The 144,179-nt window shown below is 38.0% G+C and overlaps 3 protein-coding genes and 1 non-coding gene across 5 annotated transcripts in view; 3 read left to right on the top strand and 1 right to left on the bottom strand.

Annotated features, from left to right (window-relative positions):
* MPP4 (MAGUK p55 scaffold protein 4) overlaps positions 1-31,376 on the top strand; it is a 37,844-nt gene extending 6,468 nt beyond the window's left edge. The window contains exons 5-21 of the mRNA XM_065880599.1: positions 1,721-1,852; positions 2,510-2,591; positions 3,763-3,848; positions 5,452-5,523; positions 5,968-6,164; positions 8,927-8,991; positions 11,580-11,597; positions 14,564-14,602; positions 16,898-16,918; positions 19,923-19,937; positions 21,071-21,112; positions 22,526-22,696; positions 24,501-24,581; positions 27,632-27,725; positions 28,118-28,226; positions 29,234-29,368; positions 31,185-31,376. Coding sequence (XP_065736671.1) covers positions 1,721-1,852; positions 2,510-2,591; positions 3,763-3,848; positions 5,452-5,523; positions 5,968-6,164; positions 8,927-8,991; positions 11,580-11,597; positions 14,564-14,602; positions 16,898-16,918; positions 19,923-19,937; positions 21,071-21,112; positions 22,526-22,696; positions 24,501-24,581; positions 27,632-27,725; positions 28,118-28,226; positions 29,234-29,368; positions 31,185-31,376 — 1,551 coding nt within the window. The remainder of the gene's footprint in view (positions 1-1,720; positions 1,853-2,509; positions 2,592-3,762; positions 3,849-5,451; positions 5,524-5,967; positions 6,165-8,926; positions 8,992-11,579; positions 11,598-14,563; positions 14,603-16,897; positions 16,919-19,922; positions 19,938-21,070; positions 21,113-22,525; positions 22,697-24,500; positions 24,582-27,631; positions 27,726-28,117; positions 28,227-29,233; positions 29,369-31,184) is intronic.
* On the bottom strand, positions 30,171-30,274 carry LOC136126147 (U6 spliceosomal RNA). The gene has a single exon (XR_010656046.1). It is a non-coding gene; the product is annotated as a U6 spliceosomal RNA (small nuclear RNA).
* A 1,335-nt stretch (positions 31,377-32,711) lies between the features above and the next one.
* Positions 32,712-57,132, top strand: TMEM237 (transmembrane protein 237). Of its 2 annotated transcripts, none has more exons than XM_065880617.1 (13): positions 32,712-32,851; positions 35,559-35,590; positions 36,193-36,203; positions 37,119-37,175; positions 39,610-39,747; positions 48,025-48,145; positions 48,926-49,083; positions 51,381-51,504; positions 51,778-51,969; positions 53,066-53,139; positions 53,817-53,910; positions 54,734-54,855; positions 56,612-57,132. In XM_065880617.1, the coding sequence occupies exons 1-13, from the start codon at positions 32,810-32,812 to the stop codon at positions 56,677-56,679; spliced, it is 1,233 nt and encodes a 410-aa protein (XP_065736689.1). In that variant the 5' UTR covers positions 32,712-32,809; the 3' UTR covers positions 56,680-57,132. The 2 variants fall into 2 exon arrangements, with proteins under 2 accessions (XP_065736689.1, XP_065736690.1); XM_065880618.1 differs by lacking the exon at positions 32,712-32,851 and adding an exon at positions 33,585-33,602.
* Positions 57,133-61,780: 4,648 nt separating this feature from the next.
* Positions 61,781-136,920, top strand: LOC136125752 (cation channel sperm-associated targeting subunit tau-like). Its single transcript, XM_065880730.1, has 13 exons — positions 61,781-62,017; positions 81,336-81,422; positions 84,721-84,772; positions 86,142-86,287; positions 107,731-107,850; positions 113,427-113,471; positions 114,416-114,484; positions 116,169-116,248; positions 122,612-122,758; positions 131,501-131,606; positions 133,436-133,502; positions 135,309-135,352; positions 136,519-136,920. Exons 1-13 carry the CDS (start codon positions 61,781-61,783, stop codon positions 136,918-136,920), a joined length of 1,602 nt encoding a protein of 533 aa, XP_065736802.1.
* The last annotated feature ends 7,259 nt before the right edge of the window (positions 136,921-144,179 follow it).

Raw genomic sequence — 144,179 nt, 5'->3', positions numbered from 1 at the left:
GAAAAACAAATACCATATGCTAACACATATATATGGAATCTAAAAAAAAAAAAAAAAAAGGTTCTGAAGAACCTAGGGGCAGGACAGGAATAAAGACGCAGACATAGAGAATGGACTTGAGGACACGGGGAGGGGGGGAAGGGTAAGCTGTGACAAAGTGAGAGAATGGCATGGACATATATACACTACCAAATGTAAAATAGCTAGATAGTGGGAAGCAGCCACATAGCACAGGGAGATCAGCTCAGTGCTTTGTGACCACATAGAGGGGTGGGATAAGGAGGGTGGGAGGGAGGGAGACGCAAGAGGAAAGAGATATGAGGACATATGTATATGTATAACTGATTCACTTTGTTATAAAGCAGAAACTAACACACCATTGTAAAGCAATTATACTCCAATAAAGACGTTTTTAAAAAGTTTCATTTCACAAGATAAACCTAGAGAATTTTCTCTGAGTTCCTACAAAGTTCTGTCCACCAGTCTCTGGCAGGGCTATAGAATGACTACTTCCCCATCTTGTGAAATGAAAATTGAACATACTGGGCCATGAGAAGGAACTCTTTGATCATACCCTAAAAGTAGAGGACTACTTTTTCTCATTCTGTTTTGCATGGGCCCTTAAGTGTCACTGATAATTAAACCAGCAAGATGTTTTGATTACTGCTCCTCATTCTACCTTAATTGGGGAAACTATTACAATAGTTGTTTTGTAGTTCAAGTTTATAGGAGCACCATGGATTACATGGGTTTCCAGGAAATGAGAATGTGACAGAATACATTTTATCAGAAATGAAAGAATATATTATGTGTTGCTTACCCTCTCTCTGCCTTGTTTCCTTATCTGTAAAATGGGGGAAATAAATATACTTGCCTCACAAGGATGTGGAGAAAAGGGAACATTTGTATCAATAAGCTGATGCAGCCACTGTGGAAAACAGTGTGGAGTTTTCTCAAAAAACTAAAAATAGAACTACCATATGACTCAGTAATTCCATTCCTGGGTATATGTCAAAAAACACCAAAAACACGAATCTGAAAAGATACATGCACCCCAATGTTCATAGCAGCATTATTTACAATTGCCAAGGTATGAAAGCGACCTAAGTGTCCATGGACAGATAAATGGACAAAGAAGATGTGGTATTTATTTACAATGGAATACTACTTAGCCATAAAAAAGAATGAAATTTTGCCATTTACAGCCACATGGATGGATTTGGAGGGCATTATGCTTAGTGAAATAAGTCAAACAGAGGAAGACAAATACTGTATGATGTCACATGTGGAATCTAAAAAATACAACAATCTAGTGAATATAACAAAAAAGGAGCAAACTCACAGATATAGAGAACAAATTAGTAGTTACCAGTGGAGTGGGGCAGGCAATATGGGAGTGGAGGAGTGGTAGGTATAAACAATTGAGTGAAAGATAGGCTACAAGGGTGTATTGTACAACATGGGGAATAGCCACTATTTTGTAATAACAGTAAATGGAAAGTAACCTTTACAAATTGTATAAATTTAAAAAATTAAAAAATATATATGCCTGCCTCAGGGTTATTGTGAAGATTGAGTTAATCCACATAAAACACTTAGAACTATGCCTGGCACGTACGTGTTGGTTGTTGTTGTATCTCACATAGTATTGAGTCAGCATCTTCTAGGTGGGTGTGTCCTATGTGTGACGTTTGTTCCCCTTTTCCTTCTCTGTTCCCAGGCCTTGCTCAGCGCCCATGACACCGTGGCTCAGAAAGACTTTGAACCTCTTCTCCCTCCACTGCCAGACAACATCCCTGAGAGCGAGGAAGCAATGAGGATTGTTTGCATGGTGAAAAACCAGCAGCCCCTGGTAAGGAAATCATTTTACCTTTTCATTTAGGATTACACGAGGGTTAATTATGAGCTAAGTTATGTCTAGTAATTACTTGGGCAATATTCTTGTCTGTAGTCACAGATGTAGTGTGAGGCAATCAGACAATGTGAGGGAATCCATGATAATAATGGCGAAACTGTATCTTAGTGAATTTTGCCTGTGATTTCAAACACATTACAGGTTGTAATGTTTTCAGGGAAGGTTTCTGCTTAGTGTTTTTGTTTTCTAAGAGCTGTGAGACATAAGAAATTCTTTTATTTTATTATTTGGCTCTGTGACATGTACATATATTTTACTCTGTTCTAATGTATTTGCCTACGTTTTTTTCCTCTATAAAGGGGAAGCTAAGTAAGGCATTAATTTGATTTTCTAAGCATAATCCCTTTGATTAGGTTGTAATTGTGAGAGTTTTCTTTACCTTTGGAAGGATCTCAATATTCTTTGATGTCTATGTGGTAGGATGTAGACTTTGCTAGAGCAAGGTTGAATGGCCTTTCCTTTTTCATGGCACAGTACGTATGGCCCTGGTTGGTATGAATACCCTTGTCCGAAAGACCAGAGCGACACTGAGGGAAGCCCCCAGGACAGCGGTCATGTTAGGTAAAAAGGGGTTCTACTGTACTCTCTCCCCAGGGAGCTACCATCAAGCGCCATGAGATGACAGGGGACATCCTGGTGGCCAGAGTCATCCATGGTGGGCTGGCAGAGAGGAGTGGTAAGCTGGAGCAGCAGGGTGCAAGCGTGACCAGGAAAACAGGGAATGATTGTTTAACCTTCCCAGGGAAGCCCCTCTTTCCTAACTGAGGTTGAGCTTTAATAAGTTCTATTGCTTGGTTACTAAGAAGGAAGAAAGGAATATTCCAGAGAAGTCCCATTGCCCTTCCTCACTGAGTCCCTCCATTCTAGGCACTAAATTAATGTTCCCTTACTTTACATTCCCATGTAAACCTAACAAGGTAAGTATTATCAGGCTATCATATAGATGAGGAAACTGAGGCTCAAAGAGATTAACCACCTAACTTGCTCAGGGTTTCACAGGGTGAGTCAGGATTCAAGTCCAGGTCTGCCCCACTCTATATTCCCAACTTTCACGCTTCACTTGGTCCTTCTGTGTTCAAAAAGGCATCTCTCTTCCCCGTCTTCAAACACCTGTTGCTTGCCTTTTCTACCAGAGAACCAAATTTCCTTCTTTTCATTACTGTGCTTCTGAAACGAGCTGTTCTGTACTGCTATGTGTGTCGTCACTGTATATGACCCTGGAAACCTGGTGCGGGGTTCATACCCCAGTGTTCTTAGAGAAATTACCCAGGGACATCCTAGTTGCTAAGTCCACTGGCACTTCTGTCAGCCTCAGTTTTATTTTTACTTCTCCAATACATTTGATGTTGTTGACAATACCTTGCTTAAAATTTTCGTCATCCTTGGTTTCTGTTCTGTGATGTCATCCTGCTTCTTATCTGCACTGTCTTACCTCGTATTTCTCAAGCCTCAATCTTAACCCTCAAGTTTCTCCACATTTTCTCTTTTGAAGAATACCCCCCATTTCCTTTTCATCTGACATTTTCTCATGACCCCAACAGCTTTATTTTTCGTGTTATCTTCTTACCAGAGTTCCAGTTCCATTTTACAACATCAGATTAGTAAAAATATCACCACCAGTTAATACCCAGTGTTGGTGGAAAGGTAGAAAAATGCAATTCTCATGCACTTTGGCAGTGGTGTAAATTGGAATAGCCAGTTTGCTTTATTATTATTATTTCACCCTGAAATTTAAGATGTCAGAGCCTGCTTGGGTTAGCGAGTTTGTTAAGGAGCTTTGGGATGGCTACCGCCATTTGTGAGAGGTTTTTTGTACCCCTCTTTGTTTTGTGTTCCTGTTTGCCTAGGGCTGTTATATGCTGGAGACAAACTGGTGGAAGTGAATGGAGTTTCAGTTGAAGGACTGGACCCTGAGCAAGTGATCCATATTCTGGTAACAGTCTCCTCCTTGCCTTCTCCATGGCTCAGTGCCACGTTACGTCCAGCCCATGGCGTGTGCGCTGTAATTGGAGGGGGATTCGGGCCCCGCTAGGCAGCTTCCTCTCTCTAGGCCCCAGAACTTGTCTGTTTCTATGCAGCTCATCCGCCTTCCCCCATCCGCCTCCTCAGGGGATCTGGCCCCTTCTGGATACCTCCCTTCACAAGCTGCTCTTTCAGCCTCAGGAAGACTGCCAGACCGCCCAGCCCAGGTCCCTCGTCACCTGGGTTGCTCCATTGGAAACTGAGCCCGGGGTGGGCAGAGTGAGACTGTGGAGGAGTGTCTGAACCTGAGCAAACCACCCCTTGGTCCCCTTACATGTTTATGCAGTTTCCTTGAGGCAGCTTTGGGGTAGAAAAGAAGTTGCCAGAGGGCAGCATATGGGGAGGGGGACATCCTTGCTGGCCCTGCCACTGTCCTTGTGGTTGAAATGGTGGTGTGACCTGATTATATGAGCTTTTGGTAACTCTTTTCAGTTCCCATTCCCAACCTTCAAACCATTGCCCGATTCACTGTCTAGCTGTCAGTAGCCATAGAAGCTTTCCCCGCACACCTCCCCCCATGTACACCCCCAGGGTGGGGCCTGAGGTCAATTATTATATATTACATAGACTAGTGGTTCTCAAACTGAGTTCTTGGGGGAACTCTAGATTTTCATAGGTGTGCCTTAGGGACTGAGAGGAGGAGTATTATAAGGAGTATTATATAAGGAGTATTATATAAGGAGTATTATATAAGGAGTATTATGAGGAGTATTATAAGGAGCATTATATAAGGAGTATTATAAGGAGTATATACCAAGCACCAAAATATTTTGCAAACCACTAGGCAAGATTCTGTGTGGTATAAAAGATACTGCACCGGGAGCTTAAAGGACTGTCAGTCACAGACACACATGCCTCCACCTCAGCCCTTTAGGCTCCAGCTGTGGAGTTGCCAGGACAGTGGGGTTGTGAAATTCCCAAGTGAGACCGATATCTTTCTTGCTAATCTCTAGGATCTCCAATGCCCATCACGGTGTGTGTGACAGGGGGGTTCTTACCTCTCCCATCAAAGTAAGAGGCTCTCTGTTTCCTCCACCATTAGTTTGGAGACGTCAGTTCCCCCCAGAAGACTTGGGGGCCCTTTATCTTCTTCCTCATAAGACTAGGCTGCCTGATGCAGAAATCAGTATTCAGGAAATAATTACTGACTGAGATATGAGGAGGGAAAGTCAGACCAAGAGCTCCTCTCCTTCCTTAGTGCCTGTGGGAAGGCCTTGCTGAGTGTTGTGTCCCGGCAGCAGCGAGATGGAGGGTCCCTGTGAGAAGCCAGGCCTCAGTGTGGGTGTTAACAGACCAGTGATCCTGGAAGTCCCACAGCAGGACAGAAGTGAAGCTAAATTTCTTCTTAATGTCCATTTCTGGGTGGTGATATTTAGCTGTTGAGCCCTTGTAAAAGCCCCTGTGGGAGATGTCACCATTTGACCTGCACACATTGAATTGTAACTTCTGTCTGACAAACCCCAGTAACCCAGTGAACTCTGCGATTTGTCATTCTTTCCTCTGACATTTTCTAGGCCATGTCTCGTGGCACAATCATATTCAAGGTGGTTCCAGTTTCTGACCCTCCTGTTAATAGCCAAAAGATGGTAAGAATTTACTGAGCCTTCATACCCACACACAGGAAATCCTCCAATAACAATAACAGCCGTGATGTACTTTGTATCTTATTACTATCCTCTATAATGTATTGAAGATTTGTTCAATACTGTATTGCATATTTTTCGATGCTGATGACATGAGAGGCAAATCAGTAAGTGAATACAATAACAGGAGATGGGGTACCAAGAAGTTAAGAAGTAACATCAAGAATGGTGAGCATTTGAGCAAAAACTTCTCAGAGCTGAAAGATTCTATTCCCAAACTCACTTTTTTTTTTTTTCATGGCTCTTAGACTCAGTTCAAGAAGGAAGTTCTTTTTGGTGAGGTTGGAGAGGAAAGATAGCACCAGTAGGTGGAAGAGTGGGAGAGATGGTTTTAAGTCTTAACAACCCGGGGGTAAGGATTCTTCTGAGGTGTGCACCTACTGTCAGGTATATGTTCGTGCCATGACTGAGTACTGGCCCCAGGAGGACCCTGCCATACCCTGCATGGATGCCGGCTTGCCTTTCCAGAAGGGGGACATCCTCCAGATTGTGGACCAGAATGATGCCCTCTGGTGGCAAGCCCGGAAAATCTCAGACCTTGGTACCTGTGCTGGCCTAATCCCTTCCACGCACCTTCTGAAGAGGTAAGAAAAGTCATCACTCCTGGACTCAAGACCGAGCCATCAGGAAACAAAACGTTTTCTCAGGCTTCTGTTATTGCAGTTAAGATGAGAGAAAGAGAGACAAGCAGAAAGATGAACACACACTGGTCTATAAATCCAAATGTCAACTTGTCAATATGCTCTAAACATCTTAAACACCAAAGGGACCAGAATAATCGTATCAATTAGAAAAGAGAGAAGAGTATTTGGGAAGCTAAATTAAACTTTTAAAGGTAGTTCTGACTCCCTCTATAATCTTTCAAGGCTGAGTTGAAAGCTCAGTTACTGAATCTCAACTTTCCACCATCATCTTAGTGCTATTGAGGTCCAAGGAAGGGATTAAGGATAGAAAGAAAATAGAATGAGAGGTCCAAGACTCAGCCAATGTTAAGAGATCATGAAGAAGAAAAGGAACTAGCAAAGGAGACTGAGAAGGAATGGCCGGTGAGGCAGACCAAAATCAAGATGGTAGAGTGTCCTGATCAACTATGTCAACCACTGCCTAGGGGACTGAGAATTGACCACTGGATTTAGCAACAGAAGTCATTTGTGATCTTGATAAAAGCAATTTCAGTGGATGAGGTGGGACCAAAATCTTAGTAAAAGGGGATTTGAAGACATTGACAACAATGAGCATGGAAAATTCTTTGAGACATTTTGTATAAAGCAGAGCAGAACAATGGACAAATAGCTAGAGGAGAAAGTGGAGTGGTATGAGAGAACTTTTTTAGATAGGGTAAATGGTAATGGGAAAAATCCAATGAGAGGGAAAATTTTATGATACAGGAGAAAGAAGGGAACGTTGCTGCTCTTGTTGTCCTTGGGGAAGCAGGAGGAGATGTGATGGAGCCTACAAATAGAGGGGTTGGCCTTATACAGGATCATGAACAGTTCACCCACAGTAATAGTAGCAGTAGGGAATCCAGAGTGTGTGGGCACAGCTGAGGGTGAGGGATATGGTGGGAGTTAGTGGAAGGTCTCTTCCATCTGCTCTTATTTTCTCAGTGGAATAAGCAATGTCATAAGCTGAGAGTAAGGGTGGGTAGGAGATATTGGGAAGGAAAGAGGAGAAAGCTTGAAAAGTTTCTATGAGAACTGGAGAGCAAATTGGTTAGATAAATACAGTAGCATCAGCATTAAGGGCCCACTTAAGGTTAAAGGTCATAAATTTATAGTGATTCTGGTCAGCTTCCTGGCAGGCAGGGCCAGATTAGACAGGGAGTCAGATTTAACAGTAAATCAAGAGAGGGACAAGGGAGTGATTTTAATGAAAGACCATGACATTTAAGCTTGTTAAGGAGGGAGGTGACATGGTAGGGTCAGTGGAAAGGAAGTCAGATCAATGGATTATAGATCCCTATGGGGTTGATAGATTATTGGGGTTGGGAAGATAGGAGGTGCTGGTAGAAGAAAGGGATGCTGTATATAGAAATTATATAGAGATTGTAGTTTTGGGTACTGAAAGGCCTAGGGTATGACAGTGGGATGCAGTGGCTGAGGTCGTTGGAAGAGAGGAGATCAAGGAACCAAGAGGCCAGGGTGTTGGAAGGGACATCTTTGTGCCTAATAAAATCGTCATGCATTATGATAGAGCAGTGTTAAAAGCATGGGAGTTAGCAGGAATAATCTGAGAATGGCTTCCAGAAGAGTCGGGGAAATGGCTTTCAAAGCGAGGGCATCTAGGGAAGAGGGATATAGTCTGGAGATGGCCAGGAGAAGCAGAACACAGACCCCACCTCCAGGCCCCATGGAGTGAGGGCCTCATGCAGTGGTGTGCTGGAGCCAGCTCACAGAGCCTGTGTGCACCCTTCTCACACCCACGGTCGGTGACGTCAGGGTGGCAGCTTGAAACCAGCCCCAGTGGGAATATTGACACTAGAAAAACCTGCAAAGCTGCACATGAGGACTCATCTCCTCGGGCTGGTTTACCCACACACCACTGGGAGTGGGAGAGGAAGGAGCCACCTCTCAAAAGGGGCAGGGGAGCAATGAGCTCAGGGGGACCTGGGTTTAGTTAGAACAAGAAGGTGAAGGGCTCACTCAAAGTGCAGGGGGAGGTTTTAGAGATTTCGTTGGAGATTTACTGCCAGTTCCAGAGGGTGTGTGAAAGGGCTTCAGGGAGTGGCAGGTGGTGGATGGAGCCTTACAGGGATTAAAGTGCAGAGGATAAGGGATGACCTGAGGACACACACAGGGATAAAGCCCTAATGAGATTAGTCCTCATGGTCTCAGAGCAGAGAGTGGCAAGGAGATTCCAGTGGGGCTCTTGCAAGGAGCACACAGAAATGGCAGGTTTACTAGGTTAGCGCACAAATAAAGGACAACGGAAGGAACTGAAGTTCATATGGCTCTAAAGGGACTGTAGAGAGCTTCACAGCCTGGGAGGGAAACCAGAACATGCGGTGAAAATTCTGAGACCAGCTGGAGCGGGCTAACATGCCAGAGAGGCAGGTGCCATGCCTCATGCAGTGAAGCTCTGTGGCATGTGCACCAGTGATCTCAGGCCAGATTTTCACCCTAAGTCAGTGTGACTCTGAAAAGATGCTGTGAGGCAGGAAAGAATGGTAAGAAAGGCCATGCATTTGGAGAATGTATTTGACAGTGTGTTTGGAGGTGAAATCTCCTTGTTCACTTGGTTGGAAGCAACAGAATTCTAGGAAACGTTCTATCCTGGATCTATTTCACCTGGGTTAACCTGGATTAATTTCTTTTTTCCTTCTCACAGTGTATTTCTTTTTGCATAGGAAGCAACGGGAGTTCTGGTGGTCTCAGCCATATCAGCCTCACAACAACCTCAGATCCACCATATGTGAGTGTGCTGACACCTCAAACCCAGCCTGTGCATCACGAGAAAGACAGCTCCCTCTCCCCCAGGGCTGGCTTCCCGCCCAACAGAGGATCTTTAAATGTCCCCATACCCCAGATAGCCTCCTGGCAGCCATCTGAAATCCTACCATAGACATTCATTCCTTTGGATTTAGAAGAGTTTTCAGTTTGTGAAAATGCAAATGTTCTTGTGATCGCTCCCTGGCTTGAAGTCCCCTGAGGTGCCTACAGCTAGTCCATACATTATACACCTACTGGCAAGCAAGGCTGCAGAACGGCACAGTTTGTGTGCCTTTGATGAGTAAACATGGGACTGAATTATTATTTAATGAGTGTAGTTTGTTCACTTCACAGTGTTTTAGATGGCGGTGGAGGAATGGTCAGCAAAGGGATTCATGGTGGCGAATGCTTGTGAACGACTTACTCCCTTAATGAAGGGTGTCAGTAGCTCATAGAGCCCAGCTAGAACCTGCTGATCAAGAACCGTCTGAAATGCTCTCTGGCAGGAGTTACAGAAGGGGAAGAGGTGCCCGGAGGAGGGAGAGGGAGAGGGGCACGGACAGGAGGCTGGGAGGGCACTAAAGTAAATATAGATTTGCCCATGGAGAGTCATCATCCACTTTACTTCTCAATTCTCTAAGCCAAATATTATTTTTTTTCCCTTGAAAAGATATGATGACAGCTATAGAGACATTTTTGAAAGAAAACACTTAAAATTCCTTTACACTGACCATATTTTCATACTGTCTTCCAGTTATAGAACCATATTTTACATGGTTACAGTAACAGTTGCAATATTACTTTTTAAAAGTTAATTAATTAATTAATTTTTGGCTGTGTTAGGTCTTCGTTTCTGTGCGAGGGCTTTCTCTAGTATGGCATGTGGGGGCCACTCTTCATCGCAGTGCGCAGGCCTCTCACTATCGCGGCCTCTCTTGTTGCAGAGCACAGGCTCCAGACGCACAGGCTCAGTAGTTGTGGCTCACGGGCCTAGTTGCTCCGTGGCATGTGGGATCCTCCCAGACCAGGGCTCGAACCCGTGTCCCCTGCATTGGCAGGCAGATTCTCAACCACTGCGCCACCAGGGAAGCCCTGCAATACTACTTTTTTCTTTAACTTGACATTTTATCAGAAACATTTGTCATGATATAATCTTCATAGTAATATTTTAGTTATTTCCCCTGTGCTTTGAAAAGTTTGTTTACCAAACCAGATTGAAGTACTTCTTTAACCCATTTTCCTATTCCATGTATCAAAGGCATGTGAAACTGCTAACTAAGCTTCTAACCAATATCTGATAACTAGTAGGGCCACGGGTTGACATCTAACTTGCTTGCATAGCCTATGTGCCATTTCTATTAGAATTTTGCAAAGTCCATCCTGAAAAGAGTTTGCAGCCACATATTATTATCCTTACAAATCTCTGGAACCCCAAGTATCCAGGAACCCCAAGTATGGAGCCACTGAGTTAAAGGGTCACCTCTCACAGGGATGTTTCTTTCTTTTTTTGTTTTTAAATTTATTTATTTTATTTATTTATTTTTGGTTGCATTGGGTCTTTGTTGCTGTATGCAGACTTTCTCTAGTTGTGACGAGCGGGGGCTACTCTTCGTTGCAGTGCGGGGGCTTCTCATTGCGGTGGCTTCTCTTGTTGTGGAGCACAGGTTCTAGGGCTCACAAGCTTCAGTAGTCGTGCCACACGGGCTCAGTAGTTGTGGCTCACGGGCTCTAGAGCTCAGGCTCAGTAGTTGTGGTGCACGGGCTTAGTTGCTCCGCGGCATGTGGGATCTTCCTGAACCAGGGCTCGAACCCATGTTCCCTGCATTGGCAGGCGGATTCTTAACCACTGTGCCACCAGGGAAGCCCCAGGGATGTTTCTGATGGAGCATATCATTTTCTAAACTATCAGGTCATCTCTTTTTAACTGTTGTAGATGATATTGCAAATAAATATTATTTTGTATCTTTCTGTTCTGCCTGAATGTTACCATGGGAAAAAAAATCTCAGGAAAGGGTTACTACTCAGGATGCATAGGCAACTTTATTACTCAAGAGTTATTGAAAAATTCCAGGCGTATGTTAGTTTACAGATGTTATTAAAAAGTTATTTGCTGAATATGCACTTGTAATTGTCATCCCTCTTTCTTTCCCTCCCCCCTCTCTCTCTCTCCTTCCTCTCTCTCCTCCTTCCTTCTTTTCTTCCTCCCTTTCTCTCTCTCTTTCTTTCCTTCTTTCCATTCCAGACTTGAGTTCCTAAAATATAATGAATAAATAATAAGCGCATCAATTCAGAAATGAATAGAATGCAACTCTTACAGAGCTTATCGGGATAGAAGGGAATAGGATTTGCCAGAAGCAAACAGATCCCATTTCCAACAAGGCTCATAAATTTATTGGTTTCTATAGGATATTCACTTATCATTTTGTTACTAAATCTCCATTGAATTTTTAGAGAATAATTTTGGCACATTGCTTTTCTTACTGTAGGTAAATTAATCTGATATTCTATAGCATAAACTATTGTGCCCGCTCTCTCTTTTTTCCCCTGCTTCAATCATTTTTCTGTACCCAGCGATTTCTATGGAAGAAGGTAAGAAATAGTATTTGTGAGGAAAAAAAACTCATCTCCAAAGCCTCCTAGAAATTTCCTATCGTTTTCTTAATTCACTTCAATTTCAATTCACTATTTATTAAGCTCTTCCTGTGTACCTCATAGTGTGCTAATCACTAATACCCTAATTTATAAAAAGATGTCAGTCAAAAGAACACACACTGTGTAATTGTTCTTAACACTGAGAGGAATACAAGAAAAGAGAACCAACATTTACAGGCAGCCCCAGAATCTAACACAGCACATGGTAAGAATTCAATGAAAGTTGTGAAACTGATCCTCTGTTTTGTTTCAACTGCTTTGTACACAATGTCTAAAAATAACCCTGTAATGAAATTGTTATTGTTCCCATTGTATGGATGAAAAGATTGATAAGGTAAGAACATTGTCAGAAGTTGCAAACAGCATGGTCTGGATTAAAGTTGCTCTCTGTCTGAAGGGCACTACATCAGGGGCAAATGGGGCCTCCAGTTATTACCTCTCCCTTCTCCATGCTCAGACACCAAGATGACTCATTATGATGCCAAACACACACACACAAGCAAGAAAGCAAGACGCTGTCTACTTGTGGAGAGGGGAAAAGAAGAGAGAAGAGCAGTCCCCTTTGCCACCATCCACATTTCATCCCTGAAATTGGAAAGGGGAGGGGGAGGAACATGGACAGGCCCTTGGGTCCCTGTGGTCTTGCTGGGTGACAAGCCCACTGTCTGTCAGCTCAGGCTGCCATAGCAAGATCACACAGACTGGGTGACTTTAACCACAGACATTTATTTCTCACAGTTCTGGGGGCTCTAAGTCCAAGATCAATGTTCTGACAGGGTTGGTTTCTGAGGAGACTTTTCTTCCTGGCTCGCAGATGGCTGCCTTCTCTCTGTGTGCTCACATGGCCTTTCCTCCGTGAATGTGGAGTGGGAGAAGTATGTGGGGAGAAAGGGAGAAGAGAGAGAAAGAGAGAGAGATAGAGATTAGTGTGGTTTCTTTTCCTCTTCTTATAAGGCCACCAGTCCTTTTGGATTAGGGCCCCAACTTTATGACCTCATTTAATCTTAATTATCTCCTTAGAGACCCCATCTCCAAATACAGTCATCTGGGGGCTAGGATTTCAACATATGTATGCATTTGTGGAGGGTACAAATCAGTCCATAACACTCACCCTAGCCCATAGTGTGGAATTGTTCATTTTTTATAAAAGATTTATTTATTTATTTTAGGCTGCGTTGGGTCTTAGTTGTGGCGTGTGGGATCTTTGTTGAAGCATGCAGGATCTTTCGCTGCAGCGCGCGGAATTCTCTCTAGCTATGGCGCGCGGGCTCCAGAGCACGTGGGTTCTGTAGTTTGCGACACATGGGTTCTCTAGTTGAGTTGCCCAAACTCAGTAGATGTGGCATGCAGGCTTTGTTGCCCTGCAGCATGTGGGATCTTAGGTCCCCCACCAAGGATTGAACCCGCATCCCCTGCATTGTAAGGCAGATTCTTTACCACTGGACCACCAGGGAAGTCCCTGGAATTGTTAATTTTGAGAGCGCAAAATCCGTGGCTCTTTTAGACCCCAGAGTTACATATTAGAAAAACCGTGACTACTTGTGCTGTTATTAGAGAGTCTCTCCTGGCCTCTGTAAAACAGGAATGCCAATTTTAGTTTTTGTTTGCCTTTAAATTAAAACCCTCTAGTTATGTGCTAGGAACTAATGAATTCACTGTTATAAATTACTGATCTGGAAAATAATCTCTAAATGAATATAAGGAATTGAACGACAGTGTTAAAAATCTCAGCTATGTTCCTTGTTCATCTGTGCTCCTATCTCTATAAAACAGTATTATTTCATAAAATTGTTCATATTGCATATTTTACTTAAAAACAATCAATGATATGATCTTTAAGGAAGTGATGATAAATTTATTATATTACTTTATAATATTATAGCTTATTATACAAACTATAATTTGCACTTTTACAACATATAAGACATTTATTAAAATAGTATTTATTGATCACCTGGGAATTGTGGGTATTGTGCTAGGCTCAAGATATACAGTGCCGAAAGAAAAAAAATTTTTTTAACAACGTATGTTCAAATCAACTATTCTGATATTAAAAGGGAAATTCAGTTTAATAGATAATTAGTCATGTGCCTACTCTGTGGAAGACACTAAGCTCTATAAAATACATAAAAATTAGTTAAGATGATTTCCACTTTTCAAGGAGGTGTCTAGGAGGGCTAATAAGGCAAACACCCAAATGATTATATTATGAGGCAGAGTAGATGTGCAACAGCAGAGAATTCAAGGTAGTAGGAAGAAAATGCTGTGCAGTTCATGGCAAGGATATTCATTTTGATCAGTGTTGAGATGGACCTTGAAGTATTACAGGCTAAGGGAACAGCCTAAGCAAAGGCACAGAGGAAGAATCAATGGAGTCTGCTCTAACAGGAGTGTAAGATACAAGAAAGAGACAGCAGTTTTCAAAGCTGGGTTTGGGTCACACTGTAAAGAGCTTTGAGTATTAGGATGAACAGTTTTAAAAGTTATATTCTTTTATTCTCATACATACATCCCAGCTAAAGGTAAAAATAATTAACATTATTGAGCACTTACCATGTGCCTGAGCTTTTCCTGCATATCTCAATCCTATCCTATGTGGTAGGTATTATTACTACCCCCATTTATAGACAGAAGATGAGGCTTAGAGGTAAACTAATTTGTCCAGTATTCAAAAGCCTGTGCTTTTAGAATTTTAACCATTCGATGTCCTGTGGCCTCCCATAGCCTACATTTTCATTTAGTACAGTAGAGCCCTTTTTATCTCTCCGAGTGAGAGATAGCTGTAAGAATAACACGATTACAGGGTGGTCTGAGTTTCATTGCCATAAGCCTATACATAGGGAATTTCATTTGTGATACTAACATTTTAACTTCAAGTTTTCCCTTTCTATGCTCTTTTATAGAAGATGACATGAAGATTGACGAGAAATGTGTGGAAGCAGGTAGCATTTCCTCTTGATACATTTACCACCAGCAGAAATATGAAGCAGCTCAGCTATAGATTTCCTGAAGCAGTCAGTCAAAGGGGCCACAGGCCTATTTTCTGGAAGAAATGTGTAAAATAAATCCCCCACCGCAGCCTTTTTCTGTGGTTCTGACACATGGAAGGGAAGCACAGCTGCAGGAATGTCTCCATGCTTCAGACCAACCTTTTAGAAAGTGTTCTAGAAAGCAGTATTCTGGAAATGATCACAGGAACACACAGTAACACTCAGGTGTTACATTGTGAAATACTATAAAATATTGAGATATCAGATTTTTATTTTTAAATTTTTATTTATTTATTTTATTATTATTATTATTATTTTGCGGTACGCGGGCCTCTCACTGCTGTGGCCTCTCCCGTTGCGGAGCACAGGCTCCGGACGCGCAGGCTCCGGACGCGCAGGCTCAGCGGCCATGGCTCACGGGCTCAGCCGCTCCGTGTCATGTGGGATCCTCCCGGACCGGGGCACGAACCCGTGTCTCCTGCATTGGCAGGCGGACTCTCAACCACTGCACCACCAGGGAAGCCCCTATTTATTTATTTTTAAAACATCTTTATTGGAGTATAATTGCTTTACAATGATGTGCTAGTTTCTGCTGTATAACAAAGTGAATCGTCTATACGTACACATACATCCCCATATCTCCTCCCTCTTGCGTCTCCCTCCCACCCTCCCTATGAGATATCAGATTTTAAAAAAGCAAAATATCTATTTTGTTATTGTTTGATACCATTTTCTGGTAGATTCTAGTATAGATCAATAGTCATGTGTTCCAAATTTCTGAGAAATACTTCACATTTCTGTTTTTAGATTTTGTTTTGGAAATTGGGAGAAGATTTTTCAAATTTAGTGGCAGAACTAAGATTGGTTCAAGAATCACTAGGATTTTGTTGGAAGACTAGTTGAAGAGTCTTTAGTCTGACAGGTGACTTTGTCTTGGCTTTATGGGTTAATCTAGTTTTTAGACATTAAATAATGATATGAAATGTTTAAATACTGGGTATTTCAAAGATTTACATGTATTTCCCAGAACAACTACAGAATAACGCTGACATTATATTTATTTTACCAAGTACACATCCTGGGTTTTTTGTTTTTAACTTGCAGTACTATTCATTTCCCTTCTGTAATTTTAATTAAAATTTTTTATTAGGTAACACATTCACATATTTAAAATTCAAAAACTACAAAAGTATATTCAGTAAAATTCCCTCTCTCTTCCTGTTCCCCTACTCCGTTTTCTTTCTTGAGGCAGTAAATGCTCTCAGTTTCTTGGGCATCCCTCCAGACATATTCTGTGCAACGATGTATATTTTTTTCTCCTCTCCCACACCCTCATTCTCATTTCTTTTTAAAACACAAGTGCATGTACTCTTTGATGGTATGCTATATACACTGTTCCATTCCTGGCTTTTTTACTTAATAATACATATCCTGCAGATGATTCCATCATAGTACATAAAGAGCCTCCTCATATATTTTAAACGGTTTATTGGTTAAATAAGTTATTGTGCATTTATATAATCACTTATTGGTAGACATTTGAATTATGTCCAATCTTTTCTATTATAAACAATGCTAAATATATTGTTTCACAAATGTGTGTATACCTTAGATGCAGCGTTGCCTGATGTAAGGATGTGTGTGTTGGTAACATTGCTATATATTTCTAATTGCTCTCCATATAAATTCTAGTTTTTTTATGCTTAATGTCTCTCTAAAACACTAACGAGAATCGTTTTAACCGATGAGGGACTTGGTTTATCTCAGGTATTTCTCAGTCACCTGAACAACCCTAACCCAACCAGGCCATTCATATGCTCCCTCTTCTAGCCACACTCCCCTTGCTTATGGACCCCCCCAAAGCTTCAAGCAAACCTCTAGCAGCAAAGCTGTATAGAATCCAACCATCTATTGGTGTTTGCCATGACATTCCACCTTTTCCTTCCCTCTGAGCTTCTTTTTAATTTAATTTTATTTATTCTTTTCTATTTTATGATTTTATTTATTCATTTTAAGCTCCTGCTGTACCCCTTCTTGTCATCACAGCCCCACTGCTTATATATACTCATTTAAGGCTTTATATGCCACAGACACACCACTGAGTTGGCCTTGATTTAGGAAAAACATTTTAAAAGTGGTGTGTGTGCAGAATCGTAGGGTCAGGGAATTAGACTGTTGAACTATAGACTCAGTATGGATAGTAATGTAACTATACTTTTGGTTTTTTGCCTCCGTGGAAAACCACAGATGAAGAAACATTTGAATCTGGTAAATAAAACGTGAATATTTTATACTGATTTTAAATGTATATTCCAAATGTTGGTATAACTTTAAAAACACTTTTAATGATACAATAATTGCTTAAAGACATCAACAGTATAGCCATGAGATATTGTAAACTTCACCATACTCAGTGCTTCTCATTAGGGACATTTTGGAAGCCTATGGGGGCATTTTTGGGTTGTCACATTGATTGGGGACACTACTGGCCTTTAGCTGGTGGGAGTCAGGGATGCTAGATGACCTGCTGTGTGTGAGACCATCCTGCATGATCTCCTGAATGTCCTGCTGGACAAAACTCATTAGGAATCTGAGTAAGTAGTTCTTTAGTACACAACAGTGATGTAAGTTTTCACAAGATGTAACATGAAAAGCTCATTGGTTTAGAAGACAGTCATTATGGAGAGAGACATTTAAACAGAATAAACACATTGCCTTGAAATTACTGAATAATTTATTCCACACATTCTAATCCATACTGATATTAAATCAACTGGAAAGTGAGGTATCTATACCAAACCAATTATTTTCTTTAATATGTTATTGCCATTATTGATGACACATGGTATCATCAAGTGTCTGTTCCTCAACGTAATGTTGACGTTATTAGTAACAAAGTAAGCCCCATGGAGTATTTTGAAAAACTGGCAACCTTTTGGAGCATGTTAACATTACTAACTTGCTTCCAAGTGTATGATGTTTCCTCATTTTCTCCATTTCATCAGTGCTTTGGCATATTACACCTACCTCAGTTAAGGCAATTTCCCTCTTTCCCATATATACCCATAAATCTGGTCTGTTATCAGAACACTCTTTGTTCTAGTCTCCACTTGTTACTTTGCTCTTCTATTTTTCTATACTTCATATAAGGACTATTTTCTGATCTCACTTCCTTTAAATCCATGCTTCTTCAGTATAAGTAGGTATAAGCATCTAATAGTTTATGTCTTCTAGAGAAGCCATGCCCGAAGATTTATATTTTGAAATATATACTTTTTGAAACACGTACTTTTAAAACACAAATTACTTCCTTTTAATTTTCCTTTACATTACAGTTAGAGCATTACGTTGCTGTTTTAAAATGATGTGTTAGAATGTATCTATGAATTTCATTTTTTAAGCTTAGAGAGATTGTTATAAATATTAGTTATAATGGAAGATAGCATTGGGACATCCCTGGCAGTCCAGTGGTTAAGACTTCGCCTTCCAGTGCAGGGGGTGTGGGTTCAATTCCTGGTCAGGGAGCTAAGATCCCACATGCCTCACGGCCAAAAAATCAAAAACATGAAACAGAAGCAATATTGTAACAAATTCAATAAAGAGTTTAAAAATGTTCCACATAAAAAAAAATCATTAAAAAATGTATTGAGACACATGGAGTTGGGAACTACTCACCTAAATTATTTATGTACCATTTATGTTGCCTCTAAATTTCCTATTTTCAATTAGATAGTTGGCTTGTTAGGGGTAAGCTTTTTTTTTTTCCCCCCCACACTGCTGCCCAGGTTGTGGGATCTAAGTTTCTTAGTTCCCAGACCAGGGACTGAACCCGAGCCACGGCAGTGAAAGCGTCAAGTCCTAACCACTGGACTGCCAGGGAATTTCCTGTTAGGGGTAATTTAATGATCTACACTTGGTTCAATGTTTGGGATTGGTTTAATTTTTAATTCCTCTGGATTATAGTCATCCTTCTTTGCTCTGTTCAACGCATCATTTTGTTGGGAGACACTCTACATGCCAAAGTTGTGGTTGAGGCTTAGAGGTATTGTGATGTCTGTGAAAGGAGAGGCAATGTTGCAGTGGTCAATGCCATGGACTGGAGCTGGATTCTCCAAGCATGAATCCTGGTCCAACTAGACAGGGGTCATCTGTCACGTAACCTCTCTGCCCTTCAGGTGCCCATGTCTAAAGTGGGAAAAATAATTTATATAAGTAAAGTGCTTAGAATGTAAGTGCATGAGTGTTAGCCAGCATTTTAATGAAGAAGTAATAGGGGCAATCAGCAGCTAGTTCTCTAATAACAGCACTGCAGAGGAAAGTGTGCAGCTGCCCTTAGTTACTGCAAAGCACTCCTTCTGGACTTCTCTTTGTCGAAAGAGCGAGAACTCTCAAGTACATTATTCTGAATCCAGCTCACTTGGGAGCTCAGTTAAGGAACAATTGGCACCCAGCTGGCATGTTTTCTAAATAAGTAATGACAGTCATTCATGATGCTTAATTCTGTTACTTAGAGCATTTAATGGGCAGTTAAGTTTCTTCAGTTTTGGTCCCAAGTCTTCTCTGAATGAAGTATCATGTGACCTCTTTGGATCTTTCTGGATGGTATAGTCTAATTAGGAATGCCATTTTAAAAAACACATAAAAACATACACCCCCCAACAAAAACCAAACAAACAAAAACAGGGGTGATGGATGTTTCGAGATGTCTAGAAAACAAAGAAAACAGTACACTCTGTGTTCAGTTGCACCTGTCTTCAAGGGACCAGTTGGAGATGGAAATGTGTGACTGGACCCGGACAGGTAAGGAATGAGGACACTCGGGCCAGAGGCTGTTGCAGAGCTTCCCCAGTGGCCCTTCCACCACTTCCTCGCCTTCACAGGGCTGCAGCTAGATGGCCTCTGGGAGAGAAGGGAAGAGGCTCAAATCGGTTGCCTTGAAAATTTCTCTTTCAAGCCCCATTCTTTGCCAACCAAGTAGAGAGGAGTCTGCATGGATAGAAAGCCTTCAAGGAGAGTCTAGATAAGCAACTTGCAGGAAAAGTTACTGTCTGCTGGGCAGCAGAGGCAGGTCCAACGAGTTTCTGAGTTTCCAGTTGTGTGTCGTTCATTTGCCTTGGCAGGTCTTGACCAGGTTACAACTTTCTCTAAGGGTGACATGAATGCCTCACTTGTGTCATTTGTCTTTATTGTTATTTGTCTTTATTTTGCCAACTTGATCTTCTCAAAGGCTTAACTTTTTCATGTTTGTTTCTTCACTTATCCAAATCTCCAGAGGAACTTTCAGAAGGTGACTACTCATTTTTATGTCCTTGATAAGCCAAATAGAGCTATGTTTGAGATCTTTCAGTGCCTCAACATGAATACTTGACTGGATATATTTTAAGATAAGATATGATATTTTAAGGGTGAAATCAGTGATGAGATATACAATGTCATAGAAAATATTTTTAAATGAACAATGAAAGTAATTAAACTTTATCACTGTATCCCTAAGTAAACATTTCCTTTTAAACTCATTTCCAATTTTCAGTTAGAAAAATATGCTTACTTACCAGAAGATGGAATTGATATTGGTGTGTTTTCTTTATATTTTAAAATGGGTGTTTAAACACAAAGGTTAAGAAAGAAAGGTATATGTCCGTTCATTCTATAAACAAATGCTCTTTCTATATTATTTCGATGATCAGAACAGAGTTGTATACGTGAAAAAGAATACATGTTAGTAAAAAGTAACTTGAAAATGATATATTTATAATATTTTTTCTCAGAGTTTTGGACAATTTTTCTGAGACCCCAGTGGAAGCAGAGACAGAAGCTTAAATAAGCTCTAGATGTTACTGCTGGGCACAGTTTTCCTAACTTTTGTCTCTCAGAGTCCTGGACAGTCAGAAACAATTTGCAGCCATAAAACAAATACTAATTTCATACAGAATGAACCACTTCATAAGGGAAAAGAATAAAAACCCATTTCTAACAAAGAGTTTAATTATAGGACCTACAGAACACCATATCTATGAGTTAAAGCCAAGACCAGTTTATATGTTTCCTTTTTTGAAAATCTGTTTTCTTTGGGTACATTTAAAAATGCATACCCAAATTTATGTTTTTACTATGACTCAATATCGTTCTTATAACTTTAAAGAAGACTATGATAGTTTTTTGTTCCAACCATACTAGACAGAATACGTTCAGTGTATTGCTAAATTTCTGGATAGTGTCTCTATATAGTTCGGTGCATGTGATAGGATGGAAAGTGCTTAGGACATTTTTTAATAAGGCACTCAAGGATAAAGTCAGCTGTGCTGCCATCTACTGAAATAGTGTCTCTTGAAGATTTGAAGATAATTTCATGCATCCATTCTAAGTAAAGTTCTCATTCTCCTCTGCCATATTCTGTTCCTGCCATTTGCTGTGTTACAGACAAGGAGGAATTCGTTGGCTATGGCCAGAAGTTCTATATTGGTAGGTAATGATTAATAAAAGGTGGGTCTTTGTCACTTGCTAAGTTATATTCATATGAATATAACTTATTATATGAATTATGAATGAGCCTGACTCTTCTGAAAGCTTCTTTTGCTGAGGGATGTTCCCAAACTTGTTCCTTGTTCTGGTTTCTATCCTTTTTTAAAAAAATAATCAGTATTCTGATGTGTTGATCATTTATTGTAATTCATCTGGTTTATATTGGATATCTCCTAATTATTCATCAAACACAAGTCTTTTGTTTTCTTCCAGTCTGTTCCATAATGTATTCACCTTACTATGCGTCCCCCATCCTGCCCAGGTGCTGTTAATTGATACAATAAGTAAATGTATTGAGGCGAATAAGAGCTAGATTTCCCACTCTTAAAGAAAGGAGTTACCCATATGGAATGGAGGAAGGCTAGAATGAAAACTGTAGTGTCGAATTGGCATTGTAGGCATTGGTGTGAACTCATGGTGTTCAACACATATAGATACAAGCAATGTAAATGTGTGCGTATTTATATATTCACATATAGTCCCTAGCTCCATCTTCTGACAGGACCTGGGAATGGCTCTGAAAATACCAGAAAGGCCTGTGATTCAGTAGGCAGATTATGTGGGATTCTAGGAGTTTGGAAATCACCACTAAAATGTCCAACTCTGCCACTGAGCATACAGTGGTGGGCAACCACCTAACCTGCCTGTGTCATAAGTCAAATCATGTCACACCCAACCCTCCACTGTCCAGCGACTTCCCATCCCACTTTGACCCCAATCCAACACTTGACCAAGTCTCTGTGTGGCCTCCTGGCTTCCTTTCCAACGCCATTTCCTACCACTCTCCCTACTGCTCACTGCCCCTCAGTACACAGGCCTCCTTATCTTCCTCAAGCACTCCAAGCAAGATCCTTTCTCTGCACCTTTGCAATGCTGTTCCCTCAGCCTGGACTGCTCTTCCCCACAGACGCCTCCTCACCTGGCTCCGCTACATCATTCAGAGCCCTGCTCAATGTCGACTTTTCAGAGACGCTTAAATGAACCTCCAACCTGAAAAAGCATCCCGGTCACTATCCACTTACCCTTCTTCTAAGCACTTACTTTTGTTGCAGTTTATTTTTCTCTCTCCTCCTGCATAAAATGTAAATTCCATGAGGAAATGGGCTTGGTTTAGTTGACCACTGTATCCCCAGCACCAATGCCCGGCACATAGCAGGCGCTGGACGCAACTTAGAGGTCACGTGGGGGCATTTTGCTGTTTTCCTTTGTATTGCTTCCTATCTTCTACCTTCAGACAGATATGTGTTAATTAACTCTTCTGGATCACAGTCACCGCACGCTTCTTCCGGTGTGAGACAGGAAGCGACCTCTCCTGCCCTGGGTCTCACGTCCTGTACGTTTCTTCCCTCGCAGCCGGTTTCCGTCGAAGCATGCGCCTCTGCCGCCGCTGGTCCCACCTCAGACAGCTGCAAGCCAAGGTGTGCGGCGCCAGCACCTGCTCCGGCGCAGCGGGCGCCCCGTACGAGGAGGTGGTGCGGTACCAGCGACGCCCTGCAGACAAGCATCGCCTCATCGTGCTTGTGGGTATGTCCCCGAAGGCAGTGTCTCCTCATCCATGGCGAGGCTCTCCTGGATTCAGTAGTCTTGCATTGGGAGTAGTGGTAAAAGTAAGAGTCTTTATGGACCTGCATATAAACACCTTAAAAAAAATAAAGCCTGGGCTTCCCTGGTGGCGCAGTGGTTGAGAGTCCTCCTGCCGATGCAGGGGACGCGGATTCATGCCCCGGTCCGGGAGGATCCCACATGCCGCGGAGCGGCTGAGCCCGTGAGCCATGGCCGCTGAGCCTGCGCGTCCGGAGCCTGTGCTCCGCAACGGGAGAGGCCACAACAGTGAGAGACCCGCGTACTGCAAGAAAATTAAATAAATAAATAAAGCTTGTTTTTTATGTGTGTTTATAAATAAAACGTTATGGATCATGCTTTAATTGTCTACAATTGAATGCAGTATGCCATGGTGTATATGAACCTGTGTAATAACAAGGTGTAGTATGATTAGGTTATAAGCGAGATTTTTTTAGTATCTGGTTTAGAATTTGTTCTATAATTATAGATGAATGTTTCCCCCCAGACTGGATCATTAGTCTGTATTAGAAATAAAAATGCTTAAGATTCATTTCCTTAAGAAATTTGTAACCGTCTCCTTTAGAAGTGCCTATAAGTCTTCAGGACTGTATCTTTGGTGCTGAAGAACAGGGCAAATATAGTGCTGGGATGATCTACTTTTTCAAAAAATTTACTTTATGTATTTTTGGCTGTGTTGGGTCTTCGCTGCTGCACTCTGTCTTTCTCTAGTTGCAGCGAGCTGGAGCTACTCTTCCCTACGGTGCATGGGCTTCTCATTGCAGTGGCTTCTCTTGTTGCGGAGCATGGGCTCTAGGTGCGTGGGCTTCAGTAGCTGTGGCACGTGGGCTCAGTAGTTGTGGCTTCTGGGCTCTAGAGCGCAGGCTCAGTAGCTGTGACGCACGGGCTTAGTTGCTCTACAGCATGTGGGAGCTCCCTGGACCAAGGCTTGAACCTGTGTCCCCTGCATTGGCAGGCGGATTCTTAACCACTGCGCCACCAGGGAAGCCCTGAGATGATCTACGTTGTGACCAAGATCTCTGCAAAGCTGGTTACTGCAGCAGTAGGAACTTACCTCTTAATGCCACCTTCTCTGTGTATTCCAGCTGTGATCAAGGCAGGCCCCTTCGGAGCAGAACAACATACCTTACAGCCAGGACCAGCTACAGAATTTTTAGGATGCTGGGCAAAATAAAAATGCAAAAGCCCGTTATTCAAAAATGATTCAGAATTTCAATGTGGGAGCAGAAGAGCATTAAGCCAAGCGCAGTAGCCTAAGCATGGGCTTGTGGACCACACAGTTCTCTGCTCATGAAGCCAGCCCTATCTCCAGTTGCACATGGGGGTGCTGACTCCACCATCTGTCAGGAGATGTGTCCCTGAATTCTGTAATTGTGGAAGCTGGTTGTGATGTGATAGGAACTTCATGGGAAGAGAAAAGGCAGCTTGTCTCAAATGATCTGACTCGAGGCCAGAGAATTCTGAATATCCAACATTAGACAAAGTTTGCTGGGGTGACAGGTTCCTGCAATTCCCTACCTCATTTCTGAATGTTGGAGAAGTGTGGGTTACTCCATGGGTCACCAAGAAAATTCCCAAGGGTTTCCTGGGAAGAGTTTATTTCAATTCATGAGAATGGAAACTATGTTATTTCCCCAATACCATGTGCTCTCAAGTGTCTTCAACAGGAAGACTGAAGTGATGATTTCATCTCGTAACTCTACTTATCCACCTCTAATAATTTCCATATGTGGTGTTTTGTGTTTAGGACCTTCTGGTGTTGGAGTAAATGAACTGAGGAGACAACTCATTGAACTTGATCCGAACCGTTTTCAAAGTGCTGTGCCACGTACGTTTACTTTTTCTTTCATAGGGGTTCATGTTTTGGTAGAACTTTCTTTGCCTCTGCAGATGTACTCATCTCACTTAACTATGTTATACCATCTTTGTTGTAAGAATATAAGACACAAGAGATAGTCCTCAATATTTCTAACTATATTTATTTTAATAGAGGAAATTGATTTACTAGCGTGTAGCCTAGCTAGGCTTTTAAAAGGTGACTCTTCATTTTTTAGCAATCATATAGATAACCTTTCAGGAAAACTAAATATTTAGCAATAATGGCTAACATTCATTCAGTAATTACTATCTTCCTGGCGGTGTGCTTGCCTCTTTAAATGCTTTATCATATTTTAAATTTTAATATATGCACATATAATTTTATATAAACTATAAGTATTATACCATCTAAGCTGGAGGAGCATGTGGGTGTGGGTGCTTCCCCTTCACCTCAAGGCAAGAGAGAAGAAGTTACGAAAACCACTTAAAGAACTTAATATGTGTTCCCTGCTGTTTGGGAGACACAGAAGACTGGTGTCAGAATTATATCTGAAAAATCTAAAGGATGAGAGCTTAGAGGAAGTGGCCAAAGGCTGTATTTTGGGAGGTAGCTGCCCTTTTAGAGTCTGTCACAGCAAAAGAATTGTGATTTTTCCTAAGGACCAGATCTGGGTGGATGACGTGGAAGAAAGTCAGCCTGGGGTTGTCTTGGTTCTTGTCCAAGAGGAAGCCTCTGTAAAAGGAGGCCAAAATTGAACCCCCAGATACCCGAGGGTGTGGAAGAAATCACAGATGGCTAGGTGGAATAGAGATGGATTGGGGATATGCAGCAGCGCTGGTGGTGGTGGTAGCCTCTGCAAAATAAGCCACTACATCCTCTAGGAGATAAAGAGCCAGATTTAAACATCTGCCAGGTCTAAAAGGAGCCAAGAGCAACCAGCATCAGCATCAATTAAAGTAAGAATTTTCCTGTGCTGCTCGCCTCGCCTCTCTCTCTCTGCACTCTAGCCTTGCAGAGCTATAAAATTGGGGGAGGAGAAGTAGAAATGCAATGAAAGGGAAGAGGAGAACTGAATCAAACTCACTTTCCTGACTTCTGACTTCTGTGATGGCAGGCTTCCCTGGGTGAGGCCAGTCTGAGCCCGTTGTGGGGAGAAGAAGCCTAAAATATAAATGAAGTTCATAATTTCGATTATTACATGGGAACGGAATTTTAATTATTAAATTGAGGCTGAGTTTTTGGCATGAATGGTAATGAACTTTTTTTTAAAACCTAAGAGCCATCAGGAGAGTCACGGGAATTTCATCCAGGGCCAGGGAAAACAAAGTTGTTTTATGATCACATTCCATTGGTTGTGCCTTCCAAGTGCAGTTTACATATGTAAGAATGGACACTAACCTCAAAAACAAAAACTAATAAAGAAATCACCATTTTCAATAATCTGGATAAAAATAAAATGCCCACAGAACACAGAAGAATTGTAAGTTGTCTGGATAACCATCATTCAAAGTGGGAATATGTCGTCCATATTTTGCTTTTTAAATTTAGTGAACAGTTTTAAGCTTAAAATGAATGCCTTAAAATGAATTATGCACCAATTCACAGACTTTAACCTACCATATAAAATACAGTCCAACAGAAGCCAAGGAGAAAGGGTCATCTTAGGCTTATATTAACATAATTTACTATCACCTGAGAACTAGAATTTTTTTCAGTACAAAGCTTTAGAAGAGGGACTTCCCTGGCAGTCCAGTGGTTAAGACTCCATGCTTCCACTTCAGGGGGCGCAGGTCCGATCCCTCGTTGGGGCACAAAGATGCCACATGCTGTGCAGCATGGCCAAAAGACAAAAACAAAAATGCTATAGGAGAAGTGGCATAACTGTAGGAACTATAAGGATATAAAGAGAGGCTTGAATAAAGAAAAAACAAAAATGATCCCCAGATGACCTTTGCTTTCTGAGCTTCTTGAAATGTCTGGAACTCCTTTTATCATTTAGGGCCTATTTCAAATTCCTACTTGGTTGTTTCCACGTGTTGATATCATCAGATGTTGATCTGTTTCATCCTTAAACTTTATCAAATACAAATACACATTGTTTTATGAATAAGGAGAATTTTTTAAATACAGGTTAAGGGACTAGCAACTTCGCAGTAGATACAGGTCACAGAGTTGGAACCGTGTCTTATTCATCTTTGTGTTCTGAGAACCTAACATGATAGCGGGAACATAGGCACTCAGTATATGTTAGTTGAATAAATGGATGAGCAGACAATGAATCACTTTTAGGTACTAAGTGAACTCCTATGTTCTACACCAGGTACTATTTAGGCTGAAGAATCTATAATCAAAGTGGTGATATCAAAGAATCAGACTGAATCCAGACTCCACCAAACTTTCCTTTCTGGAGATCACTAAAACTAATCACCATCTCACTTGGATATTAATGTATCTGGGCAAAACTGCAGACTGTCATGAGCTTTCTCCATTAAAATCTGCGACAATCTGGCATAATAGGAGACATTAGTCTGGGAGGACTCAGGACACCTAGGTGCTTGTTTTCAACTTTGTTTTTCATTTGTTTTATTCATGTGAGCAAGTTAGTTACTCTCTAAAATCTTCAGTTACTTACCAGTAAACTACGGAAAGATGAAATGAGATCTTGGGAAATGCATTATCTAAACATAAGATATTGCTGGTTTTGCTACCCGGGGGCCTTAGCCACCTTAGGGCTCACATATACTTCACTACTTCCTGTTCTGAAGTAACAGCAAGAGTTCCCTTAGGGCCTTCTTATCTTGGCTTAATCCATAATACACTCTGGTCTAGTTTATACCACGAACACTTAACAAAGGCTTATGATTAGCTGATTTTGATATGAGAACTTCTACTTTCTTATCACCAGTCTGGCTCCCTTTTTTGGTTCTAGCATTAAATTTATCTATCCGTTTATGTATTAATTAATTTATTTTGATCAGACATCTTTATCCAAATGCATATGGGTAGTAAAACATTTTGAAGATTCTAAAATCTTTTTTAAAATTCCCTTTTTTTGTCAGATACTACTCGTTCCAAAAAGAGTTATGAAATGGATGGCCGTGAGTATCACTATGTGTCAAAGGAAACATTTGAAAGCCTCATGTATAGTCACAGGTAAGCTAGACGTCCAGAATCTGATTCTCCCCTCTGGTTGTTTAACATTCAAAATAGAACCCCTATTTTTATGCATTGTCCAAAACTCCTAGGGTAATTTTTTTTTGCTTCTGGAAAATTAAGTAAGGAAATGTATATTGATTTACTAGTACACCAAATCATTGAGTTTGGAGAGGGAGCAGAACTGAGCTGTAGATTTTAGAGAATTTGAAGAAGTAGTTAAGTCCTAGATCTCCTAACATATCTGTTTTCTCCTGTCAAATATCCACTAATTCATTTTGTGCCATCAAGGTCCACATATTTTATTCTATTCTGTTGGAGTTTATCTTTATGTTATTACTAATAATATTTTACCTGTAGAAACAGTTCTTTTCTTTATCCCACCCTTGCAGGATGCTCGAGTATGGTGAGTACAAAGGCCACCTGTATGGCACTAGTGTGGATGCTGTTCAAGCAGTCCTTGATGAAGGAAAGATTTGTGTCATGGACTTAGAGCCTCAGGTGGGTCTGTGGTGGTGTATTTCCCATCTCCCCAAAGTAATGAATGCATGTCATCCATTTTATGCACATGCTTTAGGTTGTAGTTGAGACACTTTATTCTGTTAGGATAAGGCCACTTCCCATATCTAAGGACCAGGATCTTACTTGAAGGATCAGTTGCCATTATCTTGTCTTAGCTGAGGAAAAAAATCTAGTTTCTCAGACAAAAAAACAAAACAAAACAGAACTGAGCAGGTAGCCATAAAGAAAACTAAGAATCTTGCTTTGACCTTGATCACGAAGGCATCAAGGTAACTTCTTGTGGAGGGAATAACGTGTTGCTTTACACAAGGAGGTGAGGTTCCTATGTTTTCATACCGATATCTGTCTCCCTGAGACCATATGTGGAATAGAGCAGGAATAAGCAAGTTAAGGTAAGATAAAAAACATACAACATGTAGTCCAAATTTTTATAATCCTGTATTTTCTTTGTATTTTCTGTAGTCATGTAAAAATATATCTTGTGTGCTAAAGAAAATCACGGGACATGAGATTTGTTCTCACTTGGTGGTCAGACTGGTGGTCAGTGTGAAGATGTCAGTTTTATCTGGTTTGAGACAATGGCAAGAAGAAAGGGAAGTGAGGGTGAAACAGAGCTGATTGGCCTTGAGGGTCTATCCTTGTCTTTTCCCCATGAGATCATGTATAGAATCCTATTCTCAGATTTCAATAAGGATGTCATAGCTAGCAAGAGGAAGAACCAGTATTTGATCTTAATTTTGATTCCAGAACTCCATCTCTTAATTATTAAAATGTTTTTTAGAGTTGAGGACTTGGGAGCACATGAGAATATACTCTGGTTAAAAATAACTGCTAATTTCTGTTCTTAGAAATTTTGAGAACATTCATGTTGGTTCTAGGAAATTAGGACTTCTGTTTTTAGATCTTCAATCTCATGCTCTCCCAACTGAGATATTTTGGTTGCTAGGACTTCTGTTTTTAAATGTGCATTTAATTTTTCTGTGTAGGGTATTCAAGTAGCTCGAACCCATGAACTGAAGCCCTATGTCATATTTATAAAGCCATCTAGCATGAGTTGTATGAAGCAATCTCGGAAAAATGCCAAGATCATTACAAACTACTTTGTGGACATGAAGTTCAAGGTAAGATACAGAGGAAATAGATGAGTGTATTGTGGGATTTTTTTCCTAGTCAAAAAATTACTGTATTGTTTCCAGAGCGTCCCTATGTTAAGGAATATAATTTTTGTTTCTAATGAAACAAAAATTTATGATTTTTGTTTCATCTATCCTTTTTACTGGACATCATTTATAGATATTAAAATAAAGCTTAATAATACCATAAGACTGCTCATATTTTTCTCCTCTTTTTGGGTTTAGCTTTTTACAAAAAACCCGTCAAGCCACAATTTGCAGTCCCACAGAAATTGGGTGTGTGTATTTTAAATAGATTACTTATTTTACAAAAGCATTTGAATTTACTTTAAAATGCTCTAGTCAATTATCTCAGCTGTAATATGAGATACCTTTATAAATATATATTAAAACACAAAGGATGTTTATTAATGATTATAGCAATAATAGAGGGGCCAAGCCAGGTGGGATTGATCAGTGATTCTTTTTCCCAGATATACATGTATATTTTTTTCGTTAAATACACTTTAAATATTTTAAATCATAACATACATTCAGCAAGGTGTATACATCTTAAGTGTACAGCTCAATGACTTTTTACATGTGTATGCACCCAGGTAACCATCACCTAGATCAAGATATTACATCCACTTGTTTGTGTGTGCATGTAAGTGTGTATGGTAAAAAACATATAACATGAAACACAAAACTTACCATCTTAACCATTTTAAGTGTACAGTTAAGTAGTGTTAAGTCTATTTATATTGTGAAGCAGATCTCCAGAACTTTTTCATCTTGCAAGGCTCAAATTAAACATATGGACTGCTCCATGAATTTGCATGTCATCCTTGAATAGGGGCCGTGCTGATCTCTACATCATTCCAATTTTAGTATATGTGTTACTGATGGGAGCATGAGGTATCATTATATTATCCTTTATCTCTCTATTTTTATCTTCATTATTTTGTCAATGGCTACCGTAGGAAAGTTTGATTCTCCAGTTTGCATTTCAAACAGTGGAGTCTGTGGATATATTCTCTGAGTCTTATGGGCATTTCAAATTCTGTTCTCATTTTTATGGCAATCTAAAAAATTAACAAAATTGCTTCTGGTCATCTTATAAAGGAATACTGCCACAAGATCTCAGTGCCTGTATTTATGTTTGTGTTTATGATTGCATTAGCAATAAGTTGTACTATTTTAATTATTGTGGACAAATAAGAAAATAGTAGCAATGGATTTAATGCATTAGTGCCAAGTGAAGGCCAAATGACCTTGACTAAACAAACATTTCACAATAGTAGAAATAGACAATATTATAGGTGAATTCAGTCATCATGAAGCAAAGAGTAATAAAGGTATGCCTCATTTCAAAGAACCAGTTCATACCAACCTCATGTGCAAAATGGCCATTTTGTATCTGCAAAATAATGTCATTCTTATCAGATTAATGTGCATTTGAAATTTATGTTTTAAGTTTTATTTATATTTAACTGGTAAAATTTCTTTGGTTTTATGTTGTATATGGTTTGAGAGCTTCAAGTGTTTAGATAATAGAGTAAGATAATTTAAGTCCAAATAGGAAGTTGAGAGGATTGGTCTGTCTACAAACTGTTACTCAATTTTGTGAAAACCTGACCTGGGAGACATTAAGCAAGACTAAAGATAGAAACATAAGTTTTGTGGTTTAGAATGGAGGACATTTATATGACATATGGTGTTTATAAACAGCTACACAACTGAATGTAACAGCAATAATAAACTGCATATTATTTCTATTTGTCTCATTAAGTTTGCTATGCATATTTTTCGATTTCTCCTAAAGGATGAAGATCTACAAGAGATGGAGGATTTAGCCCAAAAAATGGAGACTCAGTTTGGCCAGTTTTTGGATCACGTGATTGTGAATGACAGCTTGCAAGATGCATGTGCCCAGTTGTTGTCTGCAGTTCAGAAGGCTCAGGAGGAGCCTCAGTGGGTACCAGCAACCTGGGTTTCCTCTGATACTGAATCTTAAGGAGGCCTTCTGCTTAATACTGGAGTTGTAACAATGTTCACCTATTACAGAGAGCTGGAAAAACAGCTGCAATCTAAAACAGCACTATTGTATTTGCCCTATTATAATGTGTGCAACTTTAAAAGTACTGCAGTTTGTTAATTAATCTTATTTGAAAAAACAACCTGTATTGTATGGTTATGTAGAGTTATCTATTTGGCTTTCAGGGAAAAATGTGTTCCTTTACCTCATATGCAGCAATTGGTAGGAATATGACAATGTTAAGTCACTGAGTAAGAGAACCTTTCACAGATTTCACATGGCTTTCGTATGATTCAGATAAAAAGAGCTTTCATAAATAAAATACGTCGTATTTAATTTCAGAAACTGTATTTTACCTTATGAAACTTCTGTTGTATAAACATGGATTTGACAAAAAGTACCTAGTTGACTAACTGCAAGAAAGAAGGGTTAATATACACATTTCACATCTAACATCAAAACTTACGGAAACAGCACTGCTCTCATTTTACACATTAGGCTGCAAGGAAAAAGTATTCTTTTGATCAGGGCTGCAACAATCATTAATTTTCCCAAGAGCCAGTATCTACATTTATGCCTAAATTAGGAAAGAGCAATGGATTTTTAGTGCTAGAGACCAACATCTGAGAAAACCACGGGATGAGGATGTTATTCCACGAAGTCTTGTTTTTCTTACTTCCTTAAGTCTGAGACTTCCAGTCGCTCTTCTTGCCCTAGTATCTGTTCATCTTCTGCATCATTCCCTAACTTTTTCCACATCCATGCCATCCCTCTGCTCTTTCTTAACTATAAAACAGAGTGTATGCTTCAAAACATCTGTAGTTTTTAAATTTAAAGTGAATAAGTGTTATTTTTCTAAGAAACCCGACCAAACAAAACGAAGAAAATTAAGTCATTTTTAACACTCATGTGACCCCGGATTTGATTTTATGCCTTGCTTCTTTGGATGGAGGATAATCAACTGGAGAGAATCTGAGCATTGCCTGTATCAACACACACACACACACACACACACACACACACACACACAAGCAACTGGAGAGAATCTGAGAATTACCTGTATCAACACACACACACACACACACACACACAAGCAACTGGAGAGAATCTGAGAATTGCCTGTAACACACACACCCACACGCGCGCGCGCAACTGGAGAGAATCTGAGAACTGCCTGTATCAACACACGCGCGCGCGCGCGCGCCTGGTGGCTAAACGGGTGAGTAACTCCGACGCCTCGGAACGCCGAGCTTGGCAAAGCGGGGGCAGGCGGAAACCCGGCCCGGGGGCGGTGGCTTAGTCAGGCGCCGCGAAGCCCCCGCCTCCCGCAGGTGCCGGAGGCGGCGGAGTAGCGGGGAGCCAGGCTCGGGCCGGCGGCTGTTACGCCGAGAGAGCGCAGCCGGCACAGGGCCATGAGGGCGAACTCGGGGCTCCGGGTGGAGGAGGACCACCCGGTGAGCGGTGAGGTGCGCGTTGGCCGCTGCCGCTACCTCTGGGGCGGAGCGGACACCGACATGCTGGGGACCAGAAGGGGAGAGCCCAGCTCGGGGAGCGCGCGCATCGGCCCATTTGGCGCTCACAGGATAGGGCTGGGGGTGGGGGCTGGAAGTCCTTCCCAAGGCCGGACCCGAACTCCAGGAGCTGGGCGAGGAGCCAGGCTTGAAGTTTCCGGGGGCCTGAGTGCGCATGTTGCCATGACGACGCCTCACATCGCTGCTGCCCCTGCCCCTGCGGGTCCGGATCCTGCCACAGAGGGTCTCTTTATCGACTCCTCCGGAGGGCATTTAACCGCCCGGGAAAGAGATAGCCGTTTGCCAGCGGGGACTTTTAATCCTGGGCTTCTCTCACTTCCCTCGAACAAATCACCGCAACCACTTGGGAAACCATGGGAAAAATCGTGATTGCTACACCGCACCCGCTGGAGTCTCTCCTCCCGGGCATGTCAGCCCTGACAACGACGCCCCCTTTTCCGCAGGAGTAGACTGGAAAAGCCCCACCAGGTCTCCGCGCTCCCCCTCGCTCCCACCCTGATGGAGGAGGCTGCGGGCCAGAGCGGCCTCTGCGGCGCAGTTCGATGACGCATTGCGCCTGTGCGCGGGGCTCGCTGGGCGGGTGTGAACCCGGGCGGGGTGTGAGCGACCCGCGGCTGGGAGTCAGCGGCTGCCAGGCAGCCCAGCTTTAGACGGAATGGGGAAGAAGCAGGTGGTAAGCGAGCCTTAGTTACTTTCAGTTCAGTTGAGCCGTCCTACTTTTGAGGAGTGTCGAGGTTGGGTTTCTGGATTGATGATACGTCATTTTTGCGGGACTTTTGAAATGTGGAGTTATCGTGTGAACTGAGTCTTTGGTGAGAAAGCGGTCCATAGCATCTTTAGAACGATACCGCTTTGTAGATAGATAGAAAGAGCAATAACTATCCTTCTTTGCTGGTTGAATTTTGACAACTGGATAGTGTTAAGGCAGCTGGCCTTGTCCTAATCTTTTAGCATTTGTATTAACACACTTTTTGAATGAATGGATAGGTAAATGGGACAGTTGTGGAACAAACTACGAGTGTTTAAAATTTAACCCTTTTAAATCAATGTCCTTTGCAAGCAGCTTGAGATACTTGGAACATTAAACTGATTTCTAGGCATTTTTGTTAGTATTTTATTTTGAAAGATTCCAGATTGCTACTTAACTGTAATTTCTCTGAACTGCAAACACTTTTCTTATTCATGTAAAATAGCATTTATAAGGTTTTTTTTCTTTCTGCCCTAAATGCGTTTTTCACACTGTATGTTTCAGAGTATGTTTTTAAAAAGTATGTTACTATGTGGCTTAAAACCTCCATTGGCTTCCCATTGAATTAAAACAAAATCTCTAATAATTAGTGATGTTGAGCATGTTTTCATGTGCCTCTTGGCCATCTGTATATCTTCTTTGGAGAAATGTCTATTTAGGTGTTCTGCCCATTTTTTGATTTGTTGTTTGTTTTTTGATACTGAGCTGCATGAGCTGTTTGTATATTTTGGAAATTAATCCCTTCTCAGTTGCTTCATTTTCAAATATTTTCTCTCATTCTGAGGGTTGTCTTTTCATCTTGTTTATGGTTTCCTTTGCTGTGCAAAAGCTTTTACGTATAATTAGGTCCCATTTGTTTTTATTTTCATTACTCTAGGAGGTGGGTCAAGAAAGATCTTGCTGTGATTTATGTCAAAGAGTGTTCTTTCTGTCTTTTCCTCTAAGAGTTTTATAGTGTCCGGTCTTATGTTTAGGTCTTTAATCCATTTTGAATGGTACAGATGAACCTATTCGCAAAGCAGAAATAGAGACACAGACGTAGAGAACAAACGAGTGGACACCAAGGAGGGAAGGGGCGCATGGGATGAATTGGGAGATTGGGATTGACATATATAACAACTATGTATAAAATAGATAACTAATGAGAACCTGCTGTATAGCACAGGGAACTCTACTCAGTGCTCTGTGGTGACCTAAAAGGGAAGGAAATCCAAAAAAGAGAGGATGTATGTATACATATGGCTGATTCACTTTGCTGTACAGCAGAAACTAACACAACATTGTAAAGCAGCTATACCCCAATTAAAAAAATATCTAGGCTCCTTCCCTTTGTCTTCCTAATTAATCTGCCCATGCCTTGATAACTGTGCTTCATCCTTATTGGCCTTCTTTTATCTGGAACTCTCTAAGCCCAATCTCCCATAAAGGACTTTGTATTTGCTCCCCTTTGGCTCCTTTCTTATTCAGGTCTCAGCTCAAATATCTCCTAACTAAGGAGAGACTTTTCCTAACTAAAGTAACACTCCTCATTCTTCTCTTCCATATATATATATATATAATATATATACTTAACGTTATTGTCTAATACTTAACCATTAGAATGTAAGTTCCATAAGAGCAAGGATCCCTCTGTTTTGTTCATTACTATATCCCTGATGCTTAGAACAGAGCCTGGTCTGTAGACATTAAGGAATATAGGAAGGAAGGAACTTTATATGAAATTCAGAAGTGATAAGACAAATTAAAACTGCCCATCTGATTCTCATCAGTACCTCCTGGGTTTTACTTGACGAATAGGATTATCAAAAATTTGAAATACACGAAGTAAAGATGCTCTAAGGTTTTTACTTACAAGAAGTTTTCTTTTTCTTTTCCCCATAGCGTCCTCCACGAGCCCTTCCACCTGTGCCAAGGTAAAAATAATTTACAGTAATTTTATTATTGAGTTTTAAGAATGCAAAGTGAGTAAAGTGAGAAAAATTGACTAGTACTTTTACACAATTATAATAATTCAGAAGAGACTTCCTGAAAGTTTAAAGATGAATAATTCTTGAATCATCAAGATAACAGTTATAATTAAATGCTCTGTTTCAGAGACTAAATGTCCACATGTTAGGATAATGGATCCATTCTTAATGTTTTAATGTCTTGTTTATCAGAATTCTGATCCTCTTTTGTTTGCTAGAATAGTTTCCTCAGAGTTTAAGCTGATTTTAATCAGTGACAAAATAAGAGTTCTTAATCTGTTTAATCCACTTTATTAATAGACAGTAGGGAATATGTATATGTAGGTTCAGAAAATATTGGGGTTACTTTGTTAGTCTTATTAAACAGCTTATTACTGATAATTAATAAGCTAGTTTGTAAACTAGCTGATTTTGTGTGAAAGCTAATTTTATTTTAAGTTTATAATGATTTAAGTCAATTTTCAGTCTAACAATATAATAGATTTCTAATTAACAGAGTTTCTCTTTTTGTCTCTGTCCTGATTAAATTTGGTCGGTGTCATATACAGTGCTGATCAAGGTGAGTTAGTTCACGGTTAATGTAAAACTTTCTAAATACAGTATTTGGTGTTTGAAAGTTAGTTTGATTCCTTCATTTTCTCTTAAACTTGAATCTGAATAGTATAATTTATAATGCTACTATTTTTTATCATAGTAATCTCCTATGACTGCCATTTTTAAAGGATGGTTGATATATAACACTAGTTATGTGGCTGATATTTGACCTTATAAATTAAAAAGCATTCATCCCTAAATGGAGTCACCTAGAACATAACTGTTGGCTAGATTATAGTTCCGTAATAGGGACTACATCTTCCTTTGTCTCATTTCATCAGGATACGCTGGGTTATGTCACACTAACCCCAAATTCTCAGTTACTTAATATTATACGGGGTTTTTCTGGTTAATGCAAAGTCCATTGTAGCAACAATCCAGGACAGTTACCTTTCTCTACCTCTTCACTAATGATGCAATGATCCCGGCTGCTTCCATGCTGTGGTTCTGCCATCTTAACATGAGACCTTCTCAGTTGCCACAGCAAGGGAAGGGGAAGCTGGAGGGTTACTCACTGGCTTTTTCAATGTTTTGGCCCCTAAATGGCACAGATCACTTCATCTTGCAGCCTATTGGCCAAAACCAGTCATAGGCCACACCTAAGTGCAAGGGGGCTGGGAAATGTAGGGGATCAGATGAATATTTGGTGAGCCCACTTTCTGTCACAGTTTATAACATTACTGACCAGCCATGAGCTACCGGTACTGTACTATGGGCTCCCTTTGACTTTGTCAGTCTCTTGCCTTCTTCCCCTAATGTATAGAAATTGGCTGGACGCAGAGGAAAAGAGGGAAAGGTCTCCCCTACTAAAAGTTCCCCTTTGACTTTTCCCTGCATTGAATTTTAGGCAGCCTTTTCTGTTGTTCTTTCTGTTTTATAGATGATATTCCACTGAGTCGTCCTAAGAAAAAGAAGCCCAGAACAAAAACCACGCTAGGTAAGAAGTGTTCTTTGTTGTGTGGGATCACAAGTTTTCCCAGGACCTCAGGCATGCTAAACATCACAGATCAGGGAGAGGCCAGGCCCCAGTCCCAAGTCACTGCTGTGTTAAGGATAGAATCCAGTTCACTTTGAAGCAGTGGGATTCTTTTTTTTTTTTTTTTTTTTTTTTTACGGTACGCGGGCCTCTCACTGTTGTGGCCTCTCCCGTTGCAGAGCACAGGCTCCGGACGCGCACGCTCAGCGGCCATGGCTCACGGGCCCAGCTGCTCTGCAGCATGTGGGATCTTCCCAGACCGGGGCACGAACCCGTGTCCCCTGCATTGGCAGGCGGACTCTCAACCACTGCGCCACCAGGGAAGCCCAAGCAGTGGGATTCTTGGTGGCAGTGAGGGACAAGGTAGTGGGCAGCCTGAAGAATAGAAACATTTGTGTAATAAAGGGTTATGCTGCCCCAGATCTTACTTCCACAACATTCTTGGACTCTTTGAGGCCTTTCATCCCTAGATAATATAAGTTGTCTTGAGCTATGATTGGTTCCAGACCCTTGAACAGGATACTGGATTTAGAGACACAAGGTTCTTGGATCCCTCATTTCAGTCAGAGAGTCTCTGCATTAGAACATGAGTCTGAAGGCAGGGCCGTATCATCCAGGTATTAAAGCTCCAATAATGAGCAAGTTCTGTGACCTTTTTTTGTCCCATTCACTGATAATCCTGGACATTCTGTCAGTAACTCAAACTCAGCACGTCCAGAATTTATCATCACTTTCAACAATAAATCAAGTTTTACTGCTTACTTACAAATTTCTTTTAATGCGCCCCCCACCCCCACTCTCCCAGTGACTGGGGCTGGAAACCTCAGTCGCCTCTCACAGGTCGCTTCACTCTACTTGCTGCCTCTCACAAGCTTGCTTCTTCTGTAGTATCTTTTACGTCTCTTTCCCCTTGTCATTTCCACTGTCACGACCGTAGTTAGCCTAGCTCCTTTCTTCTTCTCACCTGAGCTGTTGGGGTAGCCTCCAACATTGTTCTGTACTTCTAGCTTTCTTCCACCCTAGTCGGTCCTGCCCACCACTGCTGGATGAACTTCCTAAAGCTCGTAGCTGATCATACCTTATACCTGGTTGGAAACTTGTATTAGCTTATCATTGCCTAACAAATGGCGGAATACATGGTGGGTGGAGGAAAAGAGAGAAATGGAAATGGATGCATAGAGAAAGACATACAGATATGCAACAAAAAGAAAAGAGAGGCAGAGAGACTTAGATTCACAAAGATACTGAAATGCTAGGCCCTAAAAATATACTCACAATTAAGTGCAGACATGTACATGTGGATTTAGAAAGGTCACTGGTGAAGGATGCAATAAAGACTGAGTTGGAGTAGCAGAGGTAGGGCTCTATCCCAGCTACCAGCTTTTTTTCTTGTAAAACAGAGAAAAAAAATCAGTGCTCTAGACAAAAAAGGAGGTGTATTGCTAGGCTTTTATTAAAATTGTTTTTCAATTAGGGTACTTCAAATTTTTCACTCCTACAATTTGCAGTTCTTCTACATAAAATAGTAGGTGGTGGGGAAGAGATATTTCTAGAGGATGGATTGCTAGCAGTAAAACTGCTAGACAGAAGGACCTATGCATTATTAATATGATACATTTCTGCTAAATTGCCTTCAAGGGAGTTGTTATTTTCTTGCCACCAACAGAGTTTGAGTGTCACATTTGCTAAATCCTTGAGAACATTGGAAAATATCAATCTTTCAATTCTTTTTGTCAACTTAGTGGGCAAAAAGTAGCTTATTTTAGTTTCCGTTTCTCTGAATACTAATGAGGTTAAGCATCTTTTCATTTGTTTACTCACTCATTTGTATTTCTTCTTTTGTGAAGCAATGTAGTGAATGTAATGAAGTAAAATTCAAATCTGCCAAAATGGGTTGAAATCTGTTCAAAGATTTGATGAGGGGAGAGATTGAAATGATCAGATGAAGAGATTTTTAAGTAATCTGTTAACTCCAGTTATCCGTGATGACTTTATCGTGTGTTAATTTATTAATGAAGGACTAAACTGTATAGAGGCTGATAATTCTCAAGGCATAAGACAAGAGCGTTCCCTATGGTGACAGTTTCCATTACATTTTCACCTTTTTGAAAGTTCAGAATCAGCTTTCCTCCTGCCTTTCTTTTATTCCTCTTTCTAGCCCCCTGGTTTTTTGCTTCCTCATTCTTCCTTGTTCCCTCATTTATTTCTTTTCCCAACTTAAAGCCCAAAGTTACAGGTGAGGAGGGAGGAAATCAAGATTTGGGGCACAATTAGTTCTGTAAGAGAAGAGGTTATTATATAGGAAACATTCCAGTTCCCCATTTCCCTATATTTTTAAGACTTAGTAATCTCTGCTCAAGTTATCCCAATTTTTTCCAACTCCATTTCTCTGTAGCTAGTGCTTCTTTGGAAGGTCTTGTTCAGACTGCTGTTCATAGGCCACCTGAGGGCAGTGAGCCACCAACTAAAGACCCCATAGAACATCAAGAAGCTCCTGTTCAAAGGAGACAGAAGAAGACGAAGCTACCTCTTGGTATGTAAAGAAACTAAGGTTAGGTTGTGACAGCAGTTGTGATTTTGGGGGTATGATTAAAAACCTGTCTGTTCCTATTTTTCCCCACCCATATCCCAGTTTTTTCTTTTTTGCTTAAAATTTTTATCACCAGAGTAATTCCCATGGGTTAAGTCAGGAATATTTTAGAGGATCTCTTTTGAGTGTATCTGTACAGATTATGAGAAGGGGTACAAATTCAGGACCAAAACAGAAAGTTCAGATCTTGGTATGTATATGAATTTGGTATATTATGAATGGACATTGAGATTAGTGGGGAAAGGAAAAATTCTGTATTAACAGCAATATAATGGAGCAAAAGCCAACATTTTTTGAGTCTCACTATGTCTCAGCATTATTCACAAGGTAAACAGAATATTATATCATTATTATGCTACCAAACGGGCAATGCTTTTTAAAGATTATAAAATCCCAAACTGTTGGATATAAAAGTATTGGTGAGAAATTGGTATACTCGTGCACCACTGATAGAAAGTATAAATTGATATAGCCTATCTGAACTTATAGGAATAGAAGTAACTACAATGGCTACAGTAATTAAAGGATGCTAACTGTAACATAAGAGTAGAAACTGGTATTAACCAAATATTTAACAATGTGATACTGCCTAGATAAATCATGTTTTACCCATTTAATAGAAACCAAGTACTCATTAAAAGGATTGTTAAGGTAAAATAGTGACATGGAAAGCCATCAGTAATATATTGTTAAGTCAAAAACAAAGATTATAAAATAGTATGTATCAAAGGGTCCCATTTTTGTAAAATATGTTTTATTAATTTCCTAGGGCTACCAGAACAGATTACCACAAACTGAATGACTTAAAACAACAGAAATCTAGTCTCTGACAGTTCTAGAGGATAGAGGTCCAAAATCAAGGTGTCCACAGGGCCACGCTCCCTCCAAAGTCTCTAGGAAAGAATCCACCCTAGCCTCTTCTAGATTCTGGTGGTTGTTTATAATTCTTGGCATTCTTTGGCTTGTGACAGCATAACTCCATTCTGTGCCTCCATCTTCAGATTTTTCCCTGTGTTTCTGTGTCCAAATTTTGCTCTTCTTATAAGGACAACAATCACTGGATTTAGGGCCCATCCTACTCCAGCATGACCTCATATTAACTTGATTACATCTGCAAAGACCCTAGTTCTAGAATCTCATTCACAGGTATTGGAGTTAGGACTTGCACATATCTGTTCCGGGGGACACAATACAATCCAGACCATATGTATATACATACACATATGTAAAAAGAATGGAAGGCTGTAGCAAAGTGTCAACAGTGGTAGTTTTTTTATAAGGAGGAATTAGGTATGATTTTAAAAAATTTTCTTTCTTCATTTATGTTTTATTAATTTTTATATATTTTATGTATATAACTTTTATAATAATTAGAAAAAAGAAAATAGATTTTGTTAGAGTAAAACAAAGGAAGGAACAAAGATTGGGAGATTAGCTCTCTCCTATTAACATCAGCCCCAAGGAATAGTTTATTACAAAATAGTTTCCCTGACTAATTCCTTGCTGCTTAGAAGATAGTAGATCCTTATTAGATGAAAGAATTGTAGGAGTAGAGGGCAGGAACTAGAAAAGTTAGGAGAATGGAGCACAGTTTTGAGATGCAAGTTGAAATGGGATACCACAGTGCCTGGGGGCACTAAGAGGAGAAGGAGTGGGCAGAAGAGGGCAGAGAAGGAAAGAGAGACAGAAATGACCCTAAGACAGCTTTACCTACTCTACAATTTATTTCATTACTGGTAGTAAATATAGTTGAATTAAAACTACTCTCGTAGACACTTACTCACTCTCCCTGCCTTGTGAGGACACACAAAAAGACATCTGTTTGCAAGAAAGCTCTCACCAGAATACAACCATGCTGGCACCTTGATCTCAGACTTCCAGCCTTCAGAACTATAGCCTTATCCACCAGAGGGCAGACAGCAGAAGCAAGAAGAACTACAATCCTGCAGCCTGTGTAACAAAAACCACATTCACAGAAAGACAGGCAAGAAGAAAAGGCAGAGGGCTATGTACCAGATGAAGGAACAAGATAAAACCCCAGAGAAACAACTAAATGAAGTGGAGATAGACAACCTTCCAGAAAAAGAATTCAGAATAATGATAGTGAAGATGATCCAGGACCTTGGAAAAAGAATGGAGGCAAAGATCGAGAAGATGCAAGAAATGTTTAACAAAGACCTAGAAGAATTAAAGAACAAACAAATAGAGATGAACAATACAATAACTGAAATGAAAACTACACTAGAAGGAATCAATAGCAGAATAACTGAGGCAGAAGAACGGATAAGTGATCTGGAAGACAGAATGGTGGAATTCACTGCTATGAACAGAATAAAGAAAAAGGAATGAAAAGAAATGAAGACAGCCTAAGAGACCTCTGGGACAACATAAAATGCAAAAACATTCGCATTATAGGGGTCCCAGAAGGAGAAGAGAGAGAGAAAGGACCAGAGAAAATATCTGAAGAGATTATAGTCGAAAACTTCCCTAACATGGGAAAGGAAATAGCCACCCAAGTCCAGGAAGCATAGAGAGTCCCATACAGGATAAACCCAAGGAGAAACACGCTGAGACACATAGTAATCAAAATGGCAAAAATTAAAGACAAAGAAAAATTATTGAGAGCAGCAAGGGGAAAATGACAAATAACATAGAAGGGAACTCCCATAAGGTTAACAGCTGATTTCTCAGCAGAAACTCTACAAGCCAGAAGGGAGTGGCATGATATACTAAAAGTGATGAAAGGGAAGAACCTACAACCAAGATTACTATACCCAGCAAGGATCTCATTCAGATTTGATGGAGAAATCAAAAGCTTTACAGACAAGCAAAAGCTAAGAGAATTCAGCACCACCAAACCAGCTCTACAACAAATGCTAAAGGAACTTCTCTAAGTGAGAAACACAAGAGAAGAAAAGGAGCTACAAAACAAACCGAAAATGGTAATAGGAACAAAAATATCGATAATTACCTTAAACGTGAATGGATTAAATGCTCCAACCAAAAGACACAGGCTTGCTGAATGGATACAAAAACAAGACCCATATATATGCTGTCTGGAAGAGACCCACTTCACACCTAGGGACACATTCAGACTGAAAGGGGATGGAAAAAGATATTCCATGCAAATGAAAATCCAAAGAAAGTTGGAGTAGCAATACTCATATCAGATAAAATAGACTTTAAAATAAAGAATGATACAAGAGACAAGGAAGGACACTACATAATGTTCAGGGGATCAATCCAAGAAGAAGATATAACAATTATAAATATAATTGCACCCAACATAGGAGCACCTCAATATATAAGGCAACTGCTAACAGCTATAAAACAGGAAATCGACAGTAACACATAATAGTGGAATACTTTAACACCTCACACCAATGCACAGATCATCCAAAATGAAAATAAATAAGGAAACAGAAGCTTTAAATAAAACAATAAGCCAGATAGATTTAATTGTTATTTATGGAACATTCCATCCAAAAACAGCAGATTACACTTTCTTCTCAAGTGCACACAGAACATTTTCCAGGATAGATCACATCTTAGGTCACAAATCAAGCCTCAGTAAATTTAAGAAAATTGAAATCATATCAAGCATCTTTTCTGACCACAACGCTATGAGACTAGAAATGAATTACAGGCAAAAAAAATGTAAAAAACACAAACACATGGAGGCTGAGCAATACATTACTAAATAACGATGAGATCACTGAAGAAATCAAAGTGGAAATCAAAAAATACCTAGAGACAAATGACAATGAAAACACGACAATCCAAAACCTATGGGATGAAGCAAAAGCAGTTCTAGGAGGGAAGTTTATAGCTATACAAGCCTACCTCAAGAAACGAGAAAAATCTCAAACAATCTAACCTTACACCTGAAGGAACTAGAGAGAGAAGAAAAAACAAGACCCAAAGTTAGCACAAGGAAAGAAATAAATATCAGAGCAGAAATAAATGAAATAGAAACAAAGAAAACAATAGCAAGGATCAATAAAACTAAAAGCTGGTTCTTTGAGAAGGTAAACAAAATTAATAAACCATTAGCTAGACTCATCAAGAAAAAAGGGAGAGGACCCAAGTCAATAAAATGAGAAACGAAAAGGAGAAGTTAAAACAAACACCACAGAAATACAAAGCATCCTAAGAGACTACTACAAGCAACTCTATGCCAATAAAATGGACAAGCTGGAAGAAATGGACAAATTCTTAGAAAGGTATAACCTTCCAAGACTGAACCAGGAAGAAATAGAAAATATGAACAGACCAATCACAAGTAATGAAATTGAAACTGTGATTAAAAATCTTCCAACAAACAAAAAAAGTCCAGGACCAGATGGCTTCACAGGTGAATTCTATCAAACATTTAGAGAAGAGCTAACACCCATCCTTCTCAAACTCTTCCAAAAAATTGCAGAGGAAGGAACACTCCCAATCTCATTCTATGAGGCCACCATCACCCTGATACCAAAACCAGACAAAGATACTACAAAAAAAGAAAATTACAGATCAATATCACTGATGAATATAGATGCAAAAATCCTCAACTAAATTCTAGCAAACAGAATGCAACAACACATTAAAAGGATCATACACCATGATCAAGTGGGATTTCTCCCAGCAATGCAAGGATTCTTCAGTATATGCAAATCAATCAATGTGATACACCATGTTAACAAATTGAAGAATAAAAACCATATGATCATCTCAATAGATGCAGAAAAAGCTTTTGACAAAATGCAACACCCATTTATGATAAAAATTCTCCAGAAAGTGGGCATAGAGGGAACCTACCTCAACATAATAAAGGCCATGTACGACAAACCCACAGCAAACATCATTCTCAATGGTGAAAACCTGAAAGCATTTCCTCTAAGATCAAGAACAAGACAAAGATGTCCACTCTCGCCACTATTATTCAACATAGTTTTGGAAATCCTAGCCACAGCAATCAGAGAAGAAAAAGAAATAAAAGGAATACAAATTGGAAAAGAAGTAAAATTGTCACTGTTTGCAGATGACATGATACTATACATAGAGCATCCTAAAGATGCCACCAGAAAACTACTAGAGCAAATCAATGAATTTGGTAAAGTTGCAGGATAGAAAATTAATGCACAGAAGTCTCTTGCATTCCTTTACACTAATGATGAAAAATCTGAAAGAGAAATTTAGGAAACACTCCCAATTACCATTGCAACAAAAAGAATAAAATACCTAGGAGTAAACCTACCTAGGGAGACAAAAGACCTGTATGCAGAAAACTATATACACTGATAAAAGAAATTAAAGATGATACCAACAGATGGAGAGATATACCATGTTCTTGGATTGGAAGAATGAATATTGTGAAAATGACTATACTACCCAAAGCAATCTACACATTCCATGCAATCCCTATCAAATTACCAGTGGCTTTTTTTATGGAACTAGAACAAAAAAATCTTAAAATTTGTATGGAGACACAAAAGACCCCGAATAGCCAAAGCAGTCTTGAGGGAAAAAAATGGAGCTGGAGGAATCAGACTCCCTGACTTCAGACTATACTATAAAGCTACAGTAATGAAGACAATATGGTACTGGTCTAAAAACAGAAACATAGATCAATGGAACAAGATAGAAAGCCCAGAGATAAACCCACGCACCTATGGTCAAGTAATCTATGACAATCGAGGCAAGGATATACAATGGATAAAAGACAGCCTCTTCAATAAGTGGTGATGGGAAAACTGGACAGCTACATGTAAAAGAATGAAATTAGAACACTCCCTAACACCATACACAAAAATAAATTCAAAATGGATTAGAGACCTAAATGTAAGACCAGACACTATAAAACTCTTAGAGGAAAACATAGGAAGAACACTCTTTGACATAAATGACAGCAAGATCTTTTTTGATCCACCTCCTAGAGTAATGGAAATAAAAACAAACAAATGGAACCTAATGAAACTTAAAAGCTTTTGCACCACAAAGGAAACTATAAACAAGACGAGAAGACAACCCTCAGAGTGGGAGAAAATATTTGCAAATGAATCAATGGAGAAAGAACTAATCCCCAAAATATATAAACAGCTCATGCAGCTTAATATTGAAAAAACAAACAACCCAATCCAAAAATGGGCAGAAGACCTAAATAGACATTTCTCCAAAGAAGACATACAGATGGCCAAGAAGCACATGAAAAGCTTCTCAACATCACTAATTATTAGAGAAATGCAAATCAAAACTACATTGAGGTATCTCCTCACACCAGTTAGAATGGGCATCATCAGAAAATCTACAAACAACAAATGCTTTAGAGGGTCTGGACAAAAGGGAACCCTCTTGCACTGTTGGTGGGAATGTAAATTGATAACAGCCACTGTGGAGAACAGTATGGAGGTTCCTTAAAAATCTAAAAATAGAATTACCATATGATACAGCATTCCCACTACTGGGCATATACCCAGGGAAAACCATAATTCAAAAAGACACATGCACCCCAGTGTTCATCGCAGCACTATTTACAATAGCCAGGTCATGGAAGCAACCTAAATGCCCATTGACAGACTAATGGATAAAGAAGTGGTACATATATACAGTGGAATATTACTCAGCCATAAAAAGGAACGAAATTGGGTCATTTGTTGAGAAGTGGATGGATCTAGAGACTGTAATACAGAGTGAAGTAAGTCAGAAAGAGAAAAACAAATATTGTATATTAACACATATATGTGGAACCTAGAAAAATGGTACAGATGAACTGGTTTGCAGGGCAGGAATTGAGACAGAGATGTAGAGAACAAACCTATGGACACCAAGTGGGGAAAGTGGCGGGATGTTGGTGGTGGTGGTGTGATGAATTGGGTGATTGGGATTGACATGTATACACTGATGTGTATAAAATTGATGGCAAATAAGAACCTGCTGTATAAAAAAAAATAATTTCAAAAATTCAAAAATACATACTACTCTTAGTAATTCAGTTAGGGTAAAATTTGAAAATCAAGATGGATATCAATATACGTATATAGTTTTATAATTCATGAAAATTCATGAAAAATATAATTTTTATAATTCATGAAAAATTATATTTTAATATAATTTTATATAATTATAGTTTTATAATTTATGAAAAAATGTATTAATAGATATGACTGTTTTTAGAAAATTCAGGACCCAACTAAGTTTAGGCCAAAGAGTACTTGTGACTGCCATTCTAGAATGTACGTACCCCTATAGGTCCAGCTTTCTAAATTTCTGGGTTTTAAATTTTGTTCATTTTTGTTTTGTTCAGAACGTCTGTGGTAGGCTCTACTGCCTATATTATATTTCCAGCCCAGGCTGTAAGTGTTTTTTAAAATAGAATTTTCGGGACTTTGAGGGCATTCCATTTCCTGTATTTCGAGATAGGAAGAGTTGCTAGTGGGTTAGAAGCTTCCATTGACTCACTTGAACTTAATACCTTGTGTGCAGAAAAGAGTTAACACAGCAGGCCTGGACAGGCCTACTTTCTAGAGGGCCTATTGACTGGCATCTGGGAACTTGGCTGGTAAACAATTTTTTACATTGATATAAAGCTTTCTCTATCAAGGTGGCTCACTGTGCATTTGTGCACACAATGTGATTTATGCTAAACATCTGCTTTTCTTCTGGTAGTCTAGAATTTTGGTATGTGCTCGACAGAGGGTGCCTATGTGATCACTCCCAATAAAAACCCTGGGTGTTGAGTGTCTGATGAGCTTGCCTGGAAGAGAAAGCGATATATGTGTTGTCACAACTTGTTGCTGGAAGAATAGCATATCCTGTGTGACTTCATTGATAGAGGACTCTTGGAAACTTGTACCTGTTTTCTTTTGGACTTTGCTCCATGAGCTTTTTCCTTTATGCTGATTCTTCTTAATGTCTTTTCCCTGTAATAAAGTGTAACCATGAGTGTAAATGACTTGTGAGTCCTTTGAGTGAATCACAGAACCTGGAAGTAATCTTGGAGATCTCTGACACACCCTGGGTGTTGGATTACTTAATTTTTTTTTCTATATTGTTTGGTATCACAATTTCAAACTTTCTCTTGAGTGTTTAGAGGTGTAAAATTTTAAAAATTTGTAAGATGGTGAAAAAAATTGGGGGCCAATTAAAATTCTTAAAGTTCTTTTGTCTTGCAGAAGTCTTGTACATTACTTTCCTTTTTACATCCTGGTAATTTGAAAACTTAATCTACTTTATTTTCAGAACTGGAGACTGCCTTTACCCAGAAGAAGACTTCTAGTGCATCTTTATTACCAAATGAAAATGGCATCAACGTGGAGCCAGCTGAGGAGCCAGCTATTCAAAAACCTCGAAGGAAGACAAAGTAAGAATTTATTTGTCCTTCTAAATATTTTGCAGAGATACCTTGATGCTTAGTTTCAAGCTCCCAAATGGCAGCTTCTAAGTCTTATTAAATACTTGTAGTTGTATATCTCTAGGATAAGTAATAGTACAAAAATATCAGTTAAACCAATCTAAGGGTAAATTTGAAAAGAGTAAACCCACTGAGAAAAGTAAAATATTGTATTTAAATAAAAAATTTTAGGAGCTGTCTCTGAAGAAGTGGAACACAAATAGAAGATTTTGTATAAGTAATAAAAATATTACATATTAAAGATATTAAAAATTAAAAGTAATATTAATAAAATAGGCTATATTATTTATTTTCTCATGTTAACAGAATTCAAATTACGATTTCTTTAGCAATACATAATGTTTATTTTAACATAGGAAATCAAGTGTCAGGTAAAATATAATGATATTCTTTAAAGAAGTTCACTGGAAGTTATATTACTTGTTTGTACTTGGAAGTGACTCTGCAAATAGCGATCAGTATCTATATAGAATCATGTAATTTTAAATCTGTGAAGAAGCTTAGGAATCTAGTTCAGTCATTTCATTTTCCAGATGTGAAAACTGAGGCCCACAGAAATAAAAGTGACTTGCTGTGCATAAGAGTTAATAACTGATCCATTTGAGTAAAAACCAAATTTTGTGACTCCCAAGTCCAAGGCTCTTTCCATGAGACTCACAGGTACCTCCTCATTTGGGTCTGTAAAAGGTTAATAATCATCCATTTTTCTTACTTTCTCCCTGATTATAGGAAAACCCAGCCAGCAGAATTACATTATGCCAATGAGCTAGGAGTTGAAGATGAAGACATAATTACTGATGAGCAAAGCAGTCCAGAACAACAGTCTGTACTGACTGCACCCACTGGTATTAGCCAGCCTGTAGGGAAAGTGTTTGTGGAAAAAAGCCGTAAGTAGGTCTTTGTTTTGGAATGTGAGCTCTTTAAGAATTATGCAAGGATATCCTTTGACCTGGGAATTATACTTCTGGAAATCTGAATTAAGGAAATAAGCAAAGATATGGATAAAAATTTGTACATAAAGCTAATCATCACATTGTTATTCATGAGAGTGAAAAACTGGAAAAAACCTAAATGTAAAACAGGAGGGGAATGATTTCAGACAGCTATGGCATATCTATACAACGAAATCTTCTGCACCACTAAAAATAATGTTTAGGGAGAATTTTTCACTTCATGGGAAGATTCTAATGAAAAATAAACATAAATACACACATGTAGTTTGATTTCAGCTATAGAAAATTGCATAGGACAAAAAAGACTAGAAGGAAATATGCCAAAATATTAATGCTGGTTGTTTCTGTGTTATGGAATTATGGGTAATTTTTAAAATCTCCCTCTACTCCCACCCATTTCTTTATTCTTTTTTTTTTTGCGGTATGTGGGCCTCTCACTGTTGTGGCCTCTCCCGTTGCGGAGCACAGGCTCCGGATGCGCAGGCTCAGCGGCCACGGCTCACGGGCCCAGCCGCTCCGCGGCATGTGGGATCTGACCAGCCCAGGGCACGAACCGGTGTCCCCTGCATCGTCAGGTGGACTCTCAACCACTGCGCCACCAGGGAAGCCCCATTTCTTTATTCTTTGTTGTACTTTACCAGTTTTCTGCAATTGGTAGTGGTATTGGTGGTGGAGCAGGTAATGAAATGCTACAATTAAAAATAAATAAGAGGGCTTCCTTGGTGGCGCAGTGGTTGAGAGTCCGCCTGCCGATGCAGGGGACACGGGTTCGTGCCCCGGTCTGGGAAGATCCCACATGCCGTGGAGCGGCTGGGCCCTGTGAGCCGTGGCCGCTGAGCCTGTGCGTCCGGAGCCTGTGCTCCGCAACGGGAGAGGCCACAACAGTGAGAGGCCCGCGTACCAACAACAACAAAAAATAAATAAATAAATAAGAGAAAATACATGATGGTATTACCATATTAAATAAGAAATACATTATAGCTACATACTCTTTTGGAAAATAGTTCTGCATTGGTTATAAGACTACATTTGCAGAGTTTAAGAAAAATCTGCTGAAAGCATGACCATGACCGTATGCTTTTCCCATGGATATGCTTTGAATATTCTGCCTAAAGAACTCATCTAGAACATAAAGATTAGTCCTTAAAATTTGCAAATTAGAGTTTACATAAATTGTTTTAGAATTCTGATTCCATAAAAACCCACCTAAGGGATCTTGGCATCGTTGGCCAGTGAGAAACCTGCGATCCAGAGAGGCTGACTTCCCCAGGGGCTCACAGTTGGTTAGTGCACAATTGGGACTCGAACCAAGGTTTCATGACTTCTAGTTAAGGGCTTTTACTAGTTTACCATGTGGCCATAATTTACTTCAGTCTATTTTCAAGCAATATCACTCAATCCTCATTTTTATTCTTGCTTCCCTTAGCACAGAAACTTCCCTAGTAAAGTAACTGACCATAAAAGTTACCACTAGTCTGCTCAGAAGTTGCTTTTTCTTTGGGAAAATTAGGTGTCCGTATTTCTGTCTTTCCTCCTCCAAAGTACTTGACAGCGAGGTTTGGCAAGGATAATGGAACCTTTCCTGTTTCCTGAGGTTCATTTGTGGATCAGCAGATAAAAGCGAGGGAGAAGCCTCCTCATCAGCAGTAAACGCATAAAGCTGTGCTCACAGTGTTGCAGTGCTGACACTTGAACTGGTACCTTCCATGGGCATCTCCTTAAGCCAAGTGTATGAAACAACCAGTTTCTTTGCTGTCATCACAGAATGCCATGCTACACTAACTGTCATCTTTTCCGAAAAAATTTAAGGTGTTTTCAAATATTGACTTTTATAGTGTTGGGATTTAAACTTTAATACTCGTAAAGTCTCTAAATTAGAGGCTTTTAGACTATGTTATGTTAAGGGTTTCCAGACTTTGTTCTGAGTTGCAAGTTCATTATTGTATTTCATTAAATATAATTGATTTCTAATACTGTTACTGTAACATCTATTTTGGGTCGAGAAGAAAGTGCATGGACATTGTTTACTTTCCTTAAAGATAAAAAAAAATATGTTTTATAAACTGAAAGAAAAGAGCCTTCTGAAATAGGGACCAAATCAGGGAGAATTTTTAGATAGGAAAACAGCAGAATTTCAGTCTCAGTGTGAGGGTTCTTAAGTGTAGAATAATAGGAAAGACCACCAGGGTTCCCTCTTGTTAGTTGTTTATAGTTGTGTATTGTGTTCTTAGGGCGATTCCAGGCTGCTGATCGCTCAGAGTTGATAAAGACCACAGAAAAGATAGACGTGTCGATGGACATGAAGCCTTCCTGGACCACCAGAGATGTTGCACTGTCAGTGAACCGGGCTTTCAGGTGGCTGATTTTGTTGGACTTCTCTTAAAACAAATGTTCCATAATTTTTTTTAAAAAGTGTTGATTGTTCAATACTATTAACAAAATTGACAGCTTAAAATGGTGGTGGGTATAGTTTTTAAACATTCAGTTAGAGTTAAATGATCTGCCTATCAGTGTTTTTACTTTTTGTGAAATGTTGAATTTTATTCTTATATGTGAAGAGACTTGAAGAATGTTTTAGCTTTTTACTTTTGTCATTCATGTATAATAATGAAACCCTTTTCCATTCAGGATGATTGGTCTCTTTTCTCATGGCTTCTTGGCTGGCTGTGCTGTGTGGAATATTGTTGTGATATATGTTTTAGCAGGAGATGAGCTTTCTAACCTCTCAAACCTTCTGCAACAATACAAGACGTTAGCATATCCATTCCAGAGTCTTCTCTACTTGCTTTTGGCTCTAAGTACAGTTTCAGCTTTTGACAGGTAAGACTCTTGAGACTGCAGATCCCTCTAACTTTTCTTCAGGAGGAAGTGTTGAGCAAAATGTGTCCCTGACTGACTGTGACATTTTCAAAATAGAATTATAGCATATTAATATTATTTTGACTTTTTAAAAAAGCCATTCTGTTTCTGGTTTTTTTTGGGGGGTGGGAGATGGGACTACTGTGAGCAAAAATATCCCCCAAAGTCTTCACCCATTCCAGCATCAACTCTAAGTCCAAAATTTCATACAAATATAACCAGCTCAGAAAGTCCCAAACATCTTCCAGATGACCTGAATCAGGTATAGACAAAACTCTGGGTATTTTATTAGTTTCCTAGGGCTGCTGTAACAAAGTACTACGAACTGGGTGGCTTGAAACAGGAATTTATTTTCTCACAGTTCTGGAATGCAGAAGTCTAAAATCAAGGTGTGGGCAAGGTTGGTTCCGTTTTGGAGGGCTCCAAGGAGAGTCTGTTCCTCCCTCTTTCCTAGCTTCCAGAGGTTTCTGGCAGTCCTTGGTGTTCCTTGGCTTGTAGATGCATCACTCCAACCTCTCCTTCTGTTGTCACATGACAGTCTAGTCTCTTCTGTGTGTGTCTTCTCTTCTTGTAAGGACACTAGTCATATTGGATTAGGGCCCATTGTAATGGCCTCATCTTAAGTTGATCGCATCTGCAAAGACTCTATTTGCAAATAAGGTCACGTTCACAGGTACCAGGGTTTAGAAGTTCAATATATCTTTTTGGGAACACAATTCAACCCATTAAGAAAAACAACGTATAACCCAATAATATGGGTAATAGAAAGAGATGTAATAGAATCTAATGAAATTTGCCAATCAAGTTTAATTTGTTTCTTTTTAACTCTAAAGGAATGATGACTAAAATAGTCTTCTAGTTAAATGTTTTATGTTGCCTTTGTAAATAAGATACCCTTTCATGTGTGTTAAGTATAAACTGTAGCTACTTAAAGCTTAGTAATAGACAACACATGTGGTAGCATTAAAATAGAGAAAGAAGAAACTATTGTCCAAAGAGTACAGTTTTGTAAGAAGTTTACAGCTGCACTGTGACAAGAGGCTTTTGTATTTTCTAGGATTGACTTTGCTAAAACATCAGTAGCCATCCGAAATTTTCTTGCCCTGGATCCAACAGCTTTAGCATCTTTCTGTGAGTAAATAGTTTAATTTGATAACTCTGTAACTTTGAACCAGAAAGAGTACAATTTTATTTTAAAAAGGACTTTATATTATTGCTACTTATAAACATTACATATAGATATTTATTCAGTGGAATTTGTAATTAAAAAACCATATGGTAGGCATAATTTTGATAGAATTATTTTTTAATAGAGTTTATCTAAATAACTTTTAAAAGTTTGTTATTCTATATTGCTCAATATTTAACTTCTGTGTTTTCTACTTAACATTAAACAGATTGAGCTGATAGGTCATTTTAGTAACAAATACTATTTTATATCTTTTTGATAATTTAGAATAAATTTTGTTCTAATTATGAGAATATTAATAAAACTAATTTTAGGACCTTGAGTAAGTCATTTAATTTCTTAAAAGATCTTCTAGGTTCTTGTCAACCTAATGATGAAATAGTGAGCCTCAAAAGACCCTTCTCTACCTATATTCTTGAAAAATAATGTATGACTATCCAGCCTATTGAAATTGACTAAGTGAAATATTTTTTGTATCATCATTCCCCAAAGTACAGATTATTTTTGACGTTAAAGTAATCTATAAGTTAAAAATAATTAATTTTTAATTAATTTTATTAATTAATTAAAAATAATTGTTAAAAATACATTTTTAGTAATTCATTTGTCTTTTTCTCAGTGTACTTTACTGCTCTTATATTATCTCTGAGTCAACAAATGACAAGTGACAGAATCCACCTTTACACACCTTCTTCTGTTAACGGTAGCCTCTGGTAAGAATTCACAGTAGCATTAGTAATTGTTGATCATAATAACAGCAACGATGGGAGTAATGGTGCTGTTCTTATCCTTTCACTCTTTTACTTGTTTTCATCTATAAATAATATTGAGGGTCCTGTTTTTATTTCCAAAATTATGGCCAAAAAACCCCTATTCCATTGGTTAATGGGTAACTATTGTTGTTTACTCCTGCATTTCTAATGAAATGTTTTATAAAAAATCTGTTTTAAATCTCTGAAGTTATGGTTTTAACATAAATCATTACATGGTGAACTGGGGGAGCCCCACATTCTCACCCCCAATCAGGGAGCCTGATACTGCAGAGTAGTGATGGGAGTGGGTACCTGGGATAGAATCAGGAAACCAAGCAGGCCAGAAAGAGAGTGGACTAGGGACAGTCTGCTTCCGCCAATCAGCAGCCAACCATGAGAGTGACAGGATGTCTGAGATCCCACTTCACAAAACTTAGAGAGGCAGTCTTGTTTGAAGAGAGTGGCTAGGGGCTTGAGGTTAAGAGAGAAAGGAATGATTGAAGAGTAGTACTAACAGTAGTTGGAAGGGAAACTTAGAAAAATTCTTTGGCAACAGTAAATTTCCATTACATCTGTGTACAAAGCAAATCTGTTTAGAATTCAATAACATTTGAACCTTTGTTCTTATGATATATATGGTGTTATTTTATAGGGAAGTTATAGTTTATGCTTGTTATTCCTCTGGGTGAGGACTGCTCATTTTTTTTTAAGTTTATAAAATAGATATATCTGGATATATGGACCAAAATAAAGACATTTCTAATGAGTATTTCTGTACCTTTAGGGCAGAAGGAGTTGAGGAACAGGCTCTCCAGCCATGGATTGTGGTGAATCTGGTGGTGGCCCTTCTGGTTGGATTATCTTGGCTTTTATTGTCTTATAGGCCAGGCATGGATCTTAGTGAAGGTATGTATTAAAGAAAAAATAGTATATCTTAAAATCTTGTATAATGACTTTATAAATCTTCTTTTAATGGATACAGCTTACAACATTTCAATAACAAAGATATATTTAAAGTAAAATAACATAAGAAGAGTAATAATAAAGTGGTGAAACAGAATGCCACGAGAAGCAGGGAGGAGTGTGTAGGAGAACTGTAGTCTTGAAGTATCGAATACTTCATGAGGGGCTTCTGCGGTCCTGTCTCATACTTTGGAGGCATTTCTTCTCTTGGAACGCTTCAGGTATTTTATAGGAAGTTTTTGCTCTTCGTTTCTCTTAGTCTTTTTCTGATCAAAGTATCTCTTAATGTGAAATAAATCATGCTTCATCTATTAGCCTCTGTTAGACACATATTCAAGTGAATTTATTCTTACCTCCTCCTCTACCTGCCACAGAATCTTAACCCCTCATTGTCTAATGAGGTGTTTAGTAATCCTACCTTCAGTGTGCCCAGGGTGAAGTGAGATTTGCTACTCTCTAGTCCTCAGACCCCTCTTGGAACACCAGAAGAAGAGTCACATTAGCAAACTGCTAGTCTTCTCAGCACTGCTTTGGGAACTGCTTAGTATTTGTATTGTAAGTTGTATTTCCTGGCAGATGTTCCACAATTTCACCCTTGAATCTCTTTGATATTTTCTGGACTTTGGTTATTATTTTATTCTTGATTGGTTAAACATCCTGAGCATTTAACTGCAGTTTGACCAACTAAGTATAGCCTATGTCTCAGAAGTCTTGGAACTGAGAATCTTTTCAACATTTCCATTTGTAAAAACCAAGACAAAAAATGTGATCTTCTTGTGTATTTTCATTCATAAATGTACCTTTGCTCATGTTGTTCACTAATTATTCCTTTGGATATATTTAAAGTATTAAAAAAATCTTCTTAGGCTTTAAGTATTTTGCTGTTTTTCTTTCACTCAGTATAGTTTTTAGTCATTCAAAGATTTTTTCATCTAATGCTTACATCAGGCGACTTTATTAATTCCTAAGGTTTTCTTTTTTTGTATTTCCTGATATTTTAATAAATTATGTGTCTATGCTAAGTAATAGTTTAAATGTAGAAATGTCAACTAGTAACATTCTGCACTGTGGTTGGGATTAAAGCTGCATGCAGCTGGCTTGTGTAGTATTCAGTCTAAATCACAGTGTGTGTTACTTATTAAATATTTCCAGAATCCTGCTTTTAGGGTCATGTGAATCAAATAACATTTCCATGTGGATAAAAAAAGGAAATATAAAATGAGGATGATAATACTCGCTTAAAGGGTTGTTATGGTGATTAAATAGGGTAACATATTTAAGATATCCTGGCACACACCTCATCTTAGTTCCAGGTCCTCCACTGCATCTGTATCCTACATTTTAGGTTATCATGATCACTATAGAATTAGACCTCTTAGATGTCTAATGATCCTGGGTTCTCTAAGTGACTTAAATTTCCTGGTAAGAGTTATTATATTGTCCCTATTATATGTTTTATTTTTCAAGGGTTTATAATACATTCAAAACTTGTATATCTCAAAATGCAAAACGTGTACATTTGTCATTAGTTCACCTTTTAAATCAGATTTCACTATCAAGAATTCTTACTTGTACTTGAGGGCTTTCTATTATCATATAACATGTCAATATTTAAAGACTGTTTATAACTAAGCTATAAAACTCTTTTTGAGATACTGGGAAATCATTTTGAGTGTGATTTGTTCATCTTCTCTCCCAGAGTTGATGTTCTCCTCTGATGTGGAAGAATATCCTGATAAAGATAGAGGAATCAAAGCCTCTTCATAGTGCCAACTCACCTTCAGAGTAATTACCTAGTATTTAGAATTTTTCCCATTCTTGTTTTTAAATGTATTTTTATAAGATATTTACAGATGTATTTGGAATTGATTTTTCAATTATATAATACTGAAGAATTTCTCAGGATTATGGAAAATGTTAAAATTGTATCTGTGATTTATACCCAAACATTAATTTCTATAGTATTATTGTCTTTATGACAAAGGAGATGCTGAGGTAGAAACCAGCAGGTGAAAGTGTTTATTTCCTGTTTTCTCAAATTAGTTGCATTTATAATCATTATCTTTAAAAGTACTGTATACAGTGCTTTTAAAAAAGCCATAACTTTAGTGTTACAAAATAGGTTTAAACATAAATTTAGGGAATAGGGAAGAAGGGGGGAAAAAGGACCTTCATTATTTTTCATGTCTCCTTACTGAATAAATTGAAATATGAAATTTGTTGTTTTTGAAACTGGTTCAGTGGTTGTGTATCATGTAATAAGTCTAATGTAATGTAATTTAGCTTGAAAGATGCTTTATTTCATGGCTAATAAAAAGGAAACATAACTTTTATTTGAAAAGTTTTATAATCGTAAAAGTTTATTTTTCTTGAAGACCTGTACCAGTAGTTCCCGTATCTGGTTGCACATCAGAATCATTTAGGGAGCTTTAAAAAAACATATATTGCAGAAGAGAAGCCAAGTAGGCCAAGAGCTCAGGAGGATAAAGGAGAGGCCTGCGAACCTATTAACACTCACTTGACCTCTGCAGACCCCTTCCCCTGCTTCTTTTTTACATGACAAGAAGTATGAGTAGAAATTCACTATACCTAATCTCTAGCTCTTTGTCAGAGAGATCTTTGGCTGTCACGGAAGTCCCACTCTTCAGGTGGGTCCTGCACTCAAAGAGGTCTCTTCAGAGCTGTATCCAGTGATGCCTCAACTGGTATGAGACCTAGAGCTCAAGGCATTAAGGCTCACTGTGGGAAAAGGTGTCTCAGAGGCTCTTGAGCACCTCAGTAAAACTGGGCCTGCCCTGTTAGCAAGCCACTGAATGCTGTGGAGCAGAAGAGGAGTGACAAATTGATGATGGAGTTGGATGGCTCTGAGCACATGTCTAAATGTGGTACGCACACCATACTAGGAATATCTTGCTCTTTGTAAGGCCAGAGCTGCTGAAAAGGGAATTCCCTTTCTGTCACAGAATTGTGAATCCACTGGCAATCCTGAAGTCATCCTGCCTGTTCCAGCTTTCACTGTGATCAGCAATGCTTTTCATGTTGGCATCAAGCTGGCAGTGCAGGAGTTCATGATCCTCCCAGCCAGCAAACTTCAGGGAAGCCACGCTCATTAGAGCTGAAGCTTACCACGCCTGAACAATGTCGTCAAGGAGAAACATGAAAGAACCGATGTGGGGGATTTTGGAGAGCTGAATATTGTCCCCCAAAGATGTCCATGTCCCAGTCCGTGGAATCTGATGGAGCTGTACAAATTTTTCATCAAGGAAAACACAGTGGTATCTATCAAAAAACTTTTGGCCATGATGATTGAGAAACTTGGAGGAAGTTCGTTGCTAATGTATGTCTCCATGATTGGCTCAAAATCATAATTTTTCTCACCTTTCTCCATACATCACATGTTGGGTAGAGTGGTATACTTAGTAGAGTTCCTGAGGTGTCAAAAAGCAAGATCCCCAGTGGGGTTTTTGTCATTGTTTTTTGGGTGCAAAATATTCAGTAATTAATACCTGCCTCTCCCCACTCCCCGCAGGCAGAACAAAATATATATAGGCTTCTATGCTCCATTCCCAGAGATTCAGATTCATTGGGTCTGAGATGGTACCTGGAACACTGTCTTTTAGAAAAAGGTATGCCAAGTGGTTGTGATATAGCCAGTAGACTAGCCAGCATTTGGGATCTCTGGCCTACGTGTACCATTTGTAATTTATTATGAAACGAAGCTTGGATTGCAATAGATGATTTGATCTTGATCAAATTGCTAGGTTTGTGAGAGGACAAAAAAAAGAAAGAAAATGAATAAAACATGGTACCTGTCTTTTAGTGACTCATAATCTAGTCAAAAGACAGAGATAGGCATAGGAGTTGAAGAATCTAGGGAAGTATTTCAGGTAAGGGGTATGTGCAGGTCCTTTATAGGATGGATAGGATTTCTACTGGTGGAAGTGGAGACAAAGAAAAGGCTATACACGTGAGTGAGCTCTGAGGGATTTTTATTTGGAAACTATCAAATGTAAAATTGTTGAAAGACTAATGTAATAGCAACTGTAATCTATATCAACTTAGATTATTGTTAAATTTTTGCCTCATTTGCTTTCTTTCTTTATACATCCTTTCTTCTTGCTAAATCTTTTGAAAGTAAGTTGCTAACATCATGTCACTTCACCCAAATATTTAAGCATACATCCTCCAAAAAGAACATTTTTCTGCATAGCACAATATCATTAAAACAGTTGGAAAAACAATAATTTCAGTCCATTCTCAAATTTCCCCAGTTGTCTCTTAAGATCTAGTCAAGGTTTATGCATTTCAGTTTGTTATCTAAATTTAAAATGGTCTCATCTTTTCTCCCCCATGATATTATTATTATTTTTTTTAGATGTTGGGGGTAGGAGTTTATTAATTTATTTTATTTATTTTTGCTGTGTTGGGTCTTCGTTTCTGTGTGAGGGCTTTCTCTAGTTGTGGCAAGCGGGGGCCACTCTTCATCGTGGTGCGTGGGCCTCTTGCTGTCACGGCCTCTCTTGTTGCGGAGCACAGGCTCAGTACTTGTGGCTCATGGGCCTAGTTGCTCTGCGGCATGTGGGATCCTCCCAGACCAGGGCTCGAACCCGTGTCCCCTGCATTAGCAGGCAGATTCTTAACCACTGCGCCACCAGGGGAAACCCCCCCATGATATATTTTAATTGAAAAATTTACTGAGATAAATGTAGATTCATGCCAACTTAAATAATGCAGAGTAATCCTTTGTATACTTGGCCAGTGCCTCCAAATACCAGTTTACAAAATTCATAGTATAATATCACAACCAGCATATTGACACTGACATGATCTACCAATCTTGTTCAGATATCCCTAGTTTTACATATCCCTAGTTTTACTTGTACACACTTGTGTGTGTCTGTATATATTAAGTTCTATACAATTTTATCAATTGTGTAGGGTTTATCTATATAGCACCACAGCCCAGGTACTGAACAAGTCCAAAAACCATAAGAATCTCTCATGCTGCCCTTTTATAAACACAACCTCCTTCCCACATCCCCTCCCTGCACCCCTAACTCTAAGCCCTGGCAATCACTAATGTCTTCTATTTCTAAAATTTTGTAATTTTAATAATGTTACAAGTTGAATCGTACAGTATGTAATCTTTTGGGATTAGCTTCTTTCTGCTCAGCGCATTCCCTGGAGATTAACCCACGCTGTATGGCCATAGTTCATTCCTTTTTATTGCAAAGCCATGATCCAAGGTATGTATTGAAGTTTAACCACTTACCTGTCAAAGGACATCTGAGCTGATTCCGCTTTTTGACTATTATGAACAAAGCTGCTATGAACATCTGTGTATAGCTTTTTGAGTGAATGTGAGTTTTCATTTCTCTGGGGTAGACACCCTGGAGTGCAATTGCTGGGTTGTATGGTAGTTGCATGCTTAGTTTTTTAAAGAAATTACCAAACTCTTTTCAGAGAGGCCATACCATTCTACATTCCCCCGTGATATTTTGTGTGTGTGTGTGTGTATGAAGAATCCAAACCAGTTTTTAAAAATAGTCCCAGCTACATTTTTATTTGTTTGATTTTTTTTTTAACCTGTAAAAGTATCATTGAGTTTGTTTCTCTACCTCCTTAATTTCCTGTAGACTGGAGGCTAGGGCTAGAGGTTTGATTAGAGTTAAGTTAGATTTTTGTTGTTGCATCACATGAACCCTAAGGAAGTCAGAGTGTGCTGGTGGACAGCAAGTCTCTTTGAACAGTGATTAAACATGACACAGCACAGACTCAGAATGACAGCAAACATGTATCAAGGGCATTGGGGTATTGTGCCATGAACCCTGAAGAGTAAAAGTGCCCCCAAAGAACTCTCTTTTGAAATTAACAACTAATTCTAATAGTGTGAGCCCACTAATATACTAATAGGGATATGCCAAGTAGCAGCTTGGAGACAGCAATTAATTCTGCTTTGGGGGTATGTGTATGGGGCTATAAAACTTAAGGCTGAACTCTGAGGTGGCCTTTGAATAAAAGAAAAATAGATTCCATATAGAATGGCCATAAGTAATGATCCTGAGGTGTAAAGGGCATTTTGGAGTCCCTGCTTTTACATATTACAGAATTAAAATTTTGTGGCCAATAAAGAAACTCTGAAAGTTTGTGATTTTGTATGCTTTAAAAGGTAAGCTGTATTAACACTGGAGCAGTGGAAAGAGTGGATGACAGCAGGCCAGGAGACCCATGAGTAAACCATTCCAGTCATCTGTGTGTGAGATGTCCTAGACGAGGTGCCATAAAGAGAAAGAGTAGGGTTCAAATATTTAGGGTTAGAATTCAAAACTGTGTCTGAAGTTTTAAGCTTTTGTGGATATGACATTGCTACATTAAATACGTTTGGAACATATTAGAGGTCTGAGAGGGAAGATGAATATTAACGTGTTGTGTTATGAGTCTGTGGGACAGTCGAGTAAAGATGTCCATGTAGACTGTTGGAAATATAACATCTGGAGCTCAGGGGATAATGTAAGGAGGTGTAGGGAGAAGAGGGCTTATGATGGGTTAAGGAGCAGGCAAGAAACAACCAAGTTCAATCCCCCGTGCTGAGGAGCCTTGTCCACAAGCTTGCTCTGACTTCCTTCAAAGGGAGACTTAAACGGCCTGGGCAAGGACTTGCCGCTGACCCTGCAGGCTCGCTTAACTAGTACGCCCCCAAAGCCAGCCAGGGGCAGAAGCCTGGCGCGAACGTGTGGGTCACGCGGAGTGCTGGTGGGTTGCTGCGTGCACAGGAAAAGCGTGGGAAAGGCGGGAAGAGGGCTGCGCCTGCGCAGTAGCAGGTCGTCGGTTGGTTAGTGCGCAGACCTGCCCAGCTGCGGATGGAGGGATGGAGCCGCCCCGAAACATGGGCAAGGTTTCCAACACAGCACATAACCGCAACGGGCGGGTCCATTCCCTGTACACAGCCCCGATACTTCAGAGGATTCCCCGTACCAACTTGGAAAACACACATGCTAGAGGGTCGGAGTTCTCTTCTGCAACCCGTAACATCCAGGAGCAGGGCAAGACCTTGAATCGGCCCAAAGACGAGGCCAAGGATGGTCCTGGGCACCGGCTGATGAATGTAAGTGGGAGGCCTGGTGGAGGAGTTTGTTCCCTACCAGACCACCTAGAGGGTTGGGAAGGACCAAGGGGTCAATGCGTGCTGATGGGAGGGAGGGAAACATGCGCTCGTTTTGGAGAGCCGTAACACCTGAGGAAAAGTTTACTTGTGGGACCCTGACAGTTATTTAATTTGTCAGAGCCCCGTTTTATTAATTGTTAAGTGAAGACAGTAATTACTACCTACCTTAGAGGGTTGTCTGAAAAACTAAAGGAGGTAGTGATATGAAGGACTTAATACAGTCCAGAGTAAAGAGTTAATAAATGTTAGCTGCTGTCATCATCATCATTATCATCATTGGGAATTCATTTGTATGGTTAAAGGGCTAAACTCCAGAAACCTTAGTTACCTCTGTTTTCAATTCCTGAGGTTCTTACAGATAAACCTGTAGGAGCAAAACTCTATCATATCTGCAAAGTGAATTATTGGCATCCTGTTCTTAATTAGGTAAATTTGTTTTTGAAGTGTGTGAAACTCTTGAGTTTAATTACCATTTAGTGGTACTGCCAGAGCATAGAGGAAATGGAAAAGAGGAATCAAGTTGAAACTCACTTTTTCAAAGTTCATTAGAGTATTATTAGGAAATTTTACATTCTCTATTGGTCTTAAGTTATTAAAAAATAGTACAGTATTTATCAGGAAACAAATGGTACACAAGAAGGTGATGTACTTTTCTATAAATTTAAGGAGTTGAATTACTTGATGTGTAAAGTACCGTCTTAATTCTAAACACTTAGAATCTTGACTCACTGTTATGATAAATTGAGAGCATATTAAGGTTTAGCTTTAGGATAATACGAGAAAAAATTGCACAGTTTGTGTTAAGAGAAGTATGTTTGGAAATCTAGGCCATAGGAGGTGTTTGTTGTATGTCCTCTTAAGGAATTTGGACTTTTATTCTGTAGAATGGTGGTTTCCAATTTTTTTGAGTATGAGGGTACCTTTTTGTTGTTAAAAAAAAGAAATCTCTCCACAATAAAAGTAGCTGGCTCTTTAGTATCTACCAACTGGGAAAATCTGTAATGATAAAAAAGCTACCATGTGGCAGTGTTGTTAATGGAATTTGCTAATAGATAAAACAGCATCTACATACATTCAAAAAAGAGTAGGGCACATATATGCAAGGTACATTGTTTACCCGAGTTTGGTTTCCCAAATTATTTGACCATAGAATATTTTAACATTTTGGTAGACCAGCCAAAAGAATTTAGGAAATTAAATGTGCACTTGGATTTAGTTATAATGATCTCATAAATGAATTCTTTTCAGATACAGATCCAGAGGAATGAGTTTACGTGACATAGATGTTTATTATACAGTAAACTTAGAGTAATATGATAAATAGATGCTATTTAAATTATTATAACAACTACTATAAGATACATGATGTAGATCGTTGAACATGGAATGGATGACCCTCTTCAATTTAGTAAATGCTGTCTATGCATCAGTACACCACAGATGGAACTTTATATATTTGGCAAAAGGTCGTCTTTTCTATGACTTCTTGGCGCGCGCGCGCGTGTGTGTGTGTGTGTGTGTGTGTGTGTATGGCACATGATTTCTTGAAAGCGGATTATCATAGGGTAATAAGAACAGCTATATAAATGTGTCTGGTATTTTCTGTACAAAATGTTTAGTAATTTCCGTACAAGTTTTTTAAAACTTGGAAACAAATACATCTCTCAGAGATGTCTCACATTTCTCAGTATATTTGGAAAACAGTAATTTGTAGATAGTGCTTAGAACACATTTGATTTCAAGTATATTCAAAGTTGAGAACCACTGCCACAGGTGATAGGAAACGGTTGGTTTTTAAGCAGGGGGATGACATGGATCAGATGTGCTTTGCTGAAAAAATAGTTTTGGCTATCAGGATTTAAGCTGAGATTACAGATGTAGTGGGGAGCGAGGCCAATAAAGTAAGATCTCTGAAGGGATGGAAAAGTATGGGCTCTAGAGTACAGGTGGAGGTGTTCTGCGGGGATAGGAAGAAGGGCATCTCTTCATCCAGAGCGGTGTTTATTTTATCTTTGGATCACCGGTATCCAAACATTCTGGGGGTGCTTGTTATAACCTAGATTCCTGGACCTCCACCTTAGACCTACTGAATCCAGAAGAGTGGGGGCCTGGGAATATGCTCATATTTTAAACTATCCCAAGTGATGCTTAGATTCATGCTTGAGAATTACTGCAGATAGAGGAAAAGGCTAGGCATTGATGTGGGGATTATACACTGAGGATGTAGGCTGCAGAAGGAGGCAAGTGGAGCTAGAAGAGTTTATAAACTGGGTGAAAGAGAAAGGAGGTCTCAATGAGATTTTTAAAAGGTTATCAAATGTAAATTACTGAGAGAACTGGAAGGATTAGCTAGAGATAGTGCTCAGATCAAGGGATATTGTAGTTGATGACTTTAGTGAAAATGTGGATAATTATCCCTCACCTTGACATCAGTTCTTTGAATGGCCTTAATTCCTTTCAGCAGCTTACTGCAATTCTACATCTTGGACCTTGCCTTCACTCTGAGTTTCGCCTCCCAAATCCTGAAATCTGTTATGCTATTTCCCAATCTCTCATTATTTACTTTGAAATATGTATCAAGCTTTGTGCTAGACACTGAGGATACAACGGTGATCAAGACAGGCAAAGCACCTTCCCTTGGAAGCTAACATTTGAATTGGAGAGACAGTTACAGATTAGGCTGTTGTTCTAAGGAAATAAAAGGGCACTATGATAGAGAATCATTGTGGAGGGACAGATAGGACTTTGGATAGGCGATCAGAGAAGGCCTCTGAGGAGGTGGCTTTTAAGTGAAAACCTGAAAATGAGAAGAAGCTAGCCATTTAAAGAGTGGGGAGATGGAGGCAGAGAGCATACGAAGCAATAAACAAGTGTGGGGCTTCCCTGGTGGCGCAATGGTTGAGAGTCTGTCTGCCGATGCAGGGGACACGGGTTCGTGCCCCGGTCCGGGAAGATCCCACATGCCACGGAGCGGCTAGGCCCGTGAGCCATGGCCGCTGAGCCTGCGCGTCCAGAGCCTGTGCTCTGCAACGGGAGAGGCCACAACAGTGAGAGGCCCGCGAACCGCAAAAAAAAAAAAAAAAGTGTGAAGTTTCTATAGCTTGGACTGTTCATGGAGCATAGTGAATGAGAGGGAGAGTAGCATGAAATGAGGCCATAACATATCTTTTTATATGTTTAAAGTCCCTTTTAAAATCTTTTTTTTTTTTTTTTGTGAATTGCCCATTTGAGTCATTTTCCTATCATTTTTCTTTTCCCCCTCAGTTTTTCAAAAGTTCTTTATTGGGGATATTAGATCTGCATCTGTGATATGTGTTACAAATATTTTCTCACAATTCAACAGTTGTCTTTTGACTTTTATGGTACTTTTTGCTATGCAAAAGATTCTTAATTTTATGAGGTCAAGTTTATAATCTTTTATTGCGTCTGAATTTTGTGTCTTAGTTAAAAACTGTTTACATATGCCCAGGTCATGAAGGGATTTACCTATTTTCCCTTCTAGTACTTGCATATCATTTTTACATTTAGATCCCTGATTTATTTGCACTGTGTGGTACGAGGTCTGGATTTAATTTTTTTTCTTTTCCCAAATAGATGTCTCAACACCATTCATTTTTTAAAAAGTCCATCTTTGCCCTAGTGTTTTGAGATGCCACCTGTATACATAAGTTTTATACATAAGCTACCACATGTATTTGGTTTTTTCTGGACTTCCTGTTCTATTCCATTGCTGTTTATCAGTTCATGTACCAAGACCATACTACCTTTTTAAGCAAAGATATTTCCTTTATTGCAAGAATCTTTAACATGCTAAGTGCCCTATGAATATTGAAGAAGGGAATATGGAATACAGCATTTCCTAAAGTCAGTCATTTTTAGTAGGCATTTCAAGTATTTCATGAATACACCTTGGGAAAAGTACTGAAGACCATACTATTTTATTTTAAAGACTTACAGTATGTTTTAATGTCTGGTAAGACTGGTTCCCCACCCCTCCCCCAGCCCTTGTAGTTTTCTTTTCCAATGATTTCCTGACTATTCTCACTTTTTTTTTTTTTCGGTACGCGGGCCTCTCACTGTTGTGGCCCTTCCCGTTGCAGAGCACAGGCTCCGGACGCGCAGGCTTATTGGCCGTGGCTCATGGGCCTAGCCGCTCCGCGGCATGTGGGATTTTCCCGGACCGGGCACGAACCCATGTCCCCTGCATCAGCAGGCAGACTCTCAACCACTGCGCCACCAGGGAAGCCCTATTCTCACTTTTAATAAAAACACTTTATTATTAACTTGTTTATCTCAACAAGGAAGCTTGTTTTATTAAAAATAAAGATTGCATTAAATTGATGTTAGGTAGAACTGACATCTTTATGATGTTGACCTGTCCTATTCAAGAACAAGAGATGTCTTTTCATTATTCAAGTCTACTTTTGTGACTTTCAGAAGTATTTTAAAGTTTTCCTCGTAAGAGTTTTGCACACTTGTTGTTAAGATTGTTCTTAAAGTGGGGCTTTTTCTACTTTGTATCTTCTAATTATTTATGTATATTAAAGCTGTTGATTTCTGTATGTTAAGTTCATGTCCTTCTTTGTTTAATTTTTTTAAACATTTGAGTTAGTATTGTTATTAATTCTCTAGGATTTTAGATATACTATCAGATCATCTTCAAATAGAGATAGTTTTACTTCTTTTTTTCCAATTCTCTTGCCTTTAGTTGATTTCTCCTACCTAACTACTTTGACTCATGCCACCAGTACCATGTTGAATAGTAGTGGAGACAGTAGGCAACCTTGCCTTGTTCCTGATCTTTGTAAATGCCTCCAATGTTTCCCTACCAAATGAAATAGTAGCTTCAAGACTGGCTTAATTCCTATTTTCTTGAGTGTTTTAACAGGAAAGGGTGTTGAATTTTGTCAGAGGCCATTTAAACATGTATGGAGATAATTGCATAATTTTTCTCCTTACATCTGTTGATGCGGTGTTTTATATTAATAAATTTCCTAATATTGAAGCAACTTACATTCCTAGAATTAATCCCACTTGGTTATTGCATATTATTTTCTTTGTGGTGCTGGATATTCTGTTTTTATTATTTTGTTTAGTATCTTTGTATCAATATTTATGTTATATTCATCTATAATTTTCTTTATGGGTTTAGGTATCAGTGCTATGCTTCATAAAAAAATAAAAAAATTTTCTTTATTGGTGCCATGGGATACCTAGTTTTTGAATTTGGTAGAATTCCCTGTGAAACCACCTGGGCCTGGCACTTTTTTGTGGTGATAGCTCATTGCTAGCTTTCTTCTATTTCTTTTATGGAAAGTGGTCTGTTTGAACTGTTTACCGCTAACAGGATCAATTTTGTTAAATTGTATTTCCTTAGGAAATTATACATTTCATTTAGGTTTTAAAATATATTTGCAGGTCTGCAAATAGTCTTTTATGATTTTTCAAAAGTCTTGTCCTTTCCTATTTGCATTTTATCCCCATATACTGATTAAGTTAGCTAGTGGTTTGTATATTTTGTAGGCTCTGTAGATCAGTTTGGGAATTGATTTCTTAACAGTATTGAATCTTTCTAGCCAAGAACATGGAATGTTTTCCATTCATTTAGATCTTTAATTTCACTCAGGAATGTTTTGTAGTTTTCAGTGTACTAGTCACATTTCTTCTTTTAAATTTACTCCTAAGTATTTTATTATTTTGCTGCTATTTCTAATGTAATTGTTTTCTAAATTTCATTTCCAGGTTGTTCATTGCTAATATATGGAAATGTAATTGATTTTTATATTTTGTCCTTGTATCCTGAGACCTTGCTGAACTCATTTATTAGTTCTAGTAGTTTCTTTCTTCTTCTTCTTTTTTTTTAGTGGATTTCTTAGGAATTTCTATATACAGAATTTGTCACCTGCAAATAAAGACAGTTTTACTTCTTTCTTTCAAATCTGGATACTTTTTATTTCTTTTTCTTATCTGACTGCACTGGTTAGAACCTTTAGTATAATGTTGATTAAAAGTAGAGAGAGTGAACACTCTTGCCTTACTGATATTAAGGGGAAAACATTCAGCCTTTCACCATTGAGTATGATGTTGAAGAATTTCCCATCTATTCCTAGTCTGTTCAGAGTTTTTTATTAAAACTACATTTTGGATTTTGTCAAATACATTTTCTGCATCTAGTGAAATGATCATGTGATTTTTGTCCTTTACTGGACACATTTATTAATGTGGCTTATTACATTAATTTTATTACATTGATTTTCAGATGGAAAAATCCCACTTTGTCATAGTATATGGACCTTTTTAATATGTTGTTGGGTTTAGTTTACTAATATTTTGTGGTGGATTTTTACCTCTGTATTCATAAGGGATAATGATTTGTTGTTTTCTCATCTTGTGATGTCTGTCTGGCTTTGGTATTAATGTAATACTGACATCATAGAATAACTTGGGAAGTGTTCTTTCCTCTTCTTTTTATTTTTTTTCTCTGAGTTTGTGAAGGATTGTTATTATTTCTTAAGTATTCTATAGAATTCACCAGTGAAAAAATCTGGGCCTAAGTTTTTTTGTTTTTGTTTTGATTTGCTTGGTAGGAAGAGCTTTAATTACTAACTAAATTTCTTTAGTTGTTATAGGTCTTTCTTCTTGATTCAGTTTTGGTAATATGTGTAAGAATTTTTCCATTTAATCTAAATTGTCTAATTTGTTAGCATAAAACTGTTTATAGCTGTCAGTAGTTATCTTATATGGCAATAAACTTTGCGGATGCAGTGAAATTTAGGATTTTGTGATGGGGAGATTATCTTGGATTATCTGATGGGCCCTACGTGTAATCACAAATGTCCTTATAAGAGAGAAGTAGAGGGAGATTTGGACACACTCAGAAGAGAAGGCAATGTGATCACAAAGGTAGAGATTGGAGTGATGTGACCACAAGCCAAGGAACACTGGCCAGTCACCAAAAGCTGGAAGACGCAAGAATGGATTTTTCCTTAGAGCCTCTAGAGGAATCATTGCCCTGCTGACGTCTGATTTTGGCCCAGGGGGACTGATATTAGACTTCTGGCCCTTAAAACTGTGAAAGAATAAATTTTTGTTGTTTAAGCTACCAAGTTTGTGGTGATTTTTTTTTTTTTTTGCGGAATGCGGGCCTCTCACTGTTGTGGCCTCTCCCGTTGCGGAGCACAGGCTCTGGACGCACAGGTTCAGTGGCCATGGCTCACGGGCCCAGCCGCTCCGTGGCATGTGGGATCTTCCCGGACCGGGGCATGAACCGGTGTCCCCTGCATCGTCAGGCGGACTCTCAACCACTGTGCCACCAGGGAAGCCCCTAGTTTAGTATTAGTTTTTTTTTTTTGAAGTTTTGAATTTTATTTATTTTTTTATACAACAGGTTCTTATTAGTCATCAATTTTATACAAGTCAGTGTATACATGTCAATCCCAATCGCCCAATTCATCACACCACCATGCCCACCCCACCCCCGTGGCTTTCCCCACTTGGTGTCCATATGTTTGTTCTCTACATCTGTGTCTCAACTTCTGCCCTGCAAACTGGTTCATCTGTACCATTTTTCTAGGTTCCACATACATGCATTAATATATGATATTTGTTTTTCTCTTTCTGACTTACTTCACTGTATGACAGTCTCTAGATCCATCCACGTCTCAACAAATGACCCAATTTCGTTCCTTGTTATGGCCGAGTAATATTCCATTGTATATATGTACCACTTCTTCTTTATCCATTGTTCTGTCGATGGGCATTTAGGTTGCTTCCATGACGTGGCTATTGTAAATACTGCTGCAGTGAACATTGGGGTGCATGTGTCTTTTTGAACTATGGTTTTCTCTGGGTATATGCCCAGTAGTGGGATTGCTGGATCATATGGTAATTCTATTTTTAGTTTTGTAAGGAACCTCCATACTGTTCTCCATAGTGGCTGTATCAATTTACATTCCCACCAGCAGTGCAAGAGGGTTCCCTTTTGTCCAGACCCTCTAAAGCATTTGTTGTTTGTAGATTTTCTGATGATGCCCATTCTAACTGGTGTGAGGTGATACCTCATTGTAGTTTTGATTTGCATTTCTCTAATAATTAGTGATGTTGAGCAGCTTTTCATGTGCTTCTTGGCCATCTGTATGTCTTCTTTGGAGACATGTCTATTTAGGTCTTCTGCCCATTTTTGGATTGGGTAGTTTGTTTTTTTAATATTGAGCTACATGAGCTGTGTATATATTTTGGAGATTAATCCTCTGTCGATTCATTTGCAAATATTTTCTCCCATTCTGAGGGTTGTCTTTCCGTCTTCTTTATAGTTTCCTTTGCTGTGCAAAAGCTTTTAAGTTTCATTAGCTCTCATTTGTTTATTTTTGTTTTTATTTCCATGACTCTAGGAGGTGGATCAAAAAAGATCTTGCTGTCATTTATGTCAAAGAGTGTTCTTCCTATGTTTTCCTCTAAGAGTTTTATAGTGTCCGGTCTTACATTTAGGTCTCGAATCCACTTTGAGTTTATTTTTGTGTATGGTGTTAGGAAGAGTTCTAATTTCATTCTTTTACATGTAGCTGTCCAGTTTTCCCATCACCACTTATTGAAGAGGCTGTCTTTTATCCATTGTATATCCTTGCCTCCTTTGTCATAGATTAGTTGACCATAGGTGCGTGGGTTTATCTCTGGGCATTCTATCTTGTTCCATTGATCTATGTTTCTGTTTTTGTGCCAGTACCATATTGTCTTGATGACTGTAGCTTTATAGTATAGTCTGAAGTCAGGAAGTCGGATTCCTCCAGCTCCGTTTTTCTTTCTCAAGAGTGCTTTGGCTATTCGGGGTCTTTTGTGTCTCCATACAAATTTTAAGATCTTTTGTTCTAGTTCCATAAAAATGCCATTGGTAATTTGATAGGGATTGCATTGAATCTGTAGATTGCTTTGTGTAATATAGTCATTTTCACAATATTGATTCTTCCAATCCAAGAACATGGTATATCTCTCCATCTGTTGGTATCATCTTTAATTTCTTTCATCAGTGTCTTATAGTTTGCTGCATACAGGTCTTTTGTCTTCTTAGATTTATTCCTAGGTATTTTATTCTTTTTGTTGCAGTGGTAAATTTGAGTGTTTCCTTAATTTCTCTTTCAGATTTTTCATCATTAGTGTATAGGAATGCAAGAGATTTCTGTGCATTAATTTTGTATCCTGCAACTTTACCAAATTCATTGATTAGCTCTAGTAGTTTTCTGGTGGCATCTTTGGGATTCTCTATGTATACTATCATGTCGTCTGCAAACAATGACAGTTTTACTTCTTCTTTTCCAATTTGTATTCCTTTTATTTCTTTTTCTTCTCTGATTGCCGTGGCTAGGACTTCCAAAACTATGTTGAATAATAGTGGTGAGAGTGGACATCCTTGTCTTGTTCCTGATCTTAGAGGAAATGCTTTCAAGTTTTCACCATTGAGAATGATGTTTGCTGTGGGTTTGTCATATATGGCCTCTATTATGTTGAGGTAGTTTCCCTCTGTGCCCACTTTTTGGAGAGTTTTTATCATAAATGGGTGTTGAATTTTGTCAAAAGCTTTTTCTGCATCTATTGAGATGATAATATGGTTTTTCTTCTTCAATTTGTTAATATGATGTATCACATTGATTGATTTGCGTATATTGAAGAATCCTTGCATCTCTGGGATAAATCCCACTTGATTGTGGTGTGTGATCCTTTTAACGTGTAATTGGATTCTGTTTGCTAGTATTTTGTTGAGGATTTTTGCATCTATATTCATCAGTGATATTGGTCTGTAATTTTCTTTTTTTGTAGTATCTTTGTCTGGTTTTGGTATCAGGGTGATGGTGGCCTCATAGAATGAGATTGGGAGTGTTCCTTCCTCTGCAATATTTTGGAAGAGTTTGAGAAGGATGGGTGTTAGGTCTTCTCTAAATGTTTGATAGAATTCATCTGTGAAGCCATCTGGTCCTGGATTTTTGTTTGTTGGAAGATTTTTAATCACAGTTTCAATTTCATTACTTGTGATTGGTCTGTCCATATTTTCTACTTCTTCCTGGTTCAATCTTGGAAGGTTGTGCATTTCTAAGAATTTGTCCATTTCTTCCAGGTTGTCCATTTTATTGACATGTAGTTGCTTGTAGTAATCTCTCATGGTCCTTTGTATTTCTGCAGTGTGAGTTGTTACCTCTCCTTTTTCATTTCTAATTCTATTGATTTGAATCTTCTCCCTTTTTTTTCTTGATGAGTCTGGTTAATGTTTTATCAATTTTGTTTATCTTCTCAAAGAAGGTATTTGACCTTTGCTTTATTGATCTTTGCTCTCCTTTCCTTCATTTCTTTTTCATTTATTTGTGATCTGATCTTTATGATTTCTTTCCTTTTGCTAACTTTGGGGGTTTTTTTTGTTCTTCTTTCTCTAATTGCTTTAAGTGTAAGGTTAGGTTGTTTATTTGAGATGTTTCCTGTTTCTTAAGGTAGGATTGTATTGCTATAAACTTCCCTCTTAGAACCTGTTTTGCTGCATCCCATAGGTGTGCATCATCGTGTTTTCATTATCATTTGTCTCTAGGTATTTTTTGATTTCCTCATTGATTTCTTCAGTGATTTCTTGGTTATTAAGCAGTGTATTGTTTAGCCTTCATGTGTTTTTATTTTTTACAGATTTTTTCCTGTAATTGGTATCTAGTCTCATAGCATTGTGGTCGAAAAAGATACTTGGTACAATTTCAATTTCCTTAAATTTACCAAGGCTTGATTTGTGACCCAAGATATGATCTATCCTGGAGAATGCTCCATGAGCACTTGAGAAGAAAGTGTATTCTGTTGTTTTTGGATGGAATGTCCTATAAATATCAATTAAGTACATCTTGTTTAATGTATCTTTTAACGTTTGTGTTTCCTTACTTAGTTTCATTTTGGATGGTCTGTCCATTGGTGAAAGTGGGGTGTTAAAGTCCCCTACTATGATTGTGTTACTGTTGATTTCCCCTTTTATGGCTGTTAGTATTTGCCTTATGTATTGAGGTGCTCCTATGTTGGGTGCATAAATATTTACAATTGTTATATCTTTTTCTTGGATTGATCCTATCATCATTATGCAGTGTCCTTCTTTGTCTCTTGTAATAGTCTTTGTTTTAAAGTCTGTTTTGTCTGATATGAGAATTGCTACTCCAGCTTTCTTTTGATTTCCATTTGCATGGAATGTCTTTTTCCATCATCTCACTTTCAGTGTGTATGTGTCCCTAGGTCTGAAGTGGGTAAAAGACACTCTCAGCAGCATATATACGGATCTTGGTTTTGTATCCATTCAGCCAGTGTATATCTTTTGGTTGTAGCATTTAATCCACTTACATTTAAGGTAATTATCGATATGTATGGTCCTATTATCATTTCTTAATTGTTTTGGGTTTGTTATTGTAGGGCTTTTCCTTCTCTTGTGTTTCCTGCCTAGAGAAGTTCCTTTGGCATTTGTTGTAAAGCTGGTTTGGTGGTGCTAAATTCTCTTAGCTTTTGCCTGTCTGTAAAGGTTTTAATTTCTCCATCAAATCTGAATGAGATTCTTGCCGGGTAGAGTAATCTTGGTTGTAGGTTTTTCTCCTTCATCACTTTAAATATGTCCTGCCACTCCCATCTGGCTTACAGAGTTTCTGCTGAAAAATCAGCTGTTAACCTTATGGGGATTCCCTTGTGTGTTATTTGTTGTTTTTCCCTTGCTGCTTCTAATATTTTTTCTTTGTATTTAATTTTTGATAGTTTGACTAATATGTGTCTTGGTGTGTTTCTCCTTGGATTTATCCTGTATGACACTCTCTGTGCTTCCTGGACTTTATTAACTATTTCCTTTCCCATATTAGGGAAGTTTTCAATTATAATCTCTTCAAATATTTTCTCAGTTCCTTTCTTTTTCTCTTCTTCTTCTGGGACCCCTATAATTCGAGTGTTGGTGTGTTTAATGCTGTCCCAGAGGTCTCTGAGACTGTCTTCAATTCTTTTCATTCTTTATTCTGCTCTGCAGTAGTTATTTCCACTTTTTTATCTTCCAGATCACTTATCCGTTCTTCTGCCTCTGTTATTCTGCTGTTGATCTCTTCTAGAGAATTTTTAATTTCATTTATTGTGTTGTTCATCACTGTTCATTTGCTCTTTAATTCTTCTAGGTCCTTGTTAAATGTTTCTTGTATTTTCTCCATTCTGTTTCCAAGATTTTGGATCATCTTTGCTATCATTATTCTGAATTCTTTTTCAGGTAGACTGCCTATTTCCTCCTCATTTGTTTGGTCTGATGGGGTTTTGCCTTGCTCCTTCATCTGCTGTGTGTTTCTCTGTCTTCTGATTTTGCTTAAATTACTGTGTTTGGGGTCTCCTTTTCCCAGGCTGCAGGTTTGTAGTTCCCATTGTTTTTGGTGTCTGTCCCCAGTAGCCAAGGTTGGTTCAGTGGGTTGTGTAGGCTTCCTGATGGAGGGGACTAGTGCCTGTGTTCTGGTGGATGAGGCCGGATCTTGTCTTTCTGGTGGGCAGGTCCACGTCTGGTGGTGTGTTTTGGGGTGTCTGTGGCCTTATTATGATTTTAGGCAGCCTGTCTGCTAATGGGTGGGGTTGTGTTCTTGTCTTGCTAGTTGTTTGGCATAGGGTGTCCAGCACTGTAGCTTTCTGGTCATTGAGTGGAGCTGGGTCCTGGCGTTGAGATGAGATCTCTGTGAGATTTTCGCCATTTGATATTACGTGGAGCTGGGAGGTCTCTTGTGGACCAGTGTCCTGAACTTGCCTCTCCCACCTCAGAGGCCCAGCCCTGTTGCCTGGCTGGAGCACCAAGAGCCTGTCATCCACATGGCTCAGAATAAAAGGGAGAAAAGAAAGAAAGAAAGGAAGAAGAATATAAAATAAAGTTATTAAAGTAAAAAATAAAAAAAATTATTAAGAAAAAATTTTTAAGAAGTAATTAAAAAAAAAAAAGAGACAGAACCCTAGGACAAATGGTAAAAGCAAAACTATATTGACAAAATCACACTCAGAAGCATACACATACACACTCACAAAAAGAGAAAAAGGGAAAAAAATATATATATCGTTGTTCCCAAAGTCTGCCTCCTCAATTTGGGATGATTCGTTGTCTATTCATGTATTCCACAGATGCAGGGTACATCAGGTTGATTGTGGAGATATAATCCGCTGCTCCTGAGGCTTCTGGGAGAGATTTCCCTTTCTCTTCTTTGTTCGCACAGCTCCCAGGGTTCAGCTTTGGATTTGGACCCGCCTCTGCCTGTAGGTCGCCTGAGGGTGTCTGTTCTTCACTCAGACAGGAGCGGGTTAAAGGAGCAGCTGCTTCTGGGGGGCTCTGGCTCACTCATGCCGGGGGGTGGGGGAGGGAGGGGTACGGAATGCGGGGTGACCCTGTGGCAGCAGAGGCCAGTGTGTAGTTGCACCAGCCTGAGGTGCCAAAGGCAAATGACTCTTAATCTAGAATGTAGGTATCTTTTGAGTTCTATCTTAATTGAAGATCTTCTCCCTCTATTTTTAAAACTTTGCCATAAGGAAAAACACTACCCTGAGGGGTAGCTGGTCCTCAGGACCTCAAATTCTTCTTGGACCATAGGCCAACCAGCCCGAGAGGCTTGTCTGCTCACTCGCTGGGGCGGGTGGGGTGCTGGGAGCTGAGCCATTCTATTGTTAATGGTTATTTGGGTTGTTTCTATTTTTTGGCTATGGTGAATAATAGTTTGAAACATTCTTGTACATGTTATACATATGCCTACATTCTGTTGGGAATATATCTAGGAGTGGAATTTCTGGGTCATTAGTATGTATATGTTCAACTTCAGTACAAAATACCAAAAAGTTTTTCAAAGAAAATATAACAACTTATATTTCCACTGGCAGTGTATTAGAGTTCTAGATACTCCAAATCCTTCCACTTGATAGTGTCAGTCTCTTTATGGTTAGCCATCTCAGGGATGTGTTGTGGTATCGCTTTGTGGTATTAGCTTTCATTTCCCTGATGACTAATGAGGGTGTGTTCCCTTCCAAATGATTATTAGTGATCTTATAACTCTTCTGTGAAGTGCCTGTTCAAGTATGTTCCCCATTATTCTGTTGTATTGTCTGCCTTTTTCTTATTAGTTTGTATAAATTTGTGTATACATTCTAGTTATAGGCCCTTTGTCAATTATACTAAACATGTTGCAAAAATCAGTCAGTGGCTTATGTTTTCACTTTCTTAATGGTGTCTTTTTGATAAGTAGAAGTTACTAAATTTAATGTAGCTTAATGTATCAGACTTTCTTTGTGTTTATTGCTCTTTGTGTTCTGTTTTAGAAATCGTCTACCCCAACGTCATGGAAATATTCTCCTATATTATCTTCTAATTGTTTTTCCTTTCACACTGAGATCTACAAATTCACCTGTGACTGATTTTGTGTGTGTGTACTGTGAGGTACAAGTCAGGTCTTTTTTCCTCTTTTTTCCTTTTGATCTTTTCTTTTTTCTTCTCTTCCTCTCTCTCCTCCTCCTTCCCTCCTTTCTTTCTTTCTTTCTTTCTTTCTTTCTTCCTTCCTTCCTTCCTTCCTTCCTTTCTTTCTTTCCTTCCTTCCTTCCTTCCTCCCTCCCTCCCTCCTCCCTCCCTCCCTCCTCCCTCCCTTCCTCCCTCCCTTTCTTCCTTCCTCCCTCCCTCCCTCCCTCCCTTCCTCCCTTCCTTCCTTCCTTCTTTCTTTTGTGTGGAGATTTCTATTTAACCCAGTTGAGAATGTTTTTGACCCACTATTCTGTGGTTCCATCCTTGTCACAAGTGAAATGTCCATAAATGTGTGGGTCTGTTTCCAGACTCTCTAGTCAGTTTCTTTGGTGCATTTGTCTATCCTTGTGCTAATGCCATTAGAGATTAAGAAATAATATCTTTATTTCTTTAATTTTATGTCATCCTGTTTTTCTTCTTTGAGATTGTCTTGGAAAAGCTCATCAGTTTCCATAGGAAGACTTGTTGGGACTTTGATTTTGATTGCATTAAACTATAGCTTAATTTGAGGAAATGAATTATATATATTTATATAGTATACTTATATATAATATAAACTTATATGCTATATAATATTACATAATATAAATATAAAATAATATAATATTTATATGTAAGTATGTATACTTATTTACATATAAGCATGTATACTTAAGTATAATATAATTATGTATAGTATATAAATATGGCATAATATAAACTGTGCCTTACTTCTTTATGCTTTTACACTTATTTATTTTGTCTAGGCTCCTCTCCCCCTAGTTCTTAATTTTTTACTTCTTCAGACCCACTTGAAGTATCATCATCTCCTTCCTTAACACTCTTTCTCCTCACTCCCCTTATTTGCCCTGTGTTTAAGAGATAGTTTGTAGGCATCCTGAATGGGGCTTGGTACTGGAATATTAACCTTTGTTCCTTTTTTGCTCCAGAGTTGTGACCATTAGTATTTTCAGAAAAGTGGGCAGCCAAATAGGGAACTAAGTATATCAGCTTTATCCAAGGCTTTCTGGTGATGAGTCAAAACTGAAAACTATTATGGAATTCTTACCTCCATCTCATATTGAAGGCAGTGGAGCTATCAAATGGAGAAAGTGAGCCTCCTTCATTCTGAGCAGACTGTGCCGAGGTGTGCATACAGGTGGGAACTGGCAGCTTAAAGACTCCAGAAAGATAGATTTAGGAAAGCGAGGCATAGGCATCTAGATGTGACTTTTTTTGTTTTTTGTTTTGTTTTTTTGCGGTGCGCAGGCCTCTCACTGTTGTGGCCTCTCCCGTTGTGGAGCACAGGCTCCAGACGCGCAGGCTCAGTGGCCATGGCTCACGGGCCCAGCCGCTCCACGGCATGTGGGATCTTCCCAGACCGAGGCACGAACCCGTGTCCCCTGCATTGGCAGGCAGACTCTCAACCACTGCGCCACCAGGGAAGCCCTAGATCTGACTTTTTAGCAGTATTCTCCAAATTTCTTTGATTGCACAATCTTATCAATAAAAAACATACGAACATTTATCACCAGTGTTTTATATATTTATTTATATATTACATAAATGTACTGCAATTTACTTAATAAATTCTATAATATACAAAAATTAAAAATGATAAATAAGCAATACTTCTAAAAATGATTTTAATTATATTTTGTTTATTAGTGGTACAAAACTCAATAAGCATCACTGTTTTTGAAAAGCATGATTTTTTAAAATTTTATTTTATTTTATTTAGAAAAGCATGATTTAATACTTTGTGATGTAGTGATTTGAAGGTCTGGTTCTAAGGCAAATTTATTTCAGTATTTGGTTTTTAATGCTGTTATATTTGAGAAAGGTACCTTTAAAGATTTGAAGTTCCAAATGGAAGAGATGCATCTTGGGTGAGCCTAGTAAATCACAGTACTTATTTTTCATTTCTATTATGTTATCCAAAGTTTTTAGCTCACAGTTTTTGAGTAAACTGTTACTTCTCTGATTAATTAGTTCTGGTAAACTCTTTGGAAGGCATTGCATTTTTTTATATTTAAAAGGAAAAATGGTCTGTTAACCTGCTGAAACTCTTCATTTGTGAGATTTTTAAACAAATAAGAAAAGTGTTTCTAAGTTTTTAAAATGTGATACTGTGAGCTTCTAGGATACTCATAACACATTTGCACACATATAAAATTACATTAGAAGGAGATATTTCCAATAGTTTTTAAGATGTTCTTAACTTGAGTTTATTTCAAAAAGATAGTTATTTTCACACTCATTAAAATGTCACCACCTTACTCTGAAAGGACAGAGAAGTATATATTTTAAAATAGTTGCTAGTTTATATACTACTGACAGTCATCACAGGAAAGTTTAGCAAATTGCAACATTTATCTTTTTATAAAACCAAACTGCATGATGCATCTTTATGTTTGCCAACTTTTAAAACTGCTTTGCCATGAAATTTCTTGCGATCAGTTCTCATCTATTTGCAAAGTAGACTAAATACTATTCAAGGTAATGTAATTGGTCAACCCACTTAACTAGCAAACGCAATACCCTGAAAGCATGAGGGCCCTGATATGAACCCCTCTGAGTGTGAAACTCACACTTTTACTCAGAATATTTGTCTACTGCTCATAGTCGTCTCTATGTGCTTACTTTCTTATTTGTTAAAGAAGTTGGAAAATTCTGATATTTTCTCCTGCTACTCTAGAGAATAATCCTTGGTCCCTGCTGTGAGTGGTCTTGTTTCATGGGGTCAGAGAACCACAGAGTGTGAAAAGGAGTCATTGCTCCTTAGCTTGGGCAGGGAAAAAGACAATTTAAAACATCTCTTTTAGACTTAAGAATTCCATGCACCTGTAGCTTGTACAATGAATGGCAGTGTCTGACCAATCGAATAAATCATTCTTTTTCCACGTATAAGATCTGTGCAGAGAATGAGTAAAGATAAAACTCTCTCTTCTCAGCATTTGTTTTTCTTATAGTGAAACTGTCATTGTTTTGTTACGTGTCTTCAACGCCAGCCTGAACTTCTGAAGGGCAGGAACGTCTCAAGCTGGAATCAGCAAAATGCCAGGCATATAGTCCTGCCAGCACATTAGTGCATGTTAATTGATGTAAGGATAGTGAGCTTGCTATTAGTGCTAGGAGTGGGAGCATCCTAGGAAAAGGTAATCATGTAGGCTAGTAGGTTTTCAAAGAAACTGAGGAATGGGGGAGAGTGGGCCAGAAAGGCCACTGGGGAGGAAGTGCAGAGCAATGTGAGTGAATGTTCAGACTTTAAAATAGAAGTGCCACGAGGAACTTCTGCTTTTGGGGGCCAAAAGCAGCAGAGAGGAAAGGCATAGTGGAATTAACTGAAATTAAAATTCTCTGCAGGTTCAGGAGAAATTCTAGGTGGTATCAGAGGCTTTATGAGACTAGCCTTTAGAAGTTTTGTTCAAGGTTCTAATAGAATTTTGGCAAAGAGTTGTTTTGTTCATGCTGCTGCCATTGGAGAGAGCTCTGCTCATATGAGGAAGGAAAAGTGAAAAGGTAAGAAAACGAGGGATTGTTAAGTATAAAATACCAGGTTGTTAAGGATAAATTGAGTATTAGTATTCTAAAGGATTTTTCCCCAATTATTTTGTATTTTTTAAAATGCATATTCAAAGTAGACTTCCATAATAAGATCATTAAAACATTAGAAAATATGAGGTTCCATATTAAATACACATACACTGTCCACAGATTGATATTTTTGCAACAATTGTTGTTTTGTATTTGCAACAATACAAAAAATACAACAATTTTTGTACAGTAATTGTCATTCAGTTAGCTTAACCTATGATTTAATCATGTATATAAAAAAAAACACATTAAGCCAGTCAGGTGCAGCAATAACAAAGTGATCCAAGATGTATAAAACAAATGTTTTCAGTACACTGGAAGTATTTGTTTTGTACTTTAAAACAAAATTTTCAACATAATAAGGATTTATTACATACTATAAAAATTAAACAAGTGATTCTTGAAAGACACATAACGACAAAGGTTCCTGGGAAATTATTGTTTGGAAATAAGGCCATGTTGATTCAAGTTCTGCGAAAGTTGGGAATAAATACAATTCTCCTTTTCAGGTTAGATTTTTAATAGACGGTTTGTTCACTATTCCCCTCACCCTTCCTCTCCTTTCCCCTCCCATCCCTTTCTCTTTACTCTACTATACAAGTCTATATTAAAATGTCTTGTAATTTTTAAACGCTAACCATCATGTGTTGTGACCAGAGCCCTTAAGAACAAAGTTAATTATTAGCCCAGAAATATTAGTTAGTAGGGTTACTCTGGATGAGATCACACAACCAAAAACCAAAAGCCATCTGTTCATTACTCCTTTCCACTGTACCTACTATTCCAAAGGATTAAATTCCAGTTCCTTCAGTGGCTGATAACTGAAGGAATATTGGAATAATTTGCAAGCAGGATTACTGCCATTTGTGGGATACAGGACCTAGTCCACATTAGATTAAGGCCATCATTTTTAGTTAACAAGGAGCACTCATTGTTTATGCTATTATGTACTTCTCTCCTCTCTCATAATTCTCTTAATTATTTTATATTTAATTGTACACATTTCGTTTCTCTGCTAATGATAAACTTAGTGAGGCGTTTTCAAGTCATAGAATATAAGTTATAAAATATATAATACCTGATACTAGATGCTCATAAAAGTTTTGTTGAAGTATAATATCTTTTCTAATTATATTCTTCTCTGCCTTATAAAGTCTTAATTTATTTACATTGTAGATGCTGAGAAAAACTCTGAAAGGGTCTGAAAGTAAAGAACCAGAAGTAACACCTGAGGCACCAACTTTGGTGCCATTTGGTGATGTGGTATGTATGACTAAACCTCAATAAACCTGTACAAATTATTTTTTATTTCATATGAAAACTATTTAATGTCAAAAAGCATGTGTAGAAAATGTTCCTCTCTGATAAACATATTCATGAATTTTTCATTTTTATGAGTCAGAAAAGCATTCTAATAATCACTGAAATTTTGGAAAACATCCTGATTCACAGAAAAAATGTCTCTGCTAGGGATTCCCAAACGCTAGTTACATCAGAATTACCTGGGATACTTTTTTAAAACATTGATTCTTGGGCACCACTTAAGATCCACTAACTTAGAAACTGAGAATGGGGCCTAGGAACCAGTATTTTTGTTAAACTCTTCAGATAATTATATTTTTGTCAGATTTAGGGAACCTTGAGTGATAATTGATCCCACATCTCTCTCTCATCCAAAAAATAATAAACCATAGAAACAAAAACAAACATACTCATCAATCATACACGTACACACACACACAGGTGGGACCTAATATCTAGGCTGAGAACCAGAAAAGTCTGTTTTCTCTTTTGGGCGCTATAGAGAGAGTATGGGCCGTGAAGATCTATGTATGTTTAGAACTATCAAATATTGTGGTATTCTCTCACAGTTATATTTATTTTCTAAACACTATCAGAAGAATTAGTGGCTGTGAAATGAGAGTTTCTCTTGTGTCTCTTCTCTAGTTCCTATTGTGTACTAATACATTTTCTTGATTAAAAAATATATGATGGGGCTTCCCTGGTGGTGCAGTGATTGAGAGTCCGCCTGCCAATACAGGGGACACGGGTTCGTGCCCCGGTCCGGGAAGATCCCACGTGCCGCGGAGCGGCCGGGCCTGTGAGCCAGGGCCGCTGAGTCTGCCCGTCCGGAGCCTGTGCTCCGCAACGGGAGAGGCCACAACAGTGAGAGGCCCGCGTACCACAAAAAAAATATATATATATATATGATGAATTTAACACCACCTTTTTAGGGGGAAAATAAGAATAATTCATGTATACACTTTTGTTTTTACAGAATGACCGTGGTGTACCTTACTCGTAAAATTATATAACACTTTCTTCCCTCTATCATAATCAAAGTTGAAGTATAAGCCTTCACTGTCCGACTCTAAACTTAGAAAAGATTCTTTGAAATCACTTTTGGCCATAAACTATTATGCATGTCACTATGTTGACATACTAATTTCTGAAATCCATACTCTTGAATATGACTTCTGCGTGTCTTTAGAACTCACATTTTGAAGAATCTTTTTATTTCTCCCACAGTTCCTAACCTTATAGTTCATATTTTCCTTATTTGAATTGCATATTGCTAGACATCAAAAAGCTTCTCTTAAGAGTTAGCTGGAAGTTTTGACAGAGAGATGTTTGGCATGTGACTGATGGCTCCTCCCAGTGTGTGATTCAGCCATATCACCTTCTCTTTGAATGTTCTGTGATTTGGCAAAGTTGGTGCATGTGTAGGCCATGATAACTACATCACAACCCACTACTCCTATTTCTAATAATCATATCCCATTTTCAGAAAAAATGAAAAAGATGTCTTAAAATTGAGCACATAAAGTACTTTTGTCAACAGCTGTGGTTGCTTTCCTGTTTTAAGTGCATGTTTGAGAGTGTTTTGGGGGTCAAGGTGTTGACAGGGTTATTGCTTTGGGCCACAGACGGGTCTCAAAATCTGTGGCAACATTTGTTGCAACCTGTGAATTGTCTGCAACCTGTGAATGGTCATCATTATGGTTTTTGTTTTGATTTGTTTGTTTGTTTGTTTTTGGCTGCATTGGGTCTTCGTTGCTGTGCATGGGCTTTCTCTAGTTGCAGTGAGAAGGGGCTACTCTTCTTTGCAGTGCACAGGCTTTCTCATTGTGGTGGCTTTTCTTGTTGCGGAGCACAGGCTCTAGGCTCACAGGCTTCAGTAGTTGCAGCATGCAGGCTCAGTAGTTGTGACACGCAGGCCCTAGAGCGTGCAAGCTTCAGTAGTTGCAGCACACGGGCTCAGTAGTTGTGGCTTGCGGGCTCTAGAATGCAGGCTCAGTAGTTGTGGCATGCGGGCTTAGTTGCTCCGTGGCATGTGGGATCTTCCCAGACCAGGAATCAAACCTGTGTCCCCTGCATTGGCAGGCGAATTCTCAACCACTGCGCCACCAGTGAAGTCCCATCATTATGGTTTTGAATGTTAAATCTTTTTCTATACTTGAATAGCAATTTATTCTCTTTTTTATATTATATGGATCTCTTATGTAAAAGTATAAAAAGCTATTGAAATATAAGGAAAATTAGGATAGTTGCTGATGGCTTCATGTTGAGATTTATGACAGAATTTTTATATATAGAATTATGCAAAACAAAATTGTAGCTATATTTCCCTGTTTTACCCTCCTTGTGTGCATCCAATTTTAAGAAGTTAACAGTGATTCGTGGACTTTCCTATGGCAATACCATTTTAAGTCTCACCTAGATTAGAACCTTTCTTTCAACATAACATTTTATACTTATGTCTCTCTAAGAAGTAGACCACAATATTTTCTTCTGTAGAATTTCATCATTCAGATACAGTAGTCTTTAAATATTGAGTGCTAACTTCTTTTTCTGTTTTGTTCTAAAACCAAATCCTTAAAATTACTTACGCTATATTTAAAACTACTATTGGGCCATTTATTTTGTTTCACAGATATTTAATGTAATATTGCTCTTGTTTTTACTTGGTTTTTAAGACCAAACATGGCTGAATTAAGATCAAATGGCTTACATTTGGCTAATAGTATTCAAGTATTCTTGTATTAATTTTGTACTTGATTTTATGGTTAAACACAAAATACAATTTTTCTTAACATCTGGAAACACTTTGTACAAGAGAGAATGAGTATTTCACAGCCCTTGACATATTATAGTCAGTGCATGATTGTTGAATGAATACAGTGGTTTTAGGACACAGAATAAAAAAGCTTATCTGAAGCAAGGCATATTTCTTGTTATATGCAAGATGCTATGTTGTATCAGTTCTCACCTAATGTAAAATAAAAATGATTCAAAGCATGATATTTGGATTGAAGTTAATAAATGAACCATTTTTTCTTTGTATTCTTGTTTGTTTTAAGTTTACTTTGAACAAATCTTGCCTGTTTTTCTGCTTTCTGGTGTTTTCTGTAACTAGATATTTCTAATAAGAAAAAATATTTCTAATGAGAAAAACTAACAAAGTGAAACTTTTAAAAAAATTTAGTTTGGTGAGAGTAAAATGGAAGAAAAGTTAACTTTTAAAACTTAATTTGCTGTGTTTTTATTTTGATTGTTATAGGTTGGCTGCCTAGCCATTCATGTAAAGAAGTGCAAACATTTTACGCCTAAGAGTATCCTTTCTTTTGATTTAAGAACCATACTGTGATCATATATCACTGTTTCTGTTATATATTGCTGCCTTACAAAACACTCTAAGACTCAGTGGCTTAAAACATTAACCATTTTATTACCAATCACTATCTGTACATTCACTAGGTGGTTCTTCTGCTTCACATTATCCCAGCTGGGGCTGCAGTTCAAAAGGGCTGGGATACCTAAAACGGCTCATTTACATGTCTGGTGCCTTAGTGAGAATGCCTGAAAGACTGGACTTAGCTGAGATGCTGAAAGGGTTAGACCTTTCTTTCCATGTAGTCCTAGGGTCTTGTCTTTCATCATTAAACATTTTTTTCTGCATTAATTTTGATTTAAAAATAATACATTAAAATATTGATTACTGAAGTTTTTGGTGTCCACTTAAATTTTGTACCCTGGGTAGTGCCACCCTATCCGAGTCTCAGCCCTGGTCACGTCAGTTGCATGTTAAAGTAGTCACAGGACCAGGCCAGATTAAAGAGCAGAGGAAAATAAACTCCACTTTTTGATGTGGAGAGTGACAAAAGATTTTTAGGTATCTGTAATCCACCTCGATCATCATGTAAGTTAAAGAAAATATACGTATCTTCTTGGATGATAATACTAATTTATTTCTAATTAATAACTTTGCTTCTCAAACACTGTTTACAGGGTTTATTTTTCTCGGTGCCTTTAAATAAGCTGAATGCTTATTATTAGATCTGTCATGGCATAAAGCCAGTCTCATTATGAAGACTTGATGTTTCTTTTGTAAATAAAGTGAACTATTGAAGAGAATTCTAAATAGAGTTTTGAAGATAATTAAATCATAAAACAAAATCCTTTTAATTCATGGAGTGCTATGAAAGATAAAAATACAGACCAATATAGTATAAGTGAAGTATATAGTGAAGTGGATTGCAAAGTAGAATGCTGCTTTAAATTTTGTTGTCCTAAAATTAAGAATAAATTACTCTGAAGTGACATATTTTTTGAAGTTTTAAATTTCTATGTAATTACACTTAGAAAAAAATTTTCAAGTATGTATTGGAAATGGTTAGTCACCTTAAAAATAATATATAGGAAAATCTGCAAAAGAATTATAATGGAAATGTGAGGATAAAAATATGAGAAGTAATCTAAGGAAGAAAAGAATCAACCTTCTTTTCATACTTATATTGTACCTACCACTGATGGGCAAAAATACTATTTTAAAAGACTTTCCTTATTGTTTAATATGCTCTATAATTTCTTTCTTTATTTGATTTATTCTTAGGTTTTGGCCTGAATTGTTTAATGGATTAATTTTACAATGTGTTACTGTTCAATTACAACAAAATTTGCTTCCTAAATATGTATTTTCAGTCGGTTTACAACATTACAGTAATTTGTTCATTCGCGTCTCTATTAACAACGTGGTGAAATGTACAAAAAAGTATAGCTTGCTACCCCCAAACAATGAAGAGGACACTGTAATTATATTTGATGAAGTGAAATATTTTTCTGTACAGGTAATGTTAAATTTCTCTTCTAAATAAAAGAATGCATTTTTATAGTTTCAAACGTTCTACACTAACAATGTCTTTTTTTTTTCCAGGGGACAGGAAAGAAACAAAAGCAATGTTCTTTTATTTGATACTTTACAGTATTTTATTTCTGTATTATAGGCTATATTGATGTTTTTAGAGTTTACTGTAGAATACATAATCATGGTGTTCTCTGAGATCTTGCTGTCAGTGATTCTGAGTGTTTATCACGCATGGATGCATTTTTCTCTGTCTTAGTCTTCCCCTCCCATTTGCCCTCTTACACCTGCCTTAGTCAGCGTGGACTACTATAACAAATTACCATAGACTGGGTGGCTTAAACAACAAACCTTTATTTCTCACCTTTCTGGAAGGTGAGAAGTTCCTTATAAGGACAGTAATCAGATTCATGAGGGCTCCATTCTCATGACCTAGTGACCTCCCAAACACACCACCTACAAATACCATCACATTGGAGATTTAGACTTCAACATATGAATTTTGAGGGGACACAAACGTTCAGTGCATAGCACACCCTTTTTTTTTCCATCTCCTCCTTTCCCTCTCTCCTTTCTTCTTATATAGACTCTCTCTAATTACTTTCGCACGGATTAGCTTATTTAGTCTTTATAACCCTTCAATATATATATATACTCTTATTATCATCTTTATTTTGCAGATGAGGAAACAGATACTGTAAGGTTTAAAGAACTTTCTTAAGGTCATAGAACTAGTAGTTGGTGGAGCTGAGAATGCAGTCAGTCTGGCTTCATTAAACCACCTCTCACACCAGAGCTTGCTATGCTGAGTTTGCTTCTGTTTACAGTTAAGCTTCTTAGAATCTTAAATGTATCTCAGAGTTGTCTTTAAAATGAGTGACACTATTTCATTTAGCTGTAGGATTCCTTGATTTGTCCAGTTGTTTCCTGATAGTTTTATTACATTAGTTGAATTTTAGTGAAATCCTAAAACATTTCCTCTATACCATATATACGTATATATATATATTTTTTCAAACTTCATTTTGCTTAACTGTTGAGTATTGAAGACGGTTCTTTAAACATAGTTTTTAAAAAAGCATTGTTTTGCTAGAGGCAATCCATATTATTTCTTTTACTTTGCCAGTAATTTTCCTAGACTTCATTGCCAAGTTTTCAATAATTTTGTGGCTATATGTCCATTTAAATAAAACTTGAAATTAATACTGGAAAACAATATAAATTAATAGGGTGATTTTTAGCATAATCAAAATATTTTTCCTATATTTATTTTAATAGGCGCTATTAGTTTGAGTATAATAAGAGGAGAGTTTTAGTGGAACTCTAATGGAAAGTTTGGGAATAACCTAGTAATATTTACATAGAAAATGTACAAGCAAACAAAGAAACATAAAAATGCAAGACACATATTAACTCCAGGGAAATTAAAAAATGATACAGGGCAAGAAATATGATCATTGTAAGTATATTATTAAACCCTGAAAAATAGTTACATATACATAATAATATAAACACTAAGTATTATTCTAACAAAAAAATGATATATAATATACTGGAGGACTGAGGGGAAAAGAAACGTGAAAATTGGGGGAGGAGGATGTTGAGAGTGAATATTTTTCTTCCACAATAAGCAGTCAGTAGATGATATATACATGACTTCAATGTTCATAGTAGCATTATTTACAGTAGCCAAGATATGGAAGCAACCTAAATGTCCATCAACAGATGAATGGATAAAGAAGATATATATACATACATACATATATACATGTACATACACATGATGGAATACTACTCAGCCATAAAAAAGAATGAAACTTTACCATTTGCAGCAACATGGATGACTTGGAGGGCATTATGCTAAGTGAAATAAGTCAGGAAAGACAAATACTGTATGATATCACTTATACGTGAGATCTAAAAGCATACAACAAACTAGTGAATATAACAAAAAAGAAGAAGACTCATAGATACAGAGGACCAACTAGTGGTTACCAGTGGGGAGAGGGAAGGGGAAGGGGCAAAATAGGGGTGGGGAATTAAGAGGTACAAAGTATTAGGTATAAAACAAGCTACAAGGATATATTGTACAACATGGGGAATATAACAAATATTTTATAATAACTATAAATGGAGTACAACCTTTAAAAGCTGTGAATCACTATGTTGTACACCTGTAGTTTATATAATATTATGCATCAACTGTACTTCAGTTAAAAAATAGATAGTATCTAAAAACTAAAAAGAAAAAAAAAAGTAATTAGTAACATGATTTTATGCCCCAAACCAGAGAAATCCCTTAAAAAGGTTGAAAGGTGGCCTCTGAAGAGTGAAAATTAGGTAGTGGGTTGGGTAGTGTACTAAATTATACCTGGGATTGAATTTATGGAAGTATGACTGAATGACGACATAGAGAGGGTAATGCCGTTGAAGGAAGAATTTATTATTTATATTTCCTGAGAAAAAGGGACACACCACACCACACCATCCCGGAAGTTTCAGGGTGGTCAGGGGGCAGAAGACAGAAGCAAGGGGAGAGCCCAAGCCAAAGCCTTTATTGGGGTTTCCTTGAGAAAGGTAATGCAGGGTGGAATTCAACAGTTTAGAATTGACTAGTCTGAATAATTCCAGCAGGCTTTGGGCTGTAGTATAGTCTCTAGTTGCCTGGTACCTGGCCCTGGGATGATTTAGGGCAGGGGAAATATTGGTTCCATGTGAGAGATAAGGAGGTGGTTAGGGCTATAGACTTGAGATTGGTTAGTTAGCCTATGAAAGATGTGCTACTATCAAGCCAAGCCCTTTCCTATCTCTAGGATCTGGCTAGCCTGGGGAGGGAAATTCTCTCCCTGGCCAGCAAGCTTTTTAAGATGTTGAAACATCCTAAAATATAGGGGAAAAAACGGTTAATACAAGTGGGAGAAAAAACATTTCTTTGATTTAGCCATTGTAAAACTGTTTGACTTTTAAACTATGTACTACCTAACTAGGATAAAATAAAATTATACTGTATATACTCTAGGAAGTTAATTTGCTAAAGCTTACAAAGTAGATCTAGGTTAAAAATAAAAACATACACACCAAAAAATAAAAAGGAATAGCAAGTGGATTTAACCTAGTTTAATTGTTCTGGAAAGCTGTTGGGTAAGTGATGTTAAAACAAAACTCATATCAAAGAATGAATAGTAGAGGATTTCTGTTCCGGCCATGCCTTAGCAGTTGATAGTAGATTTACTCTTCTCTTCTACACAAGCCTAAAACTAGTAAAATATATGAAGCAACTATGTTTTGGTATTTGACAATGGGAATTTGGAGGGCTGCAATCCTTAAGAGAAGGGAGGCACAAGAGGTGAGCTCCACGTTTACAATAGCTTTCTGTCTGGCAGCAAATCTGGCACAGAGAAGTGAAACCCAAGCAGAAAGTAACAGTCTTTCTGGGTGGAGGAAGCAGAGGCTGAGCAGAGGAAACAGATGAGTTTTGGGCTGCTAAGGTGGCTGGAATTTGTAAAGCAGGGTACTAGAGAGGAGGGAGCAGCAGATAAGGAGCGCTAGAAATCTGTGTAGGTTTTCCACTCAGGTTCTTGGCTGGATCCTAAAGTGTGCATGTGCAAGGGGAGTTTGTAGGAGAAATTACAGAGAACAAGTGCTGGAGAGCTGAGAGCTGAATAGAGATTTCAGAAGTCACAAATTCAGAGTCTGATGCAGCTAAAGTGGAGAGAACTTGTTGAACATGCTCAGTATTCAGTTGAGATCCCAGAAAGGCCAGGTCTTAGGAATAAGGATCATATCCTAAGAGTAAGGGTTAAACCTACTAGGACTAAAGACAAAAAGTGAAACAGACCTATCCTCAAACTTTTTCATAGAATCAAGATGATCTTCCAGTAGTTGATTGCCTTCCAGAAAAGAACTCAGTAGTTCTTAGAGGAAGATATAAAAACCCAGAGTCTCGGGCTTCCCTGGTGGCGTAGTGGTTGAGAGTCCACCTGCTGATGCGGGGGACACGGGTTTGTGCCCCGGTCTGGGAGGATCCCACATGCCGCGGAGTGGCTAGGCCCACGAGCCATGGCTGCTGAGCCTGCGCGTCAGGAGCCTGTGCTCCGCAACGGGAGAGGCCACAACAGTGAGAGGCCTGCGTACCACACAAAAAAAACAAAAACAAAAAAACCCAGAGTCTCTATTACATATCCTTCACAATGCCCATCATATAATAAAGAATTGCTATTCATGGGGAAATAAAAACAGACAATAGGGGTAAACCCACAGGTGACCCAAATGTTTGAATCTGCAGACTGGAACATTATAACTATCATAAATGTGTCAAAGTGGAAAAGGAGGACAAAATGGATGATCACAATGGGAATTTTGAAGAGAATGGAAACTAAAAAGAACCAAATGGAGATTCTAGATATGAAAAATATAATTTTGACATGAAAAATTCATTTGAAATGTTTCAAAGCATTCTGAACAGAACAGAAGGATCTGTTAACTGAAAGACAAGTCAATAGAAATCATTCAAATTGGGGCTTAGAGAGAAAAAAGATTGAAAAATGGAAGAGACCAGTGGGCAATATCACTCAATTTATAGATGTGTAATTACATGCCAGAAGGAAAGAAGAGGAAGTATTTAGAGTATTTAATACTTTAGAATTTTCTCTGCCAAACATTTTCCAAAGTTGATGAAAGACATCAATCTATAGATTCAAGAAACTCAGTGAACCTCAAGCAAAATAAATACAAAGACGATCACACCAAAATACATCATAGTCAAACTGCTAAAAATGAAAATGAAAAAGAAAATCTTAAAGGTAGCCAGAGGGAAAAAACACATGACATTCAAGTGAACAACAGTAAGAATAACAGCATACTTCCCATCAGAAACAGTGGAGGTCAGGGACTACCCTGGTGGTCCAGTGGTTAAGAATCTGCCTTCCAATGCAGGGGACGCGGGTTTGATCCCAGGTTGGGTGACTAAGATCCCATGTGCCATGGGGCAACTAAGTCTGTGTGCCACAACTACTGAGCCCACGTGCACTAGAGCCCATGTGCCGCAACAAAGAGCCCGTGTACCACAACAAAAGATCCCATGTGCCACAACAAAGATCCTGCATACCTCAACTAAGACCTGACACAGCCAAATAAATTAAATAAATAAATAAAAATTTTAAAGAAGTGGAGGTCAGGTGTCAAGCAAATGCCGTCTTTCAAGTGGTAAAAATAAGGTCAACCTAGATTTCTAAATCCAATGAAAGTATTCTCCTAAAAGACTGTGAAAGACAAAAGCTGAGGGTTTGTATCATTTTAATAAACATCAAAGGAAGGTTGATCCCAAATGGAAGTCCAGATTCACAGGAAGGAATGAAGAACACTGGTAATGGTAAATATATGGGTAAAAATAAAAGACTATTGAAAAGAAGAAAATAAATAAAAAGACTATTTTAGAAATGTTCTCCGAAAGACTAGATTGTTTTTTTTTTACATATATACATTTAAATTTTTTAAATTATATATTGGAGTATAGTTGATTAACAATGTTGTGTTAGTTTCAGATATACAGCAAAGTGATTCAGTTATACATATACATGTATCTATTTTTCAAATTCTTTTCCCGTTTAGGTTATTACAGAATATTTTTAAATTAATTAATTAATTTTTGGCTGTGTTGGGTCCTCATTGCTGCACACAGGCTTTCTCTAGTTGCCGGCGAGTGGGGGCTACTCTTCGTTGTGGTGCATGGGTTTCTTACTGTGGTGGCTTTTCTTGTTGTGGAGCGTAGCCTCTAGGCACGTGGGCTTCAGTAGTTGTGGCATGCGGGCTCTGTAGTTATGGTCACGGGCTCTAGAGCACAGGCTCAGTAGTTGTGGCACACAGCCTTAGTGTCTCTGTGGGATCTCCCTGGATCAGGGAACGAACCTGTGTCCCCTACATTGGATTCTTAACCACTGCGCCACCAGGGAGGTCCTTATTACAGAATATTGAGCAGCATTCCCTGTGCTATACAGTAGGTCTTTGCTGGTTATCTATTTTTAAATATAGCAGTCTGTACATGTCAGTCCCAAACTCCCAGTCTATCCCTCCCTCCACACCCTTCCTCAGTGGTAACCATAATTTCGTTCTCTAAGTCTCTGAGTCTGTTTCTGTTTTGTAAATAAGTTCATTTGTATATATTTTTTTAGATTTCATGTATAAGGGATATCATATGATATTTGTCTTTCTCACTTCATTTAGTGTGATAATATCCAGGTTCATCCATGTTGCCACAAATGGCATTATTTCATTCTTTTTAATGGCTGAGTAATATTCCATTGTATATATGTACTACATCTTCTTTATCCATTCCTTCATCAATGAACATTTAGGTTGCTTCCATGTCTTGGCTATTGTAAACAGCGCTGCAGTGAACATTGGCATGCATGTATCCTTTTGAATATTTGTTTTTCTCTGGATATATGCCCAGGAGTGGGATTGCTGGATCATATGGTAGCTTCATTTTTAGTTCTTTAAGGAACCTCCATACTGTTCTCCATAATGGCTGTACCAATTTACATTCCCACCAACAGTGCAAGAGGGTTCCCTTTTCCCCACACCCTCTCCAGCATTTATTGTCTGTAGACTTTTTGATGATGGCCATTGTGACTGGTTTGAGGTGATACCTCACTGTAGTTTTGATTTGCCTTTCTCTAATAATTAGCGATGTTGAGCATCTTTTCATGTGCCTCTTGGCCATCTGTTTGTCATCTTTGGAGAAATGTTGGTTTAGGTCTTCTGCCCATTTTTTTGATTGGGTTGTTTGCTTTTTTGTTATTGAGCTGAATGAGCTGTTTGTAAATTTTGGAGATTTATCCCTTGTCAGTCTCATCGTTTGTAAATATTTTCTTCCATTCTGTGGGTTGTCTTTTCATTTTATTTATGGTTTCCTTTGATGTGCAAAAGCTTTTGAGTTTAATTATATCCCATTTGTTTATTTTTGTTTTTATTTCCATTACTCTAAGAGATGGATTGAAAAAGTTAAGTGTGGTGATTTATGTCAAAGAGAGTTCTGCCTATTTTTTCCTCTAAGAGTTTTATAGGATCCAGTCTTACATTTAGGTCTTTAATTCATTTTGCATTTATTTTTGTTTATAGTGTTAGAGAATGTCCTAATTTCATTTTTTTACATGTAGCTGTCTGGTTTTCCCAGCACCATTTATTAAGGAGACTATCTTTTCTCCACTGTATAATCTTGCCTCCTTTGTCATAGATTAATTGAACATAGGTGCATGCATTTATTTCTGGACTTTCAATCATGTTCCATTGATCTATATTTCTGTTTTTGTGCCAGTACCATACTGTTTTGATTACTGTAGCTTTGTAGTACAGTCTGAAGTCAGGGAGCCTGATTCCTTCAGCTCTGTTTTTCTTTCTCAAGATTGCTCTGGCTATTTGGGGTCTTTTGTGTCTCCATACAAATTTTGAGAATTTTTGCTCTAGTTCTGTGAAAAACGCCATTGGTAATTTGATAGGGATTGCATTGAATCTGTAGATTGCTTGGGGTAGTATAGTCATTTTCACAATATTCATTCTTCCAATCCAAGGGCATGGTATATCTTTCCATCTGTTTGTGTCATCTTCAGTTTCTTTCATCAGCGTCTTACAGTTCTCAGAGTACAGGTCTTTTGCCTCCTTAGGTAGGTTTATTTTATTCTTTTTGATGTAGTGGTAAATAGGATTGTTTCTTGAATTTCTCTTTCTTATCTTTCATTGTTAGTGTATAGAAATGTAACAGATTTCTGTGTATTAATTTTTTAACTTTACCAAATTCATTGATGAGCTCTAGTAGTTTTCTGGTAGCATCTTTAGAATTTTCTCTGTATAGTATCATGTCATCTGCACAGTGACAGTTTTACTGCTTCTTTTCCAATTCAGATTCTTTAAATTTGTTTTTCTTCTCTGCTTGCCATGGCTAGGACTTCCAAAAACTATGTTGAATAAAAGTGGTGAAAGTGGACATCCTGGTCTTGTTCCTGATCTTGGAGGAAATGCTTTCAGCTTTAACCATTGAGTATGATGTTAGCTGTAGGTTTGTCATATATAGCCTTTATTATGCTGAGGTATGTTCCTGCTATGTCCACTTTCTGCAGTTTTTATCATAAATGTAAGACCAGATACTATAAAACTCCTAGAGGAAAACATAGGCAGGACACTCTTTGACATAAATTGCAGCAATATCTTTTTGGATCCATGTCCTAGAGTAATGGAAATAAAAACAAAAGTAAACAAATGGGACCTAATTAAACTTAAAACCTTTTGCACAGAAAAGGAAACCATAAACAAAATGAGAGGTTTTTTTTTAGTCACAGTTTCAATTTTAGTACTTGTGATTGTGTCTGTTCATATTTTCTATTTCTTCCTGGTTCAGACTTGGGAGACTGCACCTTTCTAAGAATTTGTCCATTCCTTCCAGGTTGTTCATTTTACTGGCATATAGTTGCTTGTAGTAGTCTTTTAAGATCCTTCGTGTTTCTGTGGTGGCCATTGTAACTTCTTCTTTTTCATTTCTAATTTTATCGATTTGAGCACTCCACCTTTTTTTCTTGAAGAGTGTGTCTAAAGGTTTATCAATTCTATCTTTTCAAAGAACCAGCTTTTAGTTTCATTGATCTTTTCTGTTGTTTTATTTGTCTCTATTTCATTTATTTCCTCTCTGATCTTTATGATTTCTTTCCTTCTGCTAACTTTGGGTTTTGTGTGTTCTTCTTTCACTAGTTGCTTTAGGTGTAAGATTAGGTTTTTATTTGGGATTTTTCTTGTTTCCTGAGGTAAGCTTGTATCACTATAAACTTCCCTCTTAGAACTGCTTTTGCTGTGTGCCATAGGTTTTGGATCATCGTGCTTTTGTTTTCATTTGTCTCTATTTTTCTAAATCTTTTTTTTAATAGATCTTTATTGGAGTATAATTGCTTCACAATACTTTGTTAGTTTCTGTTGTACACCAAAGTGAATCAGCCATATGCATACATATGTCCCCATATCCCTTCCCTTTTGAGCCTCCCTCCATCCTTCCTATCCCACCCCTCGAGGTCATCACAAAGCACCAAGCTGATCTCTCTGTGCTATGCTGCTGCTTCCCACTAGCTAAATGTTTTACATTTGGTAGTGTATATATGTCGATGCTACTCTCACTTCACCCCAGCTTCCCTCTCGCACCCCGTGTCCTCAAGTCCGTTCTCTATGTCTACATCTTTATTCCTACCTTGCAACTAGGTTCATCAGTACCAATTTTTTTTTAGATTCCATATATATGTGTCAGCATACAGTATTTGTTTTTCTCTTTCTGACTTACTTCACTCTGTGTGACAGACTCTAGGTCCATCCACCTCACTACAAGTAACTCAATTTCATTTCTTTTTATGGCTGAGTAATATTCCATTGTATATATGTGCCACAACTTCTTTATCCATTCATCTGTTGATGAACATTTAGGTTGCTTCCATGTCTTGGCTATTGTAAATAGAGCTGCAATGAACATTGTGGTACATGATTCTTTTTGAATTATGGTTTTCTCAGGGTATATGCCCAGTAGTGGGATTGCTGGGTCATATGGTATTTCTGTTTTTAGATTTTTAAGGAATCTCCATACTGTTTATTTCCATAGTGGTTGTATCAATTTACATTCCCACCAACAGTGCAGGAGAGTTCCCTTTGCACCACACCCTTTCCAGCATTTACTGTTTCTAGATTTTTTGATGATAGCCATTCTGACAGGTGTGAGGTGATACCTCATTGTAGTTTTGATTTGCATTTCTCTAATAATTAGTGACATTGAGCATCTTTTCATGTGCCTCTTGGCCATCTGTATGTCTTCCTTGGTGAAATGTCTGTTTAGGTCTTCTGCCCATTTTTTAACTGGATTTTTTGTTTTTTTGATATTGAGCTCCATGAGCTGTTTGTATATTTTGGAGATTAATCCTTTGTCTGTTGTTTCATTTGCAAATATTTTCTCCCATTCTAAGGGTTGTCTTTTTGTCTTGTTTATGGTTTCCTTTGCTGTGCAAAAGCTTTTGTGTTTAAGTCCCATTTGTTTATTTTTGTTTTTATTTTCGTTTCTCTAGGAGGTGGGTCAAAAAAGTTCTTGCTGTGGTTTATGTCAAAGAGTGTTTTACCTGTGTTTTCATCTAAGAGTTTTATAGTGTCTGGTCTTACATTTAGGTCTTTAATCCATTTGGAGTTTATGTTTGTGTATGGTGTTAGGGAGTGTTCTAATTTCATTCTTTTACATGTAGCTGTCCAGTTTTTCATTTGTCTCTAGGTATTTTTAAATTTCTTCCTTGATTTCTTCAGTGATCCATTGGGTGTTTAGTGGCATATTGTTTAGCCTCCATCTGTTTATGTGTTTTACAGTTTTTTTCTTGTAGTTGATTTCTAATTTCATAGTGTTGTGGTCAGAAAAACTGCTTGATATGATTTCAGTTTTTTAAAATTTATTGAGGCTTGCATTGTGGCCCAGTATGTGATCAGTCCTGGAGAATGTTCCATATGCACTTGAGAAGATTGTGTATTCTGCTGCTTTTGGGTGGAATGCTCTATAAATATCAATTTATATCAAAATATCAAGTCCATCTGGTCTAATGTGTCTTTTAAGGCCTGTGTTTCCTTATTGATTTTCTGTCTGGATGATTTGTCCATTGATGGAGGTGGGGTGTTAAAGTCCCCCACTATGGGACTTCCTTGGTGGCGCAGTCATTAAGAATCTGCCTGCCAATGCAGGGGACATGGGTTCAAGCCCTGCTCTGGGAAGATCCCACATGCCACGGAGCAACTAAAGCCCATGCACCACAACTACTGAGCCTGCATTCTGGAGCCCATGAGCCACAACTACTGAGCCTGCATGCTGCAACTACTGAAGCTGCATGGCCTAGAGCTTGTGCTCTGCAACAAGAGAAGCCACTGCACTGAGTAGCCCACTCACCACAATGAAGAGTAGCCCCCTCTCGCCACAACTAGAGAAAGCCTGCGCGCAACAACAAAGACCCAACACAGTCAAAAATAAAATATAAATAAATAAATTTATAAAAAACAAAGTCCCCCACTACTACTGTGTTGCTGTCAGTTTCTCCTTTTATGACTGTTAGTATTTGCCTTATATATTGAGGTGATCCTATGTTGGATGCATATGTATTTACAATTGTTGTATCTTCTTGGATTGATCCTTTGACCATTATGTAGTATCCTTCACTTTCAGTCTGTGTGTGTCCCTGGATCTGAAATGGGTCTCTTATAGACAGCATATATACAGGTCTTGTTTTTGTATCCATGCAGCCAGTTTATATCTTTGGTTGGAGCATTTAATACGTTTAAGGTAATTATTGATATGTATGTTTTTACTGCCATTTTGTTAATTGTTTTGGATTTGTTTTTGTAGGTCTTTTTTCTTCCCTTACTCTTTTGTTCTCTTCTCTTGTGATTTGATGACTAATTTTAGTGTTGTGCTTGGATTCCTTTCTCTATTTTGTGTGTGTACCTATTGTAGATTTTTGGTTTTGGGGTTGCCATGAAGATTTGGTATCTATAACAGTCTGTATATAAACAAGATTGTTTTAAGTTGCTGGTCTTATAATGCATTTCCAATATCCTGCATTTGTGCTCTCCTCTTCTCACAATCGCTGGTTTTGATATATTTGTGTGCAGATCATTTCCTACTTTTACTGTATGTTTGCCTTTACCGATTAGCTTTTCCATTTGTAATTTACTTGTTCCTAGTTGTGGCCTTTTCTTTTCCATCTAGAGAAGTTCCATTAGCATTTGTTGCAAAGCTGGGCTGGTGGTGCTGAATTCTCTTAGCTTTGGCTTGTCTGTAAAGCTTCTGATTTCTACATTGAATCTGAATGAGAGCTTTGCTGGGTAGAGTATTCTTTGTTGTAGGTTCTTCCCTTTCATCACTTTAAATATATCGTGCCACTCCCTTCTAGCCTGAGAGTTTCTCCTGAGAAATCAGCTGATAACCTTATGGGAATCCCCTTGCATGTTACCTGTTGCTTTTCCTTTGTTGCTTTTAATTTTTTTTTTTTTGTCTTTAATTTTTGTCAATTTATTCTTTGTGTCTCAGCATGTTTCTCCTTGGGTTTATCCTACCTGGGAATCTCTGTGCTTCCTGGACATGGGTGACTGTTTCCTTTCCCATGTTAGGCAATTTCTTAGCTATTATCTCTTCAAATATTTTCTCAGGTGGTTTCTCTCTGTCTTCTCCTTTTGGGACCTCTATAATGTGAATCTTGGTGCATTTAATGTTGTCCCAGATCAAGATGGCAGTGTGGGAAGATGCGGAGTTTGCATCTCCCCACGACTAGGGCACCTGCAGGATGCTGTGGGGGACCTTGACACCCAAGGAGATGAGAGGAACCCCCAAGCGAACTGATAGGACATGGGGGGACTGAGGTGGGGGAAAAGTGGAAGCTGGACAGGACAGGCACCCCTGAGGGTGGCTGAGAGAGGGGAGGGGTTCCCACACAAGGAGGGACCCTTAGGGGCTTGGATCGGGGGGAGCATGCCCAGTGTATCCCCTGCCCAGTCTGCCAGAGAAATCTGCTCAGCTCTTTGGCTAGGTCCTATGCCCTCAGAGGCCCCCTTCAGGCCGTGTGGGTCCTGGGGGCGTAGGAGGGAGGTTGGGGGAGAGCAGGAGAGGCAAGCAGGAGGGGTCTTCCAGGACCAGAGTAGCAGGAGAGGAGCAGAAGGCATTTGCCCCGCCCACTTCAGCCCAAGAAGCCTGCTGGGCTCCCAGATGGGTTCCCCTGCCCTCTGAGACCAGAGGCGGGAGGCACGCCTGGGTCCCTTCTGTTCCTTTGAGCCTAAGCCCCACGCCCACACCCCCAAGATCCTTTTCCAGCCCTGCGGGTCCTAAGCATAGGCCCCACCCATCACCCAAACCCCACCCCTGCTTAGGCCCCGCCCTCCACAGCCAAAGCCTTTTCCAGCTTTTTTTTTTTCTCCTCCTCTTTTTTACTATTGTGGTTCTGTTTTACCTTCTGGTTGTTGTTTCATCTATATTTTTATGTTTATATTCTTTCTAACATCTGTTAGTTATCTAGTCTAATTTTATTTTTTACTATGTTATTGTTCTCCCCCTCCCCCCCCCCTTTTTTTTTTTATGCTGCTCCGTGTGGCTTGCAATATCTTGGTTCACAAGCTGGGGGTCAGACCGAAGCTCCTGCAGTGGGATCACCAAGTCCAAACCACTGGACTAACAGAGAACCTGAGACCTCAGGGACTATTCATCGGAGTGAGGTCTCCTGGAGGTCTTCATCTCAGAACAAAGACCCAGGTCTACCCAACAGCCTACAAACTCCAGTGTTGGAAGCCTCAGGTCAAACAACCAGTAAGACAGGAACACAATCCCACTCATCAAAAAAGAAAAAAGGGGCTTCCCTGCTGGTGCAGTGGTTGGGAGTCCACCTGCCAATGCAGGGGACGTGGGTTCAGGCCCTGGTTTGAGAAGATTCCACAAGCCATAGAGCAACTGAGCCTGTGTGCTACAACTACTGAGCCTGTGCTCTGGAGCCCGCAAACCACAACTGCTGAGCCCGCATGCCACAGCTGCTAAAGGCCGTGCGCCTAGAGCCCGTGTTCTGCAACAAGAGAAGCCACTGCAATGAGAAGCCTGCGCACCCTAACAAGGAGTAGCCCCCACTCACCGCAACTAGAGAAGGCCCACGCACAGCAATGAGGACCCAATGCAGCCAAAAAAAAAAAAAAAAAAAAGACAGCAAAATAATATGTCACAGATGAAAGAGCAAGATAAAGACCTAGAAGACCAAATAAATGAAGAAGAAATAGTCAGTCTACTTGAAAAAGAATTCAAAGTAATGATAGTAAAGATGATCCAGAATCTCAGAAATAGAATGGAGGCACAGATTGAGAAAATACAAGAAGTTTTTAACAAAGATCTAGAAGAAATAAAGAACAAACAAACAGAGATGAACAACACAATAACTGAAATGAAAAATACACTAGAAGGAATCAATAACAGAATAACTTAGGTAGAAGAACGAATAAGTGAGCTGGAAGACAGAATGGTGGAAATAACAGCCAAGAAGCAGAATACAGAAAAAAGAATGAAAAGAATTGAAGACAATCTCAGAGAGCTCTGGGACAACAGTAGATGCACCAACATTCGAATTATAGTGGTCACAGAAGAAGAGAAAAAGAAAGGGTTGAGAAATCATTTGAAGAGATTATAGTGGAAAACTTCCCTAAGACGAGAAAGGAAATAGTCACTGAAGTCCAGGAAGCACAGAGAGTCCCATACAGGTTCAACCCCAGGAGAAACACACCAAGACACATATTAATCAAACTAACAAAAATTAAATTCAAAGAAAAAATATTAAAAGCAGCAAGGGAGGGACCTTCAAGATGGCAGAGGAGTAAGACATGGAGATCACCTTCCTCCCCACAAATACATCAAAAATGCATCTACATGTGGAACAACTCATACAGAACACCTACTGAGTGCTGGCAGAAGACCTCCGACTTCCCCAAAGGCAAGAAACTCCCCACGTACCTGGGTAGGGCAAAAGAAAAAAGAAAAAATAGATACAAAAGAATAGGAACGGAAAAAAAAAAAAAAAAAGAATAGGGATGGGACCTGCACCTCTGGGAGGGAGCTGTGAAGGAGGAAAAGCTTCCACACACTAGGAAGCCCTTTAACTGGTGGAGACGGGGGGTGGCAGCGGGAGGTGTTGGAGCCACAGAGGAGAGCTCAGCAACAGGGATGCAGAGGGCAAAGCAGAAAGATTCCTGCACAGAGGATCAGTGCTGAGCGGCACTCACCAGCCTGAGAGGCTTGTCTGCTCACCCTCCAGGGTGGGACAGGTGGGGGCTGGGACCTGAGGCTCTGGCTTCTTTATAGGTCAGATCCCAGGGAGAGGACTGGGGTTGGCTGCGTGAACACAGCCTGAAGGGGGCTAGTGCGCCACAGCTAGCAAGGAGGGAGTCCAGGAAAACGTCTGGAACTGCCTAAGAGGCAAGAGACCATTGTTTCAGGGTGTGCAAGGAGAGGGGATTCAGAGCACGGCCTAAATGAGCTCCAGAGACAGGCATGAGCTGTGGCTCTCAGTACAGACACCGGAGACGGGCATGAAATGCTCAGGCTGCTGCTGCAGCCACCGAGAAGCCTGTGTGCGAGCACAGGTCACTATCCACACCTCCCCTCCCAGGAGCCTGTGCAGCCCACCACTGCCAGGGTCCTGTGATCCAGGGACAACTTCCCCAGGAGAACACACAGCGTGCCTCACGCTGTCGCAATGTCACACTGGCCTCTGCCGCTGCAGCCTCGTCCCGCATTCCGTACCTCTCCCTCCCCTGAGCCTGAGTGAACCAGTGCCCCCTAATCAGCTGCTACTTTAAGCCTGTCCCGTCTGGGCAAAGAACAGACTCCCTCAGGCGACCTACACACAGAGGTGGGGCAAAATCCAAAGCTGAACCCCAGGAGCTGTGCAAACAAAGAAGAGAAAGGGCAATTTCTCCCAGCAGCCTCAGGAGCAGCGGATTAAATCTCCGGAATCAACTTGATGTACCCTGAATCTGTGGAATACCTGAATAGAAAATGAATCATCCCCAAATTGAGGCGGTGGACTTTGGGAGCAACTATAGACTGGGGGTTTGCTTTCTGCATCTAATTTGTTTCTGGTTTTATGTTTATCTTAGTTTAGTATTTAGAGCTTATTATAATTGGTAGATTTGTTTATTGATTTGGTTGCTCTCTTCCTTTTTATAAAATATAGATGTATATTTTTTCCTTTTTCTCTTTTTGTGAGTGTGTATGTGAATACTTCTTTGTGTGATTTTGTCTGTATACCTTTGCTTTTACCATTTGTCCTAGGGTTCTGTCTTTCCCTTTTTTTTTTTTTTTAAGTATAGTTTTTAGCACTTGTTGTCATTGATGGATTTGTTTATTGGTTTGGTTGCTCTCTTTATTTCTTTCAATTTTTTATTACTTTTTAATTTTTTTATTTTAATAACTTTTTGTTTATTTATTTTTCTTTTTTCTTTCTTTCTATTTTTTTCTCCCTTTTCTTCTGAGCTGTGTGGCTGACAGGGTCTTGGTGCTCTGGCCAGGTGTCAGGCCTGAGCCTCTGAAGTGGGAGAGCTGAGTCCAGAACATTGGACCACCAGAGACCTCCCACCCCCACGTAATATCAAATGGTGAAAGCTCTGCCAGAGATCTACATCTCCACACTAATACCCAGCTCCACTCAACAACTAGCAAGCTACAGTGCTGGACACCCCATACCAAACAACTAGCAAGACAAGAACACAACACCACCCATTGGCAGAGAGGCTGCCTAAAATCATAAGTTCACAGACACCCCAAAGCACACCACCAGACATGGTTCTGCCCACCAGAAAGACAAGATCCAGCCTCATCCACCAGAACACAGGCACTAGTCCCCTCCACCAGGAAGCCTACACAACCCACTGAACCAACCTTACCCACTGGGAGCAGATGCCAAAAACAATGGGAACTACGAACTGCAGCCTGTGAAAAGGGGATCCCAAATGCAGTAAGTTAAGCAAAATGAGAAGACAGAGAAACACACAACAGATGAAGGAGCAAGGTAAAAACCCACCAGACTAAATAAATGAAGAGGACATAGGCAGTCTACCTGAAAAAGAATTCAGAGTATTGATAGTAAAGATGATCCAAAATCTTGGAAATAGAATGGAGAAAATACAAGAAATGTTTAAAAAGGACCTAGAAGAACTAAAGAGCAAACAAACATTGATGAATACAATAAATGAAATGAAAAATTCTCTAGAAGGAATCAATAGCAGAATAACTGAGGCAGAAGAACATATAAGTGACCTGGAAGATAAAATAGTGGAAATATATATAACTACCACAGAGCAGAATAAAGAAAAAAGAATGAAAAGAATTGAGGACAGTCTCAGAGACTTCTGGGACAACATTAAACACACAAACATTCGAATTATAGGGTTCTCAGAAGAAGAGAAAAAGAAAGGGTCTGAGAAAATACTTGAAGAGATTATAGTTGAAAACTTCCCTAATATGGGAAAGGAAATAGTCAATCAAGTCCAGGAAGCACAGAGAGTCCCATACAGGATAAATCCAAGGAGAAACATGCCAGGACACATATTAATCAAACTATCAAAAATTAAATACAAAGAAAAAATATTAAAAGCAGCAAGGAAAAAGCAACAAATAACATACAAGGGAATCCCCATAAGGTTAACAGCTGATTTCTCAGCAGAAACTCTGTAAGCCAGAAAGGTGTGGCAGGACATTTTTAAAGTGATGAAAGGGAAAAACCTACAACCAAGATTACTCTACCCAACAAGGACCTCCATCAGATTTGATGGAGAAATTAAAACCTTTACAGACAAGCAAAAGCTAAGAGAATTCAGCACCACGAAACCAGCTTTACAACAAATGCTAAAGGAACTGCTCTAGGCAGGAAACACAGGAGGAGGAAATGACCTACAATAACAAACCCAAAACAATTAAGAAAATGGTAATAGGAGCATACATATCGATAATTACCTTAAGTGTAAACGGATTAAAAGCTCCCACCAAAAGACATAGACTGGCTGAATGGATACAAAAATAAGACCCATATATATGCTGCCTACAAGAGACCCACTTCAGACCTAGCGACACATACAGACTGAAAGTGAAGGGATGGAAAAAGATATTCCATGCAAATGGAAATCAAAAGAAAGCTGGAGTAGCAATTCTCATATCAGACAAAATAGACTTTAAAATAAAGACTATTACAAGAGACAAAGAAAGACTCTATGTGATGATCAAGGGATCAATCCAAGAAGAAGATATAACCATTGTAAACATTTATGCACCCAACATAAGAGTACCTCAATACATAAGGCAAGTGCTAACAGCCATAAAAGGGGAAATCAACAGTAACACAATAATAGTAGAGGACTTTAATTGTAGGGGACTTTAACACCCCACTTTCACCAATGGACAGATCATTGGTGAAAGTGATCAATGAAGGAAACATTGGTATGCTCATCAATGAAGGAAACATTGGTATGCATTTGGTATGCTCATTTTCCTTGGAAAATTATTTGTGGACCTTTTTTGAGGTCTAGGGTGAAAGTAGCACTTCTAAGGAATACTCGTGTTTGCTTCTAAGGCATACCAAATATTTAAAGAAGAATTAATAGCAGTCTTTCTCAAATTCTTCCAAAAAATAAAAGAGAAGGGAGCACATCCAAACTCATGTTACAAAGCCAGCATTACTGTGATATCAAAACCAGACAAGGACACTACAAGAAAATTCCAGGCTAATATCCCTGATGAACATGGATGCAAAAATCCTCAACAAATGATTCGCAGACCAAATTCAGCAATACATTAAAAGCATCATGCATGTTACATTAATATGATTAAGTAGGATTTTCTCCAGGGATGCAGGGGTAGTTCAACATCTCCAAATCAGTCTATATTATACACCACATTAATAAAAAAGATAAAAATTACATGATCATCTCAATAGATGCAGTCAAAATTCAACATCCATTCATGACAAAAACTCTCAAAAAAGTGGGTAAAAAGGGAATGTACCTCAACATAATGAAGGCCATATATGAAAAACCCACAGGTAATATTATACTCAATGGTGAAAAACTGAAAGCTTTTCCTCTAAGATTAGGAACAAAACAAGGCTGCCCACTCTTGCCACTTTATTCAACATGATAATGGAAGTCTTAGCTGGAGCAGCTAGGAAGGAAAAATGAAAGGCATCCAGATTAGAAAGGAAGAAGAAAAACTGTCTCTATTTGTAGATGACATCATCTTATATATAGAAAAATCTAGACTCCACACACACAAAAAAGCCTGTTAGAACTAATAAATTCAGTAAAATTGCAGGATACAAAATCAATATACAAAACCAGTTGCATTTCTATACACTAATAACAAATTGTTAGAAAGAAAAATTAAGTCTCATTTACAATTGCATCAAAAAGAATAAAATACCTAGGGAAAATTTAATCAAGGGGGTGAAAGACCTGTACACTGAAAACTATGACATTGATAAAAGAATTTGAAGAAGACACAAATGGATAGGTATTCCATGCTTATGGATTGAAAGAATTAATGCTGTTAAAATGTTCATACTATCTAAAGCAATGCAATCTCTATCAAAATTCCAATGGCACTTTTTACAGAAATAGGAAAACAATCCTAAATTTTGTTGTAACCACAAAAGACCCCAAATAACCAAGGCAATCTTGAGAAAGATTAAAGCTAGAGGCATCACACTTCCTGATTTCAAACTATATTACAAAACTATAGTAATCAATATGCTATTGGCTTAAAGAGAGACACGTAGCTCAAAGGAACAGAATAGAGAGCCCCCAAATAAACCCACATATATATGGTCAATTAATTTATGATAAAGGAGCCAAGAATATACAATGGGGAAAGGGCAGTTTCTTCAGTAAATGGTGTTGGGGAAACTGGACAGCCACAGGCAAAAGAATGAAACTGGACCACTATCTTATACCATACATAAAAAGAAACTCAAAATAGATTAAAAAGTTGAACATAAGACCTGAAACCATAAAATTTCTTGAAGAAAACATAGGAGGTAATTCCTTGACATTGGGCTTAGCAATGATTTTTCTTGGATTTGACCCCAAAAGCAAAGGCAACAAAAGCAAAAATAAACAAGTGGGACTACATTAAACTAAAAAGCTTTTGTACGGCTGAGGAAGCGATCAACAAAATGAAAATGTAACCTACAGACTGCAGTAAAATATTTGCAAATCATATATCTGATAAGAGGTTAATGTCCAAAATATATAAAGTACTACAACTCAGTAGAAAAAAAAACCCAAACAATCCAATTAAAACACGGGTAGAGGATCTGAATAGACATTCTTCCAAAGAAAACATACAAATGGCTAACAGGTCCATGAAAAGGTACTCAACATCAGTAATAATCAGAGAAATGCAAATCAAAACCACAGTGAGCTATCACCCCACACCTGTTAAAATGTTGGTGAGGATGTGGAGAAGAGGGAACACGTGTGCATTGCTGGTAGGAATGTAAATTGTTGCAGCCACTGTGGAAATAAATATGGAGGTTCCTCAAAAAATTAAAACTAGAACTACCAGATGATCTAGCAATTCCTCCTCTGGGTATTTATCCAAAGAAAATGAAATCATGGTCTCAAAAAGGTATCTGCACCCTCATGTTCATCGCAGCACTTACAATAGCCAAGACGTGGAAACAACCTAAGTGTCCATCCACAGTGAATGGATTAGAAAAATGTGGTATATACACACAATGAAATCTTACTCAGCCATAAAAAAGAAAAAACCCTGCCATTTGCAACAACGTGGTTGGATTTGGGCATTATGCTAAGTGAAATAAGTCAGAGAAAGAAAAATATGGTATGATCATTTATATGGACAATCTAAAAAAATAAAATAAGGAAATTCCCTGGCGGTCCAGGGGTTAGGACTCCGTGCTTTCACTGCTGAGGACACGGGTTCAATCCCTGGTCAGGGAAATAAGATCCTGCAAGCCGTGTGGTGCAGCCAAAAAAAAAAGAAGGAAAAAAAAATGAACTCATAGTTAAAGAGAACAAATAGATTGGTGGTTGCCAGAGGTGGGGTTTGGGGGTGGGTGAAATGGATGAAGGTGGTCAAAATGTGCAAACTTCCAGTTATAAGATAAATAGATAAATAAGTCCTTGAGATCTAATGTACAGCAAGGTGACTGTAGTTAACAATAATGTATTATATATTTGAAAGTTGCTAAGAGAGTAGATCTTAAAAGTTCTCATCACAAGAAAATAATTGTAACTGTGTGATGATGGATATTACCTAAACTTACAGTGATAATCATTTTATAATTTATACAAATATCAAATCATTATGTTGTACAGCTAAAAGTAATACAGTGTGATATGTCAATAATATCTCAATTAAAAAATGTTTTTAAGGGCACCTAGAATATTAGGGTGGGGAGGCATGAGATCTATTTCAAATTAGCAAAAGAGTATATGAACTTTAAAGGTCTTATAATAATGGTATTGTGTTACAAAGCTCAAGGTTGGAAGAGAGTTTCAAGCTGAGACAATGATATACTTTATCAAAAAGTAAAAGAAAAAAGACAGAAAAGGATGTTGGATGTCTTTTGGTATTAAATGTTTGGATTACCTAGATTATTTGGGTTGGATATTGGTTACTGGACTACCTTTGATAATGTAGTTTCAGTAGAGTATTTAGGCTAAACTTTTGAATAGAGTTAAGAAGAGAGTGTATAGGCAATGGGTGTTTCCAAAAAATGGGTGTTTCCAAAAAAATGGGTGTTTCAAAAAGTGTATTTTATGGATGTATTTGTTCAGAAATTATGTCTGAAACTCAGACTGAAAATTTAATGCTTCTTTTCATATGTATTTTGTATCAAGGTTCCTCGACGTCAAGATGATGAGAAGAATAATATTTATTTGGAACTAATGCAACATGACAGTACAAAATATCTTCTTTTATTAGGGAGTGTTCAGGTACATCTTTATGAAGTAATTCAGGTATGTATCAAAATTTTTTTCACCTTGGTATCACATTGTCCAGTTGGTGTTTGTTGTTAAGATTTATCTGTACCTGATGGACTCCTTTTGCTTATTATCTGTGTTATGTGCTTAGTAAACTCATGTGCTTAGTAAACAATACCTTCCTCTGGCTCAAAAAAACAGTTAGTTTGTAACAGCATAATGTTTTTTTTTATTTTTATTGCAGTATAATTGCCTTACAATATTGTGTTAGTTTCTACTGTACAGCAAAGTGAATCAGCAATACGTATACATATATCCCTTCTTTTTTGTACTTCCCTTCCATTTAGGTCACCACAGAGCACTGAGTAGAGTTCCCTGTGCTATACAGTAGGCTCTCACCAGTTATCTACTTTATACATAGTATCAATAGTGTATGTATGTCAGTCCCAATCTCCCAACGCATCCCATCCCCCACCCGTTTTCCCCTTGGTATCCATACGTTTGTTCTCTGTGTTTTTAAAAATGTATTTTCTGGAAGGGCAGTGATACAACCTAACAACCTAAAAGACTAAGCATGCTTGTTTGTTTGTTTCATTTTGTTTTCTGAGATGTTTCTAAACGAGACCCAAACCACAAACTCTCTTAATTGTGAGCACCAGTTTCACATGGGTTCTTTTATCTTTAGCTGGGCTGCTTGCAGTCTGCCCTGTGCATGTGTCATTTAGGAGTCAGCCAAAGTTTTAGGCAGAGTTTATACACAGATTCTGTGGTTCCTTCTCTCTCGCTGTCTACTGCCTCCTGCCCTTTCCTCCAAGAAAAGATAATGATTCTTCTGAACTTTGTATTTAATATTCTCTTGCTCTTTTCATAGCTTTACTACTTAATGTAAGTTACAAAAAGATTGTATCTTTTGTGTTGCTAAACATATTATGTTTCTAAGATTAATACACTTAATTTCATTAGCTAGTACTCATTTTTTCACTGCTGTATACGTTCCATGTGAGAGTGTTCCCCAGTTTATTTATCTATAATTTTTTTTTTTTTTTTTTTTTTGCTGTACACGGGCCTCTCTCACTGTTGCGGCCCCTCCCATTGCAGAGCACAGGCTCTGGACGCGCAGGCTCAGCGGCCATGGCTCACGGGCCGAGCCGCTCCGCGGCATGTGGGATCCTCCCGGACGGGGGCATGAACCCGAGTCCCCTGCATCGGCAGGCGGACTCTCAACCACTGCGCCACCAGGGAAGCCCTATCTATAATTTTTTAATGGATATTTTGATTGTTTTCAGTTTTTTACTATTGTGCACATTGCTGCAGTGAATTTTTTTGAACATATCTTCCAGTGCGTATCTGCAGAAAGTCTCTACATTATGATGAATTGCCCTCTATGAGTCTCTATGATGAATTGCTACATCGTAGGTAAAGAGACCATGTTATTTATTGATCAGAGTTATCAGAGAAAGAAATTTTGGTTATTTATGGATTTCCCCCCAAAGCCTTATGATTTTAGCTGTGGTATGCTGCCTCTGTGTATTATCTGTCAGAATTCTTCTACAGGCACTTCTACCTTAATTAAATATCACATCATTTTCCTTATTAGAATTTCTCAGTTACCCCCTTTTGGTCAAAACGCAGATCCCAGAAGTACAAAGTTTACCATGAGGACTTCGGTCTTTTTTTTTTTTAATGCACTTTTATTGGCTTGATGTTGGCTTGGGCTGATAGTTCTATAATAATATTTAAGCATCTGGACATCAGACAATAGAGGAAGATAAGGACTGTGAGACAAATGTTTTGCATTTAGTTTGTATCCAGCCCTATTCAAACTAGGCCTAATGGGAGAATAAGTCCCATGGATGAGTTTGGCCCACCTTAAATAGCCAAGTGACCTTTTTTAAACTTTTATTTTGAGATAATTATAGATTCACATGCAGCTGAAAGAAATAATACAGCATGATCCTATGTACTCATTTTCCCCCTGATGGTAACATCTTTCAAAACTATGGTAAGTATCACAACCAAACTACAGAACGTTTCCATCTATACAAGGATCCCTGATGTTGCCCTTTTATAGCTACACCCACTTCCTTCCTGCCCTTACCCTTCCTTAACAATTGGTTACCACCAGTCTGTTCTTCATTTCTGTAATTTTCTCAATGTAACCTTTTAGGATTGGCGTGTTTTCAGTTAGCATGATTCTCTGGAGAATCATACAGGTTACTGCATGTATCTATAGTTCATTCCTTTCTGTTGTTGAGTAGTACTTCGTGGTGTGAATGTACCACAATTTGTTTAAATATTCGCCCATTGGAGGACATCTGGGTTGTTTCCAGTTTTTGGTGGTTATGAATAAGTTACTATAGTCACAGGTCTTTGCGTGAATATGGTGTTCGCTTCTCAGATAAGTTTCTGGGTTATAAGGTAGTTTGTGTGTACCGTTTTTAAAGAAGCTGCCAAACTGTTTTCCGTAGTGGCTGTGCCGTTGTACATTCCCAGCAGAAATGTATGAGTGATCCAGTTTCTCAGCACCCTCGTCAGCCTTTGGTAGTGTCACTGTTCTTTATTTTAGCCATTCTGATGGCTGTGTGGTGTTACCGTGGTATTAATTTGCAGTTCCCTAACAGCTAGTAATGTTGAACATCTTTTTAGGAGGGCCTTTTCTTTCTCCTGGTTTTATTGAGATGTAATTTACATGCAGCACTATACAAGTTTAAGGTGTCAGCATAATGATTTGGTTTACACACCTGATGAAATGATTACCGCAGTAAGGTTAATGACTATCCATCATCTCCTCTAGACAGAACACCAAAGAAATAGAGAAAAAAATTTTTTATGATGAGCAGAACGCTTAGGATTTACTCCCTTAATAACTTTCATGTATAACATGCCATGGTGTTCATTGTTTTTATCATGTTGTACACGACATCTCTAGTGCTTATTTATCTTGTAAGTAGAAGTTTGTACCCTTTGACTACCTTCATAAATTAAAAGGCCTTTTACAATTTATGATGCTAGTCAACAAATTTATGCTTATCTCTTTGGTCTCTAAAGCTTGAGCTGTATCATTTGCTATTTGGGTCACATGCAGGGATAGACTATAGACCACTTGATTATAGAACTACTAGCCATGGTAGAAATCCTCATGCAGATTGGTAAAATCTAGTGCTTGGTTGAGTTGGAAAGACCTGATGATAAGATCCAAACTACAGATCATGTTTGGAAGCATGGGAGGGCCATCTGATTGTACAACAATTATCTCACTTGTATACTTGGAAAGTACACGTGCATTGTTTATGATTACCAATTGGTATCAATTGCTTTCTGAATATAATTGGCCTGATTTTGGAGGACAAAGATGCTGAATTGAATTAAATAAATCACATAATAGGTTTTGCATAACTTTATAAAAAAAAAGTAATTGGGGCTTCCCTGGTAGCGCAGTGGTTAAGAATCCACATGCCAATGCAGGGGACACGGGTTAGAGCCCTGGTCCGGGAAGATCCCACATGCCACAGAGCAGCTAAACCCATGCTCCACAACTACTGAGTCTGCGTGCCACAACTACTGAAGCCCGTGCGCCTAGAGCCTGTGCTCCGCAACAAGAGAAGCCACCGCAATGAGAAGCCCACGCACCGCAACTAAGAGTAGCCCCCACTCACTGCAACTAGGGAAAGCCCACGTGCAGCAACGAAGACCCAATGCAGCCAAAAAAAGAAAAAAGTAATTGGTCTGTACTTGTATCATTAATCCCTTGTTCCTTCCTATCCCTGATACATTTTGGGTTTCTTTGAGGCTCTGGGAGAAACCAGAAACATCAGCTAATTGTTAAGGTCTGGGGTCCAATTAAGGCATAAAAGTATATTGGAGTTTTTAATATTTCTGTATTGATTATAGAAGGGAATGTAATATTAATTTTGAAATGAATTGCAGTACCATTTGTGTTCATTGGTTTGGCTATATGATCCATACCAGATGAGCCTAAGACTAGGTGATAAATTCAACAATTAGAAAGATTGATAGCTACTGTAATTATTAGAGAAAGGTGATAGAAAATTCAAAGGTGTGGAAGATTGTTAGAGTAATGCCCCCTAAAGAATCATGCCTCCCGGTATCTATACCTTTGAGTAGTCTACAGTGCTCCCCACCCCGACTACTGCGTTTAGCCATGTAACTTGCTTTGGACGGAGCAGAATCAAATTCAGGACAGGGAACCAAGTAGCTCATTGTCACACATTGAAACTCATCAGTGGAGCTGGGTGAAGGCAAGCCTAAAACTCAGTGGATTTGGATGAGTTAGATGCACATTCAGGATGAACATTTAATTGGCTCCAATGAAGACTCAATTGGGTAGATCTCAGTGGGACCTTCAGAAATAACTCAAAGACATTTACAGTAGTTAAAAGTATGACTAAAAGTTTACTTATATATGAGGGAGATGAATCAGTAGGTTGAGTTTTCCATCAAAAGCAGAGACACCATTTTTAAGAGAGAAGAGAAGAAAAAGGCAGTCTTGGAAGAGTAAGATGTTTCTCCACTCCCCACTTTGGGAAAAGGGAAGCTTTAAAAAGCTAGAAGCTATAAAGAGCATGTTGACAGGATCATTAAGGAAATCAATTTCAATTACTTATGAATTTTCTGAGAAATCTTGTGACTTTATATGAAGAATATATATGATATGCTAATTTTGTGTGATGTCTGTCATTGTACCACCACCTGTTATTTTCCTCATTATAATGCCTCACCAGGAACTGAGAGGACAGGTGTTAAATAGGTTCTTGTGGATTGCTATGTTTTGGGGGTACAGAGGACATGTAGACCAGGTGCCAAAGTTTTCACTAAATGAGAATTAGTGACCAGAATGTCTGAAAGACATTCCAGAGAGCGTGAGCCTTAAAAGAGGAAAACTTTTCATCTGTATAATAAGATCTGGAAGCAATAGAAGAGAGTATGGAGGATGCTACCCCACCACCTAACCTTGAGATATGTGGGCCTTCACTTGAGGAGTCTATAATGGAAGCGGCATCCTTAGTGATGAGGCAAGTCTGAGCTAAAGGAAAGCTGGAAATGTTTAGTGGAGCAGTTAAAGATGGAAGGTTGCTTGTCAACCGTGGAATGGGGGTTCCATGAGCCACAGTGGAAAATGCTGGGAAGAAAGAGAACCATTGAATGTTGGATTAGATGGGAGGACTCATAGCACAGCAGAGATGATCAGAGATGGTGACCAAGGATACCAAATGTTTTCCTGGTTAAAAAGATCCCAACAGTCCCCAAGAGATGAGAGAAGCACTCAGTTCTGTCATGAGTCAGCCTATCATGTAGATTCATGTTTAACCCCTCAAAAGGAGTGCAGGCCTGGCAGTTCCTCGAAGTATAAGCAGCAGGAACATTTTTCTTTAAAACATAAATGTAAATATTCACATTTATTTCTGGTACAACCTGGAATTTTTATTTTCTTCCAAACATTCATTATTTTGGTATTTTAGCTATTAAATTTATATGTGCATTAAACATCATTACCTGATTTTTTTAAATTTATGAAATGATTTAGATAATATACAAGGGACTATATCAGTGATTCTATATTTAAGAATTTTATTGTTTGTTACTTTTTCTAGAAAGGGTGCTTTACTGAAGAACTCCGAATGTTGAAGAAAAACACAGTAAGAACTTTACTGAAACTTCCAAAGCTTTGTGCACACACTTAACATTTCATGTAACTTTATTCTGATATTGTTTTTATTCTTTTGTTACCCTACCAGTCACTGTTTGAACTAATAGAAATATATTAAATAGAACGTATAATATTTGCTCACAATCTTCATCTCCACCGTCTTTTAAAATGCTGCTATCTTACTGCTAAATGGTGCTAAATGGTGAACACAAAAATTAGAAATCATTGGGTAAGAGAGGAAAACGCCTCTGGCTACTTCTTTGCATAGCCTTAGGATCCTCACATACTGAATTGAGGAAATATTATTTTCCTCCTTAAGGAGTTTCTAAAGAGTTGTTTACAGTTCTTACCTGAATTCCTTTTTAAGTACTTAAAAATTATTATCTTGATTAATTGATCATCTACTCAGAGAGGCTTCTGCTGCCAATAGCCAGATCGGGGATAGGAAACATAAAAAACAGAATGATGGATATTTGAGGGCATAACCTCTGACACCCTCCTTCATTTCACATATGAGCCAGCTGTGGTTCAGAGAGATGAAATCACTTGTCTAAATCAAAATTTTATCTGAAAGTGGAAGTAGAGATGGGAAAAGTGTGAATAAATACTTAAAAATATTATATACATGGATATGAATACATATATACATATGTATATATGTATCTCTGTATAATTCTATTAACAATTATAAATGGATATTTTTCATATTTTAATCATGTAATATTCCTTAACTTTAACATAAGGTTTTTAACATTTCAGGAATGCCATAGATTCTTCTATAGGAGTTGTATAAATTTTTTTTTTTAAATCAAGAGATTCATGCTTTGGTTTTTCTAACTTATAAATTTGTGAGGTAAAAATATCACTTGTTATCACCTCTCCATTAAAATATCTTTCTGATCAAACAATAAATTAAATTTGGCACATGTTTAGTTTATCTGCAGGGCGGAAGTGGAATTTATGTTCTCCTATGGAAACTTTGGTTATGGATTTTCACATCAGGTTAGTTCCCCTCTTTTAAAAATAATTCTACTGCAGCTCTTCAGTTAAATCATCCTCCCGAGCCTCTATCCTTTCCAGTTTGATAAAATCTTTAAAATATTTTTAAAAGAACACCATTTTTCTCTAGCCTAAAGAAAAATGAAACTTTACCATTGTTTGTTTATACATTTTTAAATAATGAGATTTTATTCAAATGTCTTTATTATAATACGTTTGTGTGTGTGTACACATACACTTACGTAATTGAAAACAAAATTAAGTATTCAAAAAATGAATGTGGATTTTTATATCTAAAAATAATCATTAAAATAGAGTCATTGATATTATTCAGATATTTTGTACTTTAATCACATATAATCCCTTCTCCCCATGATCATTTCAACATCAACCCTTCTTGATTCATCAAGAGAGTAATATGCCCAAAGAAGGTATCTTCCTAGGTTTAGCCTGCCCCTTTAAATTTACTACATATATCCATGTCGCAGAGAAAATTTTTGTACATTAACCTATATCCTTTTCTTTCATTATGTCCTCAGGCCGGATTCCTAGAATGGAAATCATTGTCAGTAATGGCCTTTTCAAGGAATTGTTCTAGAAAAATTGTACCAACATATATTCTTACCAAGTTTGAAAGAAATCTTGATATCCCTGGGTACTGTCACAGCTTTGGGGCATTTATAAACTCAGTCCCATTAGTACTGCAGTTATATAGGAGAAATGACCCGTATACTTTACATATAATCTTTAATTTTCAGTTTTTGCTATGTTTCATATTCTTGGCTGCTTTTAATTAGGAATTGAGAGTCGGTACATCAGTCTTATTAAATAAGTCTACTGCTGTGTGTTAACAGGGAAATCCCTGTAAAATGTATTTTTAAATTTTGCCTGTGGTAATCATAATGTTTTTAAATACATTTTGAATCACAGGTAAGTAATATATTGATGAAAGCCACTAGACACAAGCTTTTTTTCATTTTCCCCTTTCTGCTTTGATTTTTCTTTCTTTGCATTTTGCCTATTTTCTTATCATAAATTAGGCCTTATAGGGATCCCTAATCAGTCCTAAACCGTGTCACAAAAGGCTTAGTCCTTTTTGTGACAAAGTTTATGAGTACCAAGTTCAGAGATAGGTGTTGTATCTGGATATAACATGTAACAGTCCCATTCTTAGGGAGATAGATCCTTTTCAAATAAGACTGGGCAAATACTGTATTGTTTTATGTAGGTGGACTCTACTAAAAACTAGGAACAAAGGCATTGTAAGGAAAAGAGTGGGAAATTTAATAAAAGTTCTATTTGATTTTATGTCCATGAACTTTTCAATAACATAGTCCCCTACTTACCTATCATGATAATGTATAAAGAGGACTTGCACTGGAGGAGATAAAGTTGCATTCAAATGTTGGCTCTCATGCCTGTTGGGTGACCCTTGAACACTTACTGATCTTCAGTATTATCTGTAAAATAGGCATAGTTATCTACCTCATAGGATTCTTGGGATGATTAAATAATATTAAAGATGCAAAATTATTGGCAGATACTTAGTGCTCAATGTTAATTCGTTCTTCCTCTCTTAATTCCTTTCCTCTTTATATATATCATTTAAGTCCTGGGGGATAGTAGTATTAGGAAGAACTGGAATTGTAACTAAACAGTGTTAATATATACTTATTATTTTCCTCAGTTAAAACCTCTTCAGAAAATTATTAAGCCATCTATGTTTATGAATATTGCACCACCTCCAGAAAGAACAGACCCTGTGACGTAAGTGTTAAAGTCTTATTAACACAGTTATATCATGTGGCATTTAAAATATGTAATCCATTTGATGGATAATTTTGGTTGTCTTAAGACATGGCCAGAATGAACCTGACTCCAAGATAAAGAAAGCAGTGCATTGTTTTGTTCAAGGGGGAAGATATTTTGAGTTTCTGGGTGTAGCCCTGGAGAGAGGAGTTGAGGAGGTCTGGAGATAAGAAAAGAAGAGAAGGGTTGCCAACTTCATGGCTGAAGGAGGGAAGGGAGGAGAAGCCTAATGAGGAAAGTTGGCCAGTGAGATGTTCCTTTTGCAGAAAGAGGTGAGGAACTTTTAAGATCAAGGTTCCTAATAGTTGCCAGTTTTCTGCTCTGCAGTATGGTAGCATTACCCCCCACTTCCACACACTCCAGTTGTTATTTCCAAATTTTCAGCAAAAAGCCTATGGTCAAAAAAATGCAATTAGCAGGCCAAAAGTAACTTAACGTATAGTATGTCAATTAGTCTTGCAATTTCAACAGTAAAAATAGATCAAAGAAAAATGAGCAGCTGAAAGAGAGATATTTAATCTATGGTGCTATCCAAGAATAAGGAATGGAAAATACTTGAAATGACATCGAGGAAATTAGGTATAGAATAGGAAATTATATTCTGAAGTTCTGATTTCCTATCAGCACTGGGTATTATCATTAAAAATAAATGTTGTCCATTTGGTATTGGTGATTTGTTGAAATAGCAAAGTTTAATGTTTTTCTTATGTTTATTGATTATTATTTCCTTATTTATCCATTGATTCAATAAACATTTATTGAATGTTTGCTATACCCCCAAGGCACTAAAAATACAAAGATAAAAGAGGTTTGGTCCCTGCCCTCAAGTAGCTCATGGTTTAATGCAAAGGTAACATGTAAAAAAAATAAGATAATACAAATGAGATGGAGCCCTACTAGAGGTTAACATAGAGGTCTGTGGGACACAGCCAAGGGGCTTCCCATACTTCTTGGGTGAGTTAGGAGGATCGTATTATCAAGTAAGGATCCACAAAAGAAAGAGTGCTCGATGTAAGACTTGAAAAATGAGTAGTGGTGCATCAGGTTGATTTTGTAAGGGCGAGGAGACACATTCCCCAAAGACAACACATAAGTAAAAGGTGGGAGCCATAAGAGGCTATGTTATAATGGGGAACAGTGAGTAGTTTGTTGTGGGTTGCAAAGCGCATAGGAGCAAGGAAAGGAGCAATGGGAGATGAGCTGAAGCAGTAGTCACGGGCAAGATATGGTGGTCAAGAGGTGAGGCTCTAGAGTCCAGACTACATGGACTCTGCCAGGTACTAGCTGTGTGACCTTGGGCAAGTTACTTCGGCTCTTTGTGCTTCATCTATTGAATGGGATAAAAATAACAGCTACCCAATTGAGTTATTGTAATGATTAAATAAGTTACATATAAAGCACTTGGAACATGGTAGCAAATAGAATTCTCAGTTGTTAGCTACTTATTAAAGTAATAAATGTTTTATCATCACCATCATCATCACTGTAGGTTTATGCTTCTCAAATGTGAGTAAATTTTACTCTTTTGAGTCCTCAGGGGTGTGTCGGGGCAACACAAAGCACTGGAAGATACGGTGCATCTTTCTGGAGTATTACTTTGCTCAAAGATTTTGAGAGGGAAAATGTTATCTTAAAATTAACATTTATATATTATGCAGTAGAATTAAAAAGTCACAAATTTTCAAGATAACAAAATGATTCCAAAATGTGTGGTTTGTGTCTGATTGCATTAAGTTACACCTCCAGAGACCTTCACTGTCCTCTACCCACAGGAGTTCTTTATTGGAAAAATTTGGAAGTGCTTCAGATGTAGAACCATTGAAGAATTTTAAGTAGGGGAAATACCACGATCAACTTGCATTTTATATGATCCTATCAATAGGATTGAATATGGACAGAAGTAGCTTAGTATTGGATTGGAGGAAGCTGTTGCATTAGTCTACATGAGAGATACTGACAATCTGGACTAGGGCAATGACTTGGTGGATGTGACCGTTAATTCGGTGTGTCGAACTGACTGGGCCAAGGGGTGCTCAGATATGTGGTCAGATATTATTCTGGACGTTTTGAGTGAGATTAACATTTAAATCAGCAGACTGAGTAAAGCAGATTGCCCTCACTAATGTGGGTGGGCTTCATCCAATCAGTTGAGAGCTCAAATAGACAAAAAATCTGACCCTTCCCTGAGTAAGAGAGAATTCCTCCTGCCTTATTGCCTTTGACTGAAACATTGGCTTTTTCCTGCCTTCAGACTTGAATGGAAGCATCAGCTCTTCCTGGATCTTGAGTCTGCAGACTTTTGGACTAGAACTATGCACCATTGGCTCTCCTGGCTCTCTAGCTTGACCCACTCATCTTGCAGACCTTTGGACTTGTCAGCTTCCATAATCACTTAAATTAATTCCCTATAATGAACTTCTCTGTCTGTCTTTCTCTTTCTCCCCCTCTCTCTTCATCTTATTGGTTCTGTTTCTCTGAAAAGCTCTCACTAATACAGATTTTGGTACCGAGTGTGACTCTAGAGAAACAGAAGATTAAGGACAAGTTTTCTGAATTGGTTCTGGGGTTTGTGGAATTAGCTCTCTAATCCGATTATAGATTTAAAGACTCTAATGACTCTGTTTCTAGTGGTAAAGAGACACCGATAGTCCATGGAGTGATCTGGCAATAGCGATGTGAAAAATATCACCCATTGGATACCCCTAATCAAAGCAAAGAAGCAAAGATATGGGTGACTATATATATGATACTTTCAAACATTTTTGTCAAACTAGTGAATATAATGAATTGGCTGGGTATTCCTAATGTTGATGGACAAAGGTGAGAAAAGAACGAGCTCAAGGATTCAAATTCCCAGCTCAAGCATTGTGTAAATGACCTGAAATCTTCCGTGTATGCCCTGCAGGAGACCCTTATCTCCTATAGCCATAATACTAAGATTGCTGAAAATCAGAAGCCAGAACTTCATCCTGCCTGCTGCCTGAATTACAAGGCAAATTGAGCTCCCAGCCTCACAGGGTGTCTACTGTTAAAGTGAGGATATTGGTTGGGAATAAGTGGGACCCTTAAAGTTGGGATGGGAAAATAGGAGAAGGCTCTGATGAAGCTGGGGACGCTGAGCCCATAAATTCTGATATATCTGCTTTGCCAGTTGAAGTGACCTCTCAAACCCCAGTGGAAGAGACCACAAAAGTGGTAGTGGCCTTTCCACCCCATCTGAGGGGATTAACCCTGCATTACTTGAAGAAACAGTAATGGCCTCTTCTGAGGCAGTTGCCATGCAAGACGATGTTGATTCTCCTCAAGACTCACCCCCATGGCCCCCCTTTGCTTCTAGGCCTGTAACTAGACTCAAATTCCAGCAAGCCCCTAAAGGTGAGGTTCAAAGTGTGACCCACGAGGAAGTAAACCACACTCCAAAAAGAACTGCTTGAGTTTTCTAATTTATATATATACAAATCCAGGGGGGGCTTCCCTGGTGGCGCAGTGGTTGAGAGTCTGCCTGCCGATGCAGGGGACACAGGTTTGTGCCCCGGTCCGGGAGGATCCCACATGCCACGGAGCGGCTGGGGCCGTGAGCCATGGCCGCTGAGCCTGTGGGTCCAGAGCCTGTGCTCTGCAACGGGAGAGGCCACAACAATGAGAGGCCCGCGTACCGCAAAAAAAAAAAAAAAAAAAAATCCAGGGAACATGTGAGGGCATGGGGATATTAAAGATATGGGATAATGGTGGCAGGATCATAAAGTTGGATCATATCAAATTTATGGATATGGGCTCACTGAGCAGAGATACTACGTTTAATTTGCAGCTTGGGGAGTTACAAAGGACTCTAACACTTTGTTGGTTACTGAAACATGGACCAAAAGATAGCCCACTGTGAGTGGATTGAAAATGCCAGGTCTACTTTAGTTTAATGTAGAGGAAGGAATTCAAAGGTTTAGGGAGATTGTAGTGTTAGAGTGGATTTGTCATTTAAGACCTACTTATTCACCCTGGGAGGCTCCAGAAGACACACCTTTCACCATGACTGTGACAAATAAGTTTGTGAGGGAATCCCCACCCTTGAAGAGCCCTGTGATTGCTCTTCTCTGTAGGCCAGACCTTGCAGTGGGAACTGCAGTCACTGAACTGGGAAACCTAAATGAACTGGGAGGAATTGGATCCTGAAGTGGCAAGGTGGGTGTGGTTACTGTGATGGACAGCAGGATCAAAGCAGCAACCACAAACGTCTGATTCATGTAGACCTATTGGCATTGGCTGCTTGATCATGGTATTCCTAGAAATAGAATATACAGGAAGCCTGCTAAATTCTTACTTGATCTGTGTCAGCAGAAAAGTTCTAGGTCAAATGAACAAAAGTCTAACCTAAAGCATAAAAACAGAGCTCCTCAATCAGTTCCCAGTTTGAACCAGTTTACAGACCCAGAACCCTTTGAATGAAGGGGAAGCCTGATCCCCTTGAGGAGAGACCTCAGTACAGTGCCAAAAATTATGTTAATCTTTCTCCCAGCATTCCCCCAAAGGAACTACAGCCTTTTACCAGGGTAACTGTGCATCAGAGAAAAGGAAATAGAGTTTTCAGAGACTACTGGACCCTGGCTCTGAACAGACACTAATTCCAGAAGACCCAAAATGTCACTGTTGTCTACCAGTTAGAATAGGGGCTCATGGAGGTCATGTGGTCAATGGAGTTTTAACTCTGATTCATCTCATGGGGGACCCAGTGGGTCCCCAAACCCATCCTATAGTTTTTTTCCCCAGTTCCAGAATGCATAATTAGAATATATGTATTCAACAGTTGGTGAATACCTTCCCTGTCCTGTGGAATGAGGGATATTACAGTGGAAAAGACTAAATGGAAGCCACTAGAGCTACCACTAAGAGTAAACCAAAAGCAATACCTGGAAGGATTTCAGAGATTAGTGCCACCATAGGGATTTGAAAGGTGCAGGGATGGTGGTTCCCATCACAACCCCATTCAACTCACTTATCTGGCCTGTGCAGAAAAGAGATGTATCTTGGAGAATGACAGTAGATTATTGTAAGCTTAACCAGGTGGTGACTCCAAATGCAGCTGCTGTACCAGTTTGCAGTTTCATTGCTTGAGCAAATTAACACACCCCCTGGTACCTGATATGCAACTCTTGATCTGGCAAATGCTTTTTTCTCCATACTTGTTAATAAAGTCCATCCAAAACAGTTTTATTTCCACAGGCAAGAAGACCAGCAGTATACCTTCACTGTCCTACCTCAAAGATACATCACTCTCCAGCCCTATGTCATAATATAGTAGACAGGAATCTTGATTACTTTCTCTTATATAAGATCTCACACTCACCCTTACAGTAATGACATTATGCTGATTGGACCTAGTGAGCAAGAAGTGGCACTATTCTAGACTTATTGGTAAGATATTTGCATGTCTGAAGGTGGGAAATAAGTCTGATAAAATTCGAGGGCTTTCTACCTCAGTGAAATTTTAGGGATCCAGGTATGGGGCTTGTCAAGATATTCCTGCTGAGGTGAAGGGTAAGTTGTTGTATCTGGGCTCTCCTACAACCAAAAAAAGAGGCATAACACCTAGTGGGCCTCTTGGGTTTTGGAGGCAACATATTCCTTTGGATGTGCTACTCTGGCCCATTTACTCAGTGACCTGGAAAAAATATTTATATATATGTTTTTCTTCCCTTTCATCTCCTTATCATGTAACATAATATATATTTCCTTTATATCGTAATATTTAAGTATTGTTAACCTTACATCATAGTTATTTAAGTTTCAGGATATTAAGGAGAAGAGTAAACATCACCCAAGGACTTTACATCCTTTTCTGAGGAAGGGGCTGGCGAGTTTTTGCCTGTATGTATACAGGAGAGTTGTATCATGTAAGGTTAATTATGACCTTGTTATTGTTTTCATTTGGAGATTAAGCATGTTGTAAGATGTTTATGGGTACCAAGTTGACAAGGGGTGGACTTGTGATGGTTAGTTTTTTGTGTCAACTTGACTGAGCCATGAGATAGAGATTTGGATCTAGAGAAAGGGAGAGAGGTCTGGGCTCAAACACTTTCGAATTCTCCTTAGAACTTCAGGTCCTTCTCTTCTTTCCCATCTCTGCTACCCATGATCTTAGTAGTAAGAGTACCCAAGAGGTCACTCTCTCAGTATTTCTGACTTCTGTCTTCTTTCCTAGCTCTATCCTCTAGTGGTCCAATATGGATCGGTGAGCTTACAGTGTAAAAGAGTGATTCAAAAGTGATAGCTAACACTGATTTTAGAAGTGAACTTTTGTATAATTTTAACTTTATTACCATTTTCCAGAAATGTTATTATACCACAACCAATAGAATATCCAGCATTCTTATCCCCAGACCTGAATGTTTCAGCTGGGGTGCCAACTACAGCATCTCAATCCAACCAGCCATCTGTAGTACGACTTGAAAAACTTCAGCAACAACCCCGGGCAAGGTAAAAAACAAAAACAAAACAAAACAAAAAAATTTTCATCTTATTTATGTGTTATTTGTATATTAATTTTTCATTTGAGACATAGGCTTGCTGTTGGTCCAGAAACCTTCATCATGGTGATATTATGGGTTCAGTGTTTGTTTTAAAAAGTCAATGATCTGGCAAGAAAAGGGGTGAGAACACATTAATACGGGAGAAAGTATAATATTTTCTCTGCCTCTTCACTCAACAATATAGTCTATAGGTCTCTTATACTCTTTTCTGTATTTCCCATCTTTTATCTCTATGCTTTAGATATTTTCTTCTGACCTGTCTTATAATCACTGGTTCTTTCTTGTTTGTCTCTTATCTACTGTTAAGCCAATTGAGTTCTTAATTTCAGTTATTTCCTTTTGTTATGGAATTTTCATTTACTTTATAGTTCCACTTCTCTACCAAAATCCTCAGTCTTATCTTTTAATTCTTTGAACATATTAATCATTGTATTTCAAAGTTCATCTCTTATAACTTGATTATTTGGATTTCCTATAAGTCTATACCTATTGTTGGTTTTTTTTCTCAGAGTTTTTAGTCAAATCTTATGTTCTCATATGCCTAGTTGTTTTCATCAAGTGCCAAACATTGTATTTGAAAATCTGTAGAACTGATTTGAGGCTCTTGATTATATATTTTTACAGATAATACATACATTTGCATCTGGCAGCCAGCTAGCCTAGGAGCACTAGCAATCCCAGATCACCTTAATTCAATTGAGGTGAAACTGAAATGATTTGGGCTCTAGTTCCTGTGGGCATTAGTCTTTTTCTGGTTTACTCTTATTCTTAACATCAAGGCCGGGACTAGTGAGAGGCAACCAGGGTACAATATTTAAGGAGGCACTTATTCTTGGGGTATAGCCCTCTAGGGCCCCAACTGAAAGCCTAGGTGCTTACGATGGCTTCTCATCCTTAACAGGGGCTGAACTCTGGTTTTTGTTCCCTCATTCTTACATATTTCTCTCAAAGCTCTTAACTCTTGTCCACCTCAAATGCCTTGAAGGAAAATGGCTCCAAATTATGGGCTCAGAGTCTCCAGACTTCCTTTCTGTCTGGCATCTTGGATTTGCAAATTCTTGCTGCCTTTATAACTGACTGATGCTTCCAAAGAAAAAATTTTAAAATACTTCGTCAGCTTTTTCAGTTGTGCAGTGAGATGGTCTGAAATAATCGAGTCCATCATTGCCAGAAACAGAACTCCTAAAATTTTAAAAATGGTGTTTATGTATATGCATATTTTACTCAGACTTATAAATTAATTCATAAACATTGAGTTGAGTGATTAAGGAAACCCTTTTTCTCCTAGTCCTATGTTTTATTCTTTCAACAACATTTATTTATTTCTATTGGAGTATAGTTGATTTATGTTGTGTTAGTTTCAGGTGTACAGCGAAGTGAGTCAGTTATATATATACATATATCCACTCTTTTTTAGGTTCTTTTCCCATATAGGTCATTACAGAGTATTGAGTAGAGTTCCTTGTGCTATATACAATAGGTCCTTACTAGTTATCTGTTTTATACATAGTAGTGTATATATGTCAACCCCAATCTCCCAATTTATCTCTCTCCCCCCTCCCCTCTGGTAACCATAATTTTGTTTTCTGCATTTGTGACTCTATTCCTGTTTTGTAAATAAGTTCATTTGTACCATTTTTTAGATTCCACATAATATTTATTTATTTTTATTTCAGTTTTATTGAGATATAATTGACACACAGCACTGTATAAGTTTAAGCAGTACTTAATGATTTGACTTACATACATCATGAAGTGATTATCATGATAAGATTACCAAATATCCATAATCTCATATAGATTCAAAATAAAAGAAAAAGAAAAAAGATTTTTCCTTGTGATGAGATCTCTTAGGATTTACTCTCATAACAGCTTTCATATATAACCTATAGCAGTGCTAATTATGTTAATCATGTTGTACACTGAATGCCTGCTACTTATTTATCTTACAACTGGAAGTATGTACCTTTTGACCACCTTCATCCAATTCCCCCTCCCCCACCCCCGGCCTCAGGTAATCCCAAATCTGATCTCTTTTTCCTATGAGCTTGTTCTTTCATTTTTTGGAGTATTATTGACCTACAACACTCTATTGTTCCTGGTGCACAACACAGTGACTTAACATTTCTATAAATTACAAAGTGAACACCATGATAAGTCTAGTTACCATCTGTCAGCAAAGATATTACATTAGTTTTGACTATATTCCCCATGCTTTACATTTCATCCCCGTGATCCGTTTATTTTGTGACTGGAGGTTTGTACCTCTTAATTTCCCTTACCTATTTCACTCCTCTTCCACTCCCCTCCACTCTGTTTGTTCTCTTTGTGTATGATTCTGTCTCTGATTTGTTTCTTCATCTGTTTTGAATTTTAAATTCCACATATAAGTGAAATCATACAGTACTTGTCTTTCTATGCCTGACTTGTTTCAGTTAGCGCTGTACCTTTTTTGTTGCAAATGGCAAGATTTCATTCTTTTTATGGCTAATGATACACCATTGCATATGCGTGTGTGTATACACCACATCTTCTTTATCCGTTCATCTATCAGTGGGCACTTAGGTTGCTTTTGTATCTTGGCTATTGTGAATAATGCTGCAGTGAACATAGGGATGCATATATCTATTTAAATTAGTGTTTGTGTTTTCTTTGGAAAAATACCCAGAAGTGGAATTGCTGGATTGTATGGTAGTTCCATTTATAATCTCTTGAAGAACCTCCATACTGTTTTCCATAGTGGCTGTCCCAATTTACATTCCCATCAACAGTGCAGGAGGGTTCCCTTTTCTCCACACCCTCACCAACACTTGTTATTTGTTGTCTTTTGATAATACCTATTCTGACATTCTGTGAGGTGATATCTGATTGTGGTTTTGATTTGCATTTCCCTGATGATTACTGATGTTGAACCTCTTTTTATGTGTCTGTTGACCATCTGTATGTTTTCTTTGGAAATGTGTATGTTCAGGTCCTTTGCCAATTTTTTAATCAGATTGTTTGCTTTTTTGATGTTGAATTGTATGAGTTCATTGTATATTTTGGATAAGAACCCCTTATCATTCATATTGTTTGAAAATACTTTCTCCCATTCAGTAAGTTGGCTTTTCATTTTGTTGATGGTTTCCTTTGCTGTGCAAAAGCTTGTAAGTTTAATTAGGTCTTATTTGTTTATTTTTGCTTTTGTTTCCCTTGTTGGAAGAGACATATCCAAGAAAATATTGCTAAGACCAATGTCAAAGAGTGTACTGCCTGTGTTTACTTCTAGAGTTTTATGGTTTCAGGTCTGACATTTATGTCTTTATTTGTTTATTTTGTGTATGTGGTATGAGAAAGTAGTCCCATTTGATTGTTTTGTATGTAGCTGTCCAGTATTCCCAACACGATTTACTAAAGAGGCTGTCTTTCCCCCATTGTATATTCTTGCCTCCTTTGTCGTAAATTAATTGATCATGCAAGTATGGGTTCACTTCTGAGCTCTTAAGTCTGTTCTATTGATTTATGTGTCTGTTTTTGTGCCAGTACCATACTATTTTAATTACTGTAACTTTGTAGTGTAGTTTGAAATCAGGGAGTGTCATATCTCCAGCTTTGTTCTTCTTTCTCAAGATTGTTTGGGTAATAAGGGACTTTTGTGTTTCCATACAAATTTTAGAATTATTTGTTCTAGTTCTGTGAAAAATGTCATTGTTATTTTGATAGGGATTGCATTGAATCTGTAGATTGCCTTGGGTAGTACGGTCATTTTAAAAAATACTAATTCTTCCAACCCATGAGCAAAGTATATTTTTCTATTTGTTCGTATCATCTTCAATTTCTTTCATCAGTATCTTATAGTTTTCCAAATACAGGTCATTGACCTCCTTAGTTAGATTTATTCCTAGGTATTTTATTCTTTTTGATGTGATTGGAAATGGGATTGTTTCCTTAATTTCTCTTTCTGAAACACAGCTGATTCCTTTTTTTTTTGATGTTTGACAATGAATTATTTAATTGAAGTATAGTTGATTTACAATATTATGTTAGTTTCAGGTCTACAGCATAGTGATTCAGTATTTTTATAAATTATACTTCATTAGAAGTTATTACAGGGACTTCCCTGGTGGTCCAGTGGTTAAGACTCCATGCTTCCATTGCAGGGGGTGCAGGTTCAATCCCTGGTTGGGGAACTAAGATCCTGCATGCTGCGTGGCATGGCCAAAAAAGTTTTTTTAATTAAATTTTAAAAAGTTATTACAAAATAATGGCTATAATTCCCAGTGATGTACAATGTATCCTTATTGCTTATCCATTTTATACATAGTAGTTTGTATCCTTTAATTACATACGCCTTTTTTGCCCCTCTCTTCTTCCCTCTCCCCACTGGTAGCCACTAGTTTGTTTTCTGTATCTGTGAGTCTGTTTCTGTTTTGCTAGATACATTCATTTTATTTTTTAGATTCCACAAATAAGTGATATCATACAATATTTGTCTTTCTCTTTCTGATTTATTTCTCTAAGCATAATATTCTCTAGGTCCACCTATGTTGCTGCAAATGGTAGAATTTCATTCTTTTTTATGGCTGAGTAATATTCCATTGTGTGTATGAATAAATCTCTTTTGTCCATTCTTCTGTTGATGGACACTTGAGTTGCTTCTATATCTTGGCTGTTGTAAATAGTGCTGCTGTGAACATTGAAGTGCATGTATCTTTTCAAATTAGGCTTTTCATTTTTTCTGATTTATACTCAGGAGTGGAATTGCTGGATCATATGGTAGTTCTATTTTTAGTTTTATGAGGACCCTCCATATTGTTTTCCATAGTGGCTTCACCAATTTATAGTCCCACCAACAGTGTGAAAGGGTTCCCTTTTCTCCACATCCTCACCAACGTTTGTTATTTGTAAACTTTTTGATGATAGCCATTCTAACAGGTGTGAAGAGATATCTCATTGTTTCGATTTGTATTTCTCTAATAGTGATATTAAGCATCTTTTTTGTGTGTGTTAGCCATCTGTATATCTTCTTTGGAAAAATGTCTACTCAGGTCTTCTGCCCATTTTTTGATTGGGTTGTTTGTTTTTTGATATTGAGTTATATGAGCTGTTTATATATTTTGGATATTAACCCCTTCTGGCTAGTCATATCATTTGTTCAGTTATTGTATTCTTCAGCTCTGTGATTTCTCTTTGGTACTTTCTTATATTTTCTGTCTCTTTGTTGAAATTCTCACTTTGTTCATACATTTTTCTTCTGACCTTGATGGGCATCTTTATGACCATTATTTTGAATTCATTATCAGGTAAGTCACTTATCTCTGCTTCATTAATGTCTGTTTCTAGAGTTTTATCTTGTTCTTTTGTTTGGAACTTATGTTTCTGGAGTTTTATTTTATTCCTTTGCTTAAGACTTATTCCTTTCTTACTTCATTTTCCTTGACTCTCTGTGTTGGTTTCTGAACATTAGATAAAACAACCACCTCTCTAAGTTTTGATGTTGTGGCCTCATTGTAGGAAAGGAACTTTACCATCAGCCCAGCCCAAGTTCTTGGGTTGTCCCTCAAACCTTTGTGATGGTCCAAGTCACCTTGTTTGTTCTTAGTCACCCTCCCAATAGTTGAGGGCATGTCAAGACTTGTCAGTGTCCCAAAGGGAAGATCTCAGTCAGCACCTAGATTCAGGCTGATTGGAAGCTGAACCCCCAGGTAGATGCTGGGAAAGTATATAGTTAGAGCCCTTTCAGGGACAAACTGGAAGACTTTTTTTCCTCTTCCCTCTGTGCTGGGCCTGTTTGTATAGTCACAGGGTTGGTGGTGCACCTGCACCCATTAAGACTGCTTCTTTGTGTACTATAGTCCTGTAGACTGGTAAATGCAAACCCTGTTGACTATGACATCAGGCAATCTGGGGGCCTGTGCCTTGGGCGGCAGCCACAGAATCTGGGGTGCCAGTTGTATCTACAGACTTTTCCTTGGAGATACTGGTGATCTGGATCAGGCTAGAGGGAGAAGAGAGATGCAGTGTCTGCTGCCTTCCCTGGTTTCCAGGGAGGATTGCAGTCAGCCCCTAGAAGCATGCTAAATTAGAAGCCTGACCCTCAAACATTAACTTTTACAGAATGTGAGAGGCTTCTCTTGGGGAAAGACTGGGAGATGGACACTTTTTGCCTACTCTGTGCTGAGCCCTTGGCAAATAACCATGGCAAGTCCTAGAGAACCCATTAAGAACTATTTCTATTTTGTTTTAACCTTGAGGGTCTCATGGTCACAAGCTAGGTGTGACCTAGCTAGGTGTTTTGGGGCCCTGTCCCTCAAGTGGTAGTCTTGAAAGTTGGAGCACTCATTGTGGGGTCCAAGCCTTTCTCTCCTCAAAGAGATGCTGGGAATTGGAAGTTCCTTCCCAATTGTATGACATGGTGCCAGGGTTAGGTTTATGATGAGAGTGTGTCTCAGCCTTTCCTACCCATTTGCTGTGGGTATTTTCTCATTCGTCCAGTGTTTAGGAGTTGCTCAGCTATTTCTGGATTTCTTTCAGCAGGAATTGGTCCTTGTACAACTACAGATTTGGTGTATCTCTGAGAGGAGATGAATGAGTTCAGGAGCCTCTTCACCATCTTGGACTGGAATCCACAAATTTCTTCAGTTCTTGGCTTAGTAGAACACATCTGGATCCTTATAATGCTTCTCCATTCAGAGTGGCTCCCTGAGCTCCACCTGCAGAACCTCGACTTCTTTGGCTTCCAGTGACAGCGATGGCTGTTGCTCTGCCTTCTCTTGAGTGGCAGCACCACCCAACCCCCTTCTTCCTAGCAGAATGGGTCCCCCTCTCCTCCTTCTGCTCACTGACTCCCATGTATCTTTGTTGTGTGTTTCTGCAACCTAAGAATGTTATTTTGATCCTTATTATCTTCTTATAACTACTTTGGAATTTGGCCCTGATAATTCTCTGTTGCTCAATTTTATATGAAATTAATTTTCCTGAATTTTTTGTAGAAGCTTGGTTCCGAAAGCTTTTCTAGCTTTACAGAGCTCCCACTTCTGAAGTTTTTATTTGGTGTTTAAAAATACAGTGACCTTCTTTCAAGGTTTTCTGAGGCCCTGTCCCTAAGTAGAGACCTGGCTGGTCAGTTTTGAGCATTCTCAGTGGTTAGACTACTCCAGTCCTTTAATTCTTATCATGAATGGTTTGTACTCACCCACTATTGGAATGAGCAAAACCCTCCCAGTTTCAACTGCTATTCTCAGGCTGGCTGGCTGTGCTTTCTTGTGACTACCTGTTGGCTATTTGGGGTTCTCTTATTCTCACATTCATCAGATGCCCCTTTTATACCTGTTGCTTTCTCCCATATATTCACTGATACCATGAAGGTCTTATGTATATGGGGTTAATAGGGAAACCTTGTCACATGGTTTTGTTGTAAATGTTGCCTATAAGTTTTTGGGTTTGCTACCTAGATGCTCTGAATGTTTTTATGTAGATATTTGGGAGGATTCAAAAACTATGCTACTTCTGCTTTCATCATCTTCTTGGAATTTTCCTTTTTAGCTAAACTTTCATATTCATAATAACTTATTTGTGGTATCATTTGGGGGAATTTATTTAAATAATCATATCATCTATAAGTAATAACAATTTTCTTTCTTTGTTCCCAATCCTTAATCTTTAGTTTTGTTTTCTTGTCATTCTATGCTGTCTGGAAGCTCCAGTCAATGTCTGTTGTAAATGGTGAGGGTGGATATCTTTGTTTTGTTCAGGATCTTTCATGGCAATGCTTCTAGCATTTAATAGTCAAGCACATTATTTATATAGGCTTTTTGGTTGATGTCCTGTACCAGATTAAGTAAATTATTCCATTCTGTTCCTAGTTTTCTAAGAGTTTTCTATTTTAATCATGAATGGATGTTGGATTTTGCCAAATTATTTTTCTCTTTTAATCAGTTAAATTGCATTTAAATTAAACATTCTTTTATTAATGTCAAAATACCCTTATATTCCTGGGATAAAGCCAACTGGTTCATGGTATATTATCGTTTCCTTATACCACTACATTTTTTTGTACTAAAATTATATTTTATTTGTAACATTTGCATCTATGTTTGTGAATGAGATTAGACTAATTTTCCTTCTTTATAATGTCCTTGTTATGCTTTATTGTCAAGGTCATAGTGTCCTAATGAAATGAATTGAGAAACATTTCCTCTTTTCCATTTAATTCTTGTCCATTATATTTTTAGATTATGAAAGCCTTTTGAAATCTGGATTAAAAACTAAATTCCTATCTTTTCATTTGTTTTATTGCAGAGGATATCATATATGTGTTGAATAATTTATAAAATATGTATATATAGTTTAAATGAGAGCAATATATATAGAATAATTTCTTAAATATGTATGTATAACTTAAATAAAGATAATGAGATCATTGCCTAGATATTTACAATTCGAGTTAAGAAATACAACATTACCAATATTATAATGTGTTTTGTGTGCCCTTATGAGATTACATCCCTCTCCCCAACTCTCCCCAGGTAACTACTATCCTGATTTTTGTTGTAATCATTCCTTTTCCTATGTGTCCTTAAACAATATATTGTTGGTTTTCTTCTTTAAGGACTTTTTATAAATGTATTATACTGTATGTGTTGTTCTTTGCTTCATACCGTATATATTCTTCTGTCACTTTTTAAATCTGTAACTGATTTTTCTTTAGGCTAGAAAAAATGAAAAAAGAATATAGACATCTGAGTACATGGATAGAAAAAGCTAGCTATTTAGAAGGAGTTCTTACCCCAAGATTGGAACGTAAAGAAACTAAGGTAATTAACATAATACATTCTTCCATACATAGATTTTTTAGTTTAAAATTATGATAAGTAAAAATAATGATCAGATATTGTTTATTTGTTCTCTCTCTATAAAATGCTACTCATAGTTCATGCACGTTCCTATTTTGATATGTGACATTCAATAAATATTGATTAATAATTTATAAGGTTTAGTTTTTAACAGCTTTGTTGAGATATAATTCACATACTATACTGTTCATCCATTTAAAGTGTACAGTTCAGTGACCCTAAGTATACTGACAGAGTTGTGCTTCCATCGCTAGAATCAGAGAACATTATCATTACCCCGAAAAGAAACCCCATACCTCTTAGCCTATACCCTCCAAACCCCTCATGCCCTGCTAGCCCTAGATGACAACTAATGTACTCTATATCTCTAAAGATTTTCTTGTTCTGGATATTTCATATAAATGGAATCATACAATATATGGTCCTTTGTGACTTGATTCTTTCACTTAGTATAGTGTTTTTAAGGTTCATCACTATTGTAGCATGTATCAATACTTCATTTCATTTCATTGCCAAATAATATTTCATTGTTTGGATATACTACATTTTTTTATCTACTCATCAGTTGATGGACATTTGGTTGTCTCCACTTTTTAGCTATTATGTATAATGCTGCTGTGAACATTCATGTGCAGTTTCTGTGTGCATGTATGTTTTTAATTCTCTTGGGTATATACTTAGGAGTGGAATTGCTGGATCATATCATAATTCTGTTAACTTTTTCAGAAACTACCAAACTGTTTGCCACAGCAGCTGCACAATTTTACATTTAACCAGCAATGCATGAGGGTGCCATATCTCCTACAACACTTGTTATTTTCCTTTTTTAAAAAAATTTAATTATGGCCATCCTAGTGGGTTTGAAGTGGTATCTCATTGTGGTTTTGATTTGCATTTCTTTAATGACCAATGATGTGAACATCTTTTCGTGTGAATACTGGCCATTTGTATATCTTCTCTGAATAAATTTTTATTCATATCTTTTGCTGATTTTTTAATTAGGCTATTTGTATTTTTATTGTTGAGTTGTAAGAGTTCTTTATATATTTTGGATACTAGACCCTTATCCGATATATAAGTAAGATTTACTATTTAGAAGTACTATCTAATCTATACATTTTGACCTGGCAGTAAAAGATTCATAGGGATTTCAGTGAATAGATAAAACATTGACTAAAATCACAGCTTTGAAATGGTAGTCATAACATATTGATATATTCATGTTTTTCAATGCCTCTGAGATAATTGGGCAGGAGTGTGCTGCGATAAGATAAATTGATTAGCATTTGCTAATACAGAATTAGTATTTTAGGAAAATTTTGCAGGGCTTTTCTTTAAAGGGACTCTGAACTTTGGGTTCTCATTGAAAAATCAGTATTTTATAAGGGCCAGTGGTCACTCCACCTTATAATTCTTCTTGGAATTTTATAAAGATCCACATCATTTTGCAACTGATAGACCATAATGTATTCCAATAAAAAAGTGATCTGTTTCCCGTGGGTATCCTCTTATACCACTTGAAGTTAAACATTATGTCATTTGTCTTGTAATCTTTTTCTGTCATGCATTCATCATTCGGAAACTCTATCAATTCTTGGGTCTTCTCTTCCTGGACCATTAACTCCTAGCCAGGGTGTGCCTCTCTTTAAAACAGTACTGTTTGCTTTTCTCACAAACCCATATTCTTCTTGTCTTCTGTAAATTTTTAAAAAGTATTTTTAAAAGTTATGAAAGCAGGAAAAAATAATTTAGCTCTTTAAACATTCTTCCAATATGTTTTTTTCTTCTAGGAAAGTAATACCAATGAGATACTTGAAAGCCAGTTGGAAGAGAGACCCACAGATACTGTAACATCAGGTTAAGAAACTAATTTACCTTTTTGTATTTATTATTAAGATAAGTAAAACAGGGTGGTTATATCACAAAAAGAAAACTAGCGATCTGCTTTAAGTATACTTCATTTTTTGTTAGGGAATAAAAATACATTTCATTATAGTTTTGGTATATAGTATTTATTTTGTAACACTCCAAAGAAAATACTTAGACCCAATTAAGAGTTATTTTTATTTTTAATAGTCCTTTCCTCTTTAAGAGCAAGGAAAAAGTTAAATCTTACCTATAATCTATGAAAAGGTATTTTTATTAAACATCGTTAACTGTAGAGCTATTGGTCTTTTTTATGTGGAGGATGTGTGTATGCATGTGCGTGTGTGTGTGTAAGAGAAAGGGAGGAGGAGAGAGAGCAGGACAGGAAATTAAATTAACATTAAATGTGAGAACTTTGCACAAATTATCAGTAAGATATTTAATTAATAGAAGATACTGTTCATGCAGTCTTTAAGAAAAATCTCTCTTAAGAGATTCATTTAGAAAGTAAGTTAAAATAGATGCATAATACTCTATCTTTAAAATCTTGGATTCTGCCGGTGTGGATTAATGATTTATTGTTACAAGACTGGCCACAGGTTACTTCTCTAATTCTACTTCCCCGGCTACCTCAGGCTTTGATATATTCATTTCTTAACCTCTGAGGATCAACCAGCCTAGCAGAGCTATTTGATCTTTAATCTACTCTTTCACTGAAACATTCAAGTTTTAGGTTGTAGGAGAATCACAACTTCTCTCTTCAATATTGCTGTTGAATATTGGAGGTTAACCTCTCTCACACACTGGTGGTTACTTTTTTTTTTTTTTTTTTTTTACTCTTTTTCACTTATCCACGGAGTTTATTTCAAGTCCCATTGGATCCTCTAGTGACTTCTCTCCTTTTGGCATTCCAGTGGCTCCCTATAGTTACAGCTAACATTTACTGATCACTGAGTTCCAGGCACATTACTTGGATTATGTAACTCAGTACTCAGAGCAGTCAATCGAGGGTGCTATTATTATTTCTCCACATATTTACAGATGAGAAAACTGAGGATCAAGTCAGTGAGAGGTGACACAGCCATTAATTTGAACCTAGTCTATTTGACCCAAGAAGTCAAGCATTTAACCACATTGCTGCTCCCATTGTATATACTTGTAACATACCTATAAGATAAGCTATCACTAATCTATTTTACATGTGAGAAAACCAAGGCTCAGAAAAATGAGCTGACAGCAGTCATGCAGCTAATAGTGACCTTAATAATTTTTTTTTTACTAGACTTATGCATCCCTTTGTATCTCATTTATTCCCTTTCCCTTTTAGAATTTTCTTTTTTGTTTGCTAAATACGTATTCTTTATATTTCTAGGAAAACTTTACAAGTGCTTCAGTTAGCCTCTCTTGAATGGTCCTATTTTTTCTGATTACATACAACTTTACTCTTTTTTTCCAATCCCAACCTTATCACTGACCATCTGGGATTTATTTTTATTTCCTCTTGACTTTTAGTAAAATATAGTACATGCCTGTTTTTATGTCTTATATTGAGGGATCTGAAATCTTATCATTTTATACATGTTTTCACTTCATCTCCATACTTGTTCATTTACTCCTCCATCTTCCCAGAGATTCATCAGCCTGTTTTTACTAAATATGTAGTGTTTATGTTTGAATAACTGGTTTGATTTAAATTGCTCTTATTCTTGGTGAGAAAAACTGTACTATTTTATTAATGCATATAAATAATGTTTATTTTTTATATATAATAAAATACTTCTATGAATTTCTTAACAGATATCCTTCTTATAAAGGAAGAAGCTGAAACTCTTCCAAGTGAGGTAAGGGAACTTGAAAGAGAACTTCGAATAGTTACTATTTTATAAAGGAATGAAATATTTATAAATGGAGAAATATTTATAGATGGAAAGAAGAAAGCACTCAAGAAGTTATTCAAGTTTTCACGGTTATTTCTGTTACAACAATATCTGTACAGTGTTACACGATTTATTTAATTTAAATTACACTATTAAAAGGGAAGTTTCAGTATCAAATAGTAACATTTTAAAGTACATATGACTATAGGGGACAAAAGGTGTTTATGAACAGAAGGGGGGAAACAAGTAAAAGAAAGCATAAAGTTCTGCACTTAGAAATGGATGCCACAGACCTAACTACATTCTTTACTTTTGCTCTATGATACAACTGTGTATTCTCTGTAATGTATAATCTCCAAAGTAATAGTCTATATTTTATAAATAGAAATAGAGTTCACATAATATTATTTACTTTTTAGCTTTTACAGAAGGTATTAATTCCGTAAGGCAGTGGACCCCTATGTAAACCAATAAAATACAAAAGATTCTTCCATACTACTTGACAAATAGGATTTAATGATTTCTATTCTTGGGCCAGTGGCTCCCAAAATACCAATTGAAGAGTCAGTATGTTCTGTTTTGCACAATCCAAAGAGAGAGAAAAAAAGACAATATAGAGAATTTCTCATACAGCTAAATTTACTTGGCTTAACAGACTTAACAGTCCTTTCTTTTATGATACTATGCTTTGTACTATTTTGCTATTTAAATTTCCTTTATTTTACCATATTATTGTGGTTTTTATGATATTGTTCTTTGTGCTATTTTGCTATTAAAGTTTCCTTTGTTATGGTATATTGGTGATAGTATAGTAACAGTAAAATGTCAGACCCCTTGGTTTTCTTCTCTGAGATGCTGATGATTTATAAAATATGCATATATGAGAACCACTAGTTTATAATGCAGTATGATCATTTTTATGGATAATATCCTATAGTCCATGGTATCAGGCAAGTAGAGAATTTCTCAACTCTTCTAATAAGGAATGTAATAATTTACAAATATTGATGGTAACTTGTTATAATAAAGGATAAAAGTACAAATGATTTTAAGTCCAATTTTGTTAGTTTTAAATATTTTCTAGTTGATAATGATTAATAGGTAGCTTGTCTTATTGATACATTTTCTAGTTACTGGATAATGATGATAAGAAAGGCCTGACTCTGCCAACTTTGAACCAGTCAGGTGAAGATGATTCAAATGTTGTTGCTCCTACAAGTGACATGTCAACAAAAGAAACAGATACTCCATTGCCCACTATTCTTAGGCTGACATTAACAGAAGAGGACGAAATACCACCTTTAGAGGAACACCAGCAAGAGGCTATGCTGGAGAGAAAAATGAAAAATCTGTTCTTCCCACCAGAAGAAAAACTGAAAGATAGATATCCAAGCCTTTTAAAAACTGACTCATCTCCATCAGAGGTAAAGTTGAAAAATATCCGTATAAATCCAGGTAGAATAAAGAGGAGGAACTTAAATTTATCTCCAACAGAAATTAGGTGGCAAAGCAACAATGTGAGCTTAGCTTGAAGGAAGAGCACAAGCTTAGTTTCCCCAGATTCAAAAGCAAAAGGTAGTTTTCAAAGTCTCTATCCAAAGGGAGACCTTGAACTAAAGGTATCTGCCCTCGTATTAGAAGTATAAGACTAAGAAAAACTAAAGAATTCATTAATAAAAAATAAATAAATTGAAAATACAAATGTCTCCAAGTAGAAATGTGTCTAAGTATATTAAATATTCCCACCCTACTAATACTCATCAAATAAGGAGGAAAAAAACCTTTGAAGGAAAAGCAAAGTGATCTGAGAAACCAGTAGTACAAACCAGTCTCATGGTTTGATGTAAAATTCAGCTGAAAATATAACAATGGTAGCAAAATCTAAATTCAAAGGAAAGCCTGAGAGGTTATTTCAGTGGAAATTTTTAATGAAACTGTTATAGGAAATAGCATATGTGCCCCTGTTACAAACAGTTTTATAGTTTAAAATGAGAATGGGGCTTCCCTGGTGGCGCAGTGGTTGAGAGTCCGCCTGCCGATGCAGGGGACACGGGTTCGTGCCCCGGTCCGGGAAGATCCCACGTGCCGCGGAGCAGCTGGGCCCGTGAGCCACGGCCGTTGAGCCTGCGTGTCCAGAGCCTGTGCTCCGCAACGGGAGAGGCCACAACAGTGAGAGGCCCATGTAACGGGGAAAAAAAAAAAAAAAAAAGAGAATGATCTGAAAATTTAAAGGTACACCACGGAAAAGCATTTCTCAAAATGACAGCTATTCTACTTAGATCTTTACATCTTGTTTGAGTCACTATCATAAAGCAGTGTAAAAATGTGTATTGGTCAGTGGGAAAACAATTTGAGTTCTAAGTATGGCTCTGTCTCTAAATACATCAGCAAGCTTACGCACCTGAATCCCTAGGCCTATTTTCTCATCTACTGAATGGTAGTTTATACTAGGTCATTTCTAAATTCCTTTCCAAATCCGAAAAGATATAATTTTATTAAATATCTCAAGTTGGGGAATTATTCCTAATTACCTAGATCAATACGCTAAGCAATGTAACTTAAAAAGAAAAACATTCTTGTTTTTACTGAATGTGAAAGTAATACACAGTCATTATAGGAAATTTAGAAAATAGAAGTATAAAAAAGAAAATAAAAGTAGTTATAATTCTACTGCCACATTTAATAATTTTATTTCCTTTCAGTCTTTGTTATTAACATATGTATATTTCTTTTTTTTTAAAGAAGATGTTGGGGGTAGGAGTTTATTAATTAATTTATTTTTGGCTGTGTTGGATCTTAGTTTCTGCGTGAGGGCTTTCTCTAGTTGTGGCAAGCGGGGGCCACTCTTCATCGCAGTGCGCGGGCCTCTCACTATCGCGGCCTCTCTTGTTGCGGAGCACAGGCTCCAGACGCGCAGGCTCAGTAGTTGTGGTTCACGGGCCTAGTTGCTCCGTGGCATGTGGGATCCTCCCAGACCAGGGCTTGAACCCGTGTCCCCTGCATTAGCAGGCAAATTCTCAACCACGGCGCCACCAGGGAAGCCCACATATGTATATCTCTTAGTTATTTTTAAAAACTTGGATCAAACTATATATGTATAATTTTATATTATGCTTTTTAAAACTTGATATTATATTATAAGCATGTTACCTCAATTTTCTTTAAAATTTGCAAGGTGCAGGATAGCCTCAAATATTGATATTCAGTAATATAAAATAGTTTCTATATTTTTGGACATTAAGCTTGAAATTAATATTCTTTTACCTATTTATTTGTGTCTGTGATTATCTCCTCATATATTTATAGAAATAGCATGTTGACAAATTGCTCTCCTGAAAGATTGTGCCACTTTATATTCTGACCAGTGATATTTGAGTATTAATGATATTTTAAATAATGATTAAAACATTTTCATGCTTATTAGCCATTTTGATTTTCCCTATGAGTAGATGAGTAGATTGTCCTTTTTTTTCTGTTGAGTTTTTGGTGATGTTGTTTAGGTTTTATAATGAGCTCTTTTTATTATAAAGATAATAACCTTGTATATTCATGACACATACTTTTTCATAGTTTTTGTGGTTTGCCTTTTAATTTCTTTATTGAATCTGACTTCCAAAATATTCAGTTTTCATTTGTTAAGTGAATTATTTATTGCTCCATAACAAACCACTCCAAAATTTAGTGGCTTAAAATAACCATTTTATTATTTCTCAAGATTCTATGGGTTGACTTCGCTTAGGTAGGTAGTTGTTTTGCTCCACTTGATGTTGGCTGGTCCTGTAGTCATCTAGGAGCTTGACTGGGCTGGAACACTCATTATGGCTCACTTATGTGTTTTATACCCTGATGGAAACAGCCGTAGGTCTGGGCTCAATTGTGATGCATGGACATCTGGTTTGATGTGCCTGTTTCTCTTCTTCTCTCTCAACTTCTCTCTCTCTCTCTCTCTCTCTGTCTCAGTTTCTCTCTCTGTAATCTTAGGGATTATTCCTCCCCTTGTCCATGCAACCTCTTCATATTGTCTCTCTATGTGGTCTTTCTAGCAAGGCAACTGAACTTTTTATGTGGCAGCTCAGGGCTTCCAATATACAAAAACAGAAGTTTCAGATACTCTTAAGACTTAGGCTTTGTACTAGCATAGGGTCACTTTCACTCCATTCTGTTAGTTAAAGTAGGTCCCAGGCTCAGCCCTGACCCAATATGGGAGGGGACTACATAAGAGCGTGAATTTTGGAAGGTGTTGTTCATTGGGGGTCATCCACAGATTAACCATCTCTAGCTCCAAGTAATTTCTCTCCCACATGCAAAATACACTTACTCTGCTTCCAAAATTCTTAGTTTCATGCCATTACTGCATTAGTCTCAAGCTTAAGTACAGAATTTCATCATCTAAATCAGATCCAGGTAGATGAAGCTTCTTGAGCATGGCTTCTCTCAATCTTAAGACCTGTGAATTGAAGAGACCAGTTATCTGTCCACTACATACATACAATGGTGAATCAGAAATAGGATAACAACAGGCACTTACATTCCAAAGGTGAAGGAAGGGTAAAGAAAAGCATATAGCAGTCAGTGAGCCATAGTAATTCGGAAGCTTCTGGCTCTGCCCTCTGAGAATCTTTCTTTTTCCATAAGAAAGAGCTTATATTTGTAGCTGAGTAGCTTTGCAGCCTGTGTCTTATCTGTAGAAAGTTAAGAATTCAGAAACCTCTTTGCATTTTAAATTGTCTCTGTTCCTTTCAGTCCAAGATACTATGATTATCTTAGAGATTTTGCGGGTTTCCTGGGTATCAAATTATGACCTTAGCCAAATGTTACACCCCCAAAATATCTTTAAAACATATCCTTAACATATCTTTAAAACATATCCTTAAGAATCTTAGAAGCTCTCTGGTCTAGCAGAGAGGGTCTAAGAGGCCACCCTAAGATACTTAGAATATTTTTTGTCTAGTCAAGTGGGTCTGTAAGATACTACCTTAAATATTTTTGAAGTGTTAACAGTTCTTATGGCCTTGTGATCTTGACTTTGAAACTACATTTTACTGGCAATGCCATTGGAACCTGACCAATGAAGTCATGAGGTAGGGATTCCTGGCATTGGTTTAGTGGCTTAACAGTGTCATTAAGGACCCAGGAACCAGGCTCTTTCTTATCTTTCCTCTTTTTCACAGTCTGCTTGTTACTTCATTATTACCGGATGTTTGCTTCAGTCCTAGGCATCATTTGTGGATCAAGGCAGGGGGTAGAACATTCAAGTTTTCTTTTGCACTTGCCCCCTTTTATTTCTACAAAGAAACAGAAATTTACCCAATAATCCTCCAGCAGATTTTATGTCCCATTGACTAGAATTAGTTTACATGACTATGTTTAGCTTCAAAGGAGAATGAGAAAACTAGCATTTGGCAAAATGGAATGGGGTTGCCAATAATGATTCATCATCTGGGGCTGTATACCTTGCTGTTACAAGCAGAATTCAGGTGCTGTTGTGACAGGGTGGTATCAGGAGCGGTTATTGTATAAGCAGCACAGTTAGCAGTAGCACCACAATTATTCTTCTGTCTGATGGGAATGCTCTTCTCCGGATCTTCTTGGGGTTCATTCATTCACACCATTCAGGTCTCTACTCAGCTGTTACCTCCTTAGAGGGGCCTTCTCTGGCCACTCTAAGTAAAATAATTATCCACTCACTCACCCTACCCCATCTCTATTTTTTTCATGTATCATTACCTGGTATCATATTACATGTTTCTTTACTTGTATTGTCTGTCACTCCCACTTGACTTTGTTCCAAATGGTAGGGATTTAGTCTTACTCATCACAGTATCTTACCATTTAGAGTAGTGATGAGTCCATCATGGGCACTCAATAAATATTTGTTGAAATAATTAATTAATTAAAAATACTGCAGGGTTTTGAGGCATTTTCTTTGGAATCTCTGAATATGTTACAATTCCTGAGCCTCATTGTATGTGATTAATCAAAATCATTTGGTCCTAGGGAAATACAAATTATTTTAATACTTTCAAGGTGAATGAAGCACCTAATTCTAGCATACCAAATATCAGGCGTGAGGCAGCGAGATTAATTCCATATTCTATAAAGAGTAGTGATAAAGGCTCTGATTATTTATGAGTTTTTGAGTTTAAAGTCACTAGTGCCTGCTGAAGACTAGGATTAAGGAAGGCAGGGAGTAGTATGTGTGATATCACTAACCTTCTGTTCATTCATTTGAATTTTTAAAAAAATTTTATTTTACATTGGAGCATAGTTGATTAACAATGTTGTGTTAGTTTCAGGTGTAAAGCAAAGGGATTCAGTTTTACATATACATGTATCTATTCTTTTTCAAATTCTTTTCCCATTTAGGATATTACAGAATATTGAGCAGAGTTCCCTGTGCTATACAGTAGGTCCTTGTTGATTATCAATTTTAAATACAGTAGTGTGTACATGTCAATCCCAGTCTATCCCCCCCCCGCTTCCTCCCTGGTAACCATAAGTTCGTTCTCTAAGTCTGTGAGTCTGTTTCTGTTTCATAAATGAGTTCATTTGTATCATTTTTTTTAGATTTCACATATAAGCGATATCATATGATATTTGTCTTTCTCTGGCTGACTTATTTCACTTAGTATGAGTGAAATAGTATGCTATACAGTAGGTTCTCAATAGTTATCTATTTTATATGTAGTAATGTATATATTTCAATCCCAATCTCCCAATTCATCCCACTCCCCTCCCCCCCTTGGTATCCATAAGTTTGTTCTCTACATCTGTGTTTCTATTTCTGCTTTGCAAATAAGTTCATCTGTACCATTTTTCTAGATTACACATATAAGTGATATTATACAATATTTCTTTTTCTCTTTCTGGCTTACTTCACTCTGTATGGCAGACTCTAGGTCTATCCATGTCTCAGCAAATGGCACCATTTTTTCCCTTCTTATGGCTGAGTAATATTCCACTGTATAAATGTACCACATCTTCTTTATCCATTCCTCTGTTGATGGACATTTAGGTTGCTTCCATGTGCTGGCTATTGTAAACAGCACTGCAATGAACACTGGGCTGCATGTATGCTTTCAAACCATGTTTTTCTCCAGGTATATACCCAGGAGTGGGATTGCTGGATCATATGGTAGCTCTATTTTTAGTTTTTTAAGGAACCACCATACTGTTCTCAATAGTGGCTGTACCAATTTACATTCCCACGAACAGTGTGGGAGAGTTCCCTTTTCTCCACACCCTCTCCAGAATTTATTGTTTGTAGACTTTTTGATGATGGCCAGTCTGACTGGTGTGAGATGATATCTCATTGTAGTTTTGATTTGCATTCCTCTAATACTTAGTGATGTTGAGCATTTTTCATGTGCCTCTTGGCCATCTGTACATCTTCTTTGAGGAAGTGTCTATTTAGATCTTCTGCCCATCTTTTGATTGGGTTGTTTGTTTGTTTGTTTGAATTTAGCCACATGAGCTGTTTGTAAATTTTGGAGACTAATCCCATGTCAGTTGCATCGTTTACAAATATTTTCTCCCATTCTGTGGGTTGTCCTTTCATTTTGTCTGTGGTTTCCTTTGCTGTGCAAAAGCTTTTGGGTTTAATTAGGTCCCATTGGTTTATTTTTGTTTTTATTACCATTACTGTAGGAGATGACGCAAAAAAGATATTGCTGCAATTTATGTCAAAGAGTGTTCTGCCTGTGTTTTCCTTTAACAATTTTATAATATCCACCCTTACATTTAGATCTTTAATCCATTTTGAGTTTACTTTTGTGTATGGTGTTAGAGAATGTTCTAATTTTATTTTTTTACATGTAGCTGTCCAGTTTTCCTAGCACCATTTATTGAAGAGACTGTCTTTCCTCCATTGTATAGTCTTGCCTCCTTTGTCATAGAGTAATTGACCATACATGCATGGGTTTCCTTCTGGGCTTTCTATCCTGTTCCATTGATCTGTATTTCTGTTTTTATGCCAGTACCATACTGTCTTGATTACTGTAGCTTTGTAGTATAGTCTGAAGTCAGGGAGCCTGATTCCCCCAGCTCCATTTTTCTTTCTCAAGATTGCTTTGACTATTCAGGGTCTTTTGTGTCTCCATAAAAAATGTATCTCCTTAAAAATTTTTAAGATTTTTAAAAATTCTAGTTCTGTGAAAAATGCCACTGGTAATTTGATAGGAATTGCATTGAATCTGTAGATTGCCTTGGGTAGTATAGTCATTTGACAATATTGATTCTTCCAGTCCAAGAACATTGTATATTTCTCCAACTGTTTGTGTTTGATTTCTTTCATCAGCATCTTATAGTTTTCAGAGTATAGGTCTTTTTTCTCCTCAGGTAGATTTATTCCTAGGTATTTTATTCTTTTTGATGCAATGGTAAATGGGATTGTTTCTTTAATTTCTCTTTCTGATCTTTCATTGTTAGTGTATAGAAGGGCAAGAGATTTCTGTGTGTTAATTTTGTATCCTGCAATTTTACCTAATTCATTGATGAGCTCTAGTAGTTTTCTAGTAGGACTTTAGGATTTTCTACGTATAGTATCATGTCATCTGCAAACAGTGACAGTTTTACTTCTTCTTTTCCAATTTGGATTCCTTTTACTTCTTTTTCTTCTCTGATTGCCGTGGCTAAGACTTCCAAAACTATGTTGAATAAAAGTGGAGAGAGTGGACCTCCTTGTCTTGTTCCTGATCTTAGAAGTAATGCTTTCAGCTTTTCACTGTTGAGTATGATGTTAGTTGTAGGTTTGTCGTATATGGCCTTTATTATGTTGAGGTATGTTCCCTCT

Source organism: Phocoena phocoena, chromosome 7, assembly GCF_963924675.1.
Source record: "Phocoena phocoena chromosome 7, mPhoPho1.1, whole genome shotgun sequence".
Lineage (NCBI taxonomy): Eukaryota > Metazoa > Chordata > Mammalia > Artiodactyla > Phocoenidae > Phocoena > Phocoena phocoena.
This window is presented reverse-complemented; position numbering and strand designations above follow the sequence as displayed.

Coding starts and splice junctions, on each gene's coding strand:
- LOC136125752 (XM_065880730.1), top strand. CDS start 61,781: ATGGAGCCGCCCCGAAACATGGGCAAGGTTTCCAACACAGCACATAAC. Junction 113,472..114,415: donor GAATGTTGAAGAAAAACACA/GTAAGAACTTTA, acceptor GCACATGTTTAG/TTTATCTGCAGGGCGGAAGT. Junction 133,503..135,308: donor CACAGATACTGTAACATCAG/GTTAAGAAACTA, acceptor ATTTCTTAACAG/ATATCCTTCTTATAAAGGAA.
- TMEM237 (XM_065880617.1), top strand. CDS start 32,810: ATGAGGGCGAACTCGGGGCTCCGGGTGGAGGAGGACCACCCG. Junction 53,140..53,816: donor AACAGCTTTAGCATCTTTCT/GTGAGTAAATAG, acceptor TCTTTTTCTCAG/TGTACTTTACTGCTCTTATA. Junction 54,856..56,611: donor AGGCATGGATCTTAGTGAAG/GTATGTATTAAA, acceptor CTTCTCTCCCAG/AGTTGATGTTCTCCTCTGAT.